General features: G+C 31.4%; 11 protein-coding genes, 5 long non-coding RNA genes and 1 other non-coding gene across 21 annotated transcripts; 9 read left to right on the forward strand and 8 right to left on the reverse strand.

Moving 5' to 3' along the window:
* The first annotated feature begins 5,208 nt into the window (after nt 1-5,208).
* Nucleotides 5,209-6,007, forward strand: LOC108466754 (RING-H2 finger protein ATL66-like). The gene has a single exon (XM_017767123.2). It carries the CDS (start codon nt 5,308-5,310, stop codon nt 5,773-5,775), a length of 468 nt encoding a protein of 155 aa, XP_017622612.1. The 5' UTR covers nt 5,209-5,307; the 3' UTR covers nt 5,776-6,007.
* A 6,951-nt stretch (nt 6,008-12,958) lies between these two features.
* Nucleotides 12,959-13,433, forward strand: LOC108464727 (uncharacterized). The gene is made up of 2 exons (XR_001868344.2): nt 12,959-13,092; nt 13,184-13,433. It is a non-coding gene; the product is annotated as an uncharacterized LOC108464727 (long non-coding RNA).
* Nucleotides 13,434-15,029: 1,596 nt separating this feature from the next.
* On the reverse strand, nt 15,030-16,880 carry LOC108464711 (transcription factor bHLH51). The gene is made up of 2 exons (XM_017765005.2): nt 16,453-16,880; nt 15,030-15,596 (listed from the first exon to the last, which is right to left on the reverse strand). Exons 1-2 carry the CDS (start codon nt 16,729-16,731, stop codon nt 15,159-15,161), a joined length of 717 nt encoding a protein of 238 aa, XP_017620494.1. The 5' UTR covers nt 16,732-16,880; the 3' UTR covers nt 15,030-15,158.
* Nucleotides 16,881-21,104: 4,224 nt separating this feature from the next.
* Nucleotides 21,105-31,586, reverse strand: LOC108466939 (clathrin heavy chain 1). The gene is made up of 30 exons (XM_017767321.2): nt 31,276-31,586; nt 30,823-31,027; nt 30,039-30,127; nt 29,818-29,896; nt 29,543-29,670; nt 29,013-29,111; nt 28,814-28,922; nt 28,359-28,438; nt 28,044-28,271; nt 27,892-27,957; nt 27,452-27,568; nt 27,159-27,356; nt 26,905-27,021; nt 26,675-26,734; nt 26,322-26,408; nt 26,144-26,227; nt 25,904-26,038; nt 25,740-25,802; nt 25,546-25,650; nt 25,362-25,474; nt 25,013-25,265; nt 24,779-24,915; nt 24,419-24,697; nt 23,326-24,328; nt 22,732-23,217; nt 22,468-22,638; nt 22,209-22,394; nt 21,890-22,012; nt 21,672-21,782; nt 21,105-21,584 (listed from the first exon to the last, which is right to left on the reverse strand). Exons 1-30 carry the CDS (start codon nt 31,318-31,320, stop codon nt 21,432-21,434), a joined length of 5,109 nt encoding a protein of 1,702 aa, XP_017622810.1. The 5' UTR covers nt 31,321-31,586; the 3' UTR covers nt 21,105-21,431.
* A 2,283-nt stretch (nt 31,587-33,869) lies between these two features.
* LOC108464576 (probable protein phosphatase 2C 25) lies at nt 33,870-36,840 on the reverse strand. Its single transcript, XM_017764940.2, has 4 exons — nt 36,203-36,840; nt 35,525-35,863; nt 35,247-35,426; nt 33,870-34,703 (listed from the first exon to the last, which is right to left on the reverse strand). The coding sequence occupies exons 1-4, from the start codon at nt 36,677-36,679 to the stop codon at nt 34,539-34,541; spliced, it is 1,161 nt and encodes a 386-aa protein (XP_017620429.1). The 5' UTR covers nt 36,680-36,840; the 3' UTR covers nt 33,870-34,538.
* Nucleotides 36,841-43,224: 6,384 nt separating this feature from the next.
* Nucleotides 43,225-44,042, forward strand: LOC108466469 (late embryogenesis abundant protein D-19). The gene is made up of 2 exons (XM_017766829.2): nt 43,225-43,444; nt 43,547-44,042. Exons 1-2 carry the CDS (start codon nt 43,300-43,302, stop codon nt 43,708-43,710), a joined length of 309 nt encoding a protein of 102 aa, XP_017622318.1. The 5' UTR covers nt 43,225-43,299; the 3' UTR covers nt 43,711-44,042.
* Nucleotides 44,043-45,023: 981 nt separating this feature from the next.
* Nucleotides 45,024-63,350, forward strand: LOC108467041 (anaphase-promoting complex subunit 1). 2 transcript variants are annotated; one of them, XR_001868750.2, is made up of 38 exons: nt 45,024-45,496; nt 45,657-45,720; nt 45,849-45,933; nt 46,162-46,448; nt 46,612-46,717; nt 46,821-46,981; nt 48,514-48,701; nt 48,794-48,863; nt 49,904-50,074; nt 50,383-50,861; nt 51,372-51,831; nt 52,341-52,679; nt 52,967-53,050; nt 53,498-53,590; nt 53,711-53,770; nt 54,163-54,261; nt 54,545-54,685; nt 55,051-55,131; nt 55,265-55,336; nt 55,597-55,668; nt 56,399-56,492; nt 56,570-56,652; nt 57,074-57,130; nt 57,222-57,299; nt 57,388-57,509; nt 57,600-57,760; nt 57,890-57,966; nt 58,044-58,157; nt 58,263-58,364; nt 58,977-59,117; nt 59,345-59,518; nt 59,835-59,898; nt 59,980-60,119; nt 60,205-60,362; nt 60,619-60,697; nt 60,926-61,024; nt 61,691-62,144; nt 63,011-63,350. XR_001868750.2 is itself a non-coding variant. In XM_017767500.2 (37 exons), the coding sequence occupies exons 1-37, from the start codon at nt 45,270-45,272 to the stop codon at nt 62,075-62,077; spliced, it is 5,469 nt and encodes a 1,822-aa protein (XP_017622989.1). In that variant the 5' UTR covers nt 45,024-45,269; the 3' UTR covers nt 62,078-62,317. The 2 variants fall into 2 exon arrangements, 1 of the variants encoding a protein (XP_017622989.1); XM_017767500.2 differs by lacking the exon at nt 63,011-63,350 and having other exon boundaries at nt 61,691-62,317.
* Nucleotides 63,351-63,949: 599 nt separating this feature from the next.
* Nucleotides 63,950-64,022, reverse strand: TRNAA-AGC (transfer RNA alanine (anticodon AGC)). Its single transcript has one exon. It is a non-coding gene; the product is annotated as a tRNA-Ala (tRNA).
* A 15,759-nt stretch (nt 64,023-79,781) lies between these two features.
* Nucleotides 79,782-80,418, forward strand: LOC128281483 (uncharacterized). The gene is made up of 2 exons (XR_008271697.1): nt 79,782-80,074; nt 80,151-80,418. It is a non-coding gene; the product is annotated as an uncharacterized LOC128281483 (long non-coding RNA).
* Nucleotides 80,419-86,916: 6,498 nt separating this feature from the next.
* On the reverse strand, nt 86,917-87,806 carry LOC128281484 (uncharacterized). The gene is made up of 2 exons (XR_008271698.1): nt 87,542-87,806; nt 86,917-87,230 (listed from the first exon to the last, which is right to left on the reverse strand). It is a non-coding gene; the product is annotated as an uncharacterized LOC128281484 (long non-coding RNA).
* A 5,769-nt stretch (nt 87,807-93,575) lies between these two features.
* Nucleotides 93,576-96,007, forward strand: LOC108466619 (staphylococcal-like nuclease CAN2). The gene is made up of 9 exons (XM_017767004.2): nt 93,576-93,937; nt 94,031-94,086; nt 94,175-94,295; nt 94,389-94,532; nt 94,974-95,161; nt 95,235-95,291; nt 95,357-95,516; nt 95,595-95,663; nt 95,748-96,007. Exons 1-9 carry the CDS (start codon nt 93,761-93,763, stop codon nt 95,853-95,855), a joined length of 1,080 nt encoding a protein of 359 aa, XP_017622493.2. The 5' UTR covers nt 93,576-93,760; the 3' UTR covers nt 95,856-96,007.
* Nucleotides 96,008-97,404: 1,397 nt separating this feature from the next.
* LOC108466570 (staphylococcal-like nuclease CAN2) lies at nt 97,405-100,450 on the forward strand. Its single transcript, XM_017766947.2, has 8 exons — nt 97,405-97,832; nt 98,859-98,914; nt 98,991-99,105; nt 99,209-99,319; nt 99,391-99,578; nt 99,660-99,716; nt 99,790-100,018; nt 100,119-100,450. The coding sequence occupies exons 1-8, from the start codon at nt 97,563-97,565 to the stop codon at nt 100,215-100,217; spliced, it is 1,125 nt and encodes a 374-aa protein (XP_017622436.1). The 5' UTR covers nt 97,405-97,562; the 3' UTR covers nt 100,218-100,450.
* A 344-nt stretch (nt 100,451-100,794) lies between these two features.
* On the forward strand, nt 100,795-103,235 carry LOC108466531 (staphylococcal-like nuclease CAN2). The gene is made up of 9 exons (XM_017766894.2): nt 100,795-101,159; nt 101,253-101,308; nt 101,394-101,508; nt 101,602-101,748; nt 102,193-102,380; nt 102,454-102,510; nt 102,576-102,735; nt 102,814-102,882; nt 102,967-103,235. Exons 1-9 carry the CDS (start codon nt 101,010-101,012, stop codon nt 103,066-103,068), a joined length of 1,044 nt encoding a protein of 347 aa, XP_017622383.1. The 5' UTR covers nt 100,795-101,009; the 3' UTR covers nt 103,069-103,235.
* Nucleotides 103,236-103,452: 217 nt separating this feature from the next.
* LOC128281900 (uncharacterized) lies at nt 103,453-104,994 on the reverse strand. The gene is made up of 3 exons (XR_008272182.1): nt 104,461-104,994; nt 103,801-103,854; nt 103,453-103,729 (listed from the first exon to the last, which is right to left on the reverse strand). It is a non-coding gene; the product is annotated as an uncharacterized LOC128281900 (long non-coding RNA).
* Nucleotides 104,995-105,682: 688 nt separating this feature from the next.
* On the forward strand, nt 105,683-109,744 carry LOC108466781 (protein LURP-one-related 14). 4 transcript variants are annotated; one of them, XM_053020462.1, is made up of 4 exons: nt 105,683-105,837; nt 106,986-107,305; nt 108,305-108,529; nt 109,487-109,744. In XM_053020462.1, the coding sequence occupies exons 2-4, from the start codon at nt 107,081-107,083 to the stop codon at nt 109,613-109,615; spliced, it is 579 nt and encodes a 192-aa protein (XP_052876422.1). In that variant the 5' UTR covers nt 105,683-105,837; nt 106,986-107,080; the 3' UTR covers nt 109,616-109,744. The 4 variants fall into 4 exon arrangements, with proteins under 4 accessions (XP_052876422.1, XP_052876423.1, XP_017622637.1 ...); XM_053020463.1 differs by lacking the exon at nt 109,487-109,744 and having other exon boundaries at nt 108,308-108,689; XM_017767148.2 differs by lacking the exon at nt 105,683-105,837 and having other exon boundaries at nt 106,909-107,305; nt 108,308-108,529.
* A 4,238-nt stretch (nt 109,745-113,982) lies between these two features.
* LOC108464038 (wound-induced protein 1-like) lies at nt 113,983-114,829 on the reverse strand. The gene has a single exon (XM_017764108.2). The coding sequence runs from the start codon at nt 114,564-114,566 to the stop codon at nt 114,228-114,230; it is 339 nt and encodes a 112-aa protein (XP_017619597.1). The 5' UTR covers nt 114,567-114,829; the 3' UTR covers nt 113,983-114,227.
* A 4,526-nt stretch (nt 114,830-119,355) lies between these two features.
* Nucleotides 119,356-120,213, reverse strand: LOC128281658 (uncharacterized). The gene is made up of 2 exons (XR_008271911.1): nt 120,182-120,213; nt 119,356-119,559 (listed from the first exon to the last, which is right to left on the reverse strand). It is a non-coding gene; the product is annotated as an uncharacterized LOC128281658 (long non-coding RNA).
* Nucleotides 120,214-125,024: the final 4,811 nt, after the last annotated feature.

A 125,024-nucleotide genomic window follows, 5' to 3' on the forward strand; every position in this document is an offset into this window, starting at 1 on the left:
ATTGAAATTATTTAAATTAATTAATTTTGATAAATTATTAACAAAACAATTTTTATGATTTGAAACCTTGACAATTTTTTTAAATTTTAAAATTAAACTTCTAATCTTACATTTTTCGTTCTCAAATTGACTCTAATTATCAAATGTTAAATTTTTATACAATAATTTTAAAAATAAATAGAACATATTTTAATAAACACATGATCAACCCGTACATCACATGGAAAAAAAACTAATACATGAACATCGTACAGTAAAATTGAGTAAGAAAATATAAAAAAATCATCTCAAATCGTAATATTTGGACGAGTTTTGTATTATGAGTTAAAAGACTAGAGTTATCCAAACCAAATCAAATTTACTTTTTATTTACTAGAAATTTTATTTTTAAATATTTATGAAATGACTTAAAAACTTTACCAAATATTTATTCAAAAAGTCATAAAGCAAAGTCAAATATATCCAAATAAGTAAAAGAATTCAAAACTCAAAATTAGTATGAAAAGAACTAATGTAAATCCAATACGGAAGGGCTTGAAACTTAAGCTTGCATATATAGAATAATAGGGTTAATGTAAATTTTGTCTCGTGAATTTGACAATTAGATTTATTTTGGTATATATATATATATATATATATTTGCTCACTCTTATACCTGAACCTAATAATTAGGTTTATGTTGTCCTCAAATTAGGAAAAATGTAAAAATTTGATAACGTAACACGTTAGGATTATACTACGTGATCACCTGAAAATTTAATTTCAAATGATGATGTAGTATAATCTTATAGTGTCGCGCCATCAAATCTTGACAGAATTCATGTTTAAGAGTTAAAATGGACATAGTTACTAAGTTCAGACATCAAAATGGATAGAAAAAAGATACAAATACTAAAGTGAACTAGACTACTAACTCTATAAACCAAAAATTATATTAACCCACAATTATATGTAGTAGATGCCTACCTTTCCAAACCCCATCCCAAAAATGCCTGTCTTAATTTTTAAAAAGTAAAAAGGAAAAAAAAAACATGGAGTATTTTTTTTCTGTCCCTTAAAGATTAATCCGACTTAATTTTCCAACCCCAAAAGCAACCTCTATTGAAAGCAAAATTTGGACGTTTCATTCATTCCCTACACTCCAATGCTTCCATGATTAATGCAACCTCTTTAATTTTTTTTTCAATTCTTAATATATATATTTTTTTATTTATCACTAAATTTATTGTGCCCACCAACATTGATTTTCACTTCTAAGCAAAATTTTCCCAATCTTTTCTAAGTAAAAAATAATAATAAATTGTACTCTTAGTCACTCTAAATAGAGTCGTTTTCATTTTGATCAATTTTATTGTTGTTGTTAATTTGATCATCCAAAGAAGAAATTGATTAATTAATCATTCTATCGTTAAATGATTATGGAAAATTAATAAAAATTTTGGAATGACTAAAATAAGAACAACCTTTTTTAAAGTGGTTGACAAATAATTTATCTTAATTTCAGAGTGATTAACATGGAAATGCGTCATTTGTCTTCTACTAACATTTAACGGTGAAGCGATCAATTTGATCAATTTCTATTTCGAAGTGACCAAATTAACAAAAAAAATTGGGATGATCAAAATAGAAATTACTCATATCTAGAGTGACCAATAGGATAAATTACCCAAAAAATGTTAAAATTAAAAGTTTTTTTTAAAAAATTAGGATCTCACAAATTAGAAACAAATAAAAATTTACTTTTTACATAATTTAATGGACTTTGTATTCAATTTAAACACTCCAAAGTTTTTTTTCTTTTTCCTTATTGGGATGTATTATCATTGTCATCAAAGAAAGGTTTCTTTTATGATTTATATGAATTAGGAAACCCTAAACCTCAAATTGTTGAAACAAATGCTTGATATGATAAATGATCACTTATCATATATATATCAATAGATAAGAAAATTTTAAAATAATAAAATATCTATAAACTTTGCCACTTTATTTAGATAAGCTTTTATACTAATTGTGTGCTTGAAAAAATAGGAAATTTATTGATTTTATTTTGAGGTTTGGGATAAAAATAAAATTATAAAATTTTGAACCTATTAAAACATTTTTTTTGTGTGCTTTTAATTAGTTAAAAATTTGAAAACAAACCCTTTTCCCCTTTTCCTCATGCTTCTTATTATATCTGCTTTTTTTTTTTTACAGAATTTTTAGAAATACTCATAGTCCTCTTTCAACTCATAAATAGGAAGATAATACGCTTTAACGCGTTCTAACCAACGTCCTCTTATAGTGACATTAATATTCCTGACAATCGAGCTAGGAATAAATCCTAATTGAAGAATCTAGATTTATTTGCATGTAGAAAAATAATAGAGATTCATATAAATAAAATGATAACATTTAAGAATTTTTAAAAAAATGTTCGAACTGAGCAGATCGAGTTGATTTGAATTTTTTTTAATTTGAGCTTTATTAAACAAATTTGTTTAGATTAGGTATAAACCCATTTTTCATCTAAAAATTTTAATTTTATTAAACTAATAATATTTTTAGATTAAAATAAATGTAGATTCAATCTCAAGTGACAAAAAAATTATATTTACGTAATTTTCTATTCAAAACTATATATTGGGAAGAGATCTATTTATATCAATGTAAAATTACATAATTTTTGTGTATTTAATATTTTAATAAGTCAACCATCATATTTAATGTTTCGTCTATGTAGATCATACATGTCAAATTTTGAGTAAAATAAAATGTTTAACAATTTGTTTTATATAATAAAAAAATTCATCCATTAAATATAAAATAACAAGGACAATTTTTTGGATTAATGTGATTGAAATATTAGATTAAATATCAATAAATGGTTGGAAGAAGTGGCAATAAACTGCTTCCCCAAGTATTTGGGCTGAGCTAAAATCTCGAAGTCATCATTATTGTGAGGGGTTTACTTGAAATTATCACGTCAACCCAAATATGATTAAGTTTAGACCATAAAGCGAATGAGAACACTTAATTCTATACCAAAAATAAAATAAAATTACTTTGATTTTACACTTATACTGTGACTATCTCCATATGTATATGTATGTATGGGGAGGGATATACTTATACCGATATAAAATGTAAAACTAAAGTAGCTTTACATCATGTCCCGTTCATGTGGCAGAAAAGACAAAGTATTATTTTCTCTTATATGTATTGTTTTTATTTTTTTAGAACCAGATCAATGGTCAAACTGGTCAGGCCATCAATTCTTAGTTTGATCAATTCATCCTGTTTGATCAATAAAATATTAAAAATAATAGAGAAAGTTAGTTCAATCGTTTTTTAGCTAGGTTCAACTGGTTTTGTATCAGTTCGCATGTCAATCAGTTCAATATCAATCTTATGACCAGTAGTCAGCTGATTCACACTTCAATCGGATTGGCCAGTTTAATTCTAAAAACATTGGTTTTGATCGATGAAATAACTTTTTCGGTCTCGTCAAGTTGAGCAGGCAGGTGATGTAGTTCAAAAACATAATTAATCGTCATTATCTCGACCTCAAGAGGGCGAATTTCGAGCAATGTTGATATTTTCATCCATTATAAAAGAAGAAGAAAGTGAGAAAAAAAAAGAGAGGGAATAGAAATAAAAAAATTAAAGAGAAATAATGTAAGAGGAAAAATATTTTTAAAGTTTATATGAAATGACATATTATTATCGGCTGAATTTTTTTTAACGAATATAATTTTTTTGTATAAAATAGGTATAATATAAAAATAGTTTAGATACCATTTGAGATCAAAAGATATTTAGGTACCAAAATGGAAGAAAATGCATAGTTTATATACCAATTACGGTTTAAGCCTTTATTTTTTAAAAAATTAGATTTATTAGTTTGACTAAAGGAGGTACCAACTTGAGAAAAAAAAAATAGTTTAGGTGCCATGATGGGGAAGATGGTATATTTGTGAGCTAATCCAAATTTTTTTATATAGATTTTCATGATACAATTTGTGGTTGAACATGTTAGGTTATCAGTTCCTGGTTCAACTAGTTCGATCAATTTGATCATTGGATCAACAATAAATAAAAATTTATAAAAGTCTAAAAAATTAAAAATATTAAACTAGTTCGACACGCTCAATAATCGATTTTTATTAATTCCAAGTAGTTTTTGAATCAATTAGTTTAACCCATTTATTTTAATTATTGTATCGATCAATTTTCGTATATCCTGATTCCATCTTGTTTTAGCGAAAAATTATATTACCTAAAAAGAAGGGTAAACTATCAAAACAATCACTTTTGTTTGCCTCAGGTTACATTTTAATCACTTATGTTTGAAATGTTATGTTTTAGTCACTTACGTTATCGTGTTATAACATTTTAGTCATTGAACCGTTAATTGTTGTTAACGGTGTAATGATATGCTGAAATGGCACATTAAATCATCATTTCAAACGAAAATTTTAGGTTAAATTCTACAATTGGTCCTTATCATCTTCCTTTTTTCATTTTGAGCAAATTTTTTTCTTTTATATTCTTTTAACTTTCATTTTTCTTTCTTTATGTTCCATTCTCTTCTGCTTCTCTCTCTGTTTTTGTCCTTTCTTCATTTCTTTTAACATAGTTTTTCTATATTTTCAATTTGTTAACACTAGTCCACAAGCTCGCCTCACTCAAAAAAATTAAATTATTTTTTAAAAAATAAAAGTATAAGGACTAGTTTTGACAAATGAAAAACATAAAAAAACTATGTTAAAAGAAATGGAAAATGGACAAAATCAGAGAGAGAGAAATAGAAGAGAAAGGAAAATAAAGAAAAAATAAGTTAAAAGAACATAAAAGAAAAAATATGGGACCGATTGTATAAATTAATCAAAAATTTTGTTTGAAATGATATGTTAATATGCTACATCAGCTTAATTACTGTTACACAGTTAATAACAATTAATGGTTCAATGACTAAAATATTACAACGCGATAATATAAATAATTAAAATATAACATTTCAAGCATAATAACTAAAATATATCCTAAGATAAACAAAAGTGACGTTTATCTCGAAAAGAAAACACAACTTTATTTTATTCCACACTTTTTTTTCTTCTAAGTACTTGTCTTCTTTACAAGTAAACTGTAAAAAACCTACAAGTAAGAAAGTATAAAAACAAAGTTTCAGACAAAATCCCCCCAACTCCCCCAACTGTCCTATATTAACTACCAAACATGCTTCAACTTTAGTCTCCCCACTTCTATAAAAACACCTTCAGAAAACCTTCTCTTTCAATTCCCCCCTTTCAAAAATTCAATTCAATGGCTTCATCTCAAAACAACCATCTTTTCCACTGGAACTACGCCGAGCTCGGTGACCATGGCTTCCAAATCCGTGGCCGAACCCTCTTCTTCACTGTCCTCTTCATCATCATCATCGTTATTTCCGTCCTTATCTTCTTTTTCACCCGATGGGTATGTAGTTTCTATCGAGACGCGCCGTCTCCAACCTCTCACTCGCCGCCTCCGCCACCGAATCGTGGTCTAGACGTTGCTGCCATTAATTCTTTGCCGGTAACTATGTTCACGGACGGTGAAGCGCTTGGGAGTGAGTGTTGTATCTGTCTTGGTGTGTTCGAAGATGGTGAGAAGGTTAAGGTTTTGCCGGTTTGCAAACATACGTATCATCCACAGTGTGTTGATAGGTGGCTCAGTGCTGAATCGAGTTGTCCGCTTTGTAGAAGTTCAGTCCGAGTTGACTCAGATCAGCTTCAAATTGTAATTCAATAACAAGGATGACGACGACAACAACAACAGCAACCAAAATTAACAAAAAAATGTTTTTAATATTTAAAAAATATTTTTTTGTTTAAATTATATTTTGCAAATGAGTGCTTCGAAAAAGGTTTGCAAAGTGCTCGATGAATTTACTCAATGAATTTTTTTTTTTTTTTAAGAAATAAACAAATATGTTAATTTGTTGAGTGAAGAAATGAAATTCATGGGTTTTTCTCCTCTTAAATCCTTCTTTACCATTTGAATGCCATTTTCTTTTATGGATTGGGCTTGAAAATGTTGTTCGAAGGAGAAATAAAAGGCTCGAAGAGTTGAGGTTATATAAAAGATACAATATTTAAAATTATTTATAATACATCCTAACTCTTAAATAAGAAAATAAACACGTTTTAATACACTTAAATTTACGTTCTTTTATATTAAAAATAATGCCAATACAAATCGAGTTAAGACTCAATCAATATACTATCAGATTTTTAAGCCTAAAAAGAATGTAGATAGAAAATGGATTCTTTGATGCATGCTCATTGCCTACATGAGTGATCGTGTTGCGGTCTTAATATGCCTAGTGACTTGTTTTTCGATCCTAGGATGATTTATGCTAAGGTTTTTTCTTATAAGTAGTCAATTATTGATAATTTATTATAATGCCAGTTGATTTAATTTGTACTCAACAATTGATCGTAACGAGTTTTTCGATTTTTGTTTATTTTAGTTTTCTTTGAATTGTAACCTTATTTATATTTTGGTATAATATCTTTAAATTAAAGTTGGTAATTAATTAAGGTGAGCAAAAATTAGATTGAAGGTAGCTAAGCTAATATATTTTGTGCCACTAATTAGCATCTGTTTAGAAATGCTCCTTAAACTTAAAAATGAACTATGATATATATGTCCAATTTTCCGAACCAAATTTCTAAGGACTCATATTCAAGGGCGAAGGAAAGGGATTGGCAAGAAATTGTTGCTTTAGACTTTTAAAATTCATAAAACATTAAGTTAATATATAGTAAAATTATAATTTAACCCTTCTAAAAATATTAAAATTTTAATTTAATCTTTTTAAAAATCATAAAGATATAAATCAATATATAAATGAATTACATTTTAACTTTCATAATATATATCTAACTTAATGTCAAACCCTAAAAACATATTCTAATTTCGGCCCTAATACCAGTGAATTAAACATACATCAAGAAGTTGATGGATTGTCCCATTAATTATTGATATTAAAAATTAAAACAAGACATTAAAAACAACCAAATATTATGGTTGGTAGTTCAGACATTAAAGTGAATTATCACTTGTGATGTTGGTTTTATAACAATATTTTGTTGTGTGTGGGGTTTAGTAATCAATATTTATATTTTTAAATTTAAATCAAATCCTCAAACTTTTAAAAATAATAAAATAATTTTTTAACGAAACATTAAAGGGTTTTAGAAACTTGCACGACAGTCTATCTTATATGTTATGTTAATAAATAATTAAAATTTTAACTCTTTTGATCCTTATTAAAAGATTAATTTTTAAAAATTAAAGATTAAATTTAATATTATATATATATATATATATATTTTTTTTTTTCATTTTCGATCGAAATGTCTCATCAAAAATTAGTTCATGAAGTACCCAACAAAAGAGGGAGACTACTTTAAGTAGGAGTGCGGTGGAATTATGATTTGGCACTCTTTAAAAAAATCAACTTTTTGAATCTTTGTTTTAGTAAAGTGGTCAAAGCTTTGCCTTTAATCACACAAATCAAATAAAAATATATATTATGAAAACGACTACCATACTACATAAATCACTACCACTTTACTACACACACATTTATATCATATTTTAACACTTAACCATTAAGCAATCCTTGAACCAAAAAGAGAAAAAAATAAAACACATTAAGCTATACTTTTTAATACACGTGGAAAAAATCTTTTTGATTCAAAAAAGAAAACTTTTTTTTTTGTCCGAGACTTTCAAGTATCTACTAGGCATGATAAATGACAACACAATATTTTTTCAATTTCAATTCGATATTCAAATAAACAATATAAATTTCAGATAATGGATTTTCGAATTATCTATATGCATCCATTCTAGATTTGCAATGAATATCAAATACAAATTTTATCCAAATCTGAAAGATGTAAATTAAATATTCGAAATTTACAATCTGAATTGGCATCATTGTTGCCTAATAGTCATATTAAACTCTAAGCAAAGATCTCCCATAGCTATTTTCTACATCCATAAAAACTCGACTATGATACTTCGTTTAAAAGATATTGAATTTCTTATTGTCCGACCCACCAAGTGTTAATAAAAAGTAGACATAGAGAGAGAGAGAGCGCGCGTTAGGGTTGGTATCTTATTCCATGTTTTAATTTCACTAGTAAAATTAAGAATTCGATTCTTATGTTATTTCTTTTTTTTTTTTGAATAATTACATTAGTCGTTTTCAAATTATGGTTCAAATTTTAACCTAATCTCAAAATACTCTAATTGAGTCCTCAAAATATTAATATTATATTAATTATGTTCGTTCTACCATCTCGAGCCATTAGCTTTAAGATTGAATGTTAGCTTGGATCAAATGTACAATATATATAAAAAAAAATGTGGAATGTACAATATATATATACAAAAAATATGGATAAGGTTTTAAACATTTGAACTTGCATTTTTTGTTAAATCACGTCAAAATGGATGAAAAAATTAATGTTTTTTAACTTTGTTGATGTCGTAACCATTTTTTGAAAAAAAACGGGAATCGACTTGGATTTTTGAAAATGAAAACAAAAAAACGGGAGTCGCCACCAATCCTTTATTATGAGGTGTGATCGGGTCACCTTAAATTAATCATTTTAATAAAAGTTAAGATTTACTAAAACGATAACTTTTTGGTCTCTAAAATCGAAAATGAGTTCGAGTTCGGTTACGTCACGAGGAAGGGTTAGCACCCTCGACACGCCCAAAAATTGGTACCTAACGATTAATTAGTGTCTTAGTGTCAAAAATTTGAAAACTTGAAAGAATTTAAAATACGATCTCTCTTTGCATTAATACTATTTAAAAATGATTGAATAAGTTAAAATGGATGTTAAAGACTTCCTCATCTCGAAGTAATAAAACGCCATGCCCAGTAAGTTAGGACACGACACCTCGAACTTTGAGGATGAGCTTGCCTTTACTTAAAATTAATGTATTTTGACCTCTTTCAAAAGGATATTCGGTTAGTTAGAATGAACAAAGGAAGTCGAAACCCAGTAAGTTAGGGCACGTTTCCTCGAGTTTTCAAACTCCGAACATTGCCTTTATTTGTAAAAACTCTTATTTCGAGGTGTCAAGATGTTATACCCGGTAATACCACACTTCGTATCCCCGTAACTAAGTATTTTTAAAGACTCGTATTGTGATTTAAAAAGAATATTCCGTTGTTTAGGTTAAATGAGAAAAGTCGAAACCCAGTAAGTTAGGGCACGATTGTCTCGAATTACCAAAATACGGAACATCACTTTTATGAAAGAATTATTTTAAGGTATCGAAAAGAACATGATAGGATTTTATAGTAAAATGTGAGAGCAAATTACGGTATAAACACATGTAATGATATAATGATAATGTCAAAACAATAATATGCATGGTTATAAAAGATGAAACAAATAACGAGGTTAGGTATTATATGAATGTAAACACATGGGTTGAAAATGAAATAATCAAACGCGTAAGCAAATAAATAAATAAATAAAATATAGAAGAAAAAAATGACAATGATAACGATAGTAACGATATAAAAGTATATACATATGTGGGATAAGGTACGTATATAATAATAGAAGTAATAAGAAAAATAAAAGAAATATAAAAGAAATACATACCTACATAATAATAGTATAATATTAAAAGATACGTACGCATAGTATATAAGAAAAAATTGTATAGGTAATATTATGTAGCATATACATATTAGTAATAATAGTAATGGTAATAATAATAATAATAACATTACATAAATATATATTGAAAATAGATATATATAATAATAGTTAAAAGCATACGTAGCATATACATGATATACGAAATGAAATATACACGTAATACATATTAAAACATATACACGATATAGTATTAATTTACATGGGCATAATATGAAATATAATATATGAATATCTATTAAAAGTATGTATATATGATACAAATGTATTAACAAAATAATAATATCAAGATTAATAACAAAAATAATATATAAATGTATACGTGTATATATTAAAGATATATAATAAGTATTGATAATATAGAAGTAAAAATAAAATATAACAAAATATACATAATAGAATATTTGTATACATAAAACATATATTAAGGATAATAATGAAACAACTATATGAATATATAAAATATATGTAAGTATTAATTAAAACTACAAATGTCTAAATAATAGTAAAATATGCTAATGATGATAATACAAAAATAGTAAAATATAATAATGAATGATATTTAAATAATGCGGAGTGAAAAATAATAGAAACCGTATTAAGTCTAAAAAAGGGACTAATTTGAAACAAATTTTAAATTGTGGGGCCGATTTTTAAAATTAATAAAGGGGAAAGGGACTGATTCGAGTGCGCGAGCGAGTAGGAGGGGTCTAAGGAGCAAATAATCCCATTTTACCAAACGACGTCGTTCGGCTATTTCTCCTTCATACAGTCAGGGGATTAAATTAAAACAGAATTAAAATTACGGGACCAAATTTAAAAACGTGAAAAGACCTGATTAAAACCAGTGAAATTGCGGAGGGACTGCATGCGCAAATGTCCCAAATGTCAAAAACACGCGGACCTTCTGTGGAGCAAGCCGGGTTTCGGGTCGGGGTAGCTAGACGACGTCGTTTTGGGCTTGTGGGTGCCGACCAAAACGACACCATTTTATACCATCTATATAAGCCACAATTTTGTCTTTGAAATCATTTTTTACTGTTGATTTCTAAAAAACTAAGCCTTTTCCTTTGTTTTCTCTGCAGGTTTGAGCACGGTCGGCCTTCCCATGACCTACCACTGCCCTCCGTCACGTCACCTAAGGCGTCGGTGGTGGAGTCTCAAAAATGGTATTTTTTTATTTTTTTGTATATTTTTTATATATCTTAGATAAGTATGTATATATTAATACTTGTCAAAATTCAAAAAGAAAAGAAAAAAACAAAATAAAATAAAACAAAAATGCGAAAACAGTAAAACTATCACCTTAGATTTCAAACTTGGCTCCTGTCTTTGAACTGTTTTTATTTGCTAGAGTTTTAGCTTTTTGTATTTTAAAAATCTAAGGCTGTTTTTTTCATTACCAAAAGGCCGACCTTTTTACAAGATTTTGACTCGGCTTTTATAGCCATTGTACAACCCTTTTTTTATTATTTGTTGTCCTTTCTCTGCAGAAAAATGGGCGGTGGAGCAGAGGCCATTTGTGATGTCGACGTGACTGGGGCGGTGGGAGTCAGAGGCAGTGGAGGCAAGTGGTTTAGGGTTTCAAATTCTGAAACCCTAAACTTGGGGCTAGTTGGGTTTGGGCCTCTGTTATTTGTTTTGGGTAGGTTATTGTTTTGGGCTAAGTTTAGGTATTGGGCCCGGGCAAAATGGGTTTGTACAGTTGACATAGCATAAATGTATATTGCCATATAGTTTTAATAATTTTTTTATTTTTAAAAAATAGTTTTTAATTATTTGCGATTCATATGGCAATTCATGTGTATGTAACGTCATATAGGTTAAGAAACGTTAACTTTTCCATTCATTTTGAGGTGATTTAACAAAAAAAAAAGTTTAGAGGCTAAAAAGGCAAAAAGAACTAAATATAGGGCTAAAATGATTTTATTTTATAAAGTTGGAGAGCCAAATAAATCATTATGTCTTAAAAAATAGTCCTAAATTTTAATGACGCGAGTTTTTTTTTTAAACATGTCAAATCTAAATTATTTTTCTTTTATTAAATTTAATTTGTTAATACAATAGGTTTATATGTGTTTAAATTTGATCTATGCATTTTAAATATTCTCGCGTTATCGAGCTTTGATTTAACACTCGTGTTAGATTGATGGAAGGAACTAATTTAAAATTTAGGCCAAATAAGGCTTTACATGAAATTAACCTTTAAATAAATAATACCTAATATAATACCAAAAATTAAAAGAATGTCATAATTCATTTTTGGAAGAATGATCAATTTAGTCTTCAACGATATATTTTTATTGTCTTGGCCCTTATCATTTTTTGAGTAAGATTTGGTTATTAACATTTCAAAAATAGTAAAATAGATTCTCTTTAATAAAAATGCTGACTAAAACATTACTTTTTTTTTACGATTCTGGTGTGGCAACTCGCGTGGCAATCCATGTGTACTTTGTGTTGGCATGACGATATTTATCTTATATGTTATATCAACAAATAATTTAAATAGGTAAAACTTTTCAAGAAATAAAAAATAGGTAAAAATATCTCTCTAGTCCCTTTAAAATTTCGAGAAATAACATTTTTTTGTCAAATGTGCATAATTTTGTTTGGAATAATAACAAATTTAGCTATTGTAATTTACAAATTCTATCAACTTGGTCATGATTTAACATTTTTTTTCCTAAACATGTTTTTATAAATGTGTATATGTTAAGACTAAATTTGTTATTATACCAATCAAAATTATATATAGTTGATGAAAGATACTAGCGTCATGATTAATTGTCCTTGATTGCTCGCTTTCAAAATTAAAATGGATTAAACTAATTCGATTTTGAGAGGGACTAATCTGCGCAAATTCAAAATTGATAAGATTTGGAGAGGTCTTTTTACCTAAAAATTATAAATGGTTCATAAAAGTAAAAAAATAACAAAACATGAAATACATGTAGATTGCCTTAAGGGCCATCATGTTTTAGCTAGTATTTTTGTTAAAAAAATCAATTCGACTCATTTTTTAAAAGTTCATAAAATTTTTTCTCTTTCTAAAAGGTCGAGAACTAAATTTAATTTTAAAAAAAAAGGAGAGAATAAGAGCTAAATTGACAAAAAAAAAATATAAACATTAAGGGGTAAATTTATTATTATACTTTTTTTTAAATGAAATTGGGCCAAAATGGGCCTAAGTTAGCTTCACCTAATATATATATATAATAACATTACTAAGGCCTTTCCAACTGGTTGAAGGCCTTTCGGCTTTAGGGTTTTACTCTTCTATATATAAACCTAAACGCCAGCTTTTCCTTCATTTCGCCGCTGACCCTATTGAACAACAAAAAACCAAAGGTTAACCATGAGAGCTAAGGTAAAAAAAGAAACCATTACCATTGTTTTATTTTATTTTAACTTTTTAATTTAGATATTGATATGGGTTTATTATTTTTGTTTCATTTCAGTGGAAGAAGAAGCGTATGAGAAGGTTGAAGAGGAAGAGGAGAAAGATGAGGCAAAGATCTAAGTAGTACAGTCTTTGTTGTTCTTCATGGATAGTTATTTGATGGGTACTTTTTTTTTTGAAGGATTTAAAGCTGTTGTTTTCATTTTCATGGCTTAGGGTTTTTGTTCTTGTATTTTTGTTGAACCATTTTCATCTACTTGATAAATGTTATTGAGTTTTTAAGGATTGAAATGATTTGAATTGGAAAATGAGATTGTTTCTTGCTATCTTTGTGGAATAATTAGCACAAAATATTTTAGGATATTGAAATGTGTAGAACTGTTGAACTGGATGGGTTTCACTTAGGGTCGGGTAAATTTCGGATTCGGGACATTTCGGGTTTTTGGTCGGTTTGGTTTGCATTAGAGTTCTGGGTTTTCGGGTTTATGACTTATTTAGGGTTAAACTACTAGGGTTTTCTCCGTTGGGTCAGTATCACTTTTTGCTATTTAGGGTTCTTTGTTTTAGGTTTGGGTCGAGTTCAAGTTGTGAGTTCTTTGTTGTCAAATAGAGTTGGGTCTTGGGTTAGGAGTGGTTTGGGTCCATTTCGAGTTTGAGTTTGCATAGATTCAAGTTGTGAGTTCCTTGTGATCAGATAGAGTTGGATCGAAATTTTGTTAGGATTGATTAAATTTGATTTGTGTTTAGGTTGTTGGGGTTGTGTTTTCATGTTCGGATATCATTGAAAGGTTTTGAAATTTTTTATCAATGCATATTGTTCTATGCTCAAGTGTATTGCAATCTTTGTGTAATAATTAGCCAAGTATTTTAGGATGTGAAATATGTAGAACGATGGAATTGGACTGTTCCACTTAGTGTTGTGTCGTTTTCGGATTCGGGTTTTAGTCAGGTCATACATTTCGGGTTTTGGATCCCTTGATCAGTATTGTGTCTTAAGTTTTTTGAGTTTAGGATTATTTAGGTTAGGTGATTAGGGTTTTTAGGATGTGTCATTGCAAGATCGTTTTAGATTCTTTGTTGTTTTAGGTTCGGGTCAATTTCGAGATTGATCTGTATTCAACAATGTTAAGCACGAATATTCGAGTCTGAAGTTTGAACATGAAAATTGCTTGAAATTATTGGAGCAATAAACCTAGCGAAGATGATGGCCTATTTATAATATTGAATTGGTAAAAATTAGACTTGCTTATGGATTGGGTCAATTGCCTATGCTTGAACGTCTTTTGTTGGCCTTAGTAGTTGATAATGGATAAATAGCTTTGATAATTATGGTACAAATAATGCATCTCTAATTTTATGAGTGTATCAAAGTCTATATAAAAATTTAAAACATGAAATGAATTTATCATATTTAAAACATCAAGTCAATTTTTGAATGCTTCACGTCACGACTAATTTATATCAACTAAGGAAAATACAAAGGCAAAGCATCAATCAATCAAAAAAGCAAAAATGGAGTAATTGAATGTCGATAACTTGAATTGATTTTGGTTTGAGTCAATTTGAATTGGGTAAATTTTAGGGTCAAAGTTCTTAGTTTGAGGTCTGGTTTTTTGATTGGATCATTTTGTACTCATGTCATTCAAGCTTGAATTGTTTTGTTTCTAGGCTGTTCTGGGTTTGGGTTGGATGGTTTTGAATTGGTGACATTTTTATCTTTAAATAATTTATTCAATTCAGATTAGGGTTGATCAAGTTTTGTTTTCGAAATTAAGTCGTAATTGAGCAAGAAACCAATACGAACTTGCATTGATCTTACTTGGAAATGGTGTATATATATTGGGTTTTGGATTTCATCAACTTTGGGGTCTTACATTTTCAGATTTTGGGTTTGATTAAAGCTATTATTTATTTGTAAGCCTTCTATTATTTTTTTTATTTTACTAAATACAAGACGGTCTGTTTTTGCTCACGGATAAAAACACCTACACTGACAATGTATTAAATATTCACCTTGTTTATTACGGAGTAAACTAAGAAGACAAGAACAACCTTTGTCTCTTACTCCTTATCCGACAACTCGATTTTGATTCATCCGATGATAAAGCATTAATCTTGTTCACAACTATATTCAAAGATTGTTTTAGAGTGCTTGAAACACCCTCTCTATTATCACTCTCATTGCAAAGGATCAAATTGCTTTTGGTTCTTCCACCAACGCTTGAAATTTCAGCTTCCACAATGCTAAGCCTTAGCCCTTTGAGGACCCGGATGAGCTCCGAGAACACTTCCGGCCGATCATCGCAACAAATCGAAACCCTGATGAATGTCTTGTCTTCGGGAACATTATAATCGACAGACACTTCATCGGTTTCGGACGGTATAGCAAAAGCTTTGCCGATTTCCGTTGCTTTTCGTTTTAGATCCTTGACTTGCTCTATTGCACTTCCTAATAAGGCTGCCTTGTCCATCTGAACAATAAAGGGTCAAATTATGGTTTTAGTCCTACTACACATAAATCTAGTATTTAATCCTTAATACTTTAATTAGACATAGTTTGACCACACTTTACTTTTATAATTTCCTTGGTTAGTCCAAATAATTAAGACTTTCAAATTTTCTAGTCAAATGTTGATATGGATTCTTTTTAATGAAAAAAAGTGATAAAATAATATTTAGTCCTTAAATTTAGTAATATTTTTCAATTTGATCTCTACATATTTTTTTGTTCAAGCTAGTCCAAGAACTTCGGAACTTTTCCCATGTTGGTCTCTGAACTTAGATTTCATTAAGGTAATATGACGTGACAATTTGGGGCTTTGCCATGTCAATATCTAGAAATTTTAATATATATAATCTAAAAATACCAAAAAAATATTTAATTTTTTTTAAAATTAGGTGATAGTGTGGCACAATTTTAGAGTGCCATGTCATCATACCTTAATGAGATCCAAGTTCAAGGACTTAATTGAGAAAAGCTATCAAGTTCCAGATCTAGCGTAGACCAAAAAAAATTTCAAAAATCAAGCTGGAAAAAATTGTCAAGTTCAAAGATTAAATAAAAAAACTGTTCCAACACACAAAAAAGAGTGCATGTTAACATGATAAGTAAGGATTCTTTTTAAAAAAAAAGTTAATCAAGGATTATTTAGTAACTAACAGTATTATAAAAATAGAGGATCAAATTATGTCAAATTAAATATAGGGATTAAATTAAAAATTTGAGCATAATGAAGGGACCAAACTCATAATTTAACCACCAATTAAGAATTGATCTGAATATCATTCACAATGTAAAAGAAGGCGAATTTGGAGCAAACTACACACCTTATTAGACTTGGGAATCAATTTCCTCAAAGCTGTAAGCTGCGAGTTAATCCGATCCCTCCGACGCTTCTCGGCTTCACTATGGCTCTTGGAAGCCACCGTAGCTTTATCAGGTATCGCTGGGGAAGTAAACCCGTGGCAACGAACTGAGCTAGAAGCTGAGAAAAGAGGTTCCATTGGCCATGGAACCATGAAAGGAGGCTCATTGCTTATAGCAGCAGCATTGAAACCATCACAATTTGGAGGTTCAAGCAAGCTAAGAGGGTAACAATTCTCCATTTTCAGCTAACAATATAAAAAACCAACAATACCAAAATGCTCATCTTGGCCTTCTTATGGAGATGAGAAACACTGTTGGTTGAGCTAATAATGTGTGGTGACTGGTGTGATATTTTTTAACTTTTGATTGGTCAAATGAAAATAATGTGTTGCCCATTATTCGGTTGTCATTTCAATAAGGATATCAATTTGGGTTTAACCTTTTTTTTCTTTCTCTTTTTTTAGTTCACATTAAATTAAGAGTCGAACCGGATTGAATAGTTAAATAGGTAAATATTTTTTAGTATTTTTTTTGTTTTTTCGGGAAAGTGGGATAAATTATATCGGTATTGCTCAATTATTAATAATATTTTTTGGTTATTTAATTATGAAAAGTTACAAAATAGTCACTTAAAAATATTTTACTAATAGTTATGTGACTACTAGTGTTGTTTATCAACAAGCTAGAAATCTAGATTATGAAGCATCGAACTCTTGAGAGAATATTATATCATCGTACCTTAACATAATCCAAGTTTAGGGATCAAATTTTTAAAAAAATTATCAAATTTCAGAACTAATGTAAACTAAAAAAGAAGTTCAATAACTTAATTCGAAAAAATCACCAAGAATACAAAATTCGAACAAGAGATCTTACTTAAAAAAGTATCCAATGTTTTTCCACTCATCCAACAAAGGTTTGGAGTTTACTTTTTTTGAGTATTGATGGAGTATTAGAGGAGAAAGAGAATCATGGTTTGGCAAAGGCATTCAATACAATGAGTGTCAAAAAAAATATGGACAACAAAGAGAATTGTGCGGAAAATACATGTGGAAGAAATGAGATAATGATTTTTTTAGCCCTCTAATTTTATGAAAATATCATTTTAACCCCTCATTAAATTTTTTGTTTCTTTTAGTCTTTGAACTTGCATTCTTTGTCAAATCACCCAAAAATAGATGGAAAAAGTTAATATTTGTCAACTTTATTGATGTGACATACATAAGGATTATCATGTAGATAAAATGTCAAGATTTAATTAATTTTTTAAACATTAAAAAATTTAAAAAATATTTTATATTTTATACCTTTTAATAATTTTAATAATTTTTAAATTTTAAAAATAATTAAATGCTGACATGTCGACATGTCAACAAAATTAAAAAACATTAACTTTTCCATTCAATTTGAGGTATTTTGATAAATAAAAAAAAGGCAAATTTAAAGGCTAAAAAATGTGAAAATTTAAATTATGAGCTAAAATGACACTTTTATAAAATTAGAGGACTAAAGTCATTATACAAAAAATTTATTGTTGTTGCTTTTCAATCAAGAATTCATTGATATGTATTCAATTATTTCACTCCACGTTAATTTTGGGTTCAAATCATTTTAAGTTTTGTCAAATCAAACGTTTCCAAATTTAGATCATATCAAATTCTATTCATTTCTAGTTAAGTTCATTTCAAATTACTTGCACGAACCATTTTGAGTTTATCGTAAACATATTTGAACTATTATCTTTTTTATAGTTAAATCAAATTTGAGAATCTCGTATCGTATCATGTTTTACTTTCTTTCTTTTAGTTGATGCTTATCTATGAACTATTTTATCTTTTTCTTTGTTTTTTTTTTTTCAAAAGAATGAAAAAGATGTCATTGAACCCCACATTGAAGTGAAATGCCTCTCTTCAGCTTTCTTAGCTTGGGCAATATTTATGTCGATGCATTATTTGTAGTCTATAATGTAGAATTTTTAGTTAATATTGTGGGATAAATTTGTGAAATTTTGAATTATTAATCCTTAGTTCGAACGTAATTGAAGTGTCTCTAGATAAGATCGGATCGGAAATTTTATTATAAAATTTTCTTTTGAAAGAAAGAAAAAAAACCCTTATTTTTGTATTTTCCTAAGTTTTTTTTTTCTCCTCCTACATTATTTATCAAATTTTTATTATTTTTCTAAGAAGGAAAAAAAAATATAATTTTGGTGGCTTTGTTTGTCGTCTCTCACTTGATTCTCTATCCAATCATAGAGTGCATATAAGCAAACAAAGTGGGCTTAAATTACCATCACCAGTTTAGCCACAATGTAGGGACCTCTTCAATCACCATTCAAATTGTAAACTCATTAGATTGATATGAAATCTCATGACATTTGGATTTGTGTGGTGCCAATGATTTCTTTTTCTCCTTTCTTGTTTTACCTCAAATTAGTTGTGCAAACTCAACATCGAGTCACTCGAATCTAATGCAATCTAGTTTCATAATTAGATTTGACTTAAATAAAAAATATTCGAACTCAAAACGATTAGATATGGTTTGAAACTAGAAATTTTGAATAAAAAATTTAAGTGATTAGATCTTAGAATTGACACAAATCTAAAATAATTCGATCCATAATGACTTGACTCAAAACTAATTTAGCTCGCATAATTGACAGTGTTACCTCTTGATATTTGGATGGGGTGGTGCCATTGATTTCTTCTTCTTTTCACTTAAATTCATTCTCATTTAAACTTAGATAGAAATTGTACTTAATTAATTCATGTATAAATTTGCCCCAATCCAACTTGATCATAAAATGTCAACAATCGAATTTACCAACCCAAACATAAAAATGAATCAAACCTAGAATAACCCAATTAGAAGATGACCGAAGTTGTAATCGAGCATAGTACCAAAATACTAGCAAGGTTGAGCTTGATTCTAATTCAATGCTTGATATTTGGCTTGAACTCAATCGAACATCAATTTTTGAGTTCGAGCGCCACTCAAGATTTAATTGAGTTCTTTGAGCTCAAGCTCAATCAAAACTTATCTATTTATTTTTGTACTCAAGCTCAATTAAGCTAATTCATATCCAAACTTAAGCTCTTTATAATAAGGGTAAAAATTATATTTTGATAATATAAAAATATATATTTAAATGAAAAGCTCAATTAGGTTTGGTGGCCATTCAAATAGAGTATTACAATGCTAAAACTCACTTCAACTGATAGCTCGAGCAGTTCAAGCTCGAGTTCTTCTCAATAATTACCGAATTGAATTCAACTTTGATTGGAAAATCCAAATGACTCAAATCAAAAACTAACTCGATGACAAAATGATCCAATCCAAAATTAATCTAGGACACTCAAGCCTTGTTTAATAAACCATTGAAAAAATTAAATTAGCTAAAATCAATATTTTCAGTGATTTAATTTAAGCATTTTGATAATCCAAATTAAAAAAAAACAATTGATAAAAAACTACTTATCACTTATGGAATTTTCTCAATTATTTTTATTCTCTTAGCATCCTATAAACATTTTGTCTTTAAAATTATTATTTATCAAATAATTTAATTACATTTCTTACTTAATTTTAAGTGCTGGTATATTTTTTAATTTACAAATAATATTAAAAATAGACCTCTATTTTAATTTATTTATTTTTAATATTTTATTATATATCAATAGGATATTTATCAATCCCGTCCTTATTTGGAAGTCTAAAAACTCTACTGTGTTAGTTGACAGGTCTACTTCTCCCCCCAATGGACGTCGGCAAGGAACACAATGAAAATACGCGAAGACATAAGTTCATGCTCCAAAATGGATTTAGTCGCGAAGTGTTTCGTCCAGCAATTTAATGCATGGAAGCCGCCCTCTCAGCTGCTAAACAGTGGTAAAAATAATGAACTTCAAATTTCAAAACTTAGATTCATTTGAAATAATAACTTCCGTTTTATTATTTTATAATATGGTATCATAATGTAATTTATGTTATATAAAAATTAAATATATAATACTATGATATCTATCTATTAAACATATATTTAAATCTTTAAAAAAATATAACTGTTTAATATATATTAGAAATTAAATATCATCAAATTTAAATATATTTAAATTAAATATTTACAAATATAAATAAATTTCGAATATATATATATATATATATATATTTAAATTTAGTTGAGTTTAGACAATAATGCATGTTGTTGAGATCATCCAAACCACTCAATTCAAATTCGATTGAATACAAACCGAGCCATAGACAACACCATGTCTAAATGTATAGAGTGACTCGCTAACAAAACATATAATTCTTACAGCATTATTTTAGAAGTACTAAGGAAACCGTTGTATTAAAAACTGATTACGTTTTATCATTTTATCTAAAAATAAGTAAATTAATTAAATTAAAAGAAAATTAATTATTTTGTTAAAAATAATTTTATCTATTTTTACTGTTAAAACTAATAGATATGCCACGTGTACTTCATTTTAGTCTTCTAACATATAGAGACCAATTTTTAATAGATAATACATATATATGGACTAATTTGCATTTTTTTAGAATAAGAAGTACTTTTACTAATATCAAATCAATTTGCAAGGGATAAAAATGACATGGAAATGTATCATTTCATATATATACTCAGATCAATTCGGAAATGGAAAGGAAATAATAAAAATACAAATATTCATGAAACCCTTAGACTACCCTTTCTCTAATCTCTAGTATATTAGCAGCCAAAAAATGCCTCTTTTGCTACCACCAAAAAGAAGAAAAATAATGAGGGCAAACTACAAAATCATTATCACATCCCTCCAAAATAAAAAAATAAAAAAAAAAAACACTAAAATAGCATATTATTCCAAATTGATAAGAACTACGGTTTTTTCTCCTAAAAATAGAATCTTCAATAAAAAACAAACCATGTTCTTAAGGCTTAATAGCTGCCCATTGGTGGCATACCAAAAGCAGGCATCGAAGGCGGCATTCCCATTCCTCCCATGGGTGGTGGTGGTGGAGCAAAACCTCCTCCCATTCCAGGCATTGGTGGTGCAGGTAAGGCTAGAGGTAGCAACTGAGCATACATGTTCTGCAATGAACAAAGGCCATTTATTATAATCCGAGGAAGGGCAAACTGGTAAAGTTGTCGCTTCAATTTTTCTTAGTAAAATTTTACCTGTTGTGCAATCACTTCCTTCTCTTCTTGCTCTTTGGCTTTTACTTCCTTTTGAGCCTCGATTTTATCCTTGATAAGTTCATCGACTTTGCCGGTATATTCGCGGATAAACTGGAGAAATACAGGACTCAAATAAGGTTCCAACACAATGTATCCAAAATAAGAAACAATTGAAACCAAATGGGCATAAAATGAGAAGTATGAATCAAAGCAATCACCTGCAACAGATACGGGAATGCAAAGTCAATCATATTGTGAATCCAGGCTAGCTCGAGAACGACATCTGCTCGAAGTAAGTCATAACAAACAAAGAGGCATGATGCAAAGCATTCCTTCTTACCCTGTAAAATGAATATCGACGATGAAATTATATCCAATTTAAACAAGAAGCAACAATACCGTGACAATAGAAGAAGATAAACTTCATTTTCCATGTAATCCGGCACAGTTAACAAGCAGAACAGACCAGACTAACATAATAGGTCTACCGGTTGAACGAGAAGGTCTAACACAATACTTAGGGATGAGATTGGGTACCTGTTCAATAAAGTAAACAAGTAACTCCTCGGCAAGTTCACGTTCACCAGACTGTGAAGCTGTTTCCATTGCATCTTTGTAATGGTTGTCTTTCTTTGACAATGCAATGGACTGCTTCCATCTGCCAGCCTTCTTGTAAATGTATGCAGCAACTCGCCTCATCTCCAGCAGCTCATGTTTCTCGATCTGCTCAAGCAATTTGGAAACAAATCAGAAACCGACCTAACAGCAAACAAAAACACAACTAACAGTACTTCACCTTTTGTGCAAGGCCAATCTGATCAAAGTTATCATGCAAGTCAATAGATTCTCTCAATCTATCGTAATCTTCTTCCTCTACATAAATCTCATTCAACGCCTCATTTACTGCTGACACATTGTTGCTCTGAACAGCAACCATGTAAGGCTTCACAAGTCGCAGATGACCCGCCTGAAATAACCAACCCAAAATGCATTAAAATAATGCTTAAGCAAGTCAATAGTCTTTATATCAAAATTCGATCATTTTCATCCAAATTCAAACCTTTCTCATAATATCAACAACACGAGTGTGGTCCACACGAAGTGCGAGCACGTTCAACATATCATTTATGAGATCAGGGTGTTCTTGCAAGTAGAAGTGGACAGCCTTGTAATATAGCTCAACACTAGCAACTTTGACTATAATGTCTTTGAACTGCATATGATCCCATGCTTCGGGAGAGTGGTTCATCACGGTAGTTGCAGCATTGTCAAACTCGTCGTATTGAATGTATAAATAGGTAAGTTCCGTCCAGTGCTGCTGTTCATCACAAGCTCTTATCAGCTTGGGAATGTTGAGACGAGTAGAGAACAATTTAATGTGCTCCATAAGCTTCTCGGGACGGTATCTGGCATACAAAACTCCCAGTTCAGTAAAGATCCCCATATGTGCACGTTCCAGTCCTAAACCACTCTCCATAAGAGAGATCAACTCATTGAAGCATCCTCTGTTCTGATAGTATTCGCTAACTTCTTCCAAGTCGTCCACCTAAAAAATCAACAAACACAACGGTCAAAATCATCGTGGACAGTCATACACACATATTACATACTTTCTTGTTCCAAAAATTTGTGATTCATATGAAAGTAAACTCACCTGTATGATGATGTTAAGACCACATATCTGTGCCAATCGGAATTCTTCTGCATCAACACAAGCAAAGCAAACCTCCTTCCATGTCTTTGCACTGTTTGCTTTTCGTGCTGCATCAACAGCACCTTGGAATTGTTTAAGTCTCACCAGTGTAACAGCCAATTTGGCCCAGTTAGATATAAACGCAAATATTATTTTTGCAGCTTCGTATAGGGCTTCATCGAACAAGCGGTCACCAACATTTTGAAGATTAGCAACATTTGGCATGAGAATGAATTCTTCAATTTCGCCAAGTCTATCAATCTTTGCATAGGCATAAATAAGTTCACCATCCACCTTGGGCTCCTTGACCTTCTGCCTAACCATCAGAAGATACCTCACCAAATCAGGGTAGACATCAGCATCCTCGGAAGCTCGGATAACATCAAGGAACTGGGTAGCATCATCCGCGCGAATAAAAGATTCAATGGCATCGCTCACCAGCCCCTCCCTCAGTTGTGCCTTTGCAACCTGACTCCAAACAGCATCTTCTTCAACTCGGAATGCGAATTCCACAGCCCGATCAATGCTTCTGATATTGTCCAATAAAACATTGACGGCCTGCACGTTTAAGTTGAACTTTTTGAAGATTGCAAAAGCTTCTTCATACAGTTGGGCTTCAACGGCCACTTCTCCAACAGCAGGTCCGTCAAAATTATCCAACCTATTGATATAATCCATAACCCTAGATGGATCTGCCTTAATCGCCGTCAAAATAAGAAGATTCTGTAGATTGAAGTTCCCACTGAATGCAGAGTTTTGGAGTACAATCTTCTCAAGAAGCTCAATAAGTTCATGGGGCAGGTCAGCTGTCATAAAAGCTTTAACAGCTGCAGAGACTTGTTCGGGACTCTTGCTCTCTGGAAGAGCAGTCGATACAACCTGATCTATCAGCTGTCTTCTATATTCATTTTCGGGATTTAGAACCTTCTCCCAAAGATCACCATCCATCCTTTCAACAACATACCTGTGATCAAAGGGTGATGGACAATTAAGCCACTTTAAAAACATAGGATGCATGATCAACCTATCAGAAATAAACTAAATAATTACATACCTAGCCTGCAATTTAAACAAGGAGTTCTTATTTGTGACGTTTATAAGTTCATCGTCACATTGTCCTCTTCGGTATGCTACAACAGCCAGGGTGGGATCACGCTTCTCACAGTACTTACCAACAACCCGAGAATCATAGTAAGGGTTGGTAGTGAGGAAGTGCTCTGGATTGTTATTGCTGTCAATGATTATTTTACCCAGAGCATTGTGGACATGCACATCTTGGCTTCCCTCACTCACAAGATGCTCCAAGAACTGTGTTAGTAAACGAAGTCGATTTCTGGAAATCACATGCCGAAAAATTAGAATCACAGAGTAATACAGGTGGCAACAAGGACAAGAAATGCCGAAAAAAATTCACCTCTTCTCACATTCCTCCACAAGAGGCTCAACAGGAAGCAAAGAACGGACAGACAGAATGAGACCCTTTATAAAGTCTTCAGGACATTCATCATCTAGCAACTGGCCCACTACCAAAGGAGCATTCCCTGGGTTCACCTATCAAAAGAAGCAAACAAGTTCTCAATTACTTGAGCTCAAATTGAAGTCATATAGTATGCCACTAAATAGATAAATACGTAGAAATATCACAAACCTTCTGAACATAACCTTCAATGTAACGGAGCATATTATTTGTGTAGAGGTAGTGAGTGAGATCCGGAACAAACCCAAATCGATCACAAACATTAATCAATGGCCTAGCATCCGGAAGTTTGGCCTCCATCAAGAAGTTCTTTGTCTTTTCGGCATCATAAAAGTTTGATTCCCTGGTCACGCGCTCAACCTCCTTTATTTGTCCGGTTTTAGCAGCTGCCTCAATGTACTTAAAGTGTATATCAGGGTCCTCACTGTCCCATAATCAGAAATAAACATCTTAGTAAGCTTAGAAATGACTATGCTCTAAGCAATCAAGTGAAGGAAACCAAATTTGCTAAATAACTTACCTTGAGCTCAAATATGAGCCCAGGAAAAAGTACAATCCTTCATACGACTTAAACTGCTCAAAAAGTTTTATGCAAGCATCAACACCCAACTGTTCACAATACTCCTTCGCAACCTGCACAGACACAGAACTTAGCATTTGCAATCTCTAAAAGAATTAGAGTACAATCAGACAACATCCCTTACCTGCACAATTATTTGAAGGTTGCCTCTAAGATTAACCAGTAGGAGGTCCTTCATGCACTCCAAAGCCCATTCACGTGAAAGAGTACCAAAAAACTCAACAAGTGACTGTAAACGGAAGTCTGGTTAAAAACATGTCACAAGCTTCTATAGTCTCTAATTTTATCAAGAGATAAAGATAGTGGACATCATTGTACCTGTGGCTCAATAGCATGTGTATTCACAATGACACGTTTAATATCTGGCAACTCAGAGTAATGCTGCAGAAAAGGCATTACATTTAATCAAGGATATCAATATACTGTTAAAGCAGTATAGAAAATCAGACATAATGCAACAAGTACTAGTTTTAACAAGATACCTGCAGAGCTCGGATATACAGACCAGCTTTCTCACAAAGCTGAGCAATTCGGGGACGATCATAGTGACTGAACATTCCATTTGCTAAAATGGCATCAGCAACATTTGGAAAAGTTACTAGATTGATTTCCAAGACCTGTAGAGAAAAGATTGTTATTAAACTAAGTACATTATTTCAAGAAAGAAGGAAAATATAAAACAAAATTAGACTAGCTTAACAAGCAGCATTCAAAGAAATAACCTTTGTTTGGAGAAAAGCATGCTCTGGTAGATTTGGTTTCAAAACATCCAATAGAAATGCAGTAGCTTCCCTTATCAAGTTCCTCTGAAAATAAAGAAAGAAATCCAAAGAAAACAAATATCATGTGTTCGTCAGGAAAAGATTTTAAATTTCACAAACAATTCTATAAGCAGCAGACCTGAAGGAAAAGATCAGTAATGGTGTTGTAATCAACCGGACAGCCTCCCTCCATTTGAGACATCATCAATGCAAAATTAACAGCTCCCTGCAAGTAAAACAAGTGATAACTCATCCACTGCCAAAAAGATTTTTAGTAAATGAAAATTACACACATTCAATCCAGTCGAAAGGTTCATAATACTAACATCTTTCAGTAGGCAAACAATAAAAATGTTTTTCTACTCAGAAAACAGAACAATCATAAAAATTGACTTAATAGGCTTTAATAAGGAGATTTAGCACATATTGCTCATATGATTTGACATGCTTCAACACCTCAAACAATAAAAAGTAGAGAAAACAGAAACAAACCTGTGGATCTGTACGGAGAATTGTTTGCAAAAGGAACAAGTAGTCAGGAGTGTACCCAACCTGAGGAAAACAATTCAGTCATGAATATTTGACGCATACAATAACTGAAATATAAAGAACAAGCAGGAGAAATACTTGACCCCACCCCACCCACAAAAAAATTTATGCTGTGAAAAAGGAGATCAGATATCATCACTCCAGAAAATGCCAAAAAATATTGTAGTAATCACCTGCTTTGAGTAAATCAAGATCTTGTCAAACTCCCTACGTTCAGCAAAAGCAGCAACAACTTTTGGAGTTGCCCTTGCTTTAATATATATTTTCAGTGCAAGATCATTATCCACAGTCTACAACAAAAACGAAGCTGTAATTAGAATACGGCAAAAAAAGTGTCAAATCATTTCCAATTTTCTTGAAGTTTAAATTCAGATAAAACTGAATAAATTACTGATAGACTACTATTCCAGTGGGTAAAAAATCAAACCTTCACAAGGTCACCCAATTCTTCACTGCATTCCAATTTATCTTCAGCCAACCAATTCTCCAGAAGGTTCTTCTTGTTTTGGTTTACCACAAGCCGAGATAGTTCCAATGACTCAAACGCATTGAGCTTCCCCCTTGTTAGAAGGATACTAAAGTACTGCAACAGTGGTGCAGTCTGCCCAGCTTGCACGGGAACACTCTGCAGAAATCAAGTAATGGATTCTGCTTTAGATAAAATGAACAGAATAGTACACAATAACAAGTATCTAAATGATAAAGAAAGCAAAACGAAACCTGAAACTTGGCAACCGTATCAGGAGTGCGAAGGATCCCTTGTGGAGACTCTGCAGCAAGCTCAGCAGCTTCTTTATACTTAGTTTGAGCAAACAACTCTTGAAAACGTTGGACAACCTGAGAAATCCAAGATTACAGAGTCACCATTACTGTTAACAAAGGTGCAGCATCACTAACTCTAATCATGCAATAAGAAGACAATCAGAAAATAGGCCACTAAAGTAAATCAAGATACAAAAGCCAGCATGTTTTCAATCTCAGCATATCAGTGAGATTGAAGAAACCCCACATCCAAGAAGGAAGTTACCACAAAAGTATCCCCCCCCCCCCCCAAGTTAAAAAAAATTATTCCCTTGGATATTATTATCTGGCAACTAAAAATTGATAATGCAAACATTCACAAACAACACACCAGAAAATATACAAATCAGTTCACTTACCAAGTTCTCTGCACCAGGGAGGTTTCCTCTTTTAGCAAGACTGACAGCAAGCTCCAAGTTGTTCAACTGAAACAGCAAACAACCCAAAAGAATCATCAAGCTAGTATGTCTAGTTTACCAGAAAACAGAAAAGAAAAGGTACAAAAACATACTTGACCGCTAACAAATGGCACTAATGTTGCTTCATTTACAGTAGCCAGCAACACCTGACCTCGCCTGTTGATGGCATAAAACCCTCCAACTGCTGAAGCTTCAGAGGTTAAAAATATTGGATCTGGACTGATTCTATTTCTGTAAACAGCAGTCGCTGTCTCCAGATCATAAACGAACAGCAGCCCAAGTTTGGTGATAACATAAATCAAAGCATATTTGTGGGATATCTGCCAATTAACAGAAAATTGTTTCATTATTGGCACAAAAATAAACAATTTGCAAATAATGTAAACAAAATCTGAATCTAAAGATACCTGCATGGCGACAGGAAAATCATCTTGAAAATCTGGCGGGAAGAATAGATCTGCCTGTTTCTTAGAAAACGATGACTTACCTGCAAATATATATTCTGTTAGAAAATAGGATATATAATTGAGTGAAGGACACACAACAAAATATTATAGTTATTCAAGAATGGTTCATTCATTATTAAACACAAAACCCTTAAAAGTCTAAGTTGGAGTAGCCTTGGTTGTGATTAGAGCTTGAAATAAATACAAATTTAAGGTTTCTGAGCTAAAACCTAACATATACTGCAAAGTAGTGTCCCAACCAACTTAACTTGCCAGAACTCAAAGTACTTTCTGATTGTACTCTGAATTTTTTTATCATGTGAAAAGTTTATGGAAAACCTTTTTATTTCTTTTGTATTCATTTAAAAAATGCCTTCAGTAACCCCTCATATATAATGAGGAGATAGGAAACTGACCTGGCTGGGCACCCAGCTCAATTACATGCAACTTTGATGTAATCTGGCCAGCATTAAAACTCTTGGTGGCAAACGAAATAAGAATAGATGGATTCTCATTTCCTGGGACCTGCTCAGCAGAACCAAGCATATATGATAAGCCACTTGTTAGATCAGCATCTATAATATGTAGTGAATAAAGTATAAGAAATGCCCTTACCTTAAATTGTGCAAATGAAGCAGCATGTGCTTCAAGAGCTTGGCTACGCTGCTGATCCACAGAGAAAAGTTGCATGTTCCCCTTGACCAATTGTGGCCTCTAAATGAAACAAGACATGTAGGGTAAAATCAGAATTTTATAGTGGCAACAGAGGTGGTTTTCGAAAGAGAGAATTTCTTCATAGTAACGACTATGCAAGGAACAACATTTCCAACAATAGAGAGACAGAATGGGGAAAAGAGAGAACTAAAAAGGGGTGCAAGGGATGCAAGCCCAAAATGACACCACAAGAGACAAGATAAATCAATAAACTAATTCACACAGTTCACTTCGGCGGTTTCAACCATAGGAAACATAGCAAACAAAGCAGCATGAAGAACATTTTAGGCTCATTTAGCTTAGCAAAATATTTTGAATATGTTACTTCAAATGTCACAGTTTTCAAATTCCAAAACATTAATACAAATGAAGCAACTTCCTCTTCAATGCAAAAATAATCACCTTTAGAAAGCACTAATAGGCAAACATACCTCAGGTACACCAGGGGCAATTCCAATCAAAACCAACCACTTCTCTGAAGGGTCACATTTATAGTTTATTATCTGATTGTTTGCTAAATTAGCTGTTCTCTCAAACATCTTAACTGGCTCAGATTCACCTGCCAGGGGTAAGATGCAAGGAGGAACATAAAGTCAAAGAAATTTTATACAATGGATATGAGAACATTCAAAAAAGATGAATTCTAAGAACTGAAGAAAGTACAACTGTCTATGATACTAGAAAAGACACCAGAATAACATCTAACCTTCAATCGACCAATGATACACAGAGGTCTGTGTGACCAAGCCAAGCAGTTTTGGGCTAATCCATTTCCAAAATACAACCTGAACATGAACCAAGGCCAGTTTGCTAAGCTCAGCAATCAAGTACGCTATTAACAATCACTGAAAAACAATGAATATACTATGGACAGAAAATGGAAGCATTGCAAGAAATAATAATAATAAAACAGCAGATAAGTTTCACCTGTTCAGGCATCTGATGTGATTTGATTTTTGCTTTCTGCTCTATGTTAAATATTTGCAAGTGATCTTGAGTCGTTCCTGGTAGTTGAGCTATAAAAGCAATGCCAAAGCTAATGAGCATAAACAATAGATAAATAACAATATCAAAGGATACGAAAATAATAATAGCATTAAAAGATATTGAATTTTTCTCCATTAAAAATACTATCTTTACAAGTATGCCAAGCACCTCATGACTGGCAATTCAAGCGTAGTTTCCATATCTCATTGGACAGAATCAAAGCAAATTCTGCAGTAGGAAGAAACTTAAATGCACTGAGCACCACCGAGTGATGCTAACGAGCTTATCCAGGAAAATTAAACAAAAATGTAGTGCAATCGAAGAAACCTGAGCAATTTATCCATAAAACAGTAGAGTAGAAAAGTTTTAACAACTAAGAAACACTATAGCTCACAAACCCTATAAATCTGTAAGCAGGATCCTTACAGTTAACTGGCAGGACATTCATTTGTTCATATCAGAAACCAAAAAGAAAGTAGGAAACCAACAACCACAAGTATTAAGTGAAATTTCAAACAAGTTTCCACTGAAAAAACTCTCTAACATAACTAGATTCTCAATCAGCCAAAGACCAAACGAACAACATAAGGAAAAAGTCCAACAAGACCAAAGAGAATGGACATATCAGATTTGCATCCTTCGAATCCATAACACAATCTATTAAAAGATAACATTCACGTAATCCAATAATAGTAACTAACTGCTGATAGTAACAAAAATCAACCTTTCAAGGCAAGGATTCTAGAATTTGGATTCATAAGAGCAGAGTCCGCCGTAATAGGCCGTCTCAGCGGCTGCATCGGCATGTTCATGTCTATGATAACAACACTGTTTTGTGGTGCCGTTTCCCTCACACAAATATACTTCTCAGATTCCATAGTTACATTCGTGAACGTGATGAATTGAGGACTAATGCCAATGCTTGGCAACTGCAAAAGAAAAAAATGGCATCTTTTCAGATCACTCGAAATTCTCACTATCTTTCAAATACATAAAACACAAAGTTCCGAGCAGATCTAAGCAGATTCTACAACCATTCAACCTAACGAGATTCAAGGAAGTATTCGTTCAAGCTTAATGAATAAAAACCTAATATTCGCTATATAATTCAGATTAATTTGCTGAAAAAAGAATCCATCGAATCGAAACGAAGAGTGAGTGAAACGAGAAGACTTACAGTTAAGACCTCTTTCATGGCGATTGGAGCGTTAGCGGCCGCCATGGTGGCTCGGATCGACAAATCAAGAGCAGATCTTACGGCTGAGATTGAATATTTTTGAAAGCTTGCCACTGAGAAAGAAAAAGAGGAAAAAAAATATAAAGAAACTATACTAAGAGATCTGAACCAGAGATTTCAAAATAGAACAGTTGAAAAATCTTGGAGATTGAATTTTGTTGAAGAAATGAGGAAAAGAAGAGAGAAAGAAGCAGATAGAGAGAGATCAAATATACGGCACTCGATAAAAATATATTATATAGTAATCTTATTTTCTTAGTTAAAATAAATTATTAATAAAATTATATTACACCACCACTATTTAGGGATAATATATTTTTTGACCCTAAGTTTGGTAATTAAATCTATTTTTGTACATGTACTTTTTTTTTATTTATTTATTTTGGTACTTGAATTTAACAATTAAATTCATTTTGGTACATAAAATTAGATCCCGTCAAAGACTTGATGATGTGACGTGTGTTTTTGAAACATGACTAGATTGGTCGCCTTGACTAACTGGATTGAGAACCGATCGTTATGTTAACCCAAATAAAGGGATTAAATCGATTAAGTTAAAAATTGCTCAAAACAGATAAAAATCGAAAAGTATGATAAAAATTGATAAATGAACAAGTGGAGTCTTGACTTAAATGAAACGGTATTTAAAATCGTTATGAAAGACCTATTTGGCACGAGTTTGAATCGTGTTACCCCATTTATTACCCCTAATATTGTATAAAAAAATTTATTAAAGTAAAATTCTTTAATTAATTAACTTTTATTAAATTAAATAATTACTAATTTATTTTTTCAATTTTTGTAAAAAAGTAATAAAATTAATATTTTATAATGTTTAAATTATTTAATGTTATATAAAAATAAAGTTATTTCTTTATTTATTACTTTTTATTAAATATATATAAAACATAAAATATATATATATCACTATGAAGTGAGAAGGACGTGGAAATAATAATTGCTATAGGACGATTCGGGGAAATGAGTAAATGACCCGACCCCGAATTTTTCCACTTTTCCTATAGAATATTTAAATTACTTACAAACCCGTTAAATTTTTATATTATGCATTTAAATACATTTGAATCCACGAACTCTTTATTGTGTTGCTATAACAGTAATGTCAACTTAAGGTATTCATATATTAATCCGTACTTATATATGATATTAGTTCTCTTACGGTGATTATGTGGATTAATTAAAATATTTTTAAATTTAAATGATTTGTTTAAAATTTTATAAAAATATAAAAAAACATAAATTATTTTTTCATATTTGAATATATAATATTAAAATAATTTAAAAATTAATATATAAATTCATATATTCATAGAAAAATTCAAAATTATTATTGCAATGTATGTTCTCGTACATTCTTTTATATTATATATATATATGAGATGATATGTAATATAATGTCATTTTAAGGTTTGATGTGTTATTTTCAACTTTTAATAATTTGGCTTTTAAAGTAGTTGATGTCATTTAAATATATATAAAAAATGTTTATATTTAAAAGATGTTTTATAATAATTTTTAAAAGTTTTTTTTTGCATGCAATTATATTATTTTGTGATTTGTATTTAGATTTTAATTTCAAATTTTAATTATAATTTAATGTAGGATGTTTAAAGTTGTTTATTATTTAAAATATTATTATTAATGGCAATAAAATAATATCTAAAACTTAATTTAGAAAATGAGACCCACTTTAATATTTTAGAATTCAAAGAACTATTTCAAGTCGAAGTTTCCATAATTTTGATTAAGAACCCAAATCATAAATTTAAATAAAATTTGATAAAATCAATTTTTCAAATCAATTTTTGGAAGAGTATTTTTCAATAAATTTTATTTTTATCCTCTTATTAAATATTTTACTTTACAACATTATTATCTATTTCAAAGCACTTATAGATAGCAGTAATAAATACTATCAAAATTTTTAAAATTATTTTATCACGGTACTTTTCAATCTCAATAGTAAACCGCCTTTAAAATACAACACTAATATACTTGATCATTCTAATCTAAATTTGAAAACTCAATTTAACTAATTCAAATCCGATATAATCTAATCTACAATTTAAATTTTAAACACAAATAAATAAAATTAAAAATTTCAAATTTGAATTCAATATCAAGTAACTCGAATTATATCAAGAGTTTTAAAACCCAAATGACTTGACCAAAAGTCAATATGACCCAAAGTTCTAATAGCAAAGACCTTCTGCTTTTGAAACCCACCCAAAAAATGGAGTTATTTTGAAGAGATCTCGCCATTATTTGCGCTATGAGAGAGGTATACAACAAAAATTAATTGGCTCATTTGACCATTAATTTCCCCATTACTCAGGCAAGATTGACAGATATGCATACTAAACATTAATTTATTTAAATAATCAGTTATATATTTTTAAAAGACATAAACTCGTATCTTTCAAATTATTTTATTATGATAACAAATCAATTGAACTAAAATTCGATTAATCTTAATAACAAATATTTAGTAGACAAAGAAAAGGCAACATGAATCACATAAAACTCATCATATTATTAATTTACTAAATTAAAAGAAAAAGAGTATTGAATAACAAATCATTATTCATCCCTTCTTGAAGAAGAACAAAAAGCCAGCTGCCCATATGTGACCCCATATATTCCATTTGACTATGGAACAATTTAAAGCTAAAATGATGGCCACCCAAAAAAAAGCTAACAAAAAGTCAACTTGTAAGGTTGACCATGAATAGCTGTTACAAGTGCTCCACTACCTTTATTTACACTTTTTTCCCTTCAACTATTCTTAATTTTGAGATTTGATCCTCCACTTTAATTTTTGTATTGCAATGTTATTAGTAGGTCCAAAGAAAAAAAAGAAGACTAATGGTATTACCAATTTGTATCTACTACTAACATTACAATTTACAAAAGTAGATGATCAAATTATGTTAAAACTAAAAGAGGGTTAAATATTAAATTTCACAAATAAAGGGACTGAAACCATAATGATCTGCATCTGCAAGAAAGACACGGCAATGTTGACGTCAAAACTAGTTAAACCCACCAACATTGCTGCCAACGGTTCCTGTTTTATGTAAGGATAATGGATGAAGCAATTTTCGAAAGTGTTAATAATCTAAAAGATCTACCAGCACGATAACAGTGGAATTTCAATTCCGTTGCTATTGAATTTAGACGAGTCAGAAGAGAAAATGTTGTAGCTGAACTACCATCACGCTGATGTCGTCAAATGAACCTCTCCATGATGATAATTCGGCAAGCTTCTTGCAAGCGGAAAATGGTTTAGGCTTATCGAGACCTACGCAAAAAGGCCGAACTAAATCGACTGCTTCTTGATTAGTAACCTGAAAAGGCAAACCAAAAAACAAAGTTCAATCCAACATTACAATGAAAAAAAATAGAGAGAAATGGTTATCTGCAAAAGATCTGGAAACAAGAATCACTAATTGACCTAAATTAGTGAGATTTTCCTTAATTTTTTCCCTTAAAATCAGAAATAAAATTTCCTATTTAATTCATGATTTTAGGGGATTAGGGAATCCCCTACTATCCTAATAACAATACATGGTAACTTGAAAATAGACCATCAATGGGGTTCAAAAGAAGGTTATATGAACAATGTCAATTTAATAAATTAGATTATTCCAAAAACATGGGATTTGGGCATATCCTCTACTATCCATAATAACAACACATATAGCTCAAAAATGGATCATTAATGGGGTTCAAAAGAAGGTTATATGAACAATTTCGGTCAAATATTCCCAAAATATGGGATTTAGGAATCCTCTACTATCCATATAACAACACATAACAGCTCAAAAATGGATCATCAGTGGGGGTCAAAAGAAAATCATAAGAACAATTTAGGTTTAGATTATAATTACCTTGTTCCAAAGACCATCTGATGCCAGGATCAAAAACTCACACTCGGGCTTAATTTTTAACATTTTTGTCTCTGGTTCAGCAATCACCCATTGTTTAAGATGTTTATCACCAATGGCTCTTGATACAGCAAGGGAACTTTGAATTCTCCAAACACCATGGCAACAATCAACGTAACCACCCTGCGAATTAAACATCAAAAAACAAAATTCAATCACAAATGTAATAAAAAAAATTTGAATTTGAGCTAAAGATGGACAAAGAGGAATGATAGATTTACCAAAGCTTCAATTCTGTCTCGCTCATCTTCCCTTGAAGGGTGGTGATCATTTGTCAAAGCCTCTGCTACACCGTTTCGGCTCAAAACAGCACGACAATCGCCTGCATTTGATACGAAAATATCGCCTTTACGAATCATTGCCGTGACGCAGCAAGTACCACCACCCACATCTTCCTTTAGAAAATCCATATCCGTGAATAAATATGCATCCCTAATTGCACCATCAATGGCATCTTCACCTGTTTTTGATACTTCCTCCATTACTTTCTTATCTAAATTCTTTGCCACGAATTCAGCTGCCTTTGAATTTCCATGCCCATCGTAAACGCCAAAGAAAGCCTGTTAAAAATGAAGAAATTCCATTTTGGCCCCTTTCAAAATATTGTTAATTCAATTTAGACCCTTCTAATACAACATAAATTTGTGGTTTCAACCCCGTAAAATATTATAATTTTTTTTCGATCCTAACAATTTTTGCATGTTATGACCTTGAATTTTCTATGCATTTAAGAAATATATAAAATGATCCAGGAAAATGATTTTATTTCGATCCTAACACAAAATTCTTAACAATTTTTACATGTTAAGAACTTGAATTTTCGATACATTTAAGAAATATATAAAATATACGGTAAATTTTGATTCAAAGAACAAAATTAGAAGAAAAAAAAAAGTTACCTGTTTAGGATCACCGTTAAGATTAACGGCGGCTGAATAGCGGTCTTCCATTTTCCCTCTTCTCCCTCTCTTACAATAAACAGAATATCCTTCCTCTTCCACTTGCACCTCTTCCTCACCTCTAGGCGTCTCCGCTGCAAATCCAAGCTGAACCGCCATCGAAGTCGGTATCTCAATCCTCCCGGGCCTTTTCCTCTTCACCGGCGCCACATCTGTTCCGAACAAGAGTTGTTTCTTCGGTACACGAATTGACAACGGAGATTTCAACGGAGAAGAAGGAGATTGCGGTGTCGAAGAAATAGGGAGAGACGATTTAGGAGATGATAACGAAAGAGACAACGGAGACGACGGTGGTTGTTGAGAACCGTTGGTCCGAGGGGAAGACGAGAAAGAAGAACCGTCCGATTTGCAGAATATTGAAGGAACCTTTTTTGGTGAGAAAATGGGAGAATTAGGAATTATTAGAGACAATGACATTTCTTCTCCTTCCTTTCTCTTTTCTTTTCCCTTCTGTTTGGTTATAGAGAAAATCTTCCAAATAAACTAAACAGAATTTTGAATCTTTCTTTTTTTTTCTTTTTCGTTTTTTGAGTGTTTTAAGAAGAGAATGTTTTTCATCTCTTTTACTCTTTATATATATATATGTTGGAAGAAGGATGATACGGCATCGGTGTCGGAGTTTAGGGTTTGACTAAATTTGAATATTGGGTTTGGGAGATAATTCAAACACCATTCTCTTCGTGGCGCGTGAGTTCACGATCCGATTTCTTAGGGAACAAGGCAGTGGAGAAATTACTTTCTTTTGCACTTACCTATTACCAATTTAAACTAAAATTCAGTAATTTTTATCTTAAATTTTATCAAATTTGTTAATTTTTCTAATTAAAAAATTGTTTATGAACAATATTTTTCATTTTCTTTATTTATTGATTGTATTTTAGTTAAAATGCTTGGATTTTTTTTTATTTTTAATGTCAAAGCATCAAATTAGTTTAAATTATGTCACCAACATTTATATTTTAATAAGGAAAAATCGAAATAAAGTTATAAAATTTCAAATAGGGAACGCTAAAATTTTTATTTAAAAGAGTCTAAATTGAATTAATAATTTTTTAGAAAAATAAATTGAAAATGCCCTTTAATTATATGTCATTTCAAGGCCCTTATCTTATTTGGCTTCTCCGATATTTAAATGATTTAATTTATTTACTTAAAAGGTTATACGTTTTATCGATTTAAAAGTTTTAGTCCAATAATTCGTACTATTAATATTTTCCATTAAAATTCATTATCAATATACACATGCAATCAACTTCAAAAGCAATCTATTATAGACTTTGTAAGCATACGTGATAGTAAAACATGGTTTAAGTACAAAGACTTGTTGGTGAGGATATCAACAAGGGAATAAGTACGAGGAAGAATATAGTGGTAATGAAAAAAGTCATTCACCCAACAACGCATAAAGTCGATGGAGATATGTAAAGGTAGGAAGGAGGCTATGGGCTAAAACATAGTTATGTATGCTTAAAGGTTGATCCATTTCTCATCGTCTTGATGGGTATATACAATGGAGGTCCTATGCTTGGTAGTGCTGACATGGTGAATCCATTACCAATAAGTCATTATCATGGAATACATAAGGGGATGCATGTGATAGGACTCGTTATGTCATTCACTTTGAGTTGTGATATGGGATTGTTACGTTCAAGTAGGATTTGGTGACCTAAAAGGCGTGTCCACAACAGGGGAGTATTTGTACTAAAAAAGTAGGTGCCTTGAAGAGCAGGTGACATATTCACTAAGACGGATGGATGAGACCTTTCTGAAATGAGCAGATGGTCCATTCACAGGGGTGAACAATTTATCCTCAAAAGTTGGTGACTAGAATCCTTCCAAAGAGATTAGGGGTTGAATAAGGGCATGCCATTCGAGGTGTGGGTCATCTAATGACTACTCAGACAATGAAGAGTAAGAGCTACCTCCTCAGTTGACTTGCCATATCGATACATATCCAAAACCGAAGAAGTATAACAGAACTAAACTCAAAATTTGTCAAAAGATAAATACTAATAATATATTTTAACCTTTTTTAAGATTGTAGTTTGGTAAGTGTTAAACTTTTTTTTTTTAACTTCCCTTATTATTTATTGCAATACATGTTTTTGCCTTTTTTGATGTGTTTTAGTTTATGCAACAAATATTTTTTGGTTAAACTGTTTTATATATACAAATAAAAAAAAACAAGAAATACATTTAGGGGAAATTTATGTTTTGGCTCTTTTATATGAAAGACAAAATAATGTTTACTCTCTAAATTTAACAATTTTTCTCACATTAGTTCTTAAGTGTTTTTTTTTTTCCACATTAATATCGAAATTTGGTAGCTTTTCCCAATTTGACCTCTAAATTTAGGCTCCATTACAATATGATGATGTGGCAATTTAAAATTGTGTCACATCATTGCTTGTTTTTTAAAATTTACTTTTTTATCACATATTTATAGCGTTTTAATAATTTTTTTTATATGTATTCAAAATTTTTAGTTGATGATATGGCACAATATCAAAATGTCATGTCATTGTAACTTAATCCAAGTTTAAGGATTAAATTGAAAAAAAAACAAATTTCAAAGTTAATGTGAAAAATAGGGATTAAATTGAAACTTTGATAAATTCAAGTTTAGATGATTCCAAAGATTTTTTTCCTTACATTGCACGCGCATAAACGAGAGAGTGAAGTTGAACCGAATTAATAATTAAATTGTTTTTGACTTTTTTTTTTTCGCAATTAGAATTTAATTTTTTGCCGTTTATGATTTTGTCAATGGAGGCAAAATTCCAAACAGAGTAGTTATAATTTTTGGCTTAGCTAATAAAATTCCAAAAATATGGAATAATTATTTGGTCAAACAATATTTATTTAATCAAATTTCTTAGAGCTTAGTTATAGACTTGGTCTTATTTTGTCTACTTTCTCTTTTTTTAAATATATTTATTCGTTTAATTGAATTATTGAATTTTACAATTTTTCAATTTGATCCTTCATTTTTTTTTGTTTACATTAGTAATGGAATTTGACATTTTTTCTTAGTTTGATCCTTAAACTTGGATTTCGTTAATGTGTGATAATGTGCTACTTTCAGGTTGTGTCACATCATCGTTTGGAATTTTTTAAAAATTATATATTTTAATAAGTTATTTATTTGTTTTGTATTTTTATGATTATATATTCTTTTTTAGGTGATAATGCAGTACAATCTCAAAGTATTACATCATTATACTTTAATAAAATCGAAGTTTAAGATTCAATTTGAAAAAAAAAGTTGTCGAATTTTGAAACTAATATGGACAAAAACAAAGTTAAGGGACCAAATTAAAAAATACAAACCCTAAATAAACCCAAATCTAAAATGACTCGAACTTAAAATTGGCCCGAAACGAATGATTCAAATTCTTTTAAATTTGAATTAACTCGATCCAAAATCAACCCAATCTACTTTATAAAATTTATTTTTTAAAAGGACGTTGTGTCATAGTCTAGAAATTCAATGACTAAATTAAGAAAAAGTTGTCAAATTTTAAAACTAACATACATAGGCCCCAATAAATAGGACCAAACTGAAAGAATTACTAAATTGAAGGACTAAATATTATTTTTATCCCTTTTAGTCTGGTGAAAAGGAATAACTTTGTGTTGGTCATACCTTTCCGGCCGGCACCCATCGCCATATGCATGTGCACCACATGTGTTTGCATTACCCAGGACCCAAATGACTCAACAAAAGCTATTGAGTTGAATTTTTGTATTCAAATTCGATTTTGTTTGTTTTTAATATGAGAAGACTAAAAATTTTTATCGAAATGACTTAAATCTAAAAATAATTTAAACTCATTTGAAATTATTTAAATTCGACATGATTTAATTATATAATCCGAAATAGACTTAAATTCGAGATTATTCGAACTTAAAAGTATGATTACCAGATTAACCAATGTGTTTTTTAAAAATCATTTTGTATTTTTGGTAAAATTAAAAATGAAAATGACAATAGCCTATTATTATAATTATTTAAAAAAAAAAGGTAAGAACCGGCCTGACCGGGAAATAATTATAATAAAGAAGGTATGAAAATGAAGGTGTTTTGGTATGCTCTTTAACTGTTGATAAGGTCGTGTTTATGATAAAAGAGCACCCTTCTTGAACTCTTCCATGTATTGCCCCCACAATTTTTGATTTAGTAAATTCACTTTTTATCATTTTTCTTTTTTGAAACTGAAATTCATTAATTTATTCAATGAATAAGAACAAATAGTTCGGAAAGAAAAAATAACAAATACCTGTTGTACGTGTTGAAGGACAAGTTCCACTAACACAATAAAGGCTTTAGTTTCAGTTTTAGCATCAATAGAGCATTATAGCATGTTAATAATTAACTTTATTACAATTTAAGCATAACATGTTAGGAGTGATTACAAGCAATACAAAAAGAAAATCAACCCAGATGGTCCAAAGTGGCGAGCATAAATCGACAAAAGAATTGAGCATCCACCAAACTAGAGAGGACGACAACAAAACTAATTCTAAAATCACTCGCGAAAACAATACTACATGCACAAGTAAGACTAAAAAAAGTACTATAATAGTAGACAAAAATTCTAAAAGTGAAGACTTATTAAATAATAGAAAAACAAACAAATAAAAATGTAAAATTTAATACAATACGAGTCAAAACTGACTCATGAAATAATTTATTATTCTAAAATACTCTCAAAATTTAGAAACAGATTAACAAGTCAACGAAGAGCTACCTTAAAATTAAGAGTCCATTTGAAAGTTACGAATTTATATGTTAATATATGATAAAATTGAATTTTAGCCCTTCAAAATGATAATTTTTTTATTGAGTCTTGTAAATTTTTTTAACTCATTTTTTATTTTTTTTCTGTCTTGCTAGACCCAAAAACTTACTTAAAAAATATCGAATTTTTTACTACTTAATTTAATCCATTGATTTTATTTATTTTGTTTATATGTGTTTTCTGGAGTTGGAACTTTCTAAAAAGAAAGAAGAAAAAGAAAAAACTTGCATCACCAGCCATCTTCTTGATGCCTCGTATATAAAAATACCTACTCAATAAAATAATGGGATTATTGTTTGACATTTTTATACCAAAGGGATCTTATTCTAAAATTGGTCAAACCAAGCAGCTAATTCAAAAAAGTTGCATATTTTATATATGCATGTGATGTGATTATCAACTTTTATTATTTAAATATAACAAGGACTTTTATAAAAATATTATATGTTTGGAAAATTTTTCAATTAATTAATTGGTTTAGTTATAAGAAATTTATTATTTTGAAATTTTAGGTCACTAACTCAACCTCTCCTTTTATCAAAATAAATATGACTTTATTAGTAAATTGACCCTAAAATCACATCTCAATTTCTCAAACAATCAACGTGATTAACGCAATTTAGACCCAGGCTACATTTGGAGCGATGAACACCCTTAATCATCAAACCATCACATGAGTTTTTTTTTTAAATGGAATTTTAAAGTTTACTTTGGTAAACAATATCCTTAAATTATCAATTCTTTTTAGATTATTTAAAAATAATATTATATAACAAAATTAATCATTTAGGGATGTTTTTGACAAAAATATAAGAATTAGAGTATAATTTTGGGACTAAATTATCAATAAAATAGATTTTAATTTCTGATAATTGTGTTGAAGCAAAATTGAAGATTAAGCAAAATTTTGTTTATTTAATTTAATTTATAATTTTTAAAAGTTTTTAATATATTTTTATTTGTAAATTTTATATTTTTCTAAAATTATATATTAGATTTAAAGAAATAAAACCAAATTATAATGCCTTAGGAGACGTATTAGTATTACCGTCTAGAAATATTACGTGTCTTAGTCTTAACCACATTACAAAAATATTAATATATAGTGAATTGAAGAAAAATTCAAAAACTAAATGGGTCTTAAGCATTTAAAATTTGATAGGCCAATAGTTCATACACATATAACATATCTGCATATATTTTTTAATTTTTCAATTTAGTCTTATATTATTGTTAAATTAATTGCAGTTTTTAAGTTATATTTTTAAATTTAGAGTAATTTAGAATCTAGATGATAATTTAAGTATATCCAGAGAAATTAGCCATGTTGTTGATCATGTGCATGTAAATTTTCTAAATTAATATAGTTAAAATAAATTATCTGTAATTGAAAGAAATTTGAGATTTAACTTATGTACTTAAAAAATTAAAATTAAATTTTTTAATTTTTAAATTAGTTTTTCAATCCGATCATTAACATTATTAATATTTTTGTCGAATTTTCAACTCAATACGTTGATTAAATTTCCTTCATATGATATGTTATATTATTCAAGTTGATCAAAAATATTAAAGTTATTAACAATTAAACTACTATTTTTAAATTAAAAGAATTTATTTTTAACTTTTAAAGTACAAAGATTAAATCTCAACTAACGTAAAAGTAAAGTGACTAATATTTAGGTGCTTTCATGGTACTAAGTAGACTTATTGATACACTCTGTGTTGGCCAATGACCAATGTCTTCACAAGACGTATGAGAAAAAAACTTATCATATGTCAAAATATAAGACTACTATGTGTCATAATATTATTGATAATCACCGCTACATTAATATAATTTAATAGTATTAGACAAATATTTAAATTTGTGAAAAAAAAAATCTCATTTCTACCATTAATATATATCGTACAGCTACTGTTACTTTTTATTTACACCCTAGGCAAGAGATAACGTGTCAAGACCCTAAAGTGTCCCTCAAAAGTTTACCATGCAATGGACTGAACAAAAATTACTCGTGTCATCTTATTGGCTGACGGTGTGCTTACGTGGATCACAACCTGTTTCCTTAATCCACCACGTCGCCAATGCTTATCATTCATCACCGATCAACCCCATGCACTCCCTCCCATATATATATACAAGCATTTCCCGCAATCGGTACAATCATCACTATCACAACTCACAGCAATATTATCACAAGCAGCAGCTAAAAAAAAAAGGCAAGAAGAAAAATGGCGTCAGAGCAATATCAAGCTATGAGGAATGCACCACAAGAGGAAAAAGAAGAGCTTGATGCAAGGGCAAAGCAAGGGGAGACTGTGGTTCCTGGTGGGACTCGTGGGAAAAGCTTGGATGCTCAGATTAACCTAGCTGAAGGTATAAATTAATAAAGCAAGAATTTGTTTGTGTTTGTCAAATGTGTGTGTTTTAGGTTTTAATCAATATGCGGTTTTTTTTGAAATGTATGATGATGAAAAGGGAGGCACAAAGGAGGGGAAACAAGGAAGCAACAACTAGGAACAGAAGGGTACCAAGAAATGGGACGCAAAGGTGGTCTGAGCAACTCTGATATGTCTGGCGGTGAACGTGCAGCTGATGAAGGTGTCACCATCGATGAATCCAAGTTCAGAACCAAAAACTAAATATCATCTCCCACGACAGAACCCTAGCTACTCTTTATATATATAAACCCTAATAATGTATGTTTGTTTTAGGTTTCAGGAAGAACTGAACCAGTTTATATGTAACAAAACTGGACATGTTTAAGCTTTAGCTTGGTGTCTGTAATCTAAGCTATAGCCTAGTGTTTTACCGTTGACTGTTTGTTTTAGTGTTATTAGGACTAAACCAGTTTACATGTAAAAACTGGACATGTTTAAAGCTTAGCTTGGTGTCTGTAATCTAAGCTGGAGCTTGTGTTTTACTGTTTTATTTAGTGTTTTAAATGAGGACTAAACCAGTTTATATGTAAGAACTGGGCATGTTTAAAGCTTAGCTTGGTGTGTTTATAAATGGACCTATTGTAAACTGTTAAATGATGGAGTCACCATTGCTGAATCCAAGTTCAGCACCAGAAGCTAAAATCATCTCCCATAACAGTCCCTACTCCCTAGCTAGTCTTTTTATATATATATATTTATATGTAAGAACTGGACATGTTTAAATCTTAGCTTGGTATGGACCTAGTGTTTAACTGTTAAATGATGGAGTCACCATTGCTGAATCCAAGTTCAGCACCAGAAGCTAAAATCATCTCCCACAACAGACCCTAGCTAGTCTTTATATATACATATATATGTGGAGTTTTGACAAAACCAGTTTATATGTAAGAACTGGACATGTTTAACTCTTAGCTTGGTGTGTTTCTAAATGGACCTATATATCGTTTAACTGTTAAATGATGGAGTCACCATTGCTGAATCCAAGTTCAGCACCAGAAGCTAAAATCATCTACCCCGACCCTAGCTAGTCTTTATATATATATGGAGCTTTGACAAAACCAATTTACATGTAAGAACTGGACATGTTTAAGCTTATAAGCTTGGTGTCTGCAATCTAAGCTATAGCCCAGTGTTTTAACTGTTTGTTTTAGTGTTCTAAATGAGGACTAAACCAGTTTATATGTAAGAGTTGGGCATGTTTAAAGCTTAGCTTGGTGTGTTTTTATTGGACTCTTAGCTAGAGCCTAGTGTTTTAACTTAAAAATATATGGAACTTTTGGTAAATGATCATTTACTATTCGATTTTTTTGATTTATGGAAAGATATGGTGATTTTTAAAATCGATATAATATTAATTTTAATTTTAATATTTATATATTGGTTTAATTTTTAATTTTTATTATTTTTAATATTTTTGCCTGAAAAGTCTAAAATTATCAATAAAAATATATAAGAAATGAAAACATTTTAATTTTATATAAATATTAATTATTTTTGAAATGTAGCTTACCCTAAAAAGTATATGCCCATTGGGTTGTTCTCATCCCATCGGGGGATAGCATTATTATGTCCGTATCCAAACAGAAAAACCTTCTAGGGTTTTAATTTTTTGGTGCTAAAATTAAAAAAAAAAATTAGCAAAAAAGAGCGGGAGATAAAATTATAAACCATAGAACTCGCATTTCCAATTGCAAGCTCATTTCAATTTCTACACTTTTGACTCCCTAAACCTCTCTTCGAGTCGACTCACTCCTCAAAAAATGCCGGTTGGCGTTCGCCAACTCTCCGTACTCGGCGAGTTCAAGCCGTTCGGATTAATCGCCGAGGCACTTGACGGAAAACCGTCGGATACTTCGACCGATGATTACGATTATTTCCTCTTCGATCCAGAAATCGCGAGGCAACGTGAGGATAGTTCGGATAATGACGCCTCGGCTTCAGCTCTCAGTGACCGCCGTGACCACGAGCTCTTTATACGAGGCAACCGGTAATTATTTTCACTTTTTCAGTAGTTTTTGATCAAAATTAGCTGCTGGTTACTTTTTGTACTGTTAAATTATTGGAAATTTGAACTTAGCGATAAGATTGACTAAAATTTGAGCTCAATTTTGTGCTCAATTTAATCGTTTTTTACTTGCCTGTAACAGTATAATTTGGAGTATTGGTGCAAGAGTTTTTAAGAGATTCACATTACCTTCTTCTGTCATCAAGGTCTGTTGAATTGTCAATGGATTGTGAAATTAATGCTTTAGCCGTATGAAAATTAATATTATTGGTGTATTTTGCTCGTTTTTACTAAATGATTTTTGTTTTGGCAACATTTCTTACCTTAATTCCAGGCATGCTGGTGTCGTATGGGTGATAATCCGGAAGCTCTTCTTTGTGTCTTACAACTTGATTCTTTAACCATCTACAATACATCAGGTAAGCATTGTAGACGCAAGCCGATTGTCAAAAACCTTTCTAGCTCTTGTTTTGCAGAGCTTAAGCTTATTTCCACTAGAGAGTAGCCAATGTTATATTTCTGGACTGGTTTATTTGGTTCTAAGGTTACTTGTTTTATCGGGTTCATTTCAGCTTATTGAACTTTGATCCTGATTTCTTAATGGTGAACGAAACTGATTTTCCCGATGCTTTTGTTTTGTGTAACAGGTGAAGTAGTATCCATTCCTCTTCCTGGTTCCATCACATCTATTTGGTCTCTTCCATTTGGACTGTTACTCCAGCAGGGGGCTGAAGGGAATTTACTAAAGCATGGCCCATTTCCATATTCAAGTCCTTCACTGGGTTCCCGTGATATAATTCGTAATAGAAGAGAAACTGGGCATAGCCCGCATAACAATTATAGTTTTCTGAGTGCTTATGATCAGCTTCTTAAAGGAGAATCAAGCTCAATGTCGTCACATTTGATTCTGAAAGATCTATTGGAAGAACCACAGGTTTGCAATTGAATGCATCTTATGTTTATATTTTGCATAGGTTCATTTTCTTCAGATGCTTAAGTATACATACAATTGTATTTTCGATAACATTGATTCTTCATTTTGAGCTTTTTGATTTTATATCTAGAGTTGAAAATATTATGTGACATGAAATTTGCAGTCAATTTACATTGAAGAAAGAGGAAAACTGAACATAATGAGTGATTTTGATGAAAGAACAATTTGGACCAGTGATCTCATCCCTCTAATGGCATCATATAACAAAGGTTTTGCATTCAACTTTTGTCTGATTAATACTTTTCCCCGCTAATATTTATTTACTTATTCTTTTCATATAATTTATTTATACTTTTGTTACTTTGTATGCAGTTAAAATGCAGCATTCAGTTTGGGTTGCTGAAGTAATTAATTCAAGCCTTGAAGTGGAAAATTCAAGTTTATCTGCTACAGTTCCTACTGGTGTATTGCCGAAACGCTTCAGCTTCCGTAGAATATGGCAGGGGAAGGGGGCTCACACAGCTGCTTCTAAGGTACTTGATCCCATTGTTGTCAAGGTGTGCACCTAGGTGCGCTTTTCTAGAAGGCGATGAGCATAAAAAAGGCCTGCCTTTTTGAATTTCTCTTTAATTTCTTTAATTTTTCATTGTTTTCGTTTGATATACCTTTACTAGGAAGAAAGGGATAACATCAAACTAAGCATTCGACAACAAACATTGACCAAAAGGAAATCATGCATATTGACCAATAAAAAGATTGTATGTTAAACTTGACCATACTTTAGAGTTAACTATGTATCTTAAGCGTTATATATTATACATACGCAGATTTGCAAAGCCTCATATATGTACATATTGCGCTTTACTTCACTCAGGATACCCCTTTTTTTGCGCCTTGTGCTGAAGGCAATATAAGGGTTCTAGTGCCTGGAGTGAGTCTTGTGCCTTTGGCAACACTGCTTGATCCTTTTCTTTAAAATTTTACCTTTATGAGTGTTATCTATCTGGTAGTCTGTTATCAGTAGCTATATTTGTTTATCCTTTCTTCTTCTTCTTCTTTTTTTTTTTTTATATTTTTAAAGTTGGTTAATTAGGATAATTGTGTGCATTGTAGAATTCTTGAACACCTTAGGAAATATTTTTTTGTTTATAACACTTGATTATCTTTTGCTAAATTTTTGAAAAAGGCACCTAGAAAGCTTCAGCTAATATTTTTGATTCTGTTAAGAGTTCAGTTGTCAGCGTGGAAAATCAAATTGGGTTAGATATTTAGGTGCCTAGTCTACCTGCATCTTTTTGTCCGGAGAAGAAAAGTTAGTCATACCTCCAGTTGCCTGAAATTCTTATATGACAGACCATTTAATGCATTTTAGGCTCTCAGATTTCTTAAAGGTTGGATAGTATAGCTTTATTGGTACTAAGATCCTTATCAGCAAGTTGCTTGGAGACATGTTAAACACTGTATTTCACCTGTTCAACTTGTGAAAGTTCCTTGCCTTGATGTGAGGGAATGATAACTTTGGTAAGTATATTTTAAATGAGCTTTGTTTGACTTCTCTGGTTTTCCAATTCCCTTAATGGTTATGGAATTGCATGCACATTATCGTCTTTGTCATAATTCTATTTTACATTTGTTTTTTCTTTGGATGCATCCATGTATAATATGTCATGTAATGCACGATACTGGATTGTCATGCTGAGAGAGGGAGAGCAAGACCGAAGAAGACATATGTCGAAACAATAAAGATGGAAAATACTTTCACTTGGCTTATGGAGGATGTGAACTTAAAATACAGTGTAGTGGTCCACTATGATCTGTGTAGTTGATCCTATAAATATAAGTAGTAGGCTGAGTTTGTTATTGTCCTAATATTCCATTCGATAGCTTTTGTTAAACCTATTTTTAGCTTTTGCTTTTTTTTTTTTTTTTTTGTTCTTCGTTTCCCAACTTCTCATTCAAGTCCTCTAAAGTTTAAGTTTATTTTTATGATGCTTTTCTTTTTACCAGTAATTGATGATTTAGCTATTTGTGTTAAGTGTTAACTGCTGGCCTCAAACATTTCCAGGTGTTTCTTGCAACTGATGATGATTCAGCTCCTATAATTTGTTTTCTTTTCTTAGAGCAAAAAAAATTACTTTCTTTAAGGCTTCAGACTGTTGAAATAAATAACGAGATACTATATGATGTTAAACCTGATATGAGCTGGAGCATACCTGCAATTGCTGCAGCTCCTGTCATTGTGACACGGCCCAGGTATTGCTACATTTATCTTTTTCTTAAAAAAATAATTTAAGTGGCTGATTTTTTTAGATTCTTTGTTATGGTTTTCTTTGATTTTTTCCCAGTGTGAAGGTGGGATTGCTGCCATATACAGACATCATTGTTTTGGCTCCAGAAAGCATATTAATTCTTTATGTAAGTTCTTCCTTTTCATGCTTTTGGCTTAGTGTGGTTTATAATATTTGTATAGGCAATTCCTTTTTAATTTCTTTTTGATACATTTTCTACTAAAATTATTTGTCTCTTGCACCCTTCCAATTGCTGATACTTTAGGATGCTGCTATGGTCTCTGTGTAGTTTCTGCCATTATGATGATGTGCAGTTAGTTATTACCTCACTTGTAATCCATGTTTCTGTTTTTCATGGAATTTAGAGGCTATTCTTTTTTTTTCCCCTGATATAGACTTTCTAATTTTTAGTGGATGTCTTTTCCATTTGGCAGTTTATCTTACCTTCTTGTCTTGACCTTTCAAGCATAGTGATCTCTATAGTATGTTGCAAAAATATGTTACTCAAAGAAACCACTGGTGTTTGGTTCCCATGTGGGATTATGCATCGGCTCTTGCTTTCAAGCTTTTAAATGCGAGTTCTTCTATCCAGCTGATATGAAATAGGGATGGAGGGAGGTGAGAGATATAGTATAAATCAGCATGTTAAGGCTTGACTTGGTGGGGTAACGGAAGGCAAGAAGATGATAAGAGTTAAAATGTTTAATCAACTTAGGTATGGGGGTTTGATGTATTTTTGAAGTTGGTCTTAGGTTCCAAACTTGAATATGGGTTTTAGATTTGAAGAAGTATGGGTGGCTAAAGTCTAATATTGTGAAAGCAAAGCCCAAAAATCAATAACGAATAAGAAATTATTTGTGAATTTTTGATGAAAAGAGAGTAAGAAATCAGTTTCTTCATGCTAAAAATGTAATGTGATATTTATGTAGCCAGTCTTATTTTAAGTCCCCTTCTTTCCTAAGTCCTGTACAAATATCGAACAGTAGTAGGTAAGGTCTAGATACACGTAAGTCGTTGATGCCAAACTCCAAAGGAAGTTGATCGTTTAATAATTTTCTTTGACTTTCATCTTTTTGATTTTGCTATCTCGATGCCTAAGAGAACGTCAATAAAAGGTTGACTGACTATTCTTTTGTTGATTATAACCTGCATCTCATTTAAATGCAGTCCGGGAAGCAATGCCTTTGCAGATATTTGCTGCCTTCATGTTTGGGCATAGGAAATCCCTCTTGCAATTTGGGGTTCTCAAAAGCAACATCCATTTCCCATGACCTCAAGATTGTAGGATTGGCTGACGCTGTTGAAGCGCGTATTAATGTGAAAGTAAATAATCGAATGGTATTGTACTTCCATGCTTTACTTTATTGGTTCAAGTGTTCTACTCTTGCTACTCAGTTGCTTACTATTCTATTTACAAATCTTGTTTTACTTTCATATATTTTTTTTTCTATTGCATGAATTTTGCCGCTTGTAAGTGAAGCTGTTACTTTCTGTTTCTAGTAGTACTGAAGCAATTAAAAGTTCTATACTGTAGAAAATCTTGGTAGCCCTGAATTAGTTTCACTGTATGTTGCAATCTATTGAAATTTCTTGCTTTACATCACAGTTATGAGCTTTAACAATTTTAATTTGCCACGTATGTATAGATATTTCGATGTGCACTACATAGAAGCCCGTCATCGTCGTTGGCAAATGATTCCATAACAGCAATGGCTGAGGGGCTTAGCCCGAGTTTCTATAACCATTTTCTGGTTCTTCTTTGGGGTGATAGTGAATCTAGCCGCTTGTCAGAGGCTAATCCTACTGTTGATTCTGAATGGAGTTCCTTTTGTGATGCTATCATGCAAATGTGCAAGAAGTCATCTGTAGTTTCTCAAGAGACAGCAGAATCGTCTTGGGAGTATCTTCTCAATAGCAAATTTCACAAGAACTACTGCAAAATAAACAATATGATTGGATTGTCTTCTGGTGTAGCACTTGACAGGACAGGATTGGATTCAATGAGATCAAATATAGACGGTACAAAAAGTTCAGAAAAATCATTTCACTTTGATCTATTGATGGAAAGTTTGGACTCTCTGCATGCAGTTTATGAAAGTCTGAAAATGGATAACCTTCGAAGAAGGTAAATCAAAATCCCGTCCGTGCTATTCTCTTCACATGCTTTAGGTTCTAAAGACTTTTTCCTATTAATCTTTCTGTCTGTTTATTTTTTGCTCCTGCCTTTTCTTTGCTCTTGCTGGCATTTTCTTCAATGTAGTTGCTTCAATAGATAATAATTTCACAAAGCATCTCTGTTTCATGAAAAAAGTTTAAAATATTACAATGTAAAATGATGTAGCTAGCTGATATGCGGCAATATTCATATGAGAGGGATCATGATTTATTCTCCAAAGATTTTGTAACTTTTTCTCATTTTAAATTGCAAGATTCCTGTCATGATATAATCGTGAGGTTAAGTGATGCAAGATTCTTAAGTTGTTAGGCTTGAATAACTTTGTGAGCTTGAAAGTTGGCTGTAATGTAATGGCTATTCATATTGACTGCTAATTTTTGTTTCTTTTGGTTTTACTTCAGCAATTTGCAAAAATGTTTTTCTGACTTTGTGCTTTTTGGTGTGAATTTCCTTAAATAGGGATTTGGAGCTTCTGGCAATTCTATTGTGTAATATTGCAAAATTCTTGGGTGAAGAATGTTATTTGGATCATTATGTTCGTGATTTTCCTGCTCTTTGCAAGACAGTCAAGATGGGCATAAATTGTTTGTCCAGCAAAGCTCCTTTCAATTTATTCAGATGGTTGGAAAATTGTTTGCAACATGGGTGTACTTCCGACAAAACTAACAATCTTCCACTAGTAGTTTGTAAAGATGGAAGTTCTGTGGTGAGCTGGGCTCGTAAGATTGTATCTTTTTACAGTTTATTATGTGGTGCTAAAATCATAGGAAATAAGCTTTCATCTGGTGTTAGCTGCAACATTGCCTCTGGATCATCTTCCTCTAATGAGGAGCTCACGGTGTTGGCAATGGTTGGGGAGAAATTTGGGTTAAAAGAGTTAGATTCTTTGCCTTCTGGTGTATCTCTTCCTCTCCGACATGTAAGCTCCAATAACTCATAATACATGTAATTTTTAATCAAATATTTTGACAAGGCTTGAAGTATGATTTTGGTGCTACTGTCTATAACATTATAATATAAAAGGAATATTAGGTCAGTAATGACATTGTTAAACTTAAATGTTATCCATGATTATGGCTGGATATTGTTATTATTCATTATGATCTTTGTTTGTTAATATGTTTTCCATGTTAAATAGGTTTGTTATTCATTCTCAGCAATGAAGATGCTTCTTAAATTTATTGTTACATTTTTCACTTTCTCATTGTTCTCCCTCCATTATGAAAAAAATAGTTTTTCTGTTTATGATGTTTCATTGTCCTGTTACTTAAAAGAAGACACTTTAATGTTGCCCTTGAAAAGATGTTATCAGAATTTTTGTACCTTTCACCGGTCGCTCACTAAAAGGGTGATTTCTTCCTTTTTTTTTTTTTTTGCTTTGATTTGCTTTACTCATGAATCATGATTGCTTGCGCATTTGCTTCTTAGGCTTTGGATAAGTGTCGCGAGTCTCCTCCTGCTGACTGGCCTGCAGCTGCATATGTACTCATTGGTCGTGAGGATTTGGCTTTGTCCTGTTTGGCACGTTCATGCAAATTTAAGGAACTAGAAACACAAACAAATATGAATTTGGTCTCTATGTCTACACCTTACATGCTACATTTGCATCCTGTGACAATTCCTTCAACAATATCTGATACTGTTGGTCTGGAAAGCACCAAGTTCGAGGATACAGATTCCATTGATGGATCAATGGCAGATGGCATGGAGAACATATTCAGCTCTTGCACCCAGTTGAGATATGGTCGGGATCTAAGATTAAATGAGGTCTGTCGCAGTCCAATCTTTTAAACAATAATGTCTAAGGCTTTATGTTGAGTTTAGAAGTAACTACTCTATGATCTTCACTGATACATCCTTAGATTTAGAATTAAATTAGGAAGTGCTTCCCCTTTTTACATCTGAAATAAGATTGGACATTCATCTTTAGTGTTCCTTCTGTTGTTTATAATTTTTGTTGCATGTTTATGTATATTTTTAATTATTGCGGAAAATGGAAATATGGTTGTTGAAATTCCTTATCTTTTCGTACTTGCTATTGTCACTGGTACTAGGTTAGGCGCCTTCTATGCTCTGCAAGACCTGTGGCTATCCAAACATCAGCCAATCCAAGTGCCTCTGATCAGGATCTTCAACAGGTATGCTTCTTTTGTTGCTTGATTTGAATGCTGTATAGTCACCTCTTTTCCCTCTAGCAGATTGTAGCTTAAGTTGTAATCATTTTCTAATAAATTGGTATGACAATGTATGGTACCACATGTATATCTATATATGCTTAGATCAATATTCTTAAAACACACTGGATGCATTAGCCTACAATTTCCTCCTTCCTTTGATAATGCCCTTGATAGTTTCTTTACAAGGAGATAGTGATAATGTTTGAGGGCTTGCAAAATACCCTTGAGATTTTAACATGAATATCTGACAGGATATGCAAACAACTTACATGATGAGATTCATTTAGTTTGGTAGTCTCTTCTATCTGACATGTTAGCTGTCATTTTAGAAGAGTAATAATATGATGATTATAGTTTGCGCTACACATAATGCAGATTGCATCCATTAATGTTGTTTTGTTTGTTCAGGCTCAACTGTGGCAGCTTGCACAAAGGACTACTGCTCTTCCTCTTGGCCGTGGGGCATTTACTTTAGCAACCATATATACTCTATTAACAGAGGTACTCGCTCTTTTGGATTTTTACATTTATTTTCATCAATTGATTGTTTTCTTATGAGATTGATTACCTTAAGATGCATGCCACTTTTTTCCTGATGGAATCTCTTGCCACTTTATGCAGGCCTTTACTGTCCCAAAGCTTGTTTTAGCAGGGCGGTTGCCAGCCCAACAAAATGCCACTGTAGGTCCAGCAATAATTCTTTTGCTATTTCTTTTTTTCTTTTTAACATGCATTTGTTCTTTGGGTGATATCATATATACTGCCAAGTTTCCCCGTGAGTGAGCAACTGTATTATCATTTATGGAAAATTTGAACTAGAAAGCTTTCAGCAAAATATTATTATATATGGCGTATAATTCTTGCTCTATGTTTTCAAGATTTATTGCCTATTTTTTTAAACTGTCGGAAGCTTGGGTTAAGAATTCTGTGTTTAGCCACAGAAACCATTTGTAATTCTGTTCTTCTCCTTACTGTTCTTTCTTTTAAACATTCTCCCATTTATCTCCTTTGCATCATTTTCAGTTTTTTTTTTTCCTTTTTGTATTTATTTTCTACAATTGTTGTGCTGATAGGTTAATCTTGATCCAAGCATAAGGAACATTCAAGAACTCAAGTCATGGCCTGAGTTCCACAATGCTGTTGCTGCCGGGTTAAGATTGGCCCCACTTCAGGTTAATATGATATCTTTTGGAAGTACAATACCAGTTTTACAGTGGGCCAAAAGTTCCTGTTTCTTCATGAATTTATTATTTGAAAATTGCTTATGTTGGCTGGTTATTTATTTATTTATGAATATACAGTTAAAAGTACCTCGCAAAATTTGAGACTGTATGTTGCCATTTATGTTCTCTAATTTTCTTTTTCTCTTGCTCAGTTGTTGTGCTAATATATTATGTGGTTTACGCATGCTTGCTAGTTTGGGATTATTATGTGATGCATTTTAAGCTTTTGCAGGGAAAAGTGTCAAGAACATGGATAATTTATAACAGGCCTGAGGAACCTAATGCAGTTCATGCTGGACTTCTCCTTGCTCTGGGATTACACGGGTTTCTGCGTGTTTTAACTATTACGGACACATACCAGTACTTTTCACAGGTTTTCTTGTTTATTGAAACTTTTTTCTTGCAATTGATTGGTTGCAGCACAACCTAATTAGTTATGTGATGATCCTGTGACTGGTTCTGGAATTCTCAAGATAAAAGAGGGGGAGAAATCAGTATTGACTAAATGCATTTTAAGATGAAAAATCATGTTTCGAAGTCTTTAATCGCAAGGTTAACTGAATGTAATTGCATTTGCTTAGTGATTTCTGGTATCTCTATAGCTGTAATCACTGAGGTAGGAACAACTTCTATCTCTGCAAGAAACCTGCATACTTTTTGATAAGTATACTAAAGGCTCAAGTAGCCCTTTTTCATTATTAGGTTTTAATATACCTAACTGATTTTTTTCACCAATAGGAACATGAAGCGACAACTGTAGGCTTAATGCTTGGTCTGGCAGCCTCTTATAGAGGGACCATGCAACCTTCTATATCAAAGGTAATAATTTATGCTTTTTGAGCTTTAATGTAGTACCTAATGTTTGCTGATAATATTAACATTCTTCTAATATTGCGGATCAATACACATCTGCTATGTCATTTAACCTGAACAATGGCTCTACTCTATACAGTGCCTTTATGTGCATATACCTTATCGACATCCATCTTCCTTTCCAGAGTTGGAGTTACCAACACTGCTGCAGGTAACAGATTGCACTTCTCTCGTTATAAAATTTTACTTGCACACTTGTATGTGTTAGGAATTATATATAGATTCATTCATTATTGTCATCAGATTGCCAGCATTGATGTTTGAACTGAAATAAACCTTGGACATGCAGCTTTAGCAGGTTGCAAAGTATTGTTCTTTGAGCTTCTTTATGTGAACATTAAAGTTACCTTATTTATTCATATTTCTCTATTCTTTGGAGTAATTATTCTCACACTTTTCTGGGTTCTACAGACTGCAGCACTAATGTCAGTTGGGCTTCTTTTTGAAGGATCAGCACACCCTCAAACAATGCAAACATTACTGGTATGATTTTACTTCTTATAATTCTTTTGCTTATCAACTTAATAGGATGTTTTACTAATAATTGTAGGTCAACAACAAGCATCCTTGTTTGTACTGCTGAGAAAATTCAAAATTGTATTTGAAATGCACACATGTATACATATAGTATACTTTTACTTCTTATAGTTCTTTTGCTTATCAACTTAATAGGATGTTTTACAAATTGTAGGTAAACAACAAGCATCCTTGTTTCTACACTTCAGAAAATTCAAAATTATATTTGACACGCAAACATCTATGCATATATACATATAAGAAAATGGACATTTACTTATATAATTAGTATGTGCGTGTATACACACACATGAATACCGCAGACATGCAAGATTTATCTTTTACATTCTCTTTATTTGTCCAACAAATTTCTGGTAACTGTTGCTATTTGCTTTATTCTATGGTTCCTTGGTTAATAATACATCTTCCACAGAAAAGAACCTTTTTTTTTTTTTGTATTATAAATCAATTTCTATCCATGCATTTTGACTGTTCAATCTGAGTTTTTGGATAGAAAACAGAGTTGGGTTGTATTCGTAACAATAACTAAGAAGCATTTTCCCTTTTTATTACAATGATTAAAATACATCTTCCTACCATTGTAAACATATGGAGCACCTTTGGACTGTTTCTGCAATTTTCTTCATTCTTAATTGCTACCAAATCTCTTGTAGTTAAACATGTCTATTTCTTGCAGGGTGAAATAGGCCGAAGAAGTGGAGGTGACAATGTCCTTGAAAGGGAGGGTTATGCTGTTTCTGCTGGCTTTTCATTGGGTCTTGTCGCATTGGGTATGAATCATTCTGGGCTTTTATATTAATGAATGTCTTTTAAGTTATGGTTCAGCTAACTGCTATCTTGAATGAAGGCCGAGGAGAAGAGGCATTGGGATTCATGGATACACTGGTTGATCGGCTATTTCACTATATTGGTGGGAAGGAAATCCGTAATGTACATTGCCCACTTTGAACTTCGTTTGTTCTTTTTGGTTTCTTCTGGTGGAGGGTATGGGTTAAAAATCAATGGTTTTGTAACATATCTCTTAGTTCTGTACAGTAAGAAGTATATCATCTTGATCAGTCTATCCTTCCTGAAAAGTTTGTCCCCTTTCAATTAGCACAAGGTTTAATAAGTACAATTTCATTTTCATACCACTTCTCTTTACACTTTTTTGATCCTTTCTTATTTTCTAATGGTTACTGCTTCTATATGATTTAGGAGTGGACAAACATAATAGATAGCTAACGAAAAATTTGGATGAGTATTTTGGGGAGGAAGATGAATTTTACTATGGCTTTTTTCTCCTTGAATTTTTTTACATTTTCTGAAGTGCAAATCCTCTCTCTCTCTTTTACCAACTATTTTAATTCAGGAAAGATCCCTTCTGCTTGCGGCATCAGTGGATGAACACAACCGGGTCACTGGGCAGGTTTTTTATCTATCATTGACTTAATTAAGTTCCCTAATTATAACCTTGTGTTTGAAATTTCCGTAAAAATGTACATATATTGGTGTACTAGATGATGGACGGAACCACTGTCAATGTTGATGTCACTGCACCTGGGGCTATGATAGCTCTTGCTTTAATGTTTCTGAAGGTAATTTTAACATGGGAAACTATGAGCAGATTGCCACATGCATATGACATAAATAAGATATATTAACCTTTCTCATTTTATATACCAGAGTGAATCAGAGGTGATTGTCTCTCGGCTTACAATCCCTCAAACACATTTTGATTTGCAATACGTAAGACCTGATTTTATAATGCTTCGTGTCATTGCTCGGAATTTGATAATGTGGGGCAGGTAATTTACTTGATAAATGTCCTAATTATTGAAGCATTCACTGTTTAAGCTTCTAGTTTTCATATCTGAGCTTAAGATTATTCTCTTCAGGATTCATCCCTCCAAAGACTGGATTCAGTCCCAGATTCCTGAAATTATAAAAAATGGTGTCAAAGGTCTTAGGGATGATACTATGGACATTGATGAAATGGATGCAGAAACTATTGTCCAGGCATATGTCAATATAGTGGCTGGGGCATGTATTTCTCTTGGTATGGTATTCCTGCTGATTCATATACTGTTTACCACGTTTAGTCTTGCATATTCTCAACCTTATCATATTTATGCAGACACACCAAGAAAAAGAGAGTATCTTATATCTGTTATGATTAATTTTGCAGGGTTGAGATTTGCTGGCACAAAGGATGCAAATGCACAGGAGTTGCTTTATGAATATGCTGCCTACTTTTTGAATGAGGTCTTACATAAAATATGATACTGCTCAACAAGTACAATTGCTTTTGAGAGATAACTGAGTAATTTTAACGGCTGCAGATCAAGCCTGTTTCCACTACAAATAGGAGTACCTTTCCCAAAGGTTTATCTCAGTATGTTGACCGAGGCACATTGGAGATATGCCTTCATCTTATTGTCCTATCCTTGTCTGTGGTAAATGAAGTTGATAATTTTATTATTATTGTTGTATTATTGTTGTTGTTATGTTGCCAAATTCTGCCAAGTAATAGTAGTGACTTCTGAGTCATTTGGATGTAGGTTATGGCTGGCTCTGGACATTTACAAACCTTCCGGCTTTTAAGGTTTCTCCGCAACCGGAGCTTTGTAGATGGGCATGCTAATTATGGTATCCAGATGGCGGTAATGTTTCTAAATATACCGTAGAGAAGGATCTGATTGAATTGTATCAACTTCTCATTATGTACTTTTTTCCTTCAGATTTAGGATATAACACATTATATGCATATTTTTATGATCTCATGCATGTCACGAACTCTCGAATCATGTGGAAAGTGCAATTTTCATTCTGAGAATCTATAAGATAAGGATAATAAATTGGTTTATGCATATGGATTCTACAATTCACCTGCTGCAAAAGAAGATCATTTGTTGTTTATCATCATATATATCAAGCTTTTAACATCTCCTGGTTTGCTGTGCCAAATGCCTAATTGTTGAGCATGTGAAACTGAGGTCCTCTTGTAAACCTTTAAAGCATTTAGGGTTTAATAATTCTTCTTCCATTGCATGGAACATTACGAATGCCTCTGTGGCCAATCTTTCATCAGCAAACAATGTTGAATGCATACGAATGGTATGGCTTATTGGTCACGACTCAATGTGTAACCCAAGATAAACTATATCATGTTTGTTCGCATTAATCTGAAATAGACGGGTTAACCAACATGCTGTCAAACAGTTTGCTTATTTTTAGGGCATCTTAATTTATTTGTAAGTGTATTCTGATTTTAGGTGAGTTTAGCAATTGGTTTCTTGTTTCTTGGTGGAGGCACGAGGACATTTTCTACCAGCAACAGTTCCATTGCAGCATTGCTTATCACTCTTTATCCACGATTGCCTACTGGACCCAATGATAACCGTTGCCACCTTCAGGTATGTTATGATTAATATTAGGGTGTTTTTCAGGTAGCTTAAAATTTTATTGGGTGGAAATAGTACTTGGTACGACCCAAGCATTGCAAAAAATATTTTACTATTGATTTTAGACGGTACACTCCAGTGGGACCTATATTTACTTGGAAGGATTTGAATTCTGTTTTGTTTTCCCAAATTGGCTTATATGTTGTACATTACCTCTTTCCTATAACTGCATTTCCCAGGCTTTCAGACATTTGTATGTCCTTGCAACGGAGGCTCGCTGGCTTCAAACTGTTGATGTTGACACTGGCCTTCCTGTTTATGCTCCTCTTGAAGTCACAATCAAGGAAACTGAGCATTATTCAGAAACAAGTTTTTGTGAGATTACTCCTTGCATTCTGCCTGAGCGTTCTATTGTAAGTCAAAGATCTGTTAACAAACTTATTAGGATTGTCAGTATTTTCAAACCTTAATTTTCCATGGAAATGAATTTTGACGTTAATTTGCATGAATCTGTTAGCTTTTGAGTGACAATTTGAATTTTGAAGTAACTATCAAACTTTCTGTTGCTAGTGTAGTGAACCTTGTGGAATAATCCAAATTGTAGGGAAACTGCATGTCAACTGTAGCAGAACCTACCTGTCTGCTAACATGTCTATTCTCAGAAAATTTCTCATGTCTATTCTCAGAAAATTTCTCATGTGTAATGCTTTACTTGCCATGCTGTTGCAGTTGAAGACAGTTCGCGTCTGTGGTCCTCGATACTGGCCTCAAGTGATTGAGCTTGTTCCTGAAAGTACGTGGAGTTTGTTGCTGCAATTTTTCTTGCTAAATGTTAATTTACATATTTGTGATCATTTATGTTGTTCCCTTACAGACAAACCTTGGTGGAGTTTTGGTGACAGGAACGACCCATTTCACTCTGGTATTCTCCATGTCAAACGGAAAGTTGGAGCTTGTTCATATGTTGATGATCCCATAGGATGTCAGTCACTGCTTTCACGAGCAATGCACAAGGTTTTGTTGGCATAACTTTACCTTAACCAGCCCTTGCCTGTTATAGTTAGGTCTTAAAATGGATGTTGATTTATCTGTCGCTTAGGTCTTTGGTTTGACAAGTCTAAGAGCTGGCTATACGGGTAATAAGAGCAACAATGGATCTGCTGCTGTTACTGTTGATCAGCTTGTCAGCACCTTCTCTTCTGATCCAAGCTTAATAGCTTTCGCACAACTTTGTTGTGACCTTTCCTGGAATAGCAGGTAAGACCAGAAATTAGGCATCCGGGCCTCCAGTTCTAGAACCTGCAATGCAGTATCCTTTTTCATAGAGCTCAACTTTATTTGTGCTTCGACCTCCCCCTTCCACTCCCACCTTTGGTGTTCTATTCTATTTCACTATATTTTGAACGGTTGGCTCATGAGTATCAATTTTCAATGATAATTGTAATTAATACTAAGTACCGAAGGAATTCAAGGTGCCTATCATCTATTCATTCTGAAATCAACGTGCTTGCAGATCTGATATTGATTTCCAGGAGTTTTGCTTACAAGTATTATTTGAGTGTATAAGCAAGGACAGACCAGCTCTTTTGCAGGTAATAGTCTGATTTAGTCCTAAATTCTTATTTTTTGTATACAATTTTTCTCTATTACATTGCAGTGCCAACTGGAAATAAGTTAGTTTGTTGGTATACCTATAGCCTGTTGATCGGATCAAGTTTTCTAAACGTTTTAAAATTGTTTTTTTCCGGATTCGCTTTACTCTTGTCATCTATTTCTCAATGTATTTTTTATCTGTGTTTTAATGTCTTTCTGCTTGTTAGGTCTATTTATCCTTGTATACCACAATTGGCTCATTGGCAGAGCAGGTTTCCAATTGTAATCTTCTTGTTGGTGACTCGTTATCTGTCTCGAGTTTAAAGGTACTTTCTTGTAACTTCTTTATGCATTCTTGTTTCATAATACAATTATGTTATAGCGATAAAAAATTGCATAAATACTTGTTCTTTGTTTTAATTCCAAAAATACTGGAATCCTGTCTACAATGCTTCCAGCTTGTATTGAATGTCACGTATAGAATGTGATACTGGATATACGCAAATTTAACAAGTCAAAACTGGCTGATTTTCGGCATGTTTTGGTTTGAAAGCTTCAATTGTTTGTTGGTGCTGGTTTGTTTTGCCTTTTAGATCTTAGGTGCACTTGTGTCCATATGTCTACTCTGTGTGGTCGTAATTTATAACTCAAGAAAAACTTTATTATTAGTTTTATCTCGAGAACTGTATTATAGTGTTATTTTCAATGAATGAACTGGGATTGAATTGCAGTATGCTATGTTGCATTGACTGGCATGGGGATATGACCCTTAAGGGCCCCCCGATACTTGGAATAACTTCAAAATTTTGAATATTACCCCTGTCAGACACATACCCTTGTATACTATTCACACCCAAGTCCGTAACATAGGCTATATGCTCCGACTTTCCTTATTCTTCAATGTCCGGCAGCATTGCGAATTAAATCTAATTGAGCTGCAGCTATTAGTCTGTGCGATTATCATCATTAAGAATATATATCCTTTTTTGCAGCTTGCATTGTCCTATAACGAGGCTGTCATGACTGGAAGGTTGACAACTTCAAGAGGCAGCATTGTTCAATCCGTTTTTCTAGGATCTGTTCGGAAACGGGTAGAAGAACTCTTGAATAGTGCCGAGCAATTAAAAACCGATTTGTGTAATTATCTGAACTCGGGCAGTTGGCCCAATGATGGATCCTTTGGGGTGAAAAGTTCAACAATTCTTTCTTGGTATCTTCAATGGTTTGGTGTACCGGCTGCACCTACGGTCAAGACAATGGTGGACAAAATTAAGCCAATGAATATCTCATTGTCTCCGGTTCCTTTGTTATGTTTGTTATTACCAGGCACTCACATAAATGCAGTCGAAGAGATAAACCGGTTTCTGTTGTCTACCTGAGTGTACAAATGAAGACCTGAGCATTTTTCCAGCTCGGTGCCTACCGTCTATTGGAGCATCTTCCCTGGTAAGGTTCATTTAAAATCGTTTTAAATTGTACCTTGAACCTGTTTACAATGAGAAGACATGCTACCTGCCTTTAGTAAAACTATATTAGTCACCCATTAAATTTCTTTTTTGGATACGAAAAGTTATAACATGGTTATTTGAATATTATTAAGTTCTTTTCTGATCACCAAACTATTAATTTGTTTTTTAGTTTAGTAATAATTTTAACTCTCAACATTTATAAATTATGTCATTTTAGTCTCAGTTCTAAAACATCTAAACATTGTTAATTTGATTTTTATTTTTATTTTTCAGCTTTGCTTTTCTTCATGACATTAAGAGTTAATTTTAAGAGAATAAAAAATAAAAATTATTATCTTCATTTTTATATATTTTAATTAAATTTAGCTGATAAATTTGTTATTTCAGCTTTTTAGGTGAAAAGTAAAACTATAAAAATATTAAATTACACAATGTATAAATAAAGTGGGTTAGATTTTTTAGAATTAAGATTAAAATTACAATATATAAATTTTCAGGGTTAAAATTTTTATTATGTCAATTTTAAAAGTTATCATTAGTCAACTCATGAAAAGAATATAAAATTTAATAGTTGATTATTTTGTATTTTTTATAGTTGTGTGATTATTTTATAACTTTTCATACCGAAGTAATAAATTTTTTTTACTTATAGTTAGGATATTACAAATCTAGTTAACTGTTAATCTATTTTTATGAAATACCTATGACACATGAATATGTTTCATATTAATGTTGAATATATTATACATACTCGTATCTAATGTTCATACTCGAACCCGAGTAACATAATCTTTTAATATTTCAAATATTTGATACTAACATGATACTTGACCTGATCTACAGAAGAAAGCACCGCAAACAGACTTGAAAACGAGATCAAATATGGATAATTTCAGAGAAGTTACCGACCATAATCGGATTACTTTGTATGCTAGGAACACCGATGCCGGTTTAATTTTCGGTAAGCCACCATTTGCTTTATATTAGTTGCCATTTTAGTGTAGCTTTTTTTATTTCTATTTTTTCTTTATTTACAGTTTAAAATAGACTTAAATGTAGACCCCAAAATGTTTATTTATTATGTTCATTGTATACCATAATCATGAGATACTTTGCTTCTTGTACATTAATATTAAGTACGTCAAGCTCGACATAGTCTCACCTTTTTGGCCCTTGATTATAAGACAGTCTCTTTACTATGAACTGATATTTATTTTTTCTTAAAAACGCAGTTCATCATGCTGGCATGATTTTTTTTTTGTTGTTTGAAAGAGTTTATATACGTATTTTCTAAACTACTTCCAAATGCACTCAAACTTATAAGTTTCAGATTGTTGTAACAGTAAAGAGTGTCAACCAAGTTAACTATATAGTAATTTTAATTGATTATTTGAATTAACTAAAAGAGGAAAACTATGAAATTGTTTGATAAGTAAGTGTACGAAAATTAAATGTTAAAAAGTGTAAAATAAGTGTTGAAAAGCATCTCATATATAGTTAGATTATTATTATTTGATAAATATGAATGTTAAATTATGAAAAGGATTTACATTTTATCTTTGGTTTTAAATGTAATTAAATTTTAAACATAAATAATGATTGCTATTAAAATTTTTTTGTCAAATTGTTTTTATTTAAAATGAATAAACTTACATAAAAATTTAAGGCATTTAATTTTTAATTTTTTACTTAAAATATCAGAAGAAATACCATTAATGTTGAAGACACCAAATTTGACTGAGCGCAATAGGAAGACAACAAATGAAAAGAGAAGCACAGAGTTGGAGATGCGGGGTATCGATCCCCGTACCTCTCGCATGCTAAGCGAGCGCTCTACCATCTGAGCTACATCCCCGTGCGTGTTATGGAAAGAAGAATGTACTTACAAGAAAAGATGGATTAATATAGATAATCTTAATGATCTAAAGCAGCTATCAATTCCATGATTAAAGCAGAGCTAAAAAGGATTAATGAAGCTTTTTAACTTAAGTGGATTAACAGAAGGTAAAAAAAAAAGTCAGTTTAGTTTAGTTGGTTTTAATAAAAAATTAATTATATTTCATTTCATAAAGATTATGAATTTGGTTTAATTGGTTTTCGGTCTTTTTCAACTTGATTAATTAAATCAATGGATTGCTCGCTTTTAGATGTTCTAAAGTTTTAAAATGATATTATATTCGAATTATTACAAATAGAATATACAAATCAAACATGGTATATTTAGGTTAGAATAATTCTAGATAGGATTCACATGTGGCGATATTTAAATTAGAATGAATCTAGATAATATTTACATATTATTTATACAAGATCTTGAACTCGAGCACTAAAAGTTTGAAACCTCAAAATTTGACAATATGTGCCATGACCTTCTTCACATTTACCGTGATCATTTTTTTTAACTTTACGCTATGATATAATCAAAGTACAGATACAAAACTTGAATTAATATAATCAAACTATTGCAGTACAACCGAGTACAAAGATTAAAAAAATTCAAATAAAATCAACTAACTTAGACTAAAATCTATACATGGCATGGTACAGTGACCACTTAAACCTTAGAAATTTACATTTTAATTTTAATTTTAATAAACTATAGATATCAAGAGTAAACATAATTAAAAAAAGTGTTAACTTTTTTAATTTAATGTCTATAATTAATTAAAAATTAAATTAAAATGTCAATTGAGTCTTAACTTGGTTAGCATTGGTATTGTTGTCAGTGTAGGAAAATGTCGATTGAGTCTTAACTCGTGTTGGTGAGGGGTTATGAGTAGTTTTAGACATTGTATAAAAAATTAAAATATATCTGTTGACTTCATAATTTCTAATTGAGTTTGCTAATTTTTGCTGAGTATTATCTTCTTATTTACACCCCTAACCCCAGTTCTTCCTCTAACGAGTACTGATATTGTTGTCCTCCAATGAGAGATAGCCGAGTGCATCGAGTGTGGACCAATTCAACTCCAGTCTTCTCTTCTGTTTGATTAAACCCAAAATTTGGCAAATTCATGAGACTATCACCATGTGGAGGAAAAGTACCCCACATGAGACTATCATCAGTATAAAAATTAACTGAAAAGAGGAAAGGCAGCAGAGGGAAAGAGGAACTGATAAATAAATCAAGGACTAATAACTCTGTGTGGATCAACCCCACCTATCATATTACCTTTTCTTCTTCAAGCTGTGTTTCAAGTTTCCTCTGCTCTTTCTTCAACAGAGACTGAAAATGGGGGAATCTTGTCAGCAGAGATACAACTTCTGCAAAGCTGGTAACGATGATGGAAGCAGTAACAGAAAATGATCCACCTCTCAAAATGAGACTTCCCTTTGAGCTGAAAAAAGGGCAATCACGTGTTTTCCATCAGCTCCCCTCTAGTGTAAACATGAAGGCTATCGTTCAAAATAGAAAAGGATCCACCTCTTGTTTTCGTTTATGGAAGTTACCTATTCAGCTTGGTGTTGGGCTCAACATTGGTTGCCTTGCTTCTCAAATTCAGGTTATATAATCTTGTGGAAACATGATAAATTGGTGAATGTTTCTCAGTCGGAGATGTCATTCAAAGAAAAAACCCGGCATGTATGCCTACTTTTCCCCATAGAATAAAATTAACATGAATTTAAAAAAATGAAATAAAAGAAAAGAGAGGTGATTGGTCATCATCTGCCATGATAATCAATTTTTCATTTTCATCTTGCTTGTACGCAAAAAGCAAAGATTTTGTTCAGAATATGACATACTTTTCTACAGCTTAGAGCCGATTCAAAAGTTGAAGAACACTTTATGTGATTTCTGCTACATTATTAATGCTCATAATATCTTGTTAAAAGATTACTTTGATTTTTTTTTCCTGTAAAGTTAAGAGATCAAATAATGTAAAGGAAGTAAATTTCAACTTCTAGCACAATAGAGGGATTAGAAACAAAAATAAGCCTTGTAATATTCTCCCCGGCCATGTAAACTTCCTTTCAGACTAAAGAAGAAAAATGAAGTCACTGCCAAAACCAAAGGAAGGCGGGGCCTTGACCCGATTAACCAAATGGTTAAATTGGCAATCCCACAATTAAGTAATTGAAAAGTACTTGGAATTTTATTCTGTAATTTCAAAAAGAAAGGAGTTACTGCAAGTACAATGGAGAAGAATAAGAATAATCCTTATACCATGAGCTTCTTCTAAGCTCTTGCTGCTCATTTAGAATCAGTTTACGATCATTCACCATAGTCTCTCCTTTTTCCGTTTTTGTTGTTGTTGTTATTCTTGTTGTTGCTATTGTTGCCGTTGTTGTTACTGTTACTGTTGCTGTTGCCGTTGCCGTTGCTTTTGCTGTTGCTGTTTCATGCGATGGTTCATGAAGATGAATACATCTAAATCTATGTATTATAAAAGCAATAAGCAGCCATAGATTTGCAAGACATACAATGAATTCATTATGTCTTAAATTGATCACAATAATTTAGAATGCCACCTCCAACAAAGTGTCTCTCATGAAAATATTGAAAATATCGAATTCCAATACCATAATGACACGAGGAAATATGATGATTAGTGATATAAAGCCATAACAATAGTTAACGTCCTTAAAATAAAAATTAGAGATTATAGCAAAAAAGCATAAACCACTCATCTCCATTGAAAACTTTTTTATTGGCCCTTATTGATTAACACTCACACGCGATATTCCACGGTAACTTAATTTCAATGAAAAATACCCAGTGACAAACGTGTATGTCACAAGGAGCAACGTTTCTGCACCTTTCTTATCCATATCCTTATCGATCATCTTCCAAAATTTCCACTCATACAAATTTAAGAAATTTGAGATGTCATCGGTTAGTATAACAAAGAAAAGAAAAGTCCAGGCCGATGCAATCATACTTGCACACATCCAAATAAGCCTCACGAATTCTGCATAAAATTATGAGTCAATACTTAATAATGACAAACAAGTTTCATACTTCATAAAATAAATGAATACAAAATTAATAAATGTTGAGTGCAGTGGTAAGTCACATCGCACTTGTCGAAATCATTTTCAAATCGAGTTTTGAAAAATGGGAATCGATTTTAAAAACGAAAACGGGAGTCGCCACTAATCTTTTTAAGTGTGATTGAATCACTTTTAAAATATTTTGTTTTAAAATCATTAGTTTTGGTCCATGAAATAAAAGAACGGGTTCGGGAGTCGGTTACGTACGAGGAAGGATTAGCACCCTCATAACGCCCAAAAGTTGGTACCTAATTGATTATCAAATGTCTTTAATGTCGAAAAAAAAATTAAGATGTAGTCCTCTTTAAAATATTTTAACTTTGAAAATTGGGATTCACTCGCGTCAAAATATTGACATTAAGTTAACCCTTTTTTTGAAATTCCTATCTCGAAACAGCAAAACGCTATATCTAATAAGTTAGGACATATTGCTTTGAAATTCCAAGATAGTGGCTTGAGTTTAGAAAACCCTTAAAAAAACTTAGAAGGGTACTTAATTATTCGAATTCAACGAGAAAAGTGGCAACCCACTAAGTTAGGGCACTACTTTCTCAAAATTTCCAAACACCAAGCATTGCCTTTATATTTTTTGAAATCCTTGAAGTCTCATTTTTAAAATCGATGCATGAAGGAGCGCATTAACATGGTAAAACATAACATACAAGATAGTGTCGTAATCATTTTTTGAAAACGGGATCGACTTTGGTTTTGAAAGTGAAACTTAAAACGGGAACGGATTTGAAATTCGATCCTTTCTATTAATATCGATTTTAAAATTCTTGAATTAGCTCAAATCGATTGTTTAAAGATTTTCTTATCTCGAGATATCGAAATATCACATCCCGTAAGTTAGGACACAATACCGTGAATTCCCAATCAAAAGATCGTCTTTTAATTTAAATGAGAGTTTCGTGTGTTTTAAAACTCGAAAAGGATATTTAGCTATTTAGAAATAACGAGAAAATCGAAACCCCGTAAGTTAGGGCACAATTCCTCGATATCTCAAAATGCATAACATTGCCTTATTTAGAAAATTTTGTTTTTGAATAGTAGCGAATGCAATATTTAAACAACAAGTGTTATTTATTTGGAGTAAAAGTAGGACGATCCATATTGAATAAAACGTTGAAGTTTAATACACGATACGATGACGTGAGATAAAAATATAGTAATGTGCATAGAATGATAGTGCGTGGAATAATAATGCATGAATAAAATATTACACTAGTGAATGACAATAATATGAAAATATAAATAACGAATCATAGTACATGCAATAGCAACAATCATACAACATTTAAATGATAACATCAATAAATAAGGACCAATGAATTAAATGATAAAAGGTATAAAACAAATTAAAATAAATAAAGTGTGAACAAATGATAATAAATGAGTTTAAAATAAGTAATATAAAAAGGTGTCTTAAAATCCATTACCACACAAAGTAGAATTTAAAAAAGGAATAATTTTAAAATATATAATATGTATATATAAAAGGGTAAAATGATATGTAAAAACCTAAAATAAATAATAATAAAATCATTTGAAATAGGTAAAATGGGTTTAAAATAAGGTATATAAAATAATTTTAAAATAAGCAATATATAATAGTTAATTTAAAATGATATATAACAAGTTTAAAAAATATATAATATGTAAAAGAATTAAAAGGGACAATATAAATATACTTTGTAATAGTAACAATTCAAAGATAATAAAGAGAGAATTATTTGAAATACATAATATACAATATCTTAAAATATAAATTTTTTTAAAATAAATATATAATAATTTTAAAGAATTATAAATATCTAAAAAGCTTGAAATAAACTATATGTATACATATATATAATAGGTAAGGAATAAAAACAATAAATAATACATATAAAGTAGATTAAGGTAATATATGTATACATAAAGCTAAGTTAAGATAAATAATAAGAATTTGAATAATCAACACATTAAAATAAGTTAGAATAGATGTAAATAAGTAACATATAAAATACTTGAAATAATATGTACATAAAACAAACACAAAAAAAAGGTCAATAAGTGAATTAAATAGATTTAGGTCATGGCTAAAAATAAATTAAAATTCGAGGTATAAAAGTATAAATATTGAAAAGTTAATTAAGGATAAAAAACGAAAACCAAATAGGATCTGAGGACTAAATTTTAAAACAAAAGAAGACAGAAAATGGGGTTGATTGAATGGGGGTTGAAAAGGGAAAGGACTAATTGCATAAATCCCCCTTTTAGGGAAAATGCCAAACCGTCCTCTATACCAAACGGCATCATCTCATCATCATCATTTAAAAACAAAACCTTTCCTTTTCATTTCATCTCCAGTTCCTTTTTTCAACAGAAAGCCCCCTTTTTTTTTTTTGCTTTCTCTCCTTTCCCTTTTCTCCCCCCGTTTCTCTCTTTTTGGCTAGGGTTTTAAGACCCATCCTTGCCGCCGTCGTCTCGACTCCGCCATGGGTGGTGGTTAAAATTGCAAGGGACGTTTTTAGGCCCGTTTCAGAGCTATTCAAAGGCCACGTTTCCTTTAGCCCGAAGATGAGAAGGAAGGAGATCCTTTTACCCCCTTTGGAATCGACTCTGTCGGCGCGACTCCGGTGCGGTCCAGGTAAGTGTTTCCTTCCTTTTTGTTTAGAGAATAAATTTCTAAAAAAAAAAAATATGATATGAAATGTAAAAAATACCAAAAGAACATGAAAATAGAAATAGAAATCGACCTTTTCTCTTTTTTTTCTTTTTTGATTGCTTAATATGCGTGATACAATTTTTGTATCTTCAATCCCCCCTTTATAAATGATAGATTTTGGCTTTTTAAAGCCGATCTATGAAACATTCATCTCCTATTTTTTGGTTTTCGTTCTTTTGTTTATTCTTTCCCCCATCCCTCGCATGCTTTCTCTTGCTGTTGTTTTTGTCTCTGTTGCAGGTGTGTCAGGTGTGGGTGGTGCACGTGATGGCCAAGTGTTTGAACGTGCTGCCCAAGCACTTGAGGAGCGGCGGCTGAAAGAGGGGCTGGGGTTTTTGCTGCTGCAAATGTTTAGTTTTTTGGGCTAGTATTTTGAAATGGGCTAGGTTTGGGTAGGAACATTTAGGTTTGGGCTTTGGAGGTTGTTGGGTTTTGGGGTCATATTAGGCCCGGGCAAGGATTGGGTCGTGCAGCACTAATAAGGAGAACAATGTTCGAGTCTTATTAATAGAGACAATTATTAACCCCGAACATCAACTATAAAACAGACATGAAAAATACAAAGAAAAGAAGAGAGAAAAAATGGGAAGTGAATTAACCTGTCTCACTAACGAAATGTAATGGAGATTTGTATTGAGATGTGGGTGGATTACTCATAGGAATAGAACAAAATTAGGAGAATAATTCAAATGGGGTAGATTATGAGCACAAAATGAAATTATACAGTTTTGTGAATTAATAAAAACATGATTTTTAAAATAAATAACGAAGGATAAACATGATTATTAACAAGATTTTCACTATTTTTAAATTTTAAAAGCGGTATTTTAAAGATAATTTCAACTAAATTTAACATAGAATATATTATTATTATTATTATTATTTTATTATTATGGGATAATTCAGATTAAAATATATCAATATTAATTATTATATTTTAAAATTAAATTAAATCCACACACATCTTATTTTATTTATTAAATAAAGGCAGATATTTCAATAAATAATAATCTTTAAAATACTTCCATACTAACAATTTTGTTTGTTTTGGATTATAGGGACGTGTGCATGCATGTTAAAAGTAGAAGTTCTAAACGTTGTGAGTTCATGTATGATCATAGAAGCTAATAATATCAAACGTTCACTTTTAAAAATAATCATTCCATAATTTATATGTTTTGTTTACATACACTCAGGGGCGGCGAAGCCAGAATAATTTTTAGGGGGTCGAATGAAATTTTAAACTTTTATAATTTATATCTTTATAACTTTTAAAGGATTAAATCAATTTTTATAATTTTAAAGGAGACTAAAGCACAATTTTACCTTTATTAACTTAATTTTTTTTAAAAATTTTAAAGGCTTAAATAACAATTTTACATTTTAAAGGGCCGGAGCCCTGCCAATACTTGCTAAGTTAGATACATTAGTCTTGTTATGGACTTATTGTTTCAACTTGGGACTGATATTCAGCCTTATTAGTTAATGATTACTCACCATAGTATTTGTATTTGGGACTGTTACAATACATACAGGGTAAAGTTAGAAATTTTTTAAGGGGCTCAAATTTAAATTGTATATTTTTCCAATAGTAAAAATATAATTTTATCATTTTAATATTTATATCTTTATAATTTTAAAGGATTAAATAAAATTTATATTTTAAGAAAGCCAAAATGCAATTTTATCATTATAAATTTAATTTTTTTATAAATTTTCAAGGGGCTTAAATGAAAAAAAATTATTTTAAGAGAACTGGAGCCCTTACCAACTCCCTTAGCTACACCCTTGTATAGAGTTAGTTATGTACTGATGTTAATGCTATTGCAGTGATTTTTTTTTTTTGTGTTCTAATGTACTTTTAGGGTTTATTGGAATTCTATGGTCTTCCTCATCCTTCTATTTTAGTGGAAATTTCTATTGGTGTCCCAACAAGATTGCCTGAAGGGGTGGAATTTGATATGCATACACTGCCAGTAAGGATATTAAATGCCATTTCAGTATTGTTCAAGGGAGGTTGCTCTTTTGGTCGGTCCCAAACCCTCATCATTGGAGGTATTGTGTCCAAGATGTCTATTTTTGGTTATACTTAGGTTTTTATTTTCCATAATCCGAAAAGAGCCGAAACGGATTCATAAAGTTTAGGCAGTGTCTCACCACCAAGGAATCGTTTAGCATTTAGCCAAGTGGTATAGATTTGAGCCCCACCGAAGCTAAATCCTAAACATTTTTTTGGTGGCGAGGTGCTCCAAACTCTGTGAAACCTTTCAGGCTGTCTTCGAAGTATAAGAGATAAAAACCCAGGGATAAATGATAATAGACACTTCGAGCATGATACCTGTAACACCCCCTAACCCTTTTCCGTCACCGGAACAAGATTACGGAGTATTACCCCTCATTACAGAACAATTACAGATAATTCTTGATATTTACTGTTCAAAGCGAAACTATCCACTTGAGTCATAGCCACTAGCTACAGAACTCCAAATTAAGATCCGCTAATTTTCCCTGAAACTATACTCACATATCTTCTTACCATGATTTTTTCAGAATTTATGGTTTAGCTAATAAGTACAGTTTATTCTTTAAAATCTCCCCTATTTCTGTCTGACAGTTTCAACCCCTCTTCACTAAAAATTAATTATCTCTTCCTACAGAGTTCGAATTATGTTTCCGTTTGTTTCGCTTGAAAATAGACTCATTCAGAATTCTAAACATATAACTTTAATCCCCTAATTATTTTTCTCCAATTTTTTATGATTTTCCAAAGTCAAAACAGGGGAACCCAAAATCATTCTAACCTTGTCTCACAAATTTTTTTTATATCTCATAATTTACAATGCCATTACTTACATCGTTTCTTCTATAAGAAACTAGGCTCAATAAGATTTAATTTAATATTTTAATTAACTTCTAATTCAATTCCTATAATTTCTGGTGAACTTTCAAAGTTAAACTACTGCTACTATCTAAATCTATTTTAGTATAAAATGTTGATAACTAAGTTTATAACATCTTCATTTCTTTTCTCTACAATATTTACCATCACTCCCTCTTATTTCTCTTCACTAACATATCAAAAACATACCATTAGATAGTATAGCATATTAAATATAACTATGCATGTATAGGTAGATAATATCATCGTATGCATCATTTACATTCATTTCTCAAAATGACAACAAAAGACGACCTAGGTACATGCCATTACCAATAATAAACATATTTCTCTACTTACAATTTGGGATCGGCCTGGGATGCTGATTCAACGATTTGACTTTAACTTATCCTACGCACGAAAACAAACCGTACGCTGAGTATGAACTCAGTGGTATTTCTATAATTCGAACACTTAACAATATGAAAAGATAACATTCATTTAAAAGATCATATAACAATCACAATTATATAATTATTCATTACATCGATAAATTCTTTATACTAATTCAATTCTTATCATCTATTAACCCAAATAGCTTTTCCCAATAAATTCACAAATCATTTGAACAATAGTACTTTCCATTCATACGTCTCACTTATACTTCTGTTCATTATTCAATTTCAGTAAATAATAATCAACTATCACATTTCATTCAGTAATCCGTTATAATCCAAGCTCAATATCAGTCAATATTTTTCAGTATCAATCAATTTATCAGTTTCATTCAGTAGCAATTAGTTATTCAGCAACAGTCATTTGCTCAGTAGCAGTCAGTTATTCAGTAACAACCAATTTTTCAATAATAATTGATTATTCAATAACAGTTAATTATTCAGTAATGATCAGTCATTTTGTATCTTTATTTACCCCTATTAACATGACTCGGACATTGACGGATACACGGATTCCAACCCAACGCACTAGTATGGCACATTGTGCCTAAAACGGTACATAGTACCTGATCAGTATACGACACATAAGTGCTTGAAACGACACACGAGGTGCCTGAAATACGACACATAAAGTGCCTGATATACGACACATAAAGTGCCTGATCGACAAAACCGGTAAATCCCGTACTCTTCCAAATCTTATGGCATGCCAACTATATCCGACTTAACCCGATACAGTTAATAGGGTTATCGATTCACTTTCTTAATTCAGTATTACTTTTAATTCATTTACAATCAATTCAATTTCACTTTTCATCAATATACATTTCAATATCAATACTCATCCATCATCAATTCAAATTCCTTTTAATTCCACAATAGTCACATATTCATATTTTTAACATATAAATATAAATATAATTCAATTCAATCAATATATATATTATTCAATAAATTCATCATATACCAAATCAATTTATTTCCATTATAGAACATAAAAATTTCACTTCAACACTTGCAATATGCATTAAATAAAAATATAACAATTAATAATTAAGTTTGGATTATAGAAATACAAACTGTAATTTCTGAGCTAACCCTCATCGGCTTTGCCTTGTCCTTTCTTGGCCGAGGTTTCCGGCACAATGTTAGCTACGGAAATTAAAATAGTTATACTATTAATTACAACATTAATTATAATAAATAATTAAATTTCTAATCAATTCCTACCTTATTCCCAATTTTATCCTTACTAAGTTTACTCACTTTCCTAATTAAATTCACTCTCTATTTCTATTCAAATTTTATCCAAACTCAAATTGAACTATTAAAATTCCAGCATATTTTCCTAATTTTGAATTTTACTCAATTTAGTCCCTACAACATAAAACTTATAGCTTACTTCACAAATTAATCCTTTTTATCAATTCTAGCTTGAAGTTTATTCAATTAAATCCTTAATTCATCTTTTTATTCAACATGAACAATATCTAGTAATCTAATAGCTTTCAAAATATCAACTTAATTTCATCAAAACCTTATTCTAAGGCTTCTAAAACATCAAAATTAAGTAAAAGGAGCTTGATTGACTTACCTATTTAAGCTTCAAGCTTCAAATCCTTAATTTTCCCTTTTTCTTTTCTTTCTCCTTTCTTTCTTCCTTTCCCATTTTGCTCTCTGTCACTTTCTTTTTTTCTTTTATGTTTCATCTTTGTTTCTTTTATAACACACACACACATATATATATATATATATATATATATTAGTTTATATTAATAATTGTTTTATAAAAATCTATTTAATAACAAATATAATTAATACAATTGTACAATAATAATAAATAATAAATATCTATTTAATTACTAATATCTATATTACAAATGTTTTTATTTTAATAATTACACATGGACTCTATCTCAACCATACATTTGTCATAAATTTAATTTATTTTTCTAATATAATAAGATAAAATAATAATAAAACAACAAAATTTCTAAACATTTCCTTATATGCCGCCTCAACTTCCAAATGTAGCTTAATTGCCCATTTGGTCCCTACTATTTTCTTTTACCCTATAATTAAACTTTCACACTATATTCAACTTAATTCTTATACCTAGTTAATTTTAATTAAACTAAATTCACTTAATTAAACTCTAATTTACCACTCAATTAACTTCGTAAATATTTATTAAAATATTTACGAATCCATTTTTCAGAAACGAAAACTTAAAAATATACTTTTCTTATAACCGTAAAATTCGAGTCGTTACAATACCTTCACCTTTGAGGTCCGAAACCAGCCTAAAGAGAGACCTCCCCTCGACAAGTATATGTATAGAATTTGATCATTTTGATGCCGAATACTTGCTTAACTTAAATCAAGTAGATGGAAATTCAGTACCAGATGGGGATAGTTCAAATGTGTATGTGAATACTGATAATCCTAGGGAGTCATCGAACATACCTAGAGTCGTTCTTATGAATGCAGTTTGAAGCATGGACACGGACACGCAATTCGAATACAACACGATACGGATACGGCGACATGGTAGTTTTTAAAAAATTAGGACACAGACACCGTAGGATACAGCAATAAAAAATAATAAAATGTAAATATAATCAATTTTTTTTTTTTACTTTCTTACCCCATTATAAATTTATAACTATATAAGACAATACATTAACTATCTTTTTTTCTTTCTTACACAGCATTAACTATTTTTTTTTTCTTTCTTATGCAGCCCTTTTATTTTCTTCCCCATTAACCCTTTTTTCCCTTCTCATTTACCATCCTTTGCTCCGTATTTCATTCTCTGCAAAAAAAAAAAAAAACCCAGCATCATCATCTTCATATAAGCGAATCAGGTATGTTAAAAATCCCATAAATTATCACGATTAAATGTTAAAGTTCTTTTTTTCTGTTTACTAAAGTTTTATTCTTGTATATGTGTTTTTTTTCCGTTTCTGATTCAGGCCAAAGTAAAGTCCGGGAGTGTCCTTTTTTGACACGCTTCAAGGCGTGTCCGGTACGTATACAGCGGTGTCTGCGGCGTGTCCGTGTCGGACACCAGTACGACACTGGTACGAGGGGATTTTCCCCGTGTCGGTGCTTCCTAGGATGCGGTTTGAAGATCGAAAGCTCGTGCTAAGAAAAAATATGCCAGAGCTGATGAACTTCGCCACAAGATTATCGAATCAGGATACCAGTTAGCTACATTCAACTTGTCAAATTTGTAGTACTACTGTGATTCGAGATTGTTAACCATTGTGTATCTGCAGGGTCATAGACCTTCAAAACGAAGAGATTCTTGCTCAAAAGTATCAGATTCGACTAAGGTAACATTATCTCTGTAATTTCTTCGAAAAGAAAAGGGTTAGTCCAAGTAAAATGTAGAAGAATAGGAGTAGTGCTTATGCCGTGAGCTTTCTTCTAAGCCTCATTTAAAATCAGTTTATGATTAGTCACCATAGTCTCTCCTTTTGCCAATTTTTTGTTGTTGTTGTTGTTTCATGCTATGGTTGAAGATGAAATTTGTAACACATACTATATATTCATTATGTCTCAAATTGATGCCATCTTTAACAACGGCTTCAACCTTCAACCTTCAAGCTCCTCCTTTCTTCATTCGACGTTTAAGTTCTCTGCTTTCTGCACTCTTCTTTTAAGCTTCAGAATACTTCAAGCTCCCTGCTTTCTTCCTTCAAGCTCCCGATTCCTTCAAGCTCACTATTAGAATAGTGATGATGAAAGAGAATTATTCATTCATTCATGTGAAAACCAGGTGCACCTGTGTTCCTTATTTACAAGTGATATAACAGATTCGTACAAGGAATTATTTCATAGGACACAAAGGACAAAGGAGTAAGGACAAAGAAAAGGGTTAGTCCAAGTAAAATGTAGAAGAATAGGAATAGTGCTTATGCCGTGAGCTTTATTCAGTTTATGATTTGTCACTATAGTCTCTCCTTTTGCCATTTTTTTTTTGATTGTTGTTGTTGTTGTTGTTTTGATGCTATGGTTGAAGATGAATACATCTAACTCTCAGCACCAAATTTGCAACACATACTATAAATTCATTATTCTCAAATTGATGCCATCTTTAACAAAGTCTTCAATCTTCAACCTTCAAGCTCCTCCTTTTTCTTTCAAGCTCCTCTTTTCTTCATTCGACTTTAAGTTCTCTACTTTCTGCATTCTTCCTTCAAGCTGCAGATTACTTCAATCTCTCTGCTTTCTTCGTTCAAGCTTCCGATTCCTTCAAGCTCACTACTTTCTTCCTTCAACCCTCCTCAGAACATTTCTCATACCTTTCATTTTTTACTTCTTTCGGCCAAAATGCCTGGAAAGGAAACTATTGCATGGATAGCCCTTTCAGTAACGGCTTATATTGGGGTTCTCATCTTACTTGCACATTTTGCTTTAGGAGAAAAGCTGCTTAAAGTCTTTGTAAGTACATGGTATTACGTTCCTGTTCTGTTCCCTATTTGGCACTTGATTCTCCTCTCTCGTTATGTTTTCCCTGCTAATGTTTACACGAAGTTGGAGAGGCTGGAGATGCACAATGGTTAACAATCTTGAATCACAGTAGTACATTAGAACACACAAAAAAAAAATCACTGCAATACCATTAACATCAGTACATAAGTAATCTTTTTGATGTTATGGGCCTTTTTTATACCTCAACATCTGCCTTTTGATGTCTGCTCAAGGTCTCAACAATAAGCCTAGCAACCTCTTCAGGTGTTTTTGGTGGGGGTTTTGCTTCTTTCCATGCTTGCAATAGCTTCCCATACCTTAATGTAAAACAGACCAAAAATAGTCAACCTGATGGTGTTGATAATCATCATTATCATCACATATGTTAGTTACCATTTGACTTGAGCCTTCCTTGATGATACAACATGCTGACTGAGATCTTCCGGGACCTAGAAGAAACCAGTTTCCAATTTTAAACAAAAAAATAAGCTTTTTTTCAGCTCAAAAAGATCAACAAAGAGAACAAACAAAAATAATCATTTCCTGGGATGTGGTTTCAAAGTTGAAGTGATCATAGGCAAGAGCTGAAACCCCAGGAGCTGTAGTGGTATAAGGTGGCCCTACTGAATCAGAATCCCCACTGGTGGAGGGTTTGCAACATTTCCCGTATAGGAACCTAAGAGCATTTCCCATTTACAAATGCTAAAGTGTTTCAAAACATACATATATGAAACATTAGTAGCAAATGGCCTCAACTCAAACACGCTCAAACAGAGGCAAATAGAACATTAGAAATGACCATAATTACACTCTAGTACGAGGATGGAAAACTAACAACCAAGAGAATTGCTCCTGAGTTTGTAATTTACTAAAATGTCCATTGCTGGAATAAAAATTGCTGTTTGGATAGATTCAAGCAGAAGAAATTTCATCATTTTTGAACAAAATATTTTCAAAATTTACTCACAAAATACAAATATTTTTATAAAAAAAGTTTGAACAACTTTAATTGAAATCAATAGGGATAAACAGAAATTATATTGGAGGGCCCAAAGACTGCCAAATGGAAGATAGTTTTGAAGGAATTTCCATTGCAAACGGAGGATTTTGGTTTGTTATAGTAGAGGTAGAAAGTATGAGTCCTGCATCCAATTAAAAGAAATTGAATGATATTACTATAAATAATGATCACAAAACAACTGAATATTTATATCTGAATAAAACATCATACCTCACTTCCCTAAATATAGAATTGGGAACTCGTTGAACCGGGGTGATTGTGCTTCCTTTGGCAACGGCCTGTGATGATTGGTTATAGAATCTCATAGTTGATGAGAAGTCATCACCCAAAAGTTTATGTAGAAGAAGAGGCGTTGGCGGCTCCAAGTACATTCCTGTTTTGTTCCCTATTTGGCACTCTCCCTGTTTTCCCTGCTAATATTTACGATGTTGGGAAAATATGGAATTATAATTAAAACATGTCTAGAGTTCGTTACCAACTAGAGGCTCTTTTTTCCTATATAAAATAAATACTTGGAATGATATGGACCAACATTTTGTATGGATTTATTACTTTTTAGGAGTAATGAATTTATGTTCATCTAGGTTTGTAATACTCGGTTTTATGTTTACAAATAACATAATATTTATCGACCTCTCCTTTGTATCAACGCATTCTATCCATCATAATTTAACTAATAGAACAGTGGCATTAGGAACTTTATCCTTTGTATTATTGTTATTACGTAATTTCGTTAAGAACATTGATAACGTTTTGTATAATGCAAATGTTGTTCATCCACCGAGTGAAGGTGATGAAGAGGCGCAAGCAAAGGTGAATCAAGTTTTGCCTCGAGGAACGTACATGGTTGACACCATGTCAATTCTACTCCAAGCCAGGCGATGTTTACTCTCATGCCTTGGAGCAAGCGTACTCATACCGGCGGTAGGCTCAACCTCAAAACTAGAAGTAGGTGCAAGAGGGTGACGTGCTCTCACACCTCAGAGCAATCTCAATCTCGACAACAGCTTGAGTTGAGGCCTCCTTGCTACTAATGCTTTCATATATGGTTTTGAGACACTTTAGCATTTGTAAATGGGAAATGCTCTTAGGTTCTTATATGGAAATGTTGCAAACCCTCCACCAGTGGGGATTCTGATTCAGTAAGGACATCTTATACCACTACAGCTCTTGGGGTTTCAGCTCTTGCCCATGATCACTTCAACTTTGAAACCACATCCCAAGAAATGATTATTTTTGTTTGTTCTCTTTGTTGATCTTTTTGAGCTGAAAAAAGCTTATCTGTTTGTTTAAAATTGGAAACTGGTTTCTTCTAGGTCCCTGAAGATCTCAGTGAGCATGTTGTATCATCAAGGAAGGCTCAAGTTAAATGGTAACTAACATATGTGATGATAATGATGATTATCAACACCATCAGGTTGACTATTTTTGGTCTGTTTTACATTAAGGTATGGGAAGCTATTGCAAGCATGGAAAGAAGCAAAACCCCCACCAAAAACACCTGAAGAGGTTGCTAGGCTTATTGTTGAGACCTTGAGCAGACATCAAAAGGCAGATGTTAAGGTATAAAAAAGGCCCATAACATCAAAAAGATTAGTTATGTACTGATGTTAATGGTATTGCAGTGATTTTTTTTTTTTGTGTTCTAATGTACTACTGTGATTCGAGATTGTTAACCATTGTGTATCTGCAGGGTCATACACATTGTTTTTGAAACATAGATCTGCTCCTAAAATTGATCTCTAAGGGGAGCATTGTACCATAATTCGGCATGCTCAACTCAAACATATGAACACCATTTAACAAACAAAGACGTAACATCGTATTCATGTCAGCCGAATCGAAACATCTTCATGTAGGGCCAGAGCTCCATTCAAATTTTCTGAGCATAGATTTGCATAAAGATCTGTTCAGCATGCAAAATCCCCATCGATACAATCCATAAACTACCAAAATCCATTAAAAAGAAAAAATAACTATATACAAATCAGTCATAATAATCTATTATCTCAATAGCAAATACAGTAACAGTTGAAAGAACAAAAGATGATAAAACAAATGATCATCAAAGGATACACAAAGGGAACAAAAAATAAGCAGGTGGATCAAATTTAGCTCTTTTTCAAAGCATCTAGAAGACAGCAGCTACATCAATTGAAAAGCTACAAAAATGAATCAATTTAGCCCTTTTAAAGCATTTATAGCCATAAACAAGCATGCATAAATGATAACCTTTCGGATATCTTTAGGAACACCAAAGCCATTGCAATTCATTTGTCCAACAAGTACTTGCATATTGGTATCACCAGCTTTAGCTTCCTGTGCATCATCGAACCATATTTTTACTAACTGGGAAACGAAATCCGATCCGGGTCAACCCGGTTATCCATTTCCTTCTGCTTCACTTGCTCCGAACCTATTTTAGTATATAATTTTTTTTTAAAAATTTATTTCAGTAAAAAACCCTTAATGATATCAATAAAAGTTTCACTATTTTTAAATTTTAAAAACGAAGTCGCCGACAGAACCAAAGGAAGGCAGGGCATTGACCCTATTAACCAAATGGTTAAATTGCTTTTTAGGCAATGGTGATTGAAAAGTACTTGGAATTTTATTCTGTAATTTCAAAAAAGAAAAAGAGTTACTGCAAGTACAATGGAGAAGAATAAGAATAATGCTTATACCATGAGCTTCTTCTAAGCTCTTGCTGCTCATTTAGAATCAGTTTATGATCATTCACCATAGTCTCTCCTTTTTCCATTTTTGTTGTTGTTATTGTTACTGTTGTTACTGTTGCTATTGCCATTGTTTTTGTTGTTGTTTCATGCTATGGTTGAAGATGAATACATCTAAATCTATGTATTATAAAAGCAATAAGCAGCCATAGAGTTGTAAGACATGCAATGAATTCATTATGTCTTAAATTGATACAATAACCTGTAATGCCACCTCTAACAAAGTATCTCTCATGGAAATATTGAAAATATCGAATCCCAATACCATAATGATACGAGAAAATATGGTGATTAGTGATATAAAGCCGTAACAATAGTTAACCTTCTTAAAATAGAAATTGGAGATTATAGCAAAAAAGCATAAACCACTCATTTCCATTGAAAACTTTTTTATTGGCTTTAATTGATTAACACTCACACACGGTATTCCATAGTCATATAATTTCAATGAAAAATATGAAGTGACTGACATGAATGTCATCAAGAGCCACAGTTTTGCATCTTACTTGTCCATACCGATCATCTTCCAAAATTTCCACTCATACAAATTCAAGAAATTTGAGATGTCTGTGGTTAGGATAACAAAGAAAAAAAAAGTCTAAGCCGATGCGATAGTACGTGCAAATGTCCAAATAAGCTGCACAAATTCTGTATAAAATTACGAGTCAATACTTAATAATGACAAACAAGTTTCATAATTCATTCTAAAAAGGAAAAATCAAAGATGTAATTTAATAAAATAAAAGAATACAAAACCAATAAATGTTGGGTGTAGTGGTAAGTTTCATCACACTCATAAGGAGAACAAGGTTCGAGCTTTATTAATAGAGACAATCATTAACCCCGAACATGAACTATAAAATAGACATGAAAAATACAATAATAAAGAAAAAAAAGAGAAAAAAAAAAGAGAAAGTGAATTAAAAGTCGAAATGAAATGGAGATTTGAATCGAGATGCAGGTGGATTACTCATAGGAATAGAACAAAATTAGAAGAATAATTCAAATGGGCAGATTATGAGCACAAAATGAAATTATATAGTTTTGTGAATTAATAAAAACATAATTTTAAAATAAAGAAAGAAGGATGAACAATGAATTTTAATGAAAGAGTTTAAGAGTTTGAAAGTGATATTGTTAACAAGATTTTCACTATTTTAAATTTTAAAAGTGGTATTTAAAAGATAATTTCAACTAAATTTAATATAAGAATATTTTATTTGTCCCATTATATTTATTTAATTATTGACATAACGATTTATTTAGTTCTTCAATTTTATAAAAAAATCATTTTAATTATTCATTTAATTTAGTCTTTTTAGTCTTTAAACTTGTATATTTTTGTCAAATCACTTTCAAAATGGATGAAAAAGTTAATGTTTTTTTAACTTTACTAATGTGGCATACACTTGGATTACTACATTGATGACATGCCATCTTTTGATTAATTTTTAAAATTTTAAAATTCAAAAACAATTATAAAAACTATTTTAAAAATTAATAATCATTAAAATTATTAAAAATTATAAAAATATTGTTTAATATTTTTTAAAACTTTTAAAATTAATTAAATCTTGACATGTCATTCATGTGGCAATTCACATGTATAACACATAAACAAATTAAATTTTTTTTGTTGTTGTTGTTGTTTCATGCTATGGTTGAAGATTAATACATCTAACTCTCATCACTAAATTTGCAACACATACTATAAATTCATTATGTCTCAAATTGATGCCATCTTTAACAAAGTCTTCAACCTTCAGCCTTCAACCTTCAAGCTCCTCCTTTCTTCATTCGGGCTTTAAGTACTCTGCTTTTTGGTCTCATTTCTCATACTTTTCATTTTTCACTTCTTTGGGCCAAAATGCCTGGAAAGGAAACTTTTGCATGGATAGCTCTTTTAGTAGTAGCTTATTTTGGGGTTCTCTTCTCTCTTGCACATCCTGCTTTATGAGAAAAGCTGTTTAAAGTCTTTGTAAATCCATGGTATTACGTTCCTGTTCTGTTCCCTATTTGGCACTTGATTCTCCTCTCTTGTTATGTTTTACCTGCTAATGTTTACACGAAGTTGAGAAAATATGAGATTATAATTAAGATATGTCTAGAGTTCGTTACCAGCTGGGGAGACTCTTTTTTCCTATATAAAATAATTGCTTGAAATGATATGAACCAATATTTTATATGGATTTGTTACTTTTGAGGAGTAATGAATTTATGTTTATCTAGGTTTGCAATACCTGATTTTATGTTTACAAATACCATAATATTTATCTATCTCTCCTTTGCATCAACGTATTCTATCAGTCATAATTTAACTAATAGAACAGTAGCATTAGGAATTTTATCTTTTGTATTATTGTTATTACGTAACTTCGTTAAGTACCGTGATAACGTTTTGCATAATACAAATATTATTCATCCACCGAATGAAGGTTGCATCTCTATTGCACACACACACACACAAAATGAAAGCTCCTACCTCTATTTATAGTGTTTAGTGATCATTAAATTATTGACACATGTCAACATCCTTACTATTAATATTACAAATATCTAATAACTAGAATGTTCATGTATAATATATAATCTTCTAGATAATATCTTCTTCTTTTTTTATTTTTTATTCTAGAATATTCTAAAGAAATTATCTTTTAAAAGTTAACTTTAGTTTTTTAACTTTAGTTTTTATCTAGAATTTGCATTGACTTTCAACACTCCCTTTGAATGCAAACTTCTTTCCACAAATGATTTGCAAATCATAGCGAGTGCTTCTATCAACTTCTCAAACTTGCTTATTTGTCTTTGTTGCCACCATCTTGATCTCCTCTTCAGGGACCTAATCGCAATTATTATGATAATGCACTTCTATATGTTTTGTTCTTGCATGAAAGATCGAATTCTTTGCTAGACCTACGACTAATAAATTATTGTAGAGAAGCCTTATTTGATAATCTGTTGGCTAATGAAGATCTTCCATCAATTGTTTCAGCCAAATACTCCCTTGTGCCGCTGATGTTGCCGACCAATATTCCACTTCGGTGCTTGATAATGACATTATTGGTTGTCTCTTGCTGCACCATGATATTGCTCCTGATCCAAGGCTGAAGATGTACCTCGTTGTTGATCGTCACATATCATAGTCTCCAGCATAGTCGACATCACAATATCCAACCAACAGACATTCTTTTGTTTTCTTGTATAAAATACAAAAATTAATGGTGCTTTTAACACACCTCAGGATGCACCGTACTGTATCGAGATGAGGCTTCTTAGAATTACTCTTGTATCGACTAGCCACTCCAACTGCATAAATTATGACTGAACGGCTTGGAGTAAGATAGATAAGACTTTCGACCAGCTACCGATACATAGTTACATCTTCTAAATGTTTTCCTTCATCTACTACTAGTTTTATATTGGGATCCATGGGAGTGGAGATAGGCTTGCAGTCAAGCATCCCATACCTCTATAGAAGATCCTTCATGTTTTTTTGTTGGCTCAAAAATAATCCTTCCTTTGTGTGCTTTACTTCAAGTCTAAAAAAATGTTTAAGTTCTCTTAGTTCCTTCATATGAAATTTGATAAAAAGATTTTCCGTTGTTTGCTGAATTTCCTCGCAATAATCTCCCGTGATGATTAGGTCATCCATATATACTAGCATTATAGCTAGTTTTTGCTTTCACAGATAACCTAGAATATGAAGGAGCAATTGTAAAACCACTTTGTATTAAGAACTCACCGATCTTCCTGTACCATGCTCTTAGAGTCTATTTCAAGCCGCAAAGCGCCTTTTTCAATTTGTAAACATACTCAGGATGGATCTTATTCTCGAAACCTCTTGGTTGCTCCATATAGATGTCCTTGTCAAGTTCTCCATGTAGGAAAGCATTCTTGACGTCCATCTGCCACAGCTTTCAAAACTTTCTAGCTGTCAATTCTAGTAAGACTTGAACAGTTGTGATCTTTGCCACCGGGCTAAATGTTTCTTCATAATCCAATCCATATTGTTGAGAGAAAACTAGTCGAGCAATGAAGATGAATACATCTAAATCTATGTATTATAAAAGCAATAAGCAACATCTAGCTTTTCAACGCATACGATAAATTCATTATGTCTCAAATTGATCACAATAACTTGCAATGCCACCTCTAACAAAGTGTCTCTCATGAAAATATTGAAAATATTGAATCCCAATACCATAATGATACGGAGAAATATGAGGATTAGTGATATAAAGTTATAACAATAGTTGACATCCTCAACATAGAAATTGGAGGTTATAGCAAAAAAGCATAAACCACTAATCTCCATTGAAAGCTTTTTTATTGGCCCTAATTGATTAACACTCACACGGGATATTCCATGGTCAAATAATTTCAATGAAAGACGCGAATTAACTAACAAGAATGTTACGATGAGCAACATTTCTATATCGTTCTTGTCCATACAGATCATCTTCCAAAATTTCCACTCATACCAACATTTGAAAGTGATATTGTTAACAAGATTTTCACTATTTTTAAATTTTAAAAGTGGTATTGTAAAGAGAATTTCAACTAAATTTAACATAGAATATTTTATTTCTCCCATTATAATTATGCAATTATTGGCATAATTATTGGATCATGTAGCCAATGCCAACATCTCAATTCTAGTTCTTATGTCTTGTTACAACTTAATACAATTTAGGTTAGGCTTGGTTTAATACTTTTTTACTTCTAGCTAATCTAATATTTTAAAGGTAAAATGAACTTTTTGATCGGATCAATTTGAGTTTGAAAATTGTTTGAAACATGAGTTAGATCTAGCTTGATTCACGAATAATTCTATTTGACGGTGATCCTTACATTTTAATTTATGGTTCTTTGAAATGAGTTAGTTAAGGTAGGTAAAATGAATTTTCTGTTCCCTTTTAATTTTGATGTTGAGTAAATTGATCCCTCTAATAAATTAAAGCAACTTAATTCCGATTAATTTTGGATGTGAGCAACTAAAAAAGTGTACATATAAATTGCAATGATATGCAAGATGGCCTTTTTGTATGAGTTCCATGGATTTAACTAGTAGCCACAAGGTGCAATTTTCAGGTTTTCTTACGATTTAACGTGATAGTATTCGATATGTCTGTAAAATAAATAAATGCTTACAAGTATTATAAAAGTTAAGAGATCAAATAATGTAAAAGAATTAAATTTCAACTTACTAGCATAATAGAGGGATTAGAAACACAAATAAACCTTATAATATTCTCCCCAGCCAAGTAAAAAATGAAGTCACTGACAAAACCAAGGGAACTAGGGAAGGCAGCGCCTTGGCCTATTAGCCAAATGGTTAAATTGCTTTTAGGCCCTCCCGGAATTAAAAGATTTAGTAATTAAAAAACTGTACTTGGAATTGTATTCTGTAATTTCCAAAAAGAAAAGAGTTACTGCAAATACAGTGGAGAAGAATAGGAAAAATGCTTATATCGTGTGCTTCTTCTAAGCTCTTGCTGCTCATTTAAAATCAGTTTGTCAGACCCAATTTGTGCCCGGGCTTACACCAAAACCAAAACAAAAAAAATAAAACTAAAAAAATATATAAATAATAGTCCAATGTCCATTTCTTACATGGTCCAGCAACCAAAATAATGGGTTCAAATTATTAAACTTAATCCAACTAGCCACCCCAAGCCCAAAACACCTAAGGAATTTTCAGCAGAAACCTTAGAAGCTTCAGCCACCCCAGCCTTTAGTTGATTCTTCCACTCGTGCCATGTTCCGCAAATAACTCCTCCACGCTATGCATACCTGCAACAAACGAAAACCACAACAGCAAATGACAGCAAACAATAACAGATTACAGCAAGGATTTTTTGTATTTTTATTTATTTTTATTTACTCATTTTTTGGCTATAAAACCGAATGTAAACATGTAAATGGGGGATCTTCTTCTTTTTTTTTCAGAAATACACATGCATACCAATATAAAAAAAGTTACTGAAATTAAAAAGTGATTGAAAGTTCTTGAGATTCTTGATTTTCTTTTCGATTTATTTTTTTTTTTAGTTTATTTTTCACATTCAAAACCGAAAGAAAGAAATAAAAGAAGGAAAACTTACCGTGTGAAGAGGCCATGGCTTTCTTCTCTTTGTTTTGTTGAAATCAAATCAAAGGAGATTCCAAGGTTGAAAGGAACCTCCCAATTTGAGAGCATTATGTGAAGTTGAAACGGCAAATAAAAGAGGGAATAGAATTGAAAACGGTGCCATTAGCTGGATCCACACTTTGGTGCTTCAAATGGTTAATTTGTGCGCTAAGTCCTTTGCATTCGCATGGGGCTTCAACTGCTTCCTTTTTGCTTTGCTTTGTTTTTTTTTTATTTTTCAATTTGGCTCGCTGATTTGAGCGCATTTTCATTTTAATCCATGATACAGTGATGTGATTCAGGCCTGGGAGGATTTACAATATTAGTCCCTATATATTTATGCATGTTATGCATTGATCTATTTTATGGTCATTTTATTTACAAATTGTCCTTCTTATCTTGATGCATTTTTAATTGAGTCTTATATTTGTATAATCGGTTAATTTAGAATACATTCAATATGTGTATGCTTTAATCCATGTTAATAATTTTGTTTGTACATTTGTACAATTATTTTAGATTGTTTACATCATGTATCTTATTTCTTTAAATATTTCGCATATATTTGTATATTAATCATTATTTTTTAGTTTTTACAATAACTATTGTTTTGCATGTTGTAAAATTCTTTTTATATTACATTGTTTTAATATCTAAATTACTTAAAGTATTTCTTGACTTATGTTTAATTTACATGTCTTTATGTACATATAATATTGTTTTAAAAATTCATCTTGGTATTTATAAAATTGTTATTTTTGAAATATGTCTCCTTATTATGTTATCCTAGTATGTTATTTAGTATTTCTTTTAGTATTTTTGAGTAAAATGATATGCATATAATTTTCTAATTTCACATGTGTTTATTTTATACATAAATTTTAAATGTAAAAATCTATCATGCGTGTAATACCTTACCATGTATTATTATTTCTTCATATTTTGTGTGTTATTTAAGTTATTATTAAACATATATTTAGAACTTATATTTAATATGCATCCATTATTAAAACTAAGATAGTCTTATACATATATATATATATATATATATATATATTTGTATAATTGTGTTTTTAAAATTATTATGTATATAAGTTATGATAAAATTAAGTTAATCTTATAATTCATATTTTATTCAATATTATTTTGGACATACAATTATCATTAAAATTTCTTCATTTGTACATTACCCATGCTAAATTATTTTTACCATAGTACATGCTATTACTTTCATATAAATCTATGTAAATATTTTTCTTTCAATGTATATATTATCCTTTAAAGTCATTTATATGTATAATATATTCTTTCTAAAGACCATTTGTTTTATCATACGATTTATATATTATATACATTATTTTATTATCCTTATGTATGTACTATCTATATGTTCCATCACTTTAACTCAGTTTGTTACATGTAAAATTATATATTATTTGTTTCCAAATACCCTTTATAAATATAATCTTAATAATATATATATTACTAAATTTACGTGTAAATATAATTTTACGTTTTGTATATAACCTTGTTTTTCAGAAACTTTTGTTACCCATATACCTTATATATTTACTTTGTTTCTTTCTTACATTTTTTACAAACAATTATACTTAATTTTACTTGTATATACATGTTTCATAAATTTATTATATTATTTTATATCATGCATTGTCATTCCTACATATTTAATACATTATTTAAAGTTATCATGTGAATTATCAATTTTTGAATGAATTTGTGTTTTAAATACTTCATGCATAATTTAATTTGAACTTTGTATTTTTTATCATAATTATTTTCAGTAAACATGTTTAAGCAAATTTCTAAATTTCCGTTATTCTGAAATAAGGCGATATCTAATATTTGGGGAATTCGGAAAATCATGCTCAATCGTACTGGGTATGACTTTTCCGGAGAACCAAATATTTGGATAACCTTTTATAATTTTAATGTATGTTTTTTTAAAGAAGTCGAAAATCAATCGCGTTTTAAAGGTATAAGGATCGCATCCAATCGTACTGGATTTGAAACTGCATATCTTTGAAACGAAGGATTTTTGACCACTAATTTAAACTATTCGAACATTTAAAAAAAAAAGAATCGTACTTTGAGAAAATCTTTTCTTTTAAAACTTTTGATATAAGGATAGCATCAAATCAATTTGGTACCAATTTTTGGGCGTAATGAGGGTGCTAACCCTTCCTCATACGTAACTGATTCCCAAACCCACTTTTTTTATTTTATACGAATAAAGCGTTTTAGTAGGTGGTCCAATCACACCTAAATCGAGAGATTGGTGGCGACTCCACATTTTTGTTTTCACAAGTCGATCCCCATTGCTTTCAAAATAAAAAAAGGGTTTCGACACAGTTTATGACCATTCAACATAGTCTCTCCTTTTGCCATTTTTATTGTCATTGTCATTGTCATTGTTGTTGTTGCTATTTTTGCCGTTGTTGTTGTTGTAGTTGTCATTGTTGCTGTTGCCGTTGCCTTTGCCTTTGCATGCGATGGTTGAAGATGAATACATCTAAATCTATGTATTATAAAAGCAATAAGCAGCCCTAAATTTGTAACACATACGATGAATTCATTACGTCTCAGGTTGATCATAATAACTTGCAATGCCACTTCCGTCAAAATGTCTCTCACGAAAATATTGAAAATATCAAATCCCAATACCATAATGATACGAGGAAATATGGTGATTAATGATATAAAGCCGTAACTATAGTTAACATCCTCAACATAGAAATTGGAGATTATAGCAAAAAACCATAAACCACTAATCTCCATTGAAAACTTTTTTATCGGCCCTAATTGATGAACACTCACACGCGATATTCCATCGTTATACAATTTCATTAAAGGAAACAAAGGAACTAAAAATAGTATTGCATAGACGGACACATCTATCCAATCATCGTCCATACCGATCATCTTCCAAAATTTCCACTCATACAAATTCAAGAAATTTGAGATGCATTGGTTAGTATAAAGAAGAAATAAAAAGTCCAGCTTGATACGACAGTACTTGCAGACATCCATAGAAGTCTCATGGCTTCTACATAAAATTAAAAAAAGTATGAATTATCAATAAGGGAATATAAAACCAATAATTGTTAGAGGCAGTGGCAAGGTACATTATACTCCTATTAAGAGAATAACGTTTGAGCCCTGAAGATGACATTATTAAGAAGGATAACAATGAACTCCGAACATAAATACTAGAACAGATATAAAAAAATACATGAGAGAAGAGAGAGAAGGGAGAAAGTGAATTAACCTCTTTCATCTAGAGGTCTCCATTGAGATGTTGGTGCAAAACTCATAGAGATAGAACAAAATTAGGAGAGTAGTTCAAATTCTGCAGATTACGAGTACAAAAACTAATTATATAGTTTTGTGAATTAATAAAAATATGATTGTTAAAATAAATAAAGATAAAGAATGAGTTTCAAATGAATTTTAATGAAAGAGTTTAAGATTTTGAAAGATAAATAACGAGATATTGATAATATTATCACTATTTTTAAATTTTAAATGTGGTATTCTTAAGATAATTTTAACTAAATTTAATATATTTCTCTTATTATAATTATTTAATTATTGGCATAATAATTTATTTCGTCCTGCAACTTTATAAAAAAGTTATTTTAGTCCTTTATTTAAAATTTTATCTCTTTTAGCTCTTAAAATTGTATTTTTATCAAATCACCCCAAAATAGATGAAAAAGTTTACATTTTTAAATTTTACTAATATGAAATACAGTTGGATTGCAAGTGGATGACATGTCAGATTTAATTAATTTTTAAAATTTTAAAAACATAAAAACTATTTTTAAAAATTAATAATCATTAAATTATTAAAAATATAAAATTATTTTTAATATATTTTTAAATTTTAAAATAAATAGTTAACTATTGACATGTCATCCATGTGGCAATCCACGTGTATGTCACATTAGGAAAGTTATCAAATGTTAACTTTTCATCAATTATGGAGTGATTTTACAGAAAAAAATACAAGTTTAAGAGTTAAAAAAAAGATAAAATAAATAAATAAAGAGCTAAAATGATTTTTTTTAAAAGTTGGAGGGCCAAAAAGTCATTATGCTTTAATTATTTACTAATACTTCGTGCTTAATTTTTTCGTCCCTAATTTAATTATTTACCAATTATAAATTCAATAAATTCGTTTCAACAATCATTTTTTTGTCCCTAATTATGGTCGGATCATTTATCTAATGTCAACATCTCAATTCTAGTTCTAGTTCATCTAATGTCAACATCTCAATTCTAGTTCTTGTGTCTTGTTATAACTTAATACAACTCGGTGAAAGTGATTATAGATGCTGTGTTATCTGATTTATCAGTTTGATTCGCTTTGGAATAGATTTGAATTTCGTATATTTCATTTCGGATTAATTCAATTTTTTTGAAAGTAAAAGAATTTTTTAATCGGGGAAACTTCAGTTTGAAATTGTTTTGAAACAAGACTTAAAAGAGTAGGTTTGAATGGGCGATGTGGTATATTTGGTTTACTTTTTATCTCAGTTACTATATCGTTACAACATCTAATTTCATTACCACCGCTGTTTTTATACTAATTGCAGATAAATGCACCGCTTATCTAAACTCACCTTTAAAATTAACTTATTCATAAATCATTTTATTTGGTGGTGGTTCGGATGGAATCTTACATTTTAATTTACAGTTTGATTGAGATGAGTTAGCTACATAACATTAGCTATGGAGGCTAAATGATTTTTTTTCTTTTTAATTTTAATCTAAAATGGTAGAAGACATGAGATACGCAGAAAATCAAGAAGCAGTTCCCAGGAAGAGAGGAACCTCTGATACCATGTTAAGAATTCTTCATACTATATTTCATATCATAAGAGGTTGCTGTACATTACATTTATAGCATGAAGGCTATAACTGCTGAATAACTGCGAACTAACAACCTTAACTGCTGAATAACAGCTTCTTTAACTACTAGTCTAACATAGATGCACCAGAGAGTTCAATGCCATACGGTAAAGAAGCGAAAGAAGAGTTGGTTAAGCTTGTTGGTGGGAAATGCTTACGAGTTCTCGTCTATGGGGAAGATCGATACGGCCGTTGCGTCGGAGATATATATTGCAATGGAAAATTCGTACAGGAAATTATGTTGAAAAAGGGGCTTGCATGGCATTACTCTGCTTATGACCAACGTATAGAACTAGCAACTGAGAGTAACCAACAGATCGATTCTCCATTCCTGCACTTGTTTCAATCAAAACTTGAAAAAACTGTCAAATTCTAAATGCTATGTACTTGAATGAAACTAGTGGGAAAAGGAGGCTTGTGCAAAGCGGGTCAGTTTATGGGCTTTACCGAGTCCTGAGAAGCCATGGGAATGGAGAAAGGACAAACGATAAGATAGATGACAACGTCTGATACCTTGAATGAACCACATTTGACATGTACATAAAGGAAGGAATATGGGTGCCCTATAACTTGTACACAAGACCAGGGGAATCTACAAACCATTTGAACATGGTCAATTTGATGTTTTATTCTGATTTTAGAAAGTGTTGTAATATAATTTGATCAAACAATTAAATCAAGTGTTGTAACATATATATTTTATCAATTTGATTCTTGTAAAAATCTATAGAATTCTTACTGTGTCAGTTACCAAAATGTACTGATAATATTTATCAATTTAAAGCATAAAAAGCGACTCTTGTGTTATTAAAACATGTATATCAATGGTAAAATCTAGGGTAAAAATTATTTTATTATGAGTCGATTGCATTTCATCTCGCTTTAGTAAAAAAAAATTAATTATTATAGATTAAATTAAAGAACAAATTGATTCTTTCTATTAAACTATACATTAATAACATGAGACTAATTTATATATTTTTATTAAAAAATATAAAATACAATCTAATTTTTAATTTACCTAAAATCTATTATTATTATGATGATGATGATGATGATATAAGAGCTTTGAGGTGACGAGATACTATGAAATTTTTTGAGTAAAGGTCAGTAGTACCAATAGGAATCTGCAAACGAAATTCATTGGAAGCGCCTTTGACCATAAAAAAAAAAGCCCACTATAAGTCTTTCTCTATCCTTGCTTTTCTTCCAGCTTTCTGTTACCCCAGTCCTCAATATCTCCTCTATAGTGCTTCAGCAAATGTTTTGGAAGCTAGGATTTTTCAAGATGGGAAACGCTCTCAGGCTCCTATATGGGAAATGTTTTCAACCCTCCACCACTGGGGATTCTGATTCAGTAGGGCCACCTTATACCACTACAGCTCCTGCGGTTTCAGCTCTTGCCTATGATCTCTTCAACTTTGAAATCACATCCCAGGTAATGATTATTTCTGTGTGTTCTCTTTGTTGATCTTTTTGAGCTGAACAAAGCTTATCTGTTTGTTTAAAATTGGAAACTGGTTTCTTCAAGGTCCCTGAAGCTCTCAGTCAGCATGTTGTATCATCAAGGAAGGCTCAAGTCACATGGTAACAAACATATCTCATGATGATGATGATAATGATGATGATGATCAACACCATCTGGTTGACTTTTCTTGGTCTGTTTTACATTAAGGTATGGAAAGTTATTGCAAGCATGGAAAAAAGCAAAACCCCCACCAAAAACAACTGAAGAGGTTGCTAGGCTTATTGTTGAGACCTTGAGCAGAGCTCAATATCAAAAGGCAGATGTTGAGGTATAAAAAAAGCCAATAGCATCAAAAACATTAGATATTTACTGTTGTTAATGCTATTGCAGTGATGTTTTTTGTATTCTAATTTACTTTTAGGGTTTATTGGAATTCTATGGTCTTCCTCATCCTTCTATTTTAGCGGAAATTTCTACTGGTGTACCGACAGGATTGTCTGATGGAGTGATATGTGAAGGGCTTAGTTTGCCTGAAGGAGTGAAATTTGAAATGCATACATTACCAGTGAGGATATTAAATGCCATTTCAATATTGTTCAAGGGAGATTGCTCTCTGGGCCAGTCTTGAATCCTCAACAGTGAAAGTATTGTATTCGAGATGTCTATTCTTGATTATCCTCAAGTTTTATCTTCTGTAATTCGAGAAGAAACAAAAGAGATTCACAAAGTTTAGGAAGTGTCTCGCCACCAAGCAAATGTTTAGTATTTAGCCGCCAAATGCTGAACATTTCCTTGGTGGGGAGATGCTTCTAAGTTCTGTGAACTTTTGGGGCTCGCTTCAGGCTACAAGATACAAAAACCCGGGGATAATCGATAATAGACATTCTGAGTATAATACCTCAGCCGTTGAGGTCCGAAACTGGCCTAAAGAGCAACCTCCCCCTCAACAAGTATACAAATTGGATTTGATAATTTCGATGCTGTAAAACTTCTGTAACTTAATCAGGTAGTTGGGAAGACAGTACCAGATGGGGATGGTTTAAATGTGTATGTGAATACTGATGATCCTAGGGAGTCCTCAAACATACCTGGAGACGTTCTTATGGCTGCGGATCAAAGATCAGAAGCACGTGCTATGAAAAACTATGCCGTAGCCGATGAACTTCACCAGAAGATTATTGAATCAGGATACCGGTTAGCTACATTCAACTTGTCAAATTTTTAGTACTACTGTGATTTGAGATCGTTAATCGTTGTTTGTCTGCAGGGTCATAGACTTTCAAAACGAAGCGATTCTTGCTCGAAAGTATCGGATTCGACTGAGGTAACATTATCTGTTTGTAGGACTTTTATGTTCTATATTGTAACTTGCTGAAAGCATATAAACAGGGGTATAGATGCACCTGAGATGTCGATGCCGTTCGGAAAAGAAGCAAAAGAAGAGTTGGTTAAGCTTGTTAATGGGAAATGTTTGAGTGTGCTTGTCTACGAGGTAGATAAATACGGTCGTTATGTTGCAGACGTATACTGGAATGACATTTTCGTGCAGGTAGATACCCTTTTTGTAAGCTTGAATTCGGTTTACCTGATAAGTACGAATTAATCCGCAAACCTGTTACTTGAACAGGAAGTAATGCTAAAGAAAGGACTCGCATGGCATTATGTAGCCCACGACAAACGGGTTAAATTCGCAACCGTAAGTAAACAACAATCCTGTATGTTCTTGCACATCGTTGAGTTAAAACTTGTGACTATTGTCTTTGTACGTATGTAATATCAGTGGCAAAAAGAGGCTCAGGCAGAGAGAACCGGCCTTTGGGTACAACCAAACCCGGAGAAGCCATGGGAATGGAGGAAGAATAACAAACGTAGACAACACTGTCCTTAAGGATCCATAACATCTTGAGAAGTGATAAGGGTACACAATTATCATATTTGTGTAAAGAACCATGTTCGATCCATTCCTATATCTCTTGTTTGTATGCCATGCTTATTATATCAAATGATTGTCAAACATATATATATACATTACTTTTGAAACATGGATGTGCTTCTAAAATTGATCTCTAAGGAGAGCATTGTACCATAATATGGCGAACTCCACTCAAACATATGGACTCCATTTAACAAAGACATAACATCATATTCATGTCGGCCGAATCAAAACATCTTCATGTAGGACCAGAGTTCTATTCAAAATTTCCAAGCATAGATTTGCATAAAGATCTGTTCAGCATGCAAAATCCCCAACGATGCAATCCATAAAACACCAAAATCCGTTAACAGGAAAAAGAAAGTATATTCCATTAAATGAAACTCCTTTACATATACAAATCAGTCATAACAATCTATGATCTCAGTAGCAAATACAGCAACACTTGAAAGAACAAAAGCTGATAAAAAAAACAAATGATCATCAAAGGATACACAAAGGGAACAAAAAATAATCAAGTGAGAGTGTGAAAAGAATAGAAACCACATCTCTATTTGGCAAAATAAAAGCAGCAAGTGAAGAAGCATCATGACCCACAACACCGCAAAAGCAATTATTTTTCAGAATCTATCAAAGAAAGGATGAATTAATAAAGTAATACAAGTTATATACCTTAATTTGCATCATCCTTCAATTCATTAGAACCAGAGGGTAGGTTTGGTTGGGCAATATGGTATGTTTGGTTTATTTTTTATCCTACGCTACAATACTGCTACAATATCTAATCTCATCATCACCATTGTTTTTATACAAATTGCAGATAAATGTACCGCTCATCTGATTCATAAATTATTTTATATGGTGGTGGTCTGAATGGAATCTTACATTTTAATCTATAGTTTGATTGAGATGAGTTAGTTACATAACATTAGCTATGGAGGTTAAATGATTTTTTTTATTCTTTTTAATTTTGATATTGAGTAAATTAGTCCCTCTAACAAATTAAAGCAATTTAATTCTTATCAATTTTGAACGTGAGCAACCGAGGACAATTAATCACAATAATATATTTTTTTGTCGATTGTATATATTTTTAATTAGTATAATAATAAATTTAACTTTTAAAGTTTGCACATTATGTCAATTTCATCTTGATTTAATAAATTTACCGTAATATTTACATATTCTTAAAAATTTGGTTATGATTTAAGAAATTTAGCTTGTAATATTTATACATTTTGGCAACATTTATAATTTATAAATTATGTAAAAAATTTAACAGGATGATTAATTATATTTAATTATTTTTTCTGAAATTAACAATGATTAAATTACTCTAATTTTGTTAAGAATATCAGCATTTGGAGAGATGTTTTTTATGTCTACTATATTTGCTTGAATATTAAAATTTTCACTAAGCTGCAATTAAACAGGTAAAAGACGACAGATAGAAAATAGCCATAATCAATGTCCGTTGCTTACAACCTACGGCAAGGATAAAAACCCCCCGTTGACTTTGAAGTTTAGCTTCAATTAGATCTTAGATTTCATCCAAAATTTCATCATCCACCAATCACAACTCGCCACGTGTGTGTCTCCTTTGTTTGTTAATCAACTTCTTAAAGCTATCATCAGAATTCAGATTCCTTGCTTCCACTTAGAATGTTACTTCTAACACCTTCAAAACCATACAACTTTTTGTCTTGTTTCTTGTTTTTGAGCTTCATTTTACCCTTGATTCTTGGTTTCTTCTGTCTTCCAAGAGAGGATTTGAAAATGGGGAATGCTCTAACTTTGCTGTACGCCCATTTCTGCAAACCAACAACCACCGCCGGAGACGCTGGATCCTTTGGCTCCCACGGTGGCTCATCGGCCGACGGTGGCGTTTCAGCTCTTGCTCATGATATCTTCCAGTTTGAACTCACTTCACAGGTAGTTAAGTTTCCTTTACCATTACTGCTCTAATTCTGTCATGTTTTGCTTATATTTTTTTATCAAATTATGGTTTTGGTTTAAGATGATGTATTCTAATGATGTTATTAGTTATTATAAAGTTAGCATAGCTAAGTCTTTTAGTTCAAACGATGATGAAATATAGTCAATAGTAGTATTGTCCATGGGTTAAGCTAGATCAACTACTTTTAAAAAAACTTTTAAATTTACATTTACATTTAATTTTGATTTTAATTTTAATTTTTTTAAAATTTTTGAACAATAAAATGAGTTGAGTTGGATCGACTCAAAAATAGTCTAGACTTGAATTTTTAATCTGCCCGACTTGATTAGTAGATAAATCTAAGTCATTAGAAAAGGTTTTTTTTGTGTGTGTGTGTTTAAATACTATCGTTTTAATTGAAATAATTTACGGTGTAATTATTTGAAATAGTTAAATGACATAAATATAGGGATTATGTCTTGAATTTAAAGGTCAGGGGCGAAGCCATAACAATTTTTTAGGGGCGGATGAAATTTTAATTTTTTATAATTTATATCTTTATAATTTTAAAAGGATTAAATCAAATTTTTATAATTTTAGGGGGGTTAAAGTGAAATTTTATTTTTACTAATTTAATTTTTTTAAAATTAAGGGCCTAAATAATAATTTTATATTTTAGGGGGGTCGGAGCCCCTGACAGCCCCTTAGATTCACCTCAGGTAAAGGTACTAAACTCATAATTTAGCCATTTTATCAACTTGCATTAAATTTTAAATTTAAAAAAAATATTTTGGTTTACTGATTGAATTTTAGTTCGATTGGCATAGGCATTGTTGTTAATGTAGGAGAATGTGGATTCGAGTACGATGAAGCATATTATTTTCCTATTTACTGGTTGAGAAGGAATTATAATTAGTTTTAAATCTTTCAAAAAGAGCAAATCTAATAAGAGATTTTAAAAATAAAAATAATTTGGTTTAATTTTAATCGTGATTTTGATTGTATTGCCCAACCTATTTTAGGTTCCTGAAGGGCTAAGCAACCATGTGGTTTCATCCAAGAAAGCTCAGGCCAACTGGTAATAATTTATTTATTAATTAATTAATTTTATAATCTCAACTAAAATGATATTTTTTTTCCCTTAATTTTGTAAGGTATAGAAAGCTATTAGATGCTTGGAGTGAAGCAAAACCTCCACCAAAAACATCCGAGGAAGCTTCAAAGTTTATTGCTGACAATTTAAAGGAACATCAAAAGGCAGATGTTGAGGTAACAAAGAACATAGATCTTAAAACATAATTGACATTTGCCACAATTCTTGTTAGAATTTAAGAAAAACAGGACATTAATGCATTGTAGATATGTTTTGTAGGGACTTTTGGCATTTTATGGTCTGCCTCTCCCTCAGACACCTGGCCAGTCTTCTGCTAACTCCCAAACATCATTGCCTCAAGGAGTTAAGTTCGAGTTCCAGACTTTACCGGTAAGGACGCTTCGATCCAACCCCAAACTTCATGTTTTCATTCAGTTAACGGTTTGAACCGATTGAATTAGGTGGATATGAAAGCAATACCAGATGGAGATACCATAACAGTGTATGTAAGTACTACTGAACCCTGGGAATCATCCAACATACCTAAGGACGTACGAGTAGCAGCTGCTCAAAGATCGAAAGCATGTGCCGACAAGAATTATACTAAGGCAGATGCACTTCAGAAGAAAATTACTATTTCAGGATACAGGTATTAAGCTATCAAATCTTCTCATATACGATAAATGCCCGTTCGGGATCGGTTTCTAACAGCCTTAGCTTGTTGCTATAGGGTGTTGAATGTTCGGAACCAGGAGATTCTTGCTCGAAAATATCGAATCCGGCTAAGGTAACACATTTATTTGTTTAATGTTCAATGTTCAATGTTTATCAGCTAAATGTCAATCTAAAATGTGGGATAGGGGTATAGATGCACCAGAGAGTTCAATGCCATACGGTAAAGAAGCGAAAGAAGAGTTGGTTAAGCTTGTTGGTGGGAAATGCTTACGAGTTCTCGTCTATGGGGAAGATCGATACGGCCGTTGCGTCGGAGATATATATTGCAATGGAAAATTCGTACAGGAAATTATGTTGAAAAAGGGGCTTGCATGGCATTACTCTGCTTATGACCAACGTATAGAACTAGCAACTGTGAGTAACCAACAGATCGATTCTCCATTCCTGCACTTGTTTCAATCAAAACTTGAAAAAACTGTCAAATTCTAAATGCTATGTACTTGTATGAAATTAGTGGGAAAAGGAGGCTCGAGCGAAGCGGGTCGGTTTATGGGCTTTACCGAATCCAGAGAAGCCATGGGAATGGAGAAAGGACAAACGACAAAGCAGATGACAACGTCTAATACCTTGAATGAACCACATTTGACATGTGCATGAAGGAATATGGGTGCCCTATAACTTGTACACAAGACCAGGGGAATCTACAAACCATTTGACCATGGTCAATTTGATGTTTTATTCTGATTTTAGAAAGTGTCAGTAACATGTAACATTTGTTCAAACAATTAAATCAAGTATTGTAACATATATATTTTATCAATTTGATTCTTGTAAAAATTTATAGAACTCTTACCGCATCAGTTATCGAAATGTACTTGATAATATTTATCAGTTTAAAGCATCAAAAGGTAACTCTTGTGTCATTAAAACATGTATATCAACCGAAAAATCTAGGGTAAATTTTTTTTATTATGAGTCACATTATATTTCATCTCCTTTAGTAAAAAATTAAATAAATTAGACCCTAAACATTATATTAAAGAACAAATTGATTCTTTCTATTAAACTATACATTAATAAAATGAGACTAATTTACAATTTTTTATTAAAAAATATAAAATACAATCTAACTTTTAATTAACCTAAAATCTACTATGATGATGATGATGATGATGTAAGAGCTTTGAGGTGACGAGATACTATGAAATTTTTTGAGTAAAGGTCAGTAGTACCAATAGGAATCTTCAAACGAAATTCATTGGAAGCGCCTTTGACCATAAAAAAAAAAAGCAGCCCACCATAAGTCTCTCTTTCCTTGCTTTTCTTCGAGCTTTCTTTTCCCCCAGTCCTCAATATCTCCTCTATAGTGCTACAGAAAAAGTTTTGAGAGCTAGGATTTTTCAAGATGGGAAATGCTCTTAGGCTCCTTTATGGGAAATGTTGCAAACCCTCCACCACTGGTGATTCTGATTCAGTAGGGCCACCTTATACCACTACAGCCCCTGGGGTTTCAGCTCTTGCCCATGATCTCTTAAACTTTGAAATCACATCCCAGGTAATGATTATTTCTGTCTATTCTCTTTGTTGATCTTTTTGAGCTGAACAAAACTTATCTGTTTGTTTAAATTTGGAAACTGGTTTCTTCAAGGTCCCTGAAGATCTCAGTCAGCATGTTGTATCATCAAGGAAGTCTCAAGTAAAATGGTAACTAACATATGTGATGATGATGATAATGACGATGATGGTCAACACCATCTGGTTGACTTTTTTTGGTCTGTTTTACATTAAGGTATGGAAAGTTATTGCAAGCATGGAAAGAAGCAAAACCCCCACCAAAAACACCTGAAAAGGTTGCTAGGCTTATTGTTGAGACCTTGAGCAGACATCAAAAGGCAGATGTTGAGGTATAAAAAAGGCCAATAGCATCAAAAACATTAGTTATGTACTGCTGTTAATGCTATTGCAGTGATGTTTTTTGTGTTCTAATTTACTTTTAGGGTTTATTGGAATTCTATGGCCTTCCTCATCCTTCTATTTTAGCGGAAATTTCTACTGGTGTCCCGACAAGATTGCCTGAATTTGTGCGATTTCAAGGTCGGACAAGATTGCCTGAAGGAGTGGAATTTGAAATGCATACATTGCCAGTGAGGATATTAAATGCCATTTCAATATTGTTCAAGGGAGATTGCTCTCTGGACCAGTCTTGAATCCTCAACGGTGAAGGTATTGTACTCGAGATGTCTATTATTGATTATCCTCCAGTTTTATTTTCTGTAATTCGAGAAGAAACAAAAGAGATTCACAAAGTTTAGGAAGTGTCTCGCCACCAAGGAAATGTTTAGTATTTAGCCACCAAAGCCAAATGCTAAACATTTCCTTGGTGGGGAGATGCTCCTAAGTTCTGTGAACTTTTGGGGCGCTTCAGACTACAAGAAACAAAAACCCGGGGATAATCGATAATAGACATTTTGAGTATAATACCTCATCCGTTGAGGTCTGAAACCGGCCTAAAGAGCAACCTCCCCCTCAACAAGTATACATATTGGATTTAATAATTTCGATGCTGTAAACTTCTTTAACTTAATCAGGTAGATGGGAATACAGTACCAGATGGGGATGGTTTAAATGTGTATGTGAATACTGATGATCTTAGGGAGTCGTCGAACATACCTAGAGCCGTTCTTATGGCTGCGGTTCGAAGATCAAAAGCACGTGCTAAGAAAAACTATGCCAGAGCTGATGAACTTCGCCAGAAGATTATTGAATCAGGATACCAGTTAGCAACATTCAACTTGTCAAATTTTTAGTACTTCTGTGATTCGAGATTGTTAATTGTTGTTTGTCTGCAGGGTCATAGACCTTCAAAACGAAGAGATTCTTGCTCGAAAGTATCGGATTCGACTGAGGTAACATTATCTGTTTGAAGGACTTTTATGTTATATATTGTAACTTGTTGAAAGCATATAAACAGGGGTATAGATGCACCTGAGATGTCGATGCCGTTCGGAAAAGAAGCAAAAGAAGAGTTGGTTAAGCTTGTTCATGGGAAATGTTTGAGAGTGCTTGTCTACGGGGAAGATCAATATGGTCGTTGTGTTGCAGACATATATTGCAATGGCATTTTTGTGCAGGTAGATACCCTTTTTGTAAGCTTCAATTCAGTTTACCCGATAAGAACGAATTAATCCGCAAATCTGTTACTTGAACAGGAAGTAATGCTAAAGAAAGGACTCGCATGGCATTATGTAGCCTACGACCAACGGGTTGAATTCGCAACTGTAAGTAAACAACAATCCTGTATGTTCTTGCACATCATTGAGTTAAAACTTGTGACTATTGTCTTTGTATGTATGTAATATCAGTGGCAAAAAGAGGCTCGGACAAAGAAAACCGGCCTTTGGGTACAATCAAACCCAGAGAAGCCATGGGAATGGAGGAAGAAGAACAAACGAGAAGGTAGGTAACACTGTCCTTAAGGATCCATAACATCTTGAGAAGTGATAAAAGTACACAGTTATCATATTTGTGTAAAGAACCATGTTTGATCCATTCCTATATCTCTTGTTTGCATGCAATGCTTATTATTATCAAATGATTGTCAAACATATATATATATACATTACTTTTGAAACATGTATGTGCTCCTAAAATTGATCTCTAAGGAGAGGATTGTACCATAATATGGCATGCTCAACTCAAACATATGGACACCATTTAACAAACAAAGACATAACATCATATTCATGTCGGCCGAATAGAAACAACTTCATGTAGGACCAGAGATCTATTCAAAATTTCCAAGCATAGATTTGCATAAAGATCTGTTCAACATGCAAAATCCCCACCGATTCAATCCATAAAATGCCAAAATCCATTAAAAGGAAAAAAGAAAGTATATTCCATTAAATGAAACCCCTTTACATATACAAATCTGTCATAGCAATCTATGATCTCAATAGCAAATACAGCAACACTTGAAAGAACAAAAGATGATAAAACAAATAATCATCAAAGGATACACAAGGGGAACAAAAAATAATCAAGTGAGAGTGAAAAGAATAGAAACCATATCTCTATTTGGCAAAGAGAAAAGCAGCAAGTGAAGAAGCATCATGACCCACAACACTGCAAAAGCAATTATTTCTCACTATCTATCAAAGAAAGGATGAATTTAGAAAGAAATTCAAGTTATATACCTTACTTTGCACCACCCTTCAATTCATTAGAATCAGAGCCACTAGCATTATAACCTGAAAGGGAACCCCAAAGAAATCATTTGTGAAAGCAATTGAGGGCGACCACGTTGAGCGTGTGGCATGTTGGGCACTGTCCTAAAAGATATTTCGTTCTATAGCATATTTGAAGAATAGTATCCAACGATTCAAGCTATTCAACTCGGGCGTACATGTAGAGATGAGAAGAGAGGGTACCCCGCCTGGATGCTTATCACTAACTTTCCAAACTGAAGCTTTACTAATTCAAGCATGCCCCTAATTTCATGAGAAATGGTTTATTACTAATACAATCAGCATTCCAAGTTCACTACAAGTGTATTTTGACACTGTTGGTAACATCATAAAACAAAAGAATCCCAACAAAACATACAGCAAAATAAAGCATACTAGCATTAAAAGCAACAAAAATTTAGCCGTTTTACAAGCATCCATAGCCATAACCAAGCGTGCAAAACTGGTTTCATATGGTTCCACAAAGCAACAATAATGTGAATCAAATTTAGCTCTTTTTCCAAGCATCTAGAAGACAGCAGCTACATCAATTGAAAAGCTACAAAAATGAATCAATTTAGCCCTTTTAAAAGCATTTATAGCCATAACCAAGCATGCATAAGTGGGAACCTTTTGGATATCTTTAGTAACACCATAGCCATTGCAATCCTTTGTCCAACAAGTACTTGCATATTGGTATCACCAGCTTTAGCTTCCTTAAGAGCATCATTAAACCGTACTTTTACTAACTGGAAAACCACCCGAGCCAACGGAATCCGATACGGGTCAACCCGGTTATCCATTTCCTTCTGCTTCACTCGCTCCGAATCTAACTCGGACTCACTTTTTCAGGGAAAGAAACGCGGTTTATCGATATGGGTTTTACGTGTTACGCTCACTGAAGCTTGTTTGATGGGACTACTTCTGTAAAGTCTCGATCTTTCATTTCATTTTCCCATGAAACGACAATCATTTTCTCTTTTCTTTATTTGAATTTAGATTTTTTAAAATGAAAATTAATGAATCAAGAAAAGAGAAAAAGGTAGAGGAAATGGGTTTACTTTGCTCGGATTATTCGATTGCTTTTCTTTTTTCTTATCAGGTTCTCATGGTGATAGTTCCCCTTTTTGGGTAGGCAGCTTTGATCTTTGAGAGTTTGGAGAGTGAAATGTCCAATTTTGAATTTCATCCCTTTACTTTTAGAAATTTTGATGATTTAATCCTTCTACTTAATCTATCATGCTCTAATTCTTTGCTTTATTATTATTATTATTATATATTTTTCAAAAATTAGGTGTACATGAGACAATAATATTTACAAACTATTTGAATTTAACTTGAGAAAAATTTGAACTCAATTTGATAATTATCAAGCTTTTTATTTTAAATATTTTTATTATTAAATTATGTTATTCCTCTTAATATATATTATTAATTCTAAGCTTAATTATCGAGTCAAACTCAAGATTGGGTATGAAAACTAATAAACAAGCATAATTGAGCTTGAGCACATTAAAATAAATGTTCGATTGAGTTCGAACCGAGTATCAAGCTCCAAGTTTCAAGTCGAGCTTGAACTTACTAGTATTCAAGCTTGGGTCGTCTCAATTACACCCATAACGAAAACTAAGAGGTTAATCGTAGTTATACGTGTGAACTTGAAAGGCTAATTTTTAAAACATTTGGTTAAAAAATTTAAAAATGTTTTATTAAATTTAGTTAAAACCTCACAATAGTTGATTAAGATTAAATAAAAAGTGAACTACTTACTTAAAAAACCAAATTTGTTTTTTTTTTAGAATTAAAACACTAAATTTGGATACTTAAAAAATTAGAAATATTAATTGTGATTAAGGATAATTTTGTTCTTCAAAAATCAAAATCCCACAGCTTACCCAAAATTTCCCTTTTCTCATCTTCATCATTTTTATTTAAAATTTTGCTTCTGAGCTTCATTCAATTAAGTGGAATTTATTGGAACTTTAATTACCCAATTCCCTATTAAAGGTATGTTACATTTTATGCATGAGAAATTTTGATTAAAATTGACAGCCTGGAAAATAGGATTCAATTTCAAGAACATTGTTTTTGCACATTAGAAAAAAAAAAGGTTAATTACAATATATTCCAAATGCTCAAAATTTTTTTTTTTTTTGAAAATGTAGAAAGTTTTAAAAGTTGTCTCTATACACTTTTTTTTCTTCTTTAAATTTTTGTTTTCATCTACGTTGATTCTTCCTTTTTCCAAAAAGGACTAATATCAACATATACTTAAAGGATAAGTATTCTTGTTTGAATTTTTGGAAAAAGGAAAAGAAAAAGAAAAATGAAATGTTAAAGAAAGCAAAGCATTGGCTGGCCCTATTATATTGGTTAAATTGTGTTTTGGTCCTTATATTTTATTCTATTTGAGATTTAGTATTTTTACTTTATTTTAACATAAATTGATCCTTCATTTTTATAATGTGATTAGTTAGATCAAATAATTAAAACATTTATTTCAACTCATTAAATTGACCTAAATTTTTTATATTAAAAATAAGTTTTTTACTGAAATAATTACTCCAACAATTTAAATTATAATAATAATTTTGAATAGTTAGTACATTTTTACTTTTGCCCATGATTTTTTGTATGTATATTTTTTTTAAAATTCCATAAGGCAGATTTAAAAAATTATCATGTATATAATTATATATCAACGTTATTAGCGCGACCCGAACCTAGGCCACATATGGGACGTAAACACCCTGACCATCAAAATTATTATTTTTTAACCTTATGCATTTTTTTAGTTTTAGTGATTAGAGAGAATTTGTTTTAAAAATAGTGAGTTCATTTTTTTAAAAAATATGGTTGAATTTACTAAATTTTGAATCAAAATTTATTTTTATAAAATATTTTTTCCTAAAAAAAAATTGTGGGTTGAATCTTCAGTGTGGCTCCGCCATTGCTAACCAATAACATTACGAAAATTAAGGTCAAATTAAATTAAGGGACTAAATATCAAATTTAAGAATAGTATAGGGATTAAAACATAAAATTCTCCTTTTTAATTTCTTTTACATGTTTGAAAACAGTGTAGCGTGAATTGTATTAAAATAAAGTAAAAAAAAAAAAAATCTGACATTGTTGGCCTTGATTATGTAATAAAGGTAGGTAGGGAAGGGGTTAGCTTCTCCAAGTGTGTTCCAACAGAGCAAAAATCATTAGCAATCAAAAGAAAAAGAAAACATAGAGAAGATTGGAAATGGAAGATCAAATGGTAAAGGTTGTCGGAGAAAGATTTTGTGTTCCTTACACCATGGAACTTGTCGTAAAGAGGAAACTACAATCGTTTTCTAAATCACTTTACGAAGCTTTCGATGCTACCGGAAATTTTCTTCTCCAGGTCGACGGCGGTGTTTGGAAATTTCAAAAGAAAAGGGTTATGAAAGATCCCGCCGGTTTGCCGGTCGCCACTTTGAGAGAAAAGGTACGTAATGGTAATGAAAAATATTATGGTTAAAATACGTTATCAGTCCTTATACTTTTCGTTTTTTATTTATTTAATTTCAAATTTTAATGTTAATTGTTAAAATTGTTAAAATTATTTTTTGTTAAATTTAAGTTCATTACAAAATTATTTTTTAGTTACGTAGTTATCAATTGAGTATTTTTTATTTAAAAATATTACACTAAATAACTAAAAAATTTAATGATGTTAATAGTTAGACTTGAATTTTAAAATTTAGAAAGTAAAGAGACTAAATTCATGAAAATAAAAATATAGGGATTAAAGGCACATTTTAACCACAATATTTTGGTTAAAATATGCCATTTGTCCTTTTCTTTTCTAAATTTAGAATTTAGTCTCTATATTTTATTTTCAGAAATTTAGTTATACTTTTATATTTTCAAAATTCAAGTCCAATTGTTAACACCGTTAAATATTTCTCGTCAAATTTGTTGATGTAGCATTTTAAAGTAAAAAACTCACTTGATAACTATGTAATTAAAAAATAACATTGCAATGAATTTGAATTTAACAAAATAATTTTAAGAATGCTAACAATTTGATTTGAATTTTGAAATATAAGTAGATAGAGATGGACAGTGATTAAGATTTTGGGGGGCAAGACCCCCAAAGTTTTTGAAAATTTTTATTATAACCTTAAATTTTTAAAAAATTTATTTAAGCCCCCAAAAATTTTTGTAAATTTTCATTAAACCTTCAAAAATTTTGAGCGTTATAAAATAGACCTGCCAAAATTTTGAAAATTCTCATTAAAATAATCAAAAATTTAGTTCTCTCAACTTAATGCCAAGATTTGTCACTGATACTAAAAGGTACAATGACTAAATTATAAACTTATGAAGAGTACAGGGATTAATGTATTATTTTAAGTTTTTAGCCAAATATTGTTGTTTGGAAAGTGATTTTTTTTTTTTGGGTAATGAATTTTGAAGTATGGATTGATGGTAAATCTTGCAGCAGGCATTGTCATGGAAACATCAATGGATGATTCATCAAGGTGAAAGCTCAGAGAGAAACCATTTTCTTTGCACCGTGCAAAAATCAAATGCGCTTAGGATCAAAAACAATTTGGATGTTTTCTTGGGGAATCGGTACAAGGATCATGGCAGAGATTTTCATGTCACCGGGAGTTTTACTTCGCTTTCCTTCAAAGTTATCAGGGCTAATACAGTCATTGCCGAGGTAATATTAACGGGTTAATATAAGTTTTAGTCCTTGAACTTAAAAATTAAGTTCATTTTAGTGTATTTACTTTTTTTGATCCATTTTGATACGTAAGTTTGACAATTGAGTTTTATTGTGAATTTAAATTCCATCAAGATTTGATGGCGTGACACTACAAGATTATGTCACTTTATCACTTGGATTTCTTTCTTTTTTTCCTTTTAGTTTTCAAGTGATGATATGATACAATCTCTGAAATAATATAACTTTTAGTCCTTGATCTTTGCAATTAATTCCATTTTGGTACTTGCACTTTTTTTTGTCTACTTTGATACATTAACTTGACAACTAGGTCTATTGTGAATTTGAATTCCATCAAAATTTGATGACGTGGCACGATGTAATTGTGTCACTTCATCACTTGGATTTTCTTTTTTAATTTTTAAATGATGACATAGCATAATCTTAGAATGACACATCACCAAATCTTGAAGGAATCTAAGTTTAATGACTAAAGTGAATCTAATTATTAAATTTAGGTACCAAAATAGATGCAATTGTTGAGTTTAAGGACTAAAAGCTTTATTAACCCTAAAATAACATAAAACTCTTTCTCCTTCCATTTTTGTTGTCAAATGTGTTTGATTTAGTAGTGGGGAAATGTTAAAAATATTTTAAATGGGTTTATCTTTCTTTTCCTTTTTATTAAAATTTATATTTTTCGAGATTAATATTTTCATACAAACCTTCTTAGCCTAACCATTAGAGAGGAGAAATCCTTATGTGTTCCTAGGGGCAAATGTTCATTGAGATTGGGGACTCGGATCCTCAATTTTTGAAAATTTTAATCGACTCTTAATTTTTTTTTAAATTTTCATTAAATCTTTTTAAATTTTTAAAAATTTTAATTAAACCCTTCTAAATGTCAAGATTGATTGTTGTATAATACTTTAAATGTGATGTGAATAAATACAGGTTAGGCACAATTTCACATGGGGGAGCTGTAAGGGGAAAGAAAGCTTCAAGGTTAAAGTATATCCAGAAGTGGACTATGCTTTCATTGTAGCTTTGTTGGTGATTATGAACGAAAGTGACGGTCCATAGTATCTAATGCTGTGTGATTAGTATCCCAGCACAATTTTATGGCACATATACATATATCTATGTACAAAACCCAAGGGAAATTAACCCTAATGTGAATGCATAGTTAGGGTGCCAGTTTTTTTCCCTTAATTTCTTTTTTATTTATTTTATTCCATCAATTTGGGTTGGGTCTTTAATTTGGGTTTAAACATTAAACTAGACGAGTCCAAGCCTTAAATTATTTAAGTCTGATTTAAGAAAAAATTATTTAGGTTTGGTTTAAGAAAAATGTGATTGTCAAAATACCCTTTATATGTACGTAATAATAATTTAAAATATATGGTAATGAAATTTATATTTATATATGCTCTAGTATAATTATACATAGAAACAATTAATAGTGCTGATACAAATTAAGGTAAGGGAAGAGAGTGAGGAGGAGTAAGCGGCGGTTCTATGGAGATTGGTTCATCTAAAGTAGCGGAAAGCTAAAAAGGAATAAGAGGGCAACTTAATTGCTCCAAGTAACTTTAAGGGCCAGGAAATTGATCCAATTTTCATTGTTGGGAATGTATTTATAGGAGAGGTCCTCTTGTTTAGTAGTATGACGTGATAGGTTGTTATGAGGGAAGATGCTATCATGCAATATGCGAAGGATGCGCACTGTGAGCCCTTTTTTGTTATGCATTCTATAGTATAAAGTTGTTATACTCCGGTGGATTCTTATTGCCTCAAGGGAGTGTTTGCACCTAAAAAGGGAGCGCTTTCTATTTTTGGAGAAAGTAGAGGGTTGGCACTCCTTTGATCATGACAAGTGGTTCAATCAAGACATCTCTTAAGTAGAGTCAACAGAAGGGTCAACACTGTTTGTACAGTTGATATATTTTATTTGATATATAATTGGTGTAAAATTTTAACTCTTTAAGCAAGTTAAGATTTTACTACATATTTTATTTGTTTTAATTATTTAAATATAACTTAAGAACACATAGAAAAATCTCAATCCACTTATGTAATTAAAAATTTCCACCGATTATTTACCAAATAATTATCCATAAATATATCTTTTACTTGAAACTTAAATCCAACCAAAATTTCAATATAAATTATAATATTTAATAGGAAAAATATTTGGTACACTACTAATAAAGTTTTAGATTTCATAAGCGGGGCCAAGGGGTTGACAAGTATCTTATAAAGGTACAATAGAGTATTAAAATAAATATTTAAAAAAGAGACATGACAATTTTTAAAGTCATTTTCCGAATTAAAAAACAAAAAACATTACCAGTGTACCAAATAGTAACTCCATACATTTAACAAAAATATGAAATTATGTTAATATTTTTATTTTTGCATAATACCAAATTTAGCCCTTAATATTTACACAATTTTTTATTTTGACATTTTCTTGAGTTAAATTTCACCATTAACCTTTCAAAAAAAATTTTAAATCGCTTTTTTTAACTAAAATCAATTAATTATCTTTTTAAAAAAATTAAATAAAGGGTTGGAGTTTATCTCTGAAATTAGAAAGCAAAATGACATACGAAAGCCATAAATGGGACCAAAAAACCAAATGGATAGTGAAAGTGAAAAGGATATAATATAATACTTTTCTAGTGGCAACTATATGCTTTTGCAAATTCTGATTTCACACAATAGATTAAGTTTACACTTTTGTGCTTAAAAATGATATGTATTGAATAATTTCATTATAGGTTTTAATTATATATGTTCTTTTATATAATTCTTAAAATTATCTATAGCTTCTCTTTAACTCATAAATAGGAAAATAATGTACTTCAACGTACTTGGACAATAATATTCATACCGATCGAATTAAGACTCAATCGACATATTTAATATATAAATTAAAACTCCAAAACTAAATTAACAAATTTAGTTGGTGAGGCAAAAAGAAAATGGCATATTTTGGGGGCATAACCTTTTGAAAAGGGAGATACTACAGCATATATATTTAGGAATCATATGCTTTAAAATTTTAGTTAGTTCAGATCCTTAAATATATGATATTGACTTGTTTAATTAATTTAATTATCCTTTTTTTCATTTAAATTGGCCCACAAAAACAAGATAATACAATAAATAAATAATTAAACAATAGCACTGGTAATTTAGGGAGGAATAAAAGAGTAATAATACTAATTACTTACTTTCACTCTTTTTTTTACTTACATTTGCTTTCTATAATTTGATTGGTAAATATTGAGATTTTTGAGTATTTGAGTACAATATTCAAGTTCAATCATGCATGATTGTCATTAGGGATATACCGAAGAAAAAATTTTAGGGATTGAGATTAAGTTATATATTTTTTGAAAGGTTAAGATACGATTCCACTCTTGTATTAATTTATATCATTATGGTTTTTAAAATGCTGAAAAAATGTAACATTTTTGGGGTGAAATTATTATTTTACCATATATATAAATTTTGAGGGTCTAAAACAGAAATTTTCCATTTTAAGAGATCAGAGCCCTTGCCAATCCTATTTTGTTCTTGTACATTTTATTTAATTCTATTTTATAATTATTCGAATATATATTTGTAATCCTAATCTACTTGTTTATAAAGTCTAAAAAAATGGAAAGGAAAGACGGAATTGGTCACCACATCTCCATGCTAAATTTGAGTTGAAAATTGGATATATTCATGTGGTAGAAAGCGATATATTCATATGGATCATTTAATATTCCCCATTTATTTTTGGGCATATGCTTTTGATATTGAATATTACTCATAATTTATATATATATGTAAAATAATCAAATCAAGTCCTTACTTGGATAGCTCTTCTTGGTCTTGTATGATATGATTTGCTTCTTATCATGTAATATTCACTATTTTTGTTGTATGATTAAAGCTTGCAAATCTAAAATCAAACATTCTATGAGATTTTTTTGGGTAGTAAATAGTAAATATATCGGTTAAAATATATCATAAATTCTTATAATTTTTGAAAATTTAAAATTTAATCTATATTTTTATTTTTATGAATTTAATTTCATTTATATAAGTCATGTTCCGACAAGAATATTTAATGTAAATTTAGTAGGATCAAGAAAAAGGTTAGAGGCATCCTTTTAGAAAACGAAAGACACTTTAACCTTCTCTAGAACTTTATTTATATTCTATTAAAATCTACTAATTAGTTTTTTCATTACATCTTTTGGTTGAAGTATCGGAAAGTGTTTCGAAATATAAGTTTTGATGTATTGATGCATTTTCTTTTGTCTTATAAGTTACACACCGGGGCAGTTAGAGGCTCTAGTCCCTTAAAATAGAAAATTTATTTTTTAGTACCTCTACTAATACATGATAAAGTTGCATTTCAATTCTCCAAAAACAAATAAAATTGTGAATTAATTTCTATACAATAATAATTTTGCATTTCAACTTTTATTTCAACCCTAAAAAATTTTTTTGATTTCGTCCTTCACTCTAGTTTCATCCAAAGATCGAAATTATTAGATTTTTCTAGAAAACGAAAGACATTTTCGACAAACTTGTTTTAGTCATTGGCAAATTAAGTTGGGTAGTGGCATGGATGAGTTATAGGAGATTGGAAAAGCGTCATCGTAAAACATGTCCCTTAAACAAGAAGGAATCATCACATGACTCAAATAAAAAATGGGGTTTTAAGAATAAGAATGATCACATGGTTAAAAATGATGCCAAGACAAAAGTATCCACTGTTCCCCTTCCCTGTCGGAGATTCTCATCTTCGTTGATTGATAATCACTAACCTCTATCATCATATGGTGCAACAGATTCTTATATGAACAAATGCTCCATTAAAAATAGCCCAATAAATAGATTTTTAATAATAGCAAAGATTTTTGGATAAAATTTCCTATATAATGGAAAGTTGTAATAAAAATAATTGTGATAAAAGTTATTAATTTAAGATATTAAAATATTATACCAATCGATATAAGTAAATATAAATCGATATTAATTGAAACAACATTGAACAAGAACATAATTTGAATTACATTTTATATATCAATTAATGTGACCGATACCAAAAAAAATATTGATTATCATGATACAGAAATATACCCATCATTTCAATTGAACTATTCAATTTAAAAGTATCACAATTAAATTATCTAATTTAAAATTAAAAGTATCACGACAGTTCTTATATTAAGACTTAAATTATATTTTTATCTTATTTATTTTTAAAAATTAGATATTTATAAATTAATTATTGTATGTAATTAGCAAATTAGCTAAGTAATTATATTTAAAATACGATATTTTTAACCCGTATAAATAGATGATTAGTGGAGTGTCTTACTTTTACCCTGGAATTTAAAATAATGAGGAGAAAAGTAGTAGTATCTGCAATAATAAGAAAGTGAAGAAGATAGCAGATTTTTATTACACAATGGAAACACTGAAAATGAGGAGGAGGAGGAACTCTTCTCATACCGGACCCCACACACTTCACTAAATCCAATTGCATTGGAAGACAACACTTGAAACACAACAATACTAATAAGTTACCAAATTCACAGTCCAGACACAATAATTTTTAACACCAGACCAAACTCAACTCATGGAACTAACATCTGTTATCTTAGCCACACGTGGGAGGAGGAAACTAAATTGCAAGAACAAGACCCGGAACCGATTTCCCCACCCGGTTGGAAAGACTACTCTCCCAAACGTAAGGGCAATACACTGGCGCAATCTCTGCCGTCGAAGAACTGCAAGCTGACGGTGGAGAGTCTCTAAGGCGAGTAACGGTGAGAGAAGTGTTGAAATACTCCCTCACTTGGGTGATTATCCCATCACGAACAGTCCAAGCGTGAACCCAGGAGATCGAACGGCTGTTATCACAGCCTTCAACGATGACGGTGGATCCAAAGGTGGTGACTGAGACAGGGTCGACCTCGAAACGGAAAGGATCGTCGGATGAAGCGCCGGTGAGTAAGCGCATCAAAAACTGGTGAGTGGGTGGACCGTGGAACCACCACTCTAGGTCGGGAGCAAGGATTTGGTGAACGGTGTTGACGTCTCGTGTGTTTAAGGCTTCATAGAGGGCAAGAACCACCGCTTGGTTCTTGTTGGTTTCCTCCACGGTTTTTTGCTGTGCGTTAGCCAGTTCTTAGCAAAACGAACCAAAATAGCAAAGCAAAGAAGATTTGGTTTTGTGCAATCAAAAGAGAACCGGCGAGGGGTCTTATGTGAGGATGTAAGGAGAAAAGGGTTTATATAGAAAAAAACAGGTGATTTTGGGTTTTGATTCGCTACACCCGTTTCTTGTTTCATAATCTAAGCTAATGTGGACAAGAGAGAAGAATGGGGGTTACGTGGCTGGACACGAGTGGATTTGGCGACAAAGTGGGTCCCATAGCTGATGAATAATCAGATTTTATCGTACGCGGCTATGTGGGGATGATGACAGGTAGCAAATAGTCATAAAAAAATTCTGCTGGACCCAATTTGATTATTTAATTTCAAAAAAATTATAAAATAGTCATTAAATTATTTAAAAAAATTATTTCTCTTAAATTCTTTTAAAAAGTTGGATTAACGAGTTTTAAACAACGATTCAATGATTGGTACGGTGAATTAATATCTATCGACAAGTAGATAAACATACCTTAGATGCAACTAATTTGACAATCAGTGTCAAAGATCAAAAAAGAAACTATTTAAATTTTAGTTTAAAGTTATGTCACGAAAAAGATTGAGTTGTAGAGGAGAAGGGAAAGGAAAGTGTTCGATTGGTACAAGTGGTGCGAATAAAAGTTATGCAACAACGATTTTAACAATTTAGTAACTTAAATAATGATACCTTTCAAATAGTTCAATGATCACTTTGTAACTTGTTGAACTTAAGTAATCAAAATGTAAGCTTACTAATAGTTTAATGACATTTGACAATTTAACTTCCAGTTATAGATTAATTTCATCATATCTCCTCAAACTATAACACAAATTTTAAATTAGTCCAAAATTTCAAAACCTACTAATTGAGTTGTAAAAATATCGACTTTGTATCAATTAAGTTCTTTTGTTAGCGCGTAGGTATTAAATTTTTTTTTAATGGTAATGTAAATTTCTTTTTTTTCTTGTTTCATCCTTTCGGATTGGAAATCTAATTAAGTATAAAACCTCATTCAACTTTCCTTCTTCTTTTAAGTAACACATCATAGAAATAGAAAATTTTGACGAATCGAGTAATGTATACTTGAAAAGTGGAAGAGGTTTTTAGTTTTTAACAAGCAATATCACAGCAAGCAAAATGGCAAAAAAAATTGGCTCCCTTATATTAATGGCACAAACTTTATTTTTTGTTACATATCAAGGATTATATGTATACGTGATAGGTTGTTTTCATTTCACATCACCTTAGTTTTCATTTCAATTTAGTCACTAATTGGTTTTTTGTCTCACACGATAGGCATTTTCATTTCATATCGACTCAATTTTTTTTTCTTAAGGATTTAACCATTCATGGTTTTTGTTTCATTTGATGGGATGTGTTTGTTTTTTTCTCTTTTTTGTCTATAACTAAGCATAGTTCCTTACTTACCTGTAAATAGAAAGGCAATGCGTTTTAGCTCCCTCGAACTCGCATTCTTTTACATTGACAACAATATTTATATCAATCTAGCTAGAAATCCTCATATATCATTAATTAAAAGTCCAAACAATTTTGATTCAAAGCATACCAAAGCAAGTTACAATAACCGTGTGTTGAGAAATGTTCCCAAGTTGCAATTGATGTTATATCTAATAGTTGTAATTGACACCAACAAATAGGTTTTATATGGTGAAAGTACCATAAAGGTTCTTGTGCTAAGAGTTAATTTGTATTTTGTTCTTTCTACTAAAAAACAGACAAATTAATTCATATATGTTAAATTAAAGAGTAAATTGGTTCTTTTTGTCAAAAATTTAACCATTTGTATTGTTAAAAATTGGCATGATTAGTGAAATAATCAGACAATGACACATAGCGTGTCATATGTACCTAATGCTAACGTATCGAGACCAGCTTTTAATAGTAAAAATATATGAAATTTTTAACAAAATGATTAATTTGTTCTTCCATTTAACGTTTACAAAGACTATTTTTTTTTAAATAAAGTGACAAAATACAATCCAACTCTTAATACAAAAAATCTGGTTAGCCTGCCTTTGTTGAAAACAAAGGCCATTGACCATGGTAAATAATAGTTGGTGTTGGCTTGGAGACAGGCCATGCTCATCTATCATCTATCATCTATCATCGTTACAGCACTAAAAAGGGTCCCTCCTCGGCCTTTTGATCAAGATCAAACGCCTATTGTAGTCCACAAATTGTCTAGTCCAAAAGTGGTCCTCAATTGTCCCTACCACTATCACATTCCCTGAATCAGGATGTAAGGTTGAATACTTTGCAAAAGTGCAGACAATTGCTCCAGTAGCTTGCCAATGTAGCTAGAATTGAAAGATGGTAATATTTTGGAAGGTAGAGATTAATGTGACAAGGACCCAAATTGCTCAACTGATGTGGATTAAGATATGATTTGTCAATTTCCCCATAAACTTTTTCCTGAAAAAAAAAACTAAAAATGTTAACAGACAAAAAAAAGTGAGTGATGCTTTGTTATATTAGGATCATGGAAGCTTTTTGAGCTGGAAATTTCAATTTCAATGAGCTATATGCTTCCTATGGAAATCAAATCAATGAGCTATTGCCTGAAATGGCTGATGGTTAAAAGCACCTAGTCTCCTAAATGGATTTAGCCCTAGTGGGGGTGGGTCAATCAAGTTCCTTTCAACTTAATTGCTATTCGTTTAGGGGAACCATGAAAGGATATATTTTGCATAAATGGCACCAACAACCATGAAAATTAGTTTTTATTTATTTATTGTTAGTGTCTTTTTTACTTTAGGTTTGTAATTGTCTCTTTCAATAATATTATATTCAAAATTTGAACTTACGATCTCCTTTAAGAATACAATGTACTTTGTCATTGCACCAACACCTATTAATGCTATGTAAATTAATTGTCCTTATGTAGACCATTGGTTGTATCAATCCCCATTTGATGAAAAAGAAAGTGTTGATTTCAATCCCCATTTGATGAAAAAGAAAGTGTTGATTTCACTACATGCCCTTAAACTATAATTTAAATTTTAAATTAATTTACAAATTTTAAAACATTTTACTTAAATCTTTTAAAATGTTAATATAGTCTTAAATTGGTGTGCTATTACCATAAATGGGTCATGATTAAAAGCACCTAGTCTCCCAAAAGGATTTAACCCTAGTGGGGTTGGATCAATCAACTATCTTTCAATTTAATGTTGGGGGATAAATTCGTGTAAGCAACAAATAAGAAAAATAACGAAAAAAAATGTTAATATAGTCTTAAATTGGTGTGCTATTACCATAAATGGGTCATGATTAAAAGCACCTAGTCTCCCAAAAGGATTTAACCCTAGTGGGGTTGGGTCAATCAACTATCTTTCAATTTAATGTTGGGGGATAAATTCGTGTAAGCAACAAATAAGAAAAATAACAAAAAAATTGAAAAGATCGAACATATAAATTTTATGTGGAAAAACTCTTCCAAAGAGGATAAAAAATTATGGGTAAAGATAATTTCACTAAATCGACAAAAATGAAGAGTACAAAAATTGGAGATAAAAACTAAACCTTGAAGCCCGAAAATAAAATTCTTTGAAAGCTTGTGAAAGATAATACTCAAATGTGTTATGTGTTAATCTTTCTAAGGTAGAAAATGGTCCATTTATAGGTTAAATTCGTAAGTCAAAAAATCTTAAAAAAATCTACACTAATCAGAGTTTGACATGGACAAATAATCAGAATTTGATTGGAAGAGGAAAATCAAGAAAATTGTATGATACGTCACCACGCATTCTATCGTGTTGTCGTGACGTCATTTCTGCTTCTCCCTTGTTTCATCGTCACATTGTTGAGGCATTACTCTTGATTTATGTCTTAATTTGACTGAAATGCGAGGCATACCTCACACAATTGCTGTAACACTCCTTACCCGAGACTGTTTCCAGAATCGAGCACGAGGCATTACTAAACTTAATCTATCACTTAAATAGGTTTAAATTGTTTATTTAAGCTTTTCGGAATGTGCTGCCATTCTGCGTCATAGTCGCCTAAAAATTCATATCTTGAGTTTCGAAACTCGAAATTAAGATCCGTAAATTTTTCCTGAAACTAGACTCATATATCTATCTACTAATTTTTTTCATAGATTTTTGACTTGGCCAATTAGTACAGTTTATTAGTTAAAGTTTCCCCTGTTTCAAAACTCGACTGCACTAACCTCTTCTTACTACGAACCATGTTTCTTCCTATACAAAATTCATATCACTAAGACGTTTGTTTCTCTTAAAACTAGACTCAACAAGGATTATAACCATATAAAGTATACCTTATAATTAGTTTTGTACAATTTATGGTGAATTTCCAAAGTTGAAACAGGGGGTCCAGAAATCGCTCTGACCCTGTTTCACTAAAACTCAGATATATCATAAAATATAATACATTTACCTGTTTTTCTTATTCCATAAGAAAATAGACATAATAAGCTTTAATTTCATACATTATTCATCTTCAAACTATGTTTCTACAATTTTTAGTGATTTTTCAAAGTTACGTCATTGCTGTTACTTGAATCTGTTTTTAGGTTACTTTCATATTTTTCATAATTTTCATGTGATAATCACCATTCAATCATACATATTAATAAACATGAATATCATCGGCCATTTTTATTAGCTAATCACTAGCAAGTATTTACACACTATTCATTGTTCATATTATACCAAAAGTGGCTAAGTTTCTATACATGTCATACACAAAACAAAACGTCTAATTATACCGAGTTATTTCTTTGATAGTGTGATCGGCCTCCGACGTTTCCTTCGATCCCAGAGTGGCTAGATAAGTACTATAAGAAGAAGAAAATAAAGAGATTAAGCACTAGGCTTAGTAAGCTTACAAGCAAATAAATCACAACATTCAACATAATGGATAATTATGCATAATATCATCTAACATCATAAATTTCTTTACTTCTCAATTTCTATCTTCTTCTTTATTCCCTTACCTTCTTTCTTACCGACCTTTCCTTTTCATAAGTATAATCTACTTTTCCTTTGCTGTTAATTCACTGTAATTTAACTCGTATCCTGACCCGTTGAACCACTCGGAATACTAAGGATACTAGGGTCGCTTCTCTCTATCAATATCTCGCCAATGCCATGTCTTTGACATGGACTTACATGAATTATTCCTGCTCCAATGCCATATATAATATGGACTTACATGGCTCAATCTCTGTCTCCAAAGCCATATTTCTAATATGGACTTACATGGCTCATTTCGTTACGTCCATCAACCCTAATATCCTAACATTCCTAGGGTTCAACCGGCTTTCTAACACTTTTCCTCTCATCACTTCACCTTAAATTCGACTTTAAATATTTTCATAACATAAATATATAAATGCTGGAAATTGAAAATAATAATGTAAAATAAAAGAATATTGCATTTATTTACTGTAAACTTACCTCGATACAAAATGTGACTAAACTTTACAATTTAGTCCTTTACTTTTCTTTTCCCGATCTACTCTCAATTTCGCTCTTCTTGATCTATAATAGCAAATTTAGCTTATTTAATATCAACATTTATCAAAACAACCCTTTACTCAAACTTTTGCAAAATTACATTTTGCCCCTAAACTTTCACATATTTGCACTTTTGCCCCAAGGCTCGTAAATTAAACTTCATCCTATTTTCTTATGTTTTATGACATGCTGATCATTTTTCCCTTTTTGGAAACATCAAATTCACACACTAACATGTACTTATGACTATTAGGTATTTTTACCGATTAAGCCTTTTTACTCGGTTTTCACTTAAAACCAAGTAGCATAAGTTGTCTAACATAATTTAAAACCTCATATTCCATCATAAAACATCAAAATACACAAATTTCACCTATGGGTATTTTTCCAAATTTGATTCCTAACTTAAATTATTGCTAGCATAAGCTTTATCGAGCTACCGGGGCTTCAAAAACGTAAAGATCATTAAAAACAGGGCTTGGAATCACTTACTATGAAGCTTGAAAGTTGGAAAAAACCCCAGCTATGGAGAGAGGTAAGGTTCGGCTGGTAACTTGAAGAAGATGATACAATTTTATCATCTTTTTACCTTTTTATTAATGTTAATAACCAAATGACCAAAATGCCCCTCCTTACTAAACTTTCAAAAAATTCCTTCCATGTCCTAATTTTGTCCATGAACTTAAAATTGGTCAAATTCCCATTTAAGATCTCCTAATTAATATTCCAAAATAATTTCATACTAAAAACTTCTAGAATGCAAGTTTTGCAAATTATTCGATTTAGTCCCTAACCTCAACTTAAGCACTTTATGCATAGAATTTTATTACGAAATTTTCGCACAATCATGTAATCATACCATGAACCTCAAAATAATAATAAAATAAATTTTTTTCTACCCCGAATTTGTGGTTTCGCAACCACTATTCCGTTTAGGCCCTATTTCGGAATGTTACAATTGCTATTTGTTTAGGGCAACTATCGAGGATATATATTGCATTAGTGGTACCAAGAACATTGTAAATTAGTTTGATACCCCCGTAGAAAAGTAGCCCACCTATTGTAGCAATACCCAATTGAAGAAAAAGAAAAGGTTAATTCCATTCAACGTCCTCAAATTATAATACGAATTTTAAATTAATCTTAAAATTTTAAAACATTCTAATTAAAATTTTAAAGTGTTAGTATTGTGTCAATTAATCAAATCATTTTGTCAACTCAATATCAACTTAAGAGTTAAATGTTAATTCATGATCTTACATATAGTATATTTAAAACACATAAATTAAAATTTAAATACGTTTGCACCTATCACACGGATAGCTTGATTCACACGTTAAAAAATAGTGCTACTAGATTTTAACTGTGTTGTCCTTTTTATAACATATATCATATCCAAATTGTTGACACAATAGGCAAATAAGTGTTAAAAATTTAATCCATGTATTTTAAATGTGATCCACATTAGATTCAAGCTAGCATTTAATGCATACTTGACATTAGATTAGTGGAAGGACTTAATTGACATAATACTAATAGTTGAAATTTAGGAACTAATATAAAATATGGATCATAATTTAGAGACGCTTGCTGAACATAATCCAAAAATAAATGTCAACAAGAGTTCAATTACTCAATGAGTAGAAACTAGCCTGTAACTACTAGTTGCAGTGTGGTGGTTGTTCAGTTCATTTTTTAACTATGTGTTCGAGGGTTCAATCCCTATTTATAAGAATGAAACACGTTTCATAAGCAACCGTTTACTTCTTCAAAGAGTACATGCAATGAGAGTGAGGATTTCACAAAATTTTATTATTATTTTTGCACCAATTTCAACGAACATTCAACTTTGATGATACAACGTTCACCAGCCTATATTGTCAAATTGTGCCACCTATGCCAAACTTACTTCATCTCTAATGTCGTTTTTCTCCCAGAAAAAAGCCAAGGTTAATTGCAAACGAAAGCAACCTAAATTTTCTGTCCTCTAATGAAGGAGCTGCCTTCAATAATACGCTCATTTATGCTATTTTATGATTTCAGATGTATATTATTAGCATGTACCCTTTTTGGGGGGGCTTTCCAATGGTGGCTACTAGTACAGGGCGGTGCTTGCTTGTAAGGGCGTAGCTTAGATGGCAAGAAGAGGGGCTTTTGCCCCTTAATTAAGTGGCTCAATGCAAAAGTTTGGCTTTTGATTGGCATACAAGGTCACGTTCCATTAACATTTTAATCCAATAATTAAGTTGATAGTTAAATCGATTAGACATAAATTTTTAATTTGAACGACTCTATTTTAAAAAGTTACAAATTTATCACTAAAATATTTAAAAATTTTCATTTAAATAAATGAATGATTCAAAGTTTTTATTTAAGTCATTAAGCTGTTAAATTTTTTTTTTCTTTTTAAAAGTTTAACTAGCGAACTCCAAGTGAATTTGATAGTTGGTACGGTATATCAGTACCCATCGACAAGTAGAAGAACATATCATAGATGTAAGTTGATCAGACAATCATTATAGGAGATTGGAGAAGTAAACTGTTTGAATTTTAGTTTACAGATTTGTGAAGTTCAAAGCTTTTTATAAAAAAAAAAAAAAACTAAATGCAACCAGTGTGAACAAAAAAGGCCATACATCAACGATTTTAAATTTTAATAACCCAAAAATTAAATGAAAATTTCTAAATAATTCAATAACTATTTTGTAATCTTTTAAAGTTAAAGGACCAACTTAAAATTTTACTAATAATTTATTAACTTTAAATATAATTTACCTTTAAATAAATAATTAAAAATCTAATAAAAACTAAAAATCAATTCAACTAATTCAATCCTCGATCTTTTATTCTAATTTTCAATTTTTCACCGATTCCAAACAATTCACTCAAAACGTTAAATATATGTGAACCGATATATCAATTAATTTTTTATTCAACCGATCTAGCTTCAATATCTTCCATTTAGATACCATCAACCCTTTAGACAGCTTGAAGTTGCTGGCTATGATTATGACGTATGCAAAAAAAAAAATCGTCTATAAGTACCCAAAAATAGCAGCTACCTCGTAACTTCGCAAGCAATTTTCTATTGACAGATATTGTCCTCGTCACTGTCCGACCAGCTTACCCAACTCAAATAAAGAATTTTTATGTTAAATTGTAGTTTTGGTCCTTCTACTATATTCAATTTAAGGATTTAGTCTCTATACTAATTTTATTTATTTACTTTTATAATATTATTGATTAGTTCGAATAGTTAACATCATTAACCATTCTAATTAAATTCTGATTTGGATTTAAAAAGAAAAAAGAAACCATACTTTCCGGCCCCATAAAATCTATGTTAGCAATATGAGTTAGAATTTTTTTTTTTTGAAATTGAAGTATTATTTTAATTAAAATTGTTAATGGCGTTACCTTTTATATTAGTTAATAACAGTATATAAAAAGGATTAAATTAAGCTAAATTAAAAAAATGAGGACTAAATTCTAAATTTGGAATTAGTAGGTGAACAAGAACTATAAATTAACATTTTTCTCGCATGCGTGTTTAGGTGTGGGATTTTCTACCTGTAACGCAATACAGAATCTGATGTGAATTATGTTATCAAGTTAGGTTAATAGTATAATTGACATTATTTGTAAGAGCTAAACTATTAAAATAAATATTTTAGTTATTTATATTTGAAATATTATGTATTAGTCACTTACATTATCATTTTATTACGAAATAATCCCTCTGTCGTTAAAATCTGTTACCTCTCAAACGAAAATCTGACATGACAATTAAAATGAGTTTTAGGGCAAAAAAACCTTAATTGTTGCTTGTTTTTAAATTGGAGAAAATTGAGTTTTAAGCAAAATTTTGTATTTTATTTTCATAATTTTTTTTTAGCTTTTCTTATCCTGGCTGGAGATCCACATTGGCATTTAAAACTCATTTTAACTGTTACGTTGGATTGCCGTTTGGGAGATAATAGATCTTAACATCAGAGTGATTATTTTGTAACAAAACGATAACGTAAGTGACTAAAACGTAACATTTAAAACATATTTAACTAAAATGTAACCTAAGACAAAAATAAAAGTGACTATTTTTACAATTTACCCTTTTTAAAAATATGTTATTTTAATAACCTAATTATTTTTGTTTAAAAATTAATTATAGATAATATATCCTTAATATTTAACTATTGTATTATATGTTTAATTTTATTTAATAGAAATTCAAAAAATAAAACAATATATTATATCATAAAATAAAATAAAATAAAATAAAAAGTCAGGTGGAGTAGTTAATTGGAAGATAAATGATAAAATATATATCACGTGGGCATAAATACCAATTAACTTTCATTAGTTTTATAATGCTTTTTTTTCGATTTTAACTAAATAAGTGTAGAGTCTTAACTCGATTGATATATATAGACATTATTGTCAATGTAAGAGGATGAAGATTCGAAAGATTTGAACTACATTATTTTTTTAATTATAAGTTGAGGAAAAGCTATAAATAACTCTAGATATTATTATTTCTAATAAACAAATTATTAAAAAATAAACAACTTAAACAAGTGTCATTTCATGCATTTACAATATTATATATAAAGCGTGTGAGAAAATTAATAATAAAGGGAACAAAACAAGACATGCATGGGGTGTAAAGTTAGTAGGACGAAAGTAGCCAACGATGCTGATCCATTGTTTTTTCTTTTATTAAACGCTTTCTTCGTGGACTCTGTCGTCATAATTTCATAACAATAATTATAATTATTTATAATCT

This window comes from Gossypium arboreum, chromosome 10 (genome assembly GCF_025698485.1).
Source record: "Gossypium arboreum isolate Shixiya-1 chromosome 10, ASM2569848v2, whole genome shotgun sequence".
NCBI classification, from domain to species: Eukaryota; Viridiplantae; Streptophyta; class Magnoliopsida; order Malvales; family Malvaceae; genus Gossypium; species Gossypium arboreum.

Excerpts from the sequence above, each read along its gene's own strand:
- LOC108464038 (XM_017764108.2), bottom strand. The coding sequence starts at position 114,566 with ATGCGCTTACTCACCGGCGCTTCATCCGACGATCCTTTCCGTTTCGAG.
- LOC108466570 (XM_017766947.2), top strand. The coding sequence starts at position 97,563 with ATGTTACTTCTAACACCTTCAAAACCATACAACTTTTTGTCTTGTTTC. Across the intron at positions 99,717-99,789 it reads AAATATCGAATCCGGCTAAG|GGGTATAGATGCACCAGAGA; the intron begins GTAACACATTTA and ends AATGTGGGATAG. Across the intron at positions 100,019-100,118 it reads AACGTATAGAACTAGCAACT|TGGGAAAAGGAGGCTCGAGC; the intron begins GTGAGTAACCAA and ends GTATGAAATTAG.
- LOC108466781 (XM_053020462.1), top strand. The coding sequence starts at position 107,081 with ATGGAAGATCAAATGGTAAAGGTTGTCGGAGAAAGATTTTGTGTTCCT. Across the intron at positions 107,306-108,304 it reads TCGCCACTTTGAGAGAAAAG|CAGGCATTGTCATGGAAACA; the intron begins GTACGTAATGGT and ends TAAATCTTGCAG. Across the intron at positions 108,530-109,486 it reads CTAATACAGTCATTGCCGAG|GTTAGGCACAATTTCACATG; the intron begins GTAATATTAACG and ends GAATAAATACAG.
- LOC108466754 (XM_017767123.2), top strand. The coding sequence starts at position 5,308 with ATGGCTTCATCTCAAAACAACCATCTTTTCCACTGGAACTACGCCGAG.
- LOC108467041 (XM_017767500.2), top strand. The coding sequence starts at position 45,270 with ATGCCGGTTGGCGTTCGCCAACTCTCCGTACTCGGCGAGTTCAAGCCG. Across the intron at positions 46,982-48,513 it reads CTCACACAGCTGCTTCTAAG|GTGTTTCTTGCAACTGATGA; the intron begins GTACTTGATCCC and ends AAACATTTCCAG. Across the intron at positions 57,967-58,043 it reads CTGCCTACTTTTTGAATGAG|ATCAAGCCTGTTTCCACTAC; the intron begins GTCTTACATAAA and ends TAACGGCTGCAG.
- LOC108464711 (XM_017765005.2), bottom strand. The coding sequence starts at position 16,731 with ATGGAGAATTGTTACCCTCTTAGCTTGCTTGAACCTCCAAATTGTGAT. Across the intron at positions 15,597-16,452 it reads TGATTCCCAAGTCTAATAAG|ATGGACAAGGCAGCCTTATT; the intron begins GTGTGTAGTTTG and ends TTTATTGTTCAG.
- LOC108466469 (XM_017766829.2), top strand. The coding sequence starts at position 43,300 with ATGGCGTCAGAGCAATATCAAGCTATGAGGAATGCACCACAAGAGGAA. Across the intron at positions 43,445-43,546 it reads TCAGATTAACCTAGCTGAAG|GGAGGCACAAAGGAGGGGAA; the intron begins GTATAAATTAAT and ends GATGATGAAAAG.
- LOC108466619 (XM_017767004.2), top strand. The coding sequence starts at position 93,761 with ATGTTTTGGAAGCTAGGATTTTTCAAGATGGGAAACGCTCTCAGGCTC. Across the intron at positions 94,533-94,973 it reads TTGAAATGCATACATTACCA|GTAGTTGGGAAGACAGTACC; the intron begins GTGAGGATATTA and ends TAACTTAATCAG. Across the intron at positions 95,162-95,234 it reads ATTATTGAATCAGGATACCG|GGTCATAGACTTTCAAAACG; the intron begins GTTAGCTACATT and ends GTTTGTCTGCAG.
- LOC108466531 (XM_017766894.2), top strand. The coding sequence starts at position 101,010 with ATGGGAAATGCTCTTAGGCTCCTTTATGGGAAATGTTGCAAACCCTCC. Across the intron at positions 101,309-101,393 it reads AGGAAGTCTCAAGTAAAATG|GTATGGAAAGTTATTGCAAG; the intron begins GTAACTAACATA and ends TTTTACATTAAG. Across the intron at positions 101,749-102,192 it reads TTGAAATGCATACATTGCCA|GTAGATGGGAATACAGTACC; the intron begins GTGAGGATATTA and ends TAACTTAATCAG.
- LOC108464576 (XM_017764940.2), bottom strand. The coding sequence starts at position 36,679 with ATGTCATTGTCTCTAATAATTCCTAATTCTCCCATTTTCTCACCAAAA. Across the intron at positions 35,864-36,202 it reads TTAACGGTGATCCTAAACAG|GCTTTCTTTGGCGTTTACGA; the intron begins GTAACTTTTTTT and ends CATTTTTAACAG. Across the intron at positions 34,704-35,246 it reads CAGATGGTCTTTGGAACAAG|GTTACTAATCAAGAAGCAGT; the intron begins GTAATTATAATC and ends TTGCCTTTTCAG.
- LOC108466939 (XM_017767321.2), bottom strand. The coding sequence starts at position 31,320 with ATGGCGGCCGCTAACGCTCCAATCGCCATGAAAGAGGTCTTAACT. Across the intron at positions 24,698-24,778 it reads GTGGAGGAATGTGAGAAGAG|AAATCGACTTCGTTTACTAA; the intron begins GTGAATTTTTTT and ends TGTGATTTCCAG. Across the intron at positions 23,218-23,325 it reads GTCTTAACATCATCATACAG|GTGGACGACTTGGAAGAAGT; the intron begins GTGAGTTTACTT and ends TTGATTTTTTAG.